We start from the raw sequence: 135360 nt of genomic DNA, 5'->3' as shown, positions 1-135360 counted from the left end.
TTACCTTTGGAACTCCTTCAAACTACCGAACAGAATTTATCAAATTTGAAGTCGCTGATTTCGATTCATCATATCATGCAATCCTCGGATGTCCAGCACTAGCCAAATTCATGGCAATACCACATTACCCGTACTTACTACTTAAGATGCCAGGACCCAACGGTATCCTTTCCCTTCGAAGCAATTTAAAGCGCGCTTTTGACTACGACGTTCAGGCGATCCAGATCGCAGCTAAAGTGCAAGCCGACAATGGAAGAAAAGAAATAGCCGCAATCGCTGCAGAAACAAGCCAAGAAGAATTAGAAATACCGGCTAAAAAGCCCAGCATCATCGCACCGCCAAAAGAAGCCGACGTCAAGCAAATCGACTTAGGCACAGGCGATACCTCCAAGACAGCAACTATCAGTGCTCACCTCTCGGCAAAATAGGAACTCGCGCTCACCAACTTTCTTCGAGACAACAAAGATATCTTCGCTTGGAAGCCAGCCGACATGCCAGGAGTCCCAAGGGAGTTGGCTGAGCACAGAATCGATGTTAACAAACGCTCCAAACCTGTAAAACAACGGCTACGACGATTCTCACCCGACAAGAAGGCAGCAATTAAAAAGGAAATAACAAAACTAATGGCAGCCGGATTCATCAAGGAGATCCTACATCCAGATTGGCTAGCAAACCCGGTTCTTGTACAGAAGAAAAACACGGACGAGTGGCGTATGTGCGTCGATTACAAAGATCTCAACAAACATTGCCCAAAAGATCCGTTCGGGCTACCACGCATTGACCAGATAGTTGACTCGACAGCAGGATCTGCGTTATTATCTTTTCTCGATTGCTATTCAGGATATCACCAGATCGCACTAAAAGAAGAAGACCAGAGCAAGACATCTTTCATCACCCCGTTTGGTGCCTACTGCTACAAGACCATGTCGTTTGGACTAAAGAACGCTGGTGCCACGTACCAAAGAGCTATCCAGACTTGCCTCGGGAATCAAATCGGTGAAAATGTGGAGGCATACGTGGACGATGTGGTGGTAAAAACAAAGAACCCGGACACTCTAATTGAAGATTTAAAGCAAACCTTCGAAAACTTGAAGAAATGGAGATGGAAATTGAACCCAAATAAATGTGTATTTGGAGTTCCCTCAGGACAACTACTCGGATTTTTGGTCAGTCAGCGCGGAATCGAAGCCAGCACCAAGCAAATTCGAGCTATAACAGAAATGGGCCCACCTAGGAGTGTCAAAGATGTTCAGAAACTAACAGGATGCATGGCGGCCCTCAACCGTTTCATATCAAGACTCGGCGAAAAAGGGTTACCTTTCTTTAAACTACTAAAGAAAATAGACAAGTTCGAGTGGACAATGGAGGCCGACGAAGCTTTCAAAAAACTTAAAGAATACCTCACTTCATCACCTATCCTGACACCTCCAAAGAAAGATGAAGATATGATGCTATATATCGCGGCAACTCCTACCGTAATCAGCACAGCAATAGTCATAGAAAGAGAAGAACAAGGGCACGTGTATAAAGTGCAGCGTCCAGTATACTACATCAGTGAAGTACTGTCAGAATCCAAAACCCGGTACCCGCATGTACAAAAACTACTCTACGCCCTACTCATTACCTCACGGAAACTTTGCCACTATTTCGAAAGCCACAAGATTACCGTAGTGACAGATTTTCCACTCGGAGACATCCTACACAATAAAGACGCCACAGGGCGCATATCCAAATGGGCAGTTGAAATTGGAGCTCTTGACATCAATTTCACCCCACGGAAAGCAATCAAATCTCAAACCCTCATCGATTTCGTGGCTGAATGGACAGAGATTCAACAGCCCTTATCAGATACAATCCTCGACCACTGGAAGATGTACTTTGACGGATCACTCAAACTAGGCAGGGCCGATGCAGGCGTTCTCCTCATTTCTCCAGAAGGAAAACAACTCAAGTACGTCCTTCAGATATTATGGCAAGCTACAAATAACGAAGCAGAATATGAAGCCCTCATCCACGGGCTACGAGTTGCAATTACCCTCGGAATAAAAAGACTACTCGTATACGGCGATTCAGCAGTGGTCATCAACCAAGTCAACAAAGTTTGGGACTGCACCAAAGAAAACATGGGTGCTTATTGTGCTGAAATACGGAAACTTGAAAAACACTTCTAAGGATTAGAAATTTTACACGTCCTACGCGATTCTAACATTGCAGCAGATGTCCTTGCCAAGCTCGGATCAGACAGAGCAAAGGTTCCACCCGGCGTATTCATAGAAGAGCTATCAGTTCCCTCTATCAAACAACCCGGTGAAACAACACATGAAATTCAGGCTAAAGGCGTTCAGATCTTGATAATCAACACTTCATGGACCCAAGTTTTCATTGACTATATCAAAGAAAACAAATTACCAGCAGATAAGGTACAATCCACCCAAGTTGCTCGCAGAAGCAAAAACTACGTTCTAGTAGGAGATAAACTTTACAGAAGAGCAGCATCATCAGGAGTACTCCTAAAATGTGTCTCATTTGAAGAAGGTAAAGAGATCCTAGACGAAATACACTCAGGTTGCTGTGGAAATCATGCCGCTTCAAGGACACTAGTTGGCAAAGCATTTCGCACCGGATTCTACTGGCCAACCGCTTTGAAAGACGCAGAAGAGCTTGTCAGAAAATGTAAAAGTTGCCAAATGTTTGCAAGACAAGCCCATGTACCAGCTCACAATCTTTTCTGCATCCCACCCGCTTGGCCTTTTTCTTGCTGGGGGCTAGATCAAGTAGGACCCCTGAAAAAAGCAAAAGGCGGCTTCGAGTACATCTTTGTAGCGATCGATAAGTTCACCTAGTGGATCGAATACAAACCACTCGCGAAATACAGCGCAACCAAAGCAGTCGAGTTCATCTAAGACATTACGCACCGCTTCGGCATGCCCAATCGAATCATCACAGATCTAGGCTCCCCCTTCACAGCTACAGAATTCAAGAGCTGGGCACAAGACTGTGGTTTCAGTATAGACTATGCGTCTGTTGCACATCCAGAGACCAACGGACAAGTAGAAAGGGCTAATGGACTCATATTAGCTGGATTAAAGCCAAGATTATACGAAGAACTAGTGGACTATGGGTCCAAATGGATTGAAGAATTACCGAAAGTAGTATGGGGACTACGAACTCAAATAAGCAGAGCAACAGGCTACTCACCTTTCTTTCTAGTTTATGGGTCAGAGGCCGTACTACCTGCTGACTTGATCTGGACATCCCCAAAAATAGAGCAATACGATGAAGGAGAAGCGGAACACACAAGAAGATTAGAACTTGATAGCTCAGAAGAAATCAGAATAAACGCTACCCTCCAATCAGCCAGATACCTACAAGGTTTAAGACGACATTACAACAAGAGCACCCAACCTAGATCACTACAAGTCGGAGACTTAGTACTAAGAAGGATACAAAAGACTGATGGACGACATAAGCTACTCAGTCCATGGGAAGGCCCGTTCATCGTCACAAAAGTCACCAGACCAGGCACATACAAGTTAATGACCGAAGATGGAAAAGAAGTCAGCAATACATGGCACATCAGCCAGCTAAGAAGATTCTACGCGTAAAAACAACTCAAGAAGAAACAGATATGCAAGCCACAAGGGACCTACTTTCACAATCAACGAAAGACAATACTCTTCAACAACATATGTATTAGTTTATACTCATGATCAATAAAAGATGATATTCATCCACAGCATATCTTGTCATGACTTCCAACGAGTTGTTTTTACGAAACAAAAAGCAAAATGGCTGAAAACATGCCTGAGCATTCCGGCCGAGAGCAAAATAGCTGAAAAAACGCTTGAGCCCACCGATGAGGGTAGCTAAAAGCTAACACCCGAAACAAAAAGCAAAATGGCTGAAAACATGCCTGAGCATTCCGGTCGAGAGCAAAATAGCTGAAAAAACGCTTGAGCCCGCCGATGAGGGTAGCTAAAAGCTAACACCCGAAACAAAAAGCAAAATGACTGAAAACATGCCTGAGCATTCCGACCGAGAGCAAAATAGCTGAAAAAAACGCTTGAGCCCGCCGATGAGGGTAGCTAAAAGCTAACACCCGAAACAAATAGCAAAATGGCTGAAAACATGCCTGAGCATTCCGGCCGAGAGCAAAATAGCTGAAAAAACGCTTGAGCCCGCCGATGAGGGTAGCTAAAAGCTAACACCCGAAACAAAAAAGCAAAATGGCTGAAAACATGCCTGAGCATCCCGGCCAAGAGCAAAATAGCTGAAAAAACGCTTGAACTCGCCAATGAGGGTAGCTAAAAGCTAACAAAAAGCAAATTGGCTGAGTCGACCGAAATTTCAACTTCAAAAGACCCTCCAGCACTTCGTTCCGAAAAGCAAGAGGCTCGGGGGCTACAACCAGATGGATGCACTTTTTCTTCAGGAAAGCACAAGCGCCACTCAAGAAAGCACTCGGATGCATTTTTTCTTCAGGAAAGCACAAGCGCCACTCAAGAAAGCACTCGGATGCCGAGTCATAGCACAGACAAAGCACTCGACGGATCACAAAGGAAAGAAGAAAAGAAAAGTACTTGACAAATCGAGGGGCCTCGTCAGAATAACGCACAGAGTTGTCTTACGGAGCAGAGACGGGAACAAGACAAGGTACTCAGCAAGTCAAGTAACTTCAACCGCACCCAGGCAAAGAATACATCGACAAAGATAAAGAATCTTCATTTAAAAAGAAGTGTAATATTACAAGAGGACGCTCAGCCGAGTCAGGCGTTGTCATCAGAAAGGGAAATATCAATATTTAGACTATCTACAACCCTACTGGCTAGATCTTCAACCTCGGGCTCCATCCTTTCAACGGCGTCAAGATATTCTTGGCTTTCAGCTTCTTCTGCTATCTTGGAGAGAGGCGCTTCTAGAGCAAGGACCCGGACCTGGGCCAGCACATTCTTGGTACATACTTGGGCACACCTCTTCGCGAACTCTTGGAAACGAGTCGAAATCCGGGGAATGAACTGCGCCCAAGATTGCCCGTCATCCGCTGGAGTCCGAAGGACATCGGCCACCGAACGAAAAGATTTCCACAAGGCATTCCAATTCTTGGTAGCCGTCGCCAGCTTCCCGGACAAGCCTTCAATGGTTTTTTGGGCCTGCACAAGATCTCTGTCAGCTCCACGCCTAATCAGCCTAGCAAGGGCGAGTTCTTCCTCAGCATGAGTATTTACCTCCTCAGCTCTATTATGACTAGAACGGACAAGGGCCTTCATTTCATCAATACTCTCCGAGAGCTTCTGCTTCTCAACTCGGAGAGCTAGACAGAACACCAAAGAACAAGTCAGCGGAAAAAGAAGTCAAAATACAAGAAGAAACAGGCAGAACCCGCGGCACCTTTGCATTCATTCTTCGCAGACTCCACCGCAGCATCTCTCTGTTTCTCCGTCTCCACTACCCGGGCGCGAAGGGCTTTCTCCTCCTTTTGGTGCAATTGACGCTCTGTCTCCAACTCAACCCGGAGAAGGTCAAGATCGGCTTTCAGAGCGTCCACCTCCAAAGACAACTTCCTCTCATTTTCAGATGAGAAAAAGAAGCCAGAATGATCACGAGAAAAAGACTGGGCAAAAAGAAGCAAAGAGAAACAAAGCGTAAGAATAGAAGAAAAAACAAGCATGCATAAGAGGAACGACAGTAAAACCTACCTGGAGCTTTTCACCAAAAGAAGTCACGAGGGTCGATAAGCTCCCCCAGGCTGCGGTCAGCTCCGATAACCGATGAGTGGCATCGAACTGTTGCACCACGTCACTGGAAAAGGAGGGGCCGCCGGAGACAAGAGAAGGGGAAGGAGAGGCCGGCTGGGGCAAAGGAGGAATGACCAAAGCGACCTCCAGGGAAGCCAGAGCCAAACCCTCAGAAGAACCCGGCGCACGGCCACAGTTACCTCCGGAGCGACCAAGTCCGCAACCCCGCCAGGTAGCTCTGAAGCCCCCGCGGCGACTTCATCAACACAATGTTGTGAGTCCCAAGGCTCAGAACTCGTTGGCACGGCGGGAGGCAGAGAAGAAGTCGATGAAGAAATTAGAGAAGACGAAACACTGAAAAGTGATAAAAGTAAGCACCAATAAGAACCAGAAGAAGGAAGATAAAAGCCAAAGAGATAAAGCTAGAATTTACTCACCCGACTACTTTTTTCTTCGCGAAACCAAGAGAAGGCCTCGTAGGGGGAACCACGACGGCAAAGACGTCCCCGCAACCCAGCGACAGGAGCGGGACAGCAGACAACGGAGCCGCAGAAGAAGCCGGGGCTGGAGCCATGGAAGAAGCCGGGGCTGATGAAGAAGCTGGGGCTGGGGCCGAAGAAGAACTCCGCACCAGAGGAGCGGTACAGCTCGGGACAGAGGCAACCAAAGAACTCAACACCGGAGCTTCAGAAGAAGTCGGCGCGGGAACCTCGGAAGAACTCACACCCGACCTCTGATTACTTCAAAAAGTCCAAGACTAAAATTCAAAACAAAGAGGAGAAATTCAATGCAACAAGAATATGAAAAACAACTCACCGCCGCATGACGAGGGGGACTTCATCATCCTCTTCTTCTTCAGCCAACGAAACCAGAGCACCCGCTGAAAAGGAGATGAAAAGTACTCGGTTCAAGAGAGAAAAATGAAAATAAAAGAACAAAGAGTATTAAATGTGCTCACCTAAGAGCATGCTAGCAACAACTGGAGTACCTGAGGGAGTACTTGGTTTGCGAGGCTTCTTGGAGACAGGCAAGCCAGATGAAGACCCGTCCATTCGCCCCCTCTTCGGGACACTGCGAGGACCGCGAGGAACTAGACGAGGAACATACTCTTCATATACATCAACAAATCTGAAAGAAATCCCAGGAAGGGCTGTAAAGGATTCAGACTTACTAATTGTAGAAGTACCAGCTAGACGATCCCTAGTCTCCGCCACGGCAGGGAGAACACCAAGGGGGATCGGATCGACAAAATTCCGCCCAAGCTCCTGCGAAAAAAGATAAAACACCAAGATAAAGAAAAGCTAAGCAAGAACAGATGCAGCAAGAGTACATAAAGAACTCAAATAAAAAAGATAGACAACTCACAGCTGGGGGCGGGTTGTTGGCCGAGAACTCAGAGACGGCAGGAGGAATGACGCTCACTCCTTTTAGTATCTTCTGGAGGCGCTCGAGTACCTCCTCACCGGTCAGCTCAAGAGCTGGGACCATGCGTGAAGGATCCTCGGCCCCAGAATACTCAAAGCCGAGATGTTCCCGCTCTTTCAAGGGCTGAACCCGGCGAACGGCATTGGGGGTTAGATGGTTCAGACTAACCCCGAAATAACCAAGAAACTGATGAAGGAAGGCGGAAGCAGGAAGACAGAGTCCAGCGTGGACAAAGGAAACAAAAAGGACAATCTCACCAGGACCCGGAGCCGGAACCCGATGCTCGCCCGGAACTCTCCATTCAGCGATGACTTTGCTTTGGATCAAGCCATCACTAGCGAGCTCGCGTAGCTGGTCTTCACTTGTTGTTGGAGCCGGCCAAACTTTCTGAGCTGCCCTCATGGCCACGAACTCCTGGTTTTCAATTAAAGACAGGGATGACTCCTCGTCCACGAAGGTCGCCTGAGACTTGCTTGCGGTTTTCTTCTTTCCCATGAACTGGCGGAAGCAAAAAAGGCGCTAAGGGAGATGAAGCTAGAATGATGGTGCTCGGGTGATGGCGACAATGACGGCGGCGGATTTTTGAGAACTAGGGTTTAAAGGCAAGAGCTGGGTAACAAAGGAAAGGAAGATAAAAGGTCTTTAAATAGATTTCTCAGTAATACAAACGGCCCACAAGGCCCGTTAAAGCATAGTGTGGGAACGCAACGGTCCATTTACCGACGCAGCTAAAACGACGGAGGGCACGAATCCTCACAACGGTAAAAACCAACGGGCAAATTTCAGACTTATCCGTCCAACGCCACGGCAGGATTATCAGATCGATACAAGAACGACCCGTCAAACCAAGAAGAAAGAAAGAAGAAAGAAAGGGCTACCTCACGAGGAACAAAAGAACCTGGTTATGTAAGAAAGAACTCGGTATTCTCATGAACGACAGGGATCACAACAGAAAAGTCAAAGACAACTCAGAAGACAAGATTCGTTACATTACAAGCGACTTCAAAAATAGAAGATTACAAATCTTACAAGACCCAACGAACTTAGCACCATGAAAAGCAAAGTAGCAAAGAGGAACACAGACACGACTAGGCTCTGGAACGACTACGTGTCCCAAATTGCTACTCGGAAGGACAAACCGCCATCAGTTACACTGTTTTCTTCAAAGGACGAACGCAGTGCATCCAAGGCGGAAATCGACAACACGGCAGGGCAACATGGAGCATAGAAGACCGGCAGGCATCTGTCTATCCAAGACCGATGTGATGCTGGATATGGTGTTGATTTGCACCGGACGGTCTCAAGACAGGCGACGAGGATCAACCCAGAACTGCCGGATGAAGGAACGAAGCCCACATCACAAGACTTCCTCCAACTACCACCACGTACATCCTGGCACAATGTTGTCGCGGGATCAGCCTACCTCTAATCCCTATCACAAGACTTCCTCCATCTACGACAAGACACACAGAAAGTACAAAACATGCTCGGGGGCTGCTCTACTTCACAAACTACCATGTTCATGACCACCAAGGTTTCAACAGAATATCCAATGAATGAAAACAAGCACTCAGGGACAGTATTTATAGACCAAAGGATCGGCGCACATGGACTAGGAGTACCAACGAAATAGGCCTAACAAAGGACGCAGTGAAAAGACAGGACACAATAATGGACGACTCAGGCGAGAGGAAGCGGTACTCGAAGACGGGCATATTCGGAAGAATATACCAGCACAGTACAACCCGTGAACAAAAGGCATTTACACTCAACCACCACCATACAACTACATCTGACAACAGCAAAACTATCAAAGAATACGCCAAAACCACGCATCCGAGTTCTTCCTGAACAAAACAACATGGATATACGCTCGGGGGCTTGGACGGCATCATAGCTTAAACAACACTGAGCTAGAGAGCTTGGCCTTAATTTTCACCTATTCCCGGAGGCTCGGAACCAAAGACAAAAGACCAAGAATACAAGAAACTCAAGACTACAACAACGACACATCAAGACTCTTCATCCGACTTCTTTTCTAAAAAGAAGAACTCGAAGAAAGCACGGGGCCTACACTCAGTGAGTGCAATTCTTTGACATAAGCTCGGAAGCTGCTTACCGCAAAACTACTCGGATGATGACGTAATCCAAGTCTCGGGGACTACTTCAGAATACAAAATTTTCAAACAACATAAAGGATCAAGACCCTCCAACTTTTTGTTCCAAATAGCAAGAGGCTCGGGGGCTACACTCAGTGAGTGCCCTTTTTCTTCGAAAAAGCGCACGTCACCAATAGGCTTCCTCAACGCAGACCACTTCAAGACATTACGGCAAAAAGAACCCGGAACAAGCCATGTTCGAGCGAGTTCTTTTTGATAAAATTTCAACGAACAATCAGGGCAACTTCAAAACAAGATCCTCCAGCTCCTTATTCCAAATAGCAAGAGGCTCGGGGGCTACAACCAGATGGATGCACTTTTTCTTCAAAAGCACTCACCACCCAAAGATCCCAAGAAGCGCTACAAGGTTTTACTTCAGAAAACGCTCGGATGATATTTTGTTCCTACTCAACAAAGACCAGAAGGAGCAGAGCGAGATTTTCAGAGCTCAACCATGAAGTGCTCGGGGGCTTGTCGATGCGGGACCCACAGGATACCCCGTAGGGTAGAAAAAAGATCTAGTCCAACTAGGATTCTTCCCACATAATCGTAGTAGTAGAACTATTAGGTAATCCTACTAGGAAATCTCATTATAAACCGACTAGGACTCTGGCCTCCTGACTATATAAAGGAGGGCAGGGCTCCTGAGAGTGAGAGAACAATTGTACAACACAACGCAACACATTACAATCAATCTAACGCAAAGGCTAACGCCGACTGGACGTAAGGTTATTACTCAATCTACGATCGAGGGCCTGAACCAGGATAAATCGACTGTCTCTTGCGTTAACCATCGAGTTCAGCATACGCCGAAGCCTGAACATACTGCCCCGGGTACCCCCGTGGTAGGCTATCGGTGGTGAAACATCGACAGTTCCCTGTTTGTCATGTTCAAATGCTGGGCCAAAGCGCTAGCTTGCATGTGATGCAAAGAAAGTGCCAATCATAACCATTTCCAATATCACAATGAACATACCTTATTTATGTACTTCAGTTGCTCGTGAACTTCAGCGGTCTCCAATTCCTACAATGGAAAAGATAATCGAGAAATCAGTTTCTCAAAAAAAAATAGTAGTTTTAGTTACTTAGAGCGTCTTTGGCTCGGCTCCGCCTCGCAGGGCTCCGGCTCTATATGGACTGTGCGCTACTGTACTGACATGAAAAGGGCTCCGGCTCCTCCGGTATTTTGCCTAGGAGCAGCAGAGCTGTGTTTCCTGGCTCCCACGGCTCCGCGCTACAGTGCTAGAGCCGGAGCCGGGGAGAGCTAGGTCAAACAGGCCCTTAATATGGTACCAACAATGCAAGGTGGCTGAAAGGATCAAGATGCCCAAGAGGGGGGGTGAATTGGGCTAATTCTAAATTTTCTTGCAATAATCAAATCCTACGGATAGCCCAATTAACCCCTTGTGCCTAGAAAAGTGTTTATATGAAACTAATGCACAACAACCTCTCAACCTAAGTTCCAAGCTTACTCTAGCAAGCAATTCTTATGGGAATAAAAACAAGTATTGAATTGCTCAAAGTAAATGCTCAAAGTAAGTGCTCAAAGTAAATAGAGAGAGAAAGGAACGCGACGATGTTTTGCCGAGGTATCGGAGAGTCGCCACTCCCCACTAGTCCTCGTTGGAGCACCCGCGCACAGGTGTAGCTCCCCCTTGATCCGCGCAAGGATCAAGTGCTCTCTACGGATTGATTCTTCAACACTCCATCGCGGCGAATCACCCAAAACCGCTCACAACTTGAGTTGGGTCACCCACAAGCTCCGCCGGGTGAACACCAAACTCCCAATCACCACCAAGCCATCTAGGTGATGGCGATCACCAAGAGTAACAAGCACGAACTCTCACTTGACCACGCGAAGCCTAATGAGAAGATAGATGCACACTTTGCCACTCTTGATTTGCTAGTGAGGCTACTCTCTTGGATTCTCGAATCACAAACACCTCACTTGGACCTTGCTCTTCTTGGCACTCACAAACGTGTTTCTCAGCTGTTGGAATGAGCAAAAGATGCTCCACTCACGAGTGGAGCTTCTATTTATAAGCCAGCCTAAAAAACGAACCGTTATGAGCTTCTGTGGGATGACCGGACGCTCCGGTCGTGATGACCGGACGCTCCGGTCAGTTCAACCCGCGAAACAGTTTTCAAGTGATGACCGGACGCTGTCAGGGTCCGGTCAATACCGACCGGACGCGTCCGGTCGTCCTTGGATGCTTACTATAAACGACCGGACGCTGGATACTCAGGGTCCGGTCACACTGACCGGACGCGTCCGGTCACTTTTTTCCAAGTCTGGACCCTTACTGGAGTCAACCGGACGCTGGCCCTCAGCGTCCGGTCACATGACCTCCCAGCATCCGGTCACACCAGACTTGATCTTCTCGGTCAAATGAACTAACTGGACCCTGAGGCCAGCGTCCGGTCGCACCGGAGCCAGCGTCCGGTCAGTATTTGACCCTCCATTCACTTCCAACTTCCGAACATATGTGAATGAAGTTTGCTCCAAAGGATCTTAGGCATTCATAGGAGCTACCTAGAGCTAGTTTTAACAAGTGTGCACCACACCTAACTCACTAGACTCAACTAGGTCAAGCTACCCGTTCATACCCCCCTTCATAGTACGGCCAAAGGAAAAACAAAGTCCTAAACTACTCTAAGTGTCTCTCCAACTTCAATCGACACTTAGAACTAGTTATCCTTAACCTTGTCGTCCATCCTTTGAAAACCGAAATGATTTCCATCGTAGGGGCATGACAACCTCGATTGCCCAATCGATCTCTATTACCATGACCTAACTTAATTGTCTCTGCAAAACACACGTTAGTCATAGTAATCTTGTATTGACATTAATTACCGAAATCCAACTAGGGGCCTAGATGCTTTCAATCTCCCCCTTTTTGGTGATTGATGACAATACCACCTCGAGTATGTTATGGAGTGAGGTTTTTGACGGGCTTGGTTCATATAAGCTTTTGTCAATAAGAACAAGAGAGTTAGTCAAGCTTATATGACCCAAGCCAAAACAATGTACTCAAAGGATATGAATTTAGCATGAGTACCAATAACAAAGCTCATTTGCTTCGAAGTGTAAACGTGGAAGCAAAAGCAAATGAGCATTCCACAAGTGATATGACATAGAGATAAAGCAAAGTAGAAGTCACACATGTCAAATATCACAACCACGTAGATAGCACTATCACATATAAATAAGAGTATGCATGAAAGTAAACACACGAATGCATAAGTAATAGTGTATCACACAAATAAAACTCCAAAAGTATATAATAAGCTAATACTAAATAACTAGCTCCCCCTGAAACTCGCTCTCCCTAAGTCTACATACTCAAACCCTCTCCCCCTTTGGCGTCAAACACCAAAACCTAGGGGTTGGACGGCGGGGCTGCAGCGGACGAGTCGGGCGCTGAAGTACGTGGAGCAAGATGGAACTGGGCGCCATCATCATCTGACCCTGAGCTCTGAACTGACTGACCCTCTGAAGCAGGAAGTGTCGCTAAAGCGGTCTGGGTCTGAGCTGGTGCTGCCTGTGAAGCTGCAAGTATGTCTGTCGTAGGATCTGACGAGGCGACAGACGAGGGGAGCCACTGAGTAGTCATGATAGCTGGAGCTGCTGTAGACGGACCGGCAGTATGCATGTGAGGCAGCGTAGGCATGCCGGTCAACTCACTGAATGATGCTCCAAGACTCCTGGAGACTGACGACTCAGGCACGAATAGTAAGGACGTCTGCTCTGGTGAGAAACCCGTGTGATAAGGAGTGAACTGCGGGGCTACACCAGGTGAGGCTAACCACTGGGACAGCTGTACAGGAGGTGAAGGAAACTGAGCTAGAGGCTGTCCCTGACTCTGAAGCCCGATAGGCTGTACTGCTAGAGTCGTCGAAGTGGTAGGAGGCTGTGCAAGCTGGGGCGAAGTCTGTGGCAGTGGGATCCCAATGGCTGTCACTACATGCTGCATGAATCCCATGAGCTGCTGCTGCATAAGTAACTGCTGGTGCTGAAGGAGCTGCTGCTGCCGCTGAAACTCGTCCTGACGAGCCTGAAACTGTGCGAAGTTTGTAGCAGTCTCCTGTGCCTGTCGTGTCTGATCCTGCTGCATCCGCTCAAGAATAGCAATGAGAGCGGGGTCTGTCTGTGGAGCTGGTGGAGCAGAACTGGAGCTACCTGCCTCTGCATCGTGTCTGCGTGGAGGCATCTGAGGTATAGGCTGGTAGTCGTCGTCGGAGCTGTCACTGTACTCACTCACCTCCTGCTGTGCCTCTAGCTCTGCCTCCTCAGTGGCTGCAATCCCTCTGATGATCTCGTCCTACTGAGCTGCGGACTCTGGCACGTCAGGACGACGGCTAGGCTGTCTGGGTGCCGGAGGAGTGGCGTGTCTGATCCTCTGTGACAGGTTGTAAGCTGGGAACTCCGTAGTGGCACCTGTATACTCATCCATCATGCCAGGGGGCTTATCAATCATAACTCTGTGGATGAGAAACGTGATCTAGTGAGCATAGGGAAGCTGCCTGCGACCCTTGAATCCCTCAGCTATAGTATCCTCCATCTCTGAAAGAAGGAGGTCCCAGATGTCAAACACTGTCATCTGCATAATGGCATTGAGAAGCCAGAGCTATAAGCAAGTCAGGCCCTCTCTGTATCCCAACCTGGGAAGCAATGTCCTCCTGATGATGGCCTCTAGTATCCTCGCTGTAGGAGTCAAGTCACTGGGGTTCCTGCTCGACCCCTCACCAAACGGCTCCTTGAAGCAATGGCGCACTAAGTCTGTAGGGGGCACCAACCCTCCATGAGGACGCCTAGGAGGCTCCTGATGTCCATAGCAAACCTCATGCATCCTTACAGGCTGCTCCTGTAGTCTCAGTATCTCTCTGGCCCTGCTACTCGTCACTCTATAGTCTTTGCCGTTGAAGGCAAAGTGAATGAATCTGTGATGAGGATCGATGTAGAGCGAGGCATAAAACTGACGAACCCAAGAAGGTACATATATCCCTGTCCGTCCAATCAGATCTGACAGTCCTGGCAAATATGACAAATATTGCCGAATCCCCTCTCCGGCTGCTGCCACAATGGACTCTATCGAACAGACCCTCTATGATCTGAACACTGCCCCACTGTTTAGATATGCATTGTAGAAATCCTCCTGCAGTGGCGTGTAGAATCCCTCAGCTGCTCTCTCATCCCTCCTCGGAGGAAACCAGACCTCAAACTCAACAAACCACAGCTGCTGAACCTGCCTGGCTGTAGCGGCCCTCAAGTCGAGGTGAACCACTGGAGGCGGACCCTGTGGTCTGGGCGAAGGGCGTGAACCCCTGCGCTGTGTAGCTGGCCTCGGTGGAACTGCAGCACTGGTACGACTCGAGCGGCATAGCTGAGGTGCCGGCTCGGTCTCCTGATTCTCCTGAGTCTCCTAGGCTGGCTGAGGCTCTGCTGGTGGAGGCTGCTGCTGTGCTGACGGACCCTCCTCAATGGCAACCCGTCGTCTTGCAAGCGTGGCAGTTCCAGCTGGACTACCGTGACGACGCTCAACCTCCTCAATCGCAGCTCTGACTGCGGGTGAAACTGGCTGATCTGCAATGACAATTCCGCTGCAGGTGCCACCTCTCTCAGCACACTCTGCGGCCTCTGCAACAGCTGCTGCTCTGGCTGTCTCTGCGTCGGGGTACTTCCGCTTCTTGGATGTTACTTGCTTGGTTGATTTGCCCTTGGATCCGGCTGGCTGACGAGGCGGGGGCCTCCGATCATCATCACCTAGGCCACCACCAACATTCTTGGTGCGAGCCATCTGAACTGACAAGATGGTGAACTGACGCTGATGGAGATCAACAGTCAAACTGTCGCTTTCGAGGCTTGGCCTCGATCCTTACTCGCGAGCTTGGCTCCGAGTTAACTGCCAACTGCCAATTGAACCACAATGGAACCGACTCGCTGCACGATAGAATAGATGGATATACAAATAAATACCATATGTCTAATAGATACGAAACCCTAATAGAGAAAGCAATGTAGATGCGAAATTGAATCGAGTGGATTTCTACCTGACGATCAGCGAACCGAGAAGAGGTAAGATGTCACGCGGGGGATCCTCGGAACTGGGCTAGGGTTAGGTCAAACGCCCTGAATGCAATGGGGAATCAGTGCATTTAGAATTGATCTAGATCACAATTGTAGATCAAGATTGAAAACACGAAAATTGCCATACCAATCAATGGGAGGATAGGACAGGAGCACTCGGCGAAGACCGGCAGCCTTGGCAACTATTGAGCGGCGAGCTTGGGCGCGAGGTGGCCGGCGAGGTGCTGCAGAGGCGAGCTGGCGCGGTGGCTCGGCGAGGCAGCGGCGGTGCGGCGAGGCAGCGGTGGCGCGGCTTGGTGGCATGTGGGCTAGGGCACGGCGGCGGCTCGGGCTTGGATCAAGGAAGAAGAAAAGGTCCGAATAAATAACCCCCAAAAACGCGACAGAAAAGGAAACGGGAAAAGAGTCCTTAAGACGCGCGAGATCCACTGACCGGACGCTCCGGTGGTAGCGACCGGACACTACCACCTAGCGTCCGGTCGATTCCAGAGAGGTCCAAATCCTCTGGAATCGGGACCGGACGCGTCCGGTGGTCCATGACCGGACGCAGGCAGGGTCCGGTCAGTACAATTTGATCTTCCTCCAATCGACCGGACGCTGAACCCTTTCTGACCGGACGCACAGACACAGCGTCCGGTCACTCCTTCAACAGCAGTTCACCTCCTGTGAACTGACCGGACGCTGAACAGCAGCGTCCGGTGCAGAGTCCGGTGCACCTTTTCCAGCAAATCTTCAAACTTCCTTCGCGCTGCCTGTTCCCAATCAAGTCCCAACTTGAATAAGATCCAAATAAACACCAATTGGGACTGATGTGAGTGACCTCTCTCAAACCCTCATATTTTTCAAAGTATTTTGCCTTAGGCTATAATTCTTTTTAAGAAAATAAGCAACAAGAGGGCAAATGGAACAAAACGACAAAACAACAATCATGCATATGTAATGCTTGTAAGTAAATCTAGTTGCTTGTCAAGTTTGATCCAAGGTTAAGCTTCTTCACACGCTTTTCGGCGGTTATCTTAACCATGTTAGACAAGCCCTATATGCATTTCCACAAATTAAACATGTTGTATATTACAGTGAATGCAAGAGACAACACAAGCTCAATTTTTTGTGAAGTTACTAAAATCAAGTACATTGAGCTCGTTCCGCAATCTACAAAATGTAGCTTCATCTAGCGGTTTAGTGAAGATATCCGCTAATTGATCTTCGGATCTTACACCTTCTAGTGATATATCATTTTTAGCTACATGATCTCTTAGAAAGTGATGGCGGATATCTATATGCTTGGTGCGAGAGTGTTGAACCGAATTATTTGCAAGTTTCACCGCACTTTCATTGTCACACAAAAGAGGTACTTTCTCTAGAACTACTCCATAGTCTAGTAAAGTTTGTTTCATGTATAATATTTGTGCACAACAAGCACCCGCGGCAATGTATTCCGCTTCGGCGGTGGACAAAGCCACACTATTTTGTTTCTTGGAGGACCAAGACACAAGTGATCTACCAAGCAAATGGCACCCTCCGGATGTGCTCTTTCTATCAACTTTGCATCCGGCGTAATCCGAATCGGAATAGCCAATTAATTCAAATAAAGCTCCTTTGGGATACCAAAGGCCAATGCTTGGAGTGTGCTTAAGATACCTAAGGATTCTTTTTACGGCAATTAAATGTGTTTCCTTAGGACTAGCTTGAAACCTAGCACACATACACACACTAAACATGATATTGGGCCTAGATGCGGTTAAATATAACAAGCTACCAATCATAGAGCGGTAGAGAGTTTGATCAACCGAGTTACCTCCCTCATCTAGGTCGAGATGTCCATTGGTAGGCATTGGGGTCTTGATTGGCTTACATTCATCCATCTTGAATCTCTTGAGAAGGTCTTTTGTGTATTTCTCTTGAGAGATGAAGATGCCTTCTTTCATTTGCTTGACTTGAAAACCAAGAAAGAATGTAAGCTCACCAATCATTGACATCTCGAACTCCTTAGACATTAATTCACCAAATTCTTTGCATGAGTCTTCATTTGATGATCCAAAGATAATATCATCAACATATACTTGACAAATGAAGATATGCCCATCAAGCTTCTTGGTGAATAGTGTGGTGTCGACCTTCCCAATGGTGAAGCCCTTCTCAATAAGGAAATCCCGAAGGCGCTCATACCAAGCTCTTGGGGCTTGCTTAAGCCCATATAGTGCCTTGGACAACCTATAAACATGATTAGGATATCTAGGGTCTTCAAACCCGGGAGGTTGATCAACATAGACTAGTTCATTAATAAAGCCATTTAAGAATGCACTTTTCACATCCATTTGATATAGTTTCATTTCATGATGTGATGCATATGCAAGAAGGATACGGATGGCTTCTAATCTTGCAACCGGTGCAAAGGTTTCTCCAAAGTCCAAACCTTCAACTTGAGAGAACCCCTTTGCCACTAGTCTTGCCTTACAACAACACCTTGATCATCTTGCTTGTTGCGGAACACCCACTTTGTTCCAATCACTCTTGCACCTTTTGGTCGCTCTTCAAGATTCCATACTTCATTGCGAGTGAAGTTGTTCAACTCTTCATGCATGGCATTGATCCAATCCGGATCTTTTAGAGCTTCTTCTACCTTGGTAGGCTCATAGCAAGAGACAAAAGAGTGATGAGCAATAAATGAGGTAAGTTTTTGAGATCTAGTCATCACCCCCTTTGTTGGACTCCCTATGATGAGATCTTGTGGATGATCTTGTAGGAGAGGTGTATTTCTTCTATTGACCACTTGAGGAGGAGGTTGTGGAGCATCAACATCTTGTGCTTGTACCACCATTTGCTCATGGGAGATGTGAGTATCTTCATTTTCTACTCTCCCAACTTTTTCACCATCTTGTGGTACATTTGATGAAGAAGGTTGGTTAATGACTTGTACATCATCTTCATCATCTTTTGGCTTGATGTCTCCCACCGGAATATTCTTCATAGCCTCCCTCAATGGTTCATCACCTACATCATCAAGATTCTCATGTGCTCCTTGGGAGCCGTTAGATTCATCAAATTCCACATCATATGTTTCTTCAACCAAGCCGGTGGCATGATTAAATACTCTATATGCTTTGGACTTCAATGAGTAACCAATAAGAAAACCTATATCACAATGCCTTTGAAACTTCTCTAGGTGTTGCCGCTTCTTGTAGATGTAGCACTTGCAACCAAACACCCTAAAGAAGGAGATGTCTGGCTTCTTCCCATTGAGCAACTCATATGGTGTCTTGACAAGGAACTTTTGAAGAAATAGGCGGTTGGATGCATAACATGCGGTGTTGATTGCTTTCGCCCATAGAGCTTCGGGGGTGTTGTACTCATCTAGCATTGTCCTTGCAAGAGTGATCAAAGTCCGGTTCTTTCTCTCAACTACACCATTTTGTTGAGGAGTATAGGTTGCGGAGACTTCATGTTTGATTCCAACTTCATCACAATAAGCTTCTATGTTTGTGTTGTCAAACTCTTTGCCATTGTCACTTCTTATCTTTTTGAGCTTCACTTCAAATTCATTTTGTGCTCTCTTGGCAAACTTCTTGAAACAAGATGCAACTTCGGATTTGTCATGAAGGAAGAACACCCATGTATATCTTGAATAGTCATCCACAATCACAAGACAATAGAGATTTCCTCCCAAACTCTTGTATGTTGTTGGTCCGAATAAATCCATGTGTAGGAGTTCTAGCACTCTTGTGGTTGACATGAAAGCTTTGGTTGGATGAGTGTTTGCAACTTGCTTGCCGGCTTGACATGCACTACAAAGCTTGTCCTTCTCAAACTTCACATCCTTCAACCCTCTCACCAAATCATTCTTCATAAGCTTCTTGAGTGAGCTCATCCCAACATGAGCAAGCCTTCTATGCCATAGCCACCCAAGTGTTGTTTTGGTGAATAGGCAAGTCTTCAAGTTTGCATCTTCGGAGGTGAAGTCAACTAGATATAGATTGTTGTATCTAAATCCATTGAATATCACTTGATTGTCATCTACCTTAGATACAACCACCTCCTTCTCGGTGAACAAGCATTGGAAGCCAAGATCACACAATTGACCAACGGATAGCAAGTTGAAACTCAATGAAGCAACATAGAGCACATTTGAGATGGAATGATCATTTGATATTGCCACTTTGCCCAATCCTTTGACCTTGCCCTTTGAATTATCTCCAAATGTTATTTTCTCTTATCCATCTACCTCTTCATCTAGTGAGGTGAACATACGAGGATCACCGGTCATATGTTGAGTGCAACCACTATCAATAACCCAATGACTTCCACTGATCTTGTAGTTCACCTACACACAAAAGATTCAAGCTTTAGGGATCCAAGCTTGTTGAGGGCCCTTCACCTTCTCAACAAGTGACTTAGCCACTTAAATTTTCTTAGGCCTACTCTTGTTGGGGGGACCTAAGAACATGACTTTCATCTTTCCACTCGAATCTTTTCTAAGCATGTAGTGAGCATTGAAAGCAAAGGGTCTAGCATGCTTGGGCAAGGGTTGTGGTGGTGGAGTTTGACACTCATGAGCAAAATGGCCTTCTTGTCCACATTCAAAACATCTCTTTGGCTTTGGCTTTGGCTTTGATTGTTGGTGTTGAGCTTGAGCCTTCTTCTTCTCTACACTTGCCATATATCCAATGCCACTTCTATCCATCTTCATGACGGTATTCATGAGTAGCTCACTTTGGAGATGCTTGCCTCTAGCAAACTTGCTCAATCCCACCTTGAGATGCTCTTTCTCCATCTTGAGCTTCTTGTTCTCTTCCTTGAGAATATCATTGTTCTTCTCCTCCTTGAGTTTCTTGATTTCTTCTTTTAACTTCTCATTCTCAAGGATCACCTCTTTGTCATGATCAAGAGTTTCTAGCACAATGGTGTTGTGACTTTTCATCTCTTCAAGATCTTTCATGAGCTTCTCATTGTTACTCTTGAGCTTGACATACTCATTATAGTCATTGCATTCAACCACTTGCTTGCCCTTGCTACTAGATCCATGCTCAATGCTTTCATCAATTAAATCATCACATGAGGTAGCTATATCAATCTTAACAACATGGTTAGTAGCATCATGTGGCTCATTTGGTAAGAATTCTTGTGCAATAATAAGAGTATCATAATTGATCTTTAGAGTTGCATATTCATCTTTTAGCTTATTGTGACTAGTGATAAGCTCATTGTGTACCCACTCAAGTTTATCATTTTTATCTTTAAGCTCTTTCTTAGAAGATTTGAGCTCCTTGAGTTTGGATGATATAGAATCATTTGTTTCCTTGAGCTCATCATTAGCCTTTTCTAATGTATCACACTTAGCTAAGAGTGAATCATTTTTAGCATCAAGCTTTTCATTTGTAGCTCTACTCTTTCTAATGATCTTAGTATATTTTCTAAGTATTTTGACAAGATCATCATAAGTAGGTGAGTCATCATCATCGCTATCACTATTATCACTAGCATGTTCATCATCACTACTATCATCACTCTTAGTTACCTTGCGTTCACCTTTGGCCATAAGGCATAGGTGTGTAGAGGATGATGGCGATGGTGGTGGTGAAGATGCAAGATCAATAGCAATGGCGGCCACCTTTTCATCGTCACTATCATCATCGGATGATCCACTTGATGAATCAATGTCCGTGAGCCAATCACCGACAATATAGGCCTTGCCACTCTTCTTCTTCTTGTAGAACTCCCTCTTTTTGCCATCTCTCTTCTTGTATGGCTTGTTCTTCTTCTTTTCATCTTCATCACTTGAATCATCTTTCTTGCCCTTGTTCTTGAACTTGTCTTTCTTGGGCTTTGTGCATTGATGAGCTAGATGACCAAGTTCGCCACAATTGTAGCAATCCATCTCGGAGATTGGCTTTCTTCTTGAGCTAGTGAAGAACTTCTTCTTTTTGCCATCAAACTTGATGCCACTCTTGTTTAGCCTTTTTAGCATCTTGGTGGTCTTTTTCACCATGAGGGCAAGGCTTTCTTCATCATCTTCATCACTTGAGCTCTCATACTCAAGTCTTACTTTGCCCTTGTCTTGGCTAGCTTTGAATGCTAAGTCTTTCTCTTTCTTCTTTGTAGAGGATGAGCCATCTTGTGGTGTGATGTGCATGTACATCTCATGAGCATTGATCTTTCCTAAGATTTGTGTCGGTGTAGCGGCGGAAAGATCACCTTGATGTAGCACAGTCACAATGTGCCCATATTTGTCAATGGGGAGGACACTCAAGATTTTTCTCACAACGTCGGATGGTGACATTTGAGTGAGTCCAAGCCCATTGACTTCCTCTACAAGAACATTTAATCGAGAATACATCTCATTAGCACTTTCTTTGGGAAACATCTCAAAAGAATTTAGCTTTTTAATCACAAGATGATAGCGTTCCTCACGCTCACTCTTGGTTCCCTCATGAAGCGCACAAACATCCGACCATAGTGCATGGGCGTCTTTGTGGTTCCTTACACGATTGAACACATCTTTGCAAAGGCCTCTAAAGATGGTGTTGCGAGCCTTTGCATTCCATTTTTCATAATTTACTTCATTGCCTTGAAGTTGTGCGGCATTCCTAGGTGCGAGGAACCCTTGAGAGGCGGCTCTAAGAATTCCAACATCTAGAGCTTCTAAGTAAGCCTCTATGCGGATTTTTCAATATGGAAAATCATCTCCCTCAAAGATAGGAGGAGGACCATCCCCGTGAGACATCTTGCTCTAAGCGATTAAGCTTAAAACGTGAGCACGAGGCTCCAATACCAATTGAAAGAATCAAGATGCCCAAGAGGGGGGGTGAATTGGGCTAATTCTAAATTTTCTTGCAATAATCAAATCCTACGGATAGCCCAATTAACCCCTTGTGCCTAGAAAAGTGTTTATATGAAACTAATGCACAACAACCTCTCAACCTAAGTTCCAAGCTTACTCTAGCAAGCAATTCTTATGGGAATAAAAACAAGTATTGAATTGCTCAAAGTAAATGCTCAAAGTAAGTGCTCAAAGTAAATAGAGAGAGAAAGGAACGCGGCGATGTTTTGCCGAGGTATCGGAGAGTCGCCACTCCCCACTAGTCCTCGTTGGAGCACCCGCGCAAGGGTGTAGCTCCCCCTTGATCCGCGCAAGGATCAAGTGCTCTCTACGGGTTGATTCTTGACACTCCGTCGCGGTGAATCACCCAAAACCGCTCACAACTTGAGTTGGGTCACCCACAAGCTCCGCCGGGTGAACACCAAACTCCCAATCACCACCAAGCCGTCTAGGTGATGGCGATCACCAAGAGTAACAAGCACGAACTCTCACTTGACCACGCGAAGCCTAATGAGAAGATGGATGCACACTTTGCCACTCTTGATTTGCTAGTGAGGCTACTCTCTTGGATTCTCGAATCACAAACACCTCACTAGGACCTTGCTCTTCTTGGCACTCACAAACGTGTTTCTCAGCTGTTGGAATGAGCAAAAGATGCTCCACTCACGAGTGGAGCTTCTATTTATAAGCCAGCCTGAAAAACGAACCGTTATGAGCTTCTGCGGGATGACCGGACGCTCCGGTCGTGATGACCGGACGCTCCGGTCAGTTCAACCCGCGAAACAGTTTTCAAGTGATGACCGGACGCTGTCAGGGTCCGGTCAGTACCGACCGGACGCGTCCGGTCGTCCTTGGATGCTTACTGTAAACGACCGGACGCTGGATACTCAGGGTCCGGTCACACTGACCGGACGCGTCCGGTCACTTTTTTCCAAGTCTGGACCCTTACTGGAGTCGACCGGACGCTGGCCCTCAGCGTCCGGTCACATGACCTCCCAGCGTTCGGTCACACCAGACTTGATCTTCTCGGTCAAATGAACTGACCGGACCCTGAGGCCAGCGTCCGGTCGCACCGGAGCCAGCGTCCGGTCAGTATTTGACCCTCCATTCACTTCCAACTTCCGAACATATGTGAATGAAGTTTGCTCCAAAGGATCTTAGGCATTCATAGGAGCTACCTAGAGCTAGTTTTAACAAGTGTGCACCACACCTAACTCACTAGACTCAACTAGGTCAAGCTACCCGTTCATACCCCCCTTCATAGTACGGCCAAAGGAAAAACAAAGTCCTAAACTACTCTAAGTGTCTCTCCAACTTCAATCGACACTTAGAACTAGTTATCCTTAACCTTGTCGTCCATCCTTTGAAAACCGAAACGATTTCCATCGTAGGGGCATGACAACCTCGATTGCCCAATCGATCTCTATTACCATGACCTAACTTAATTGTCTCTGCAAAACACACGTTAGTCATAGTAATCTTGTATTGACATTAATTACCGAAATCCAACTAGGGGCCTAAATGCTTTCAGTGGCAATGATGGTGTTATCACTTCTTCCATAGATTCAAGAGTTATTTTAATTTTTCAAATAGGTGTCGTGGAAATACAATTGCACTTGCACATGAATAAAACGTCCAAAGATCCAAAGAAGGGATACCAACAGTGAAAATAACAAAAAAGACATAACCAACCACACAAGGTACCATCAGTCATGAATAGCTTGACCTAATCCTAATGCAGTTTGATGATCACATAAGACAAACAGCTCTTTCTCACAAGTCCGCATAAAAAATACAACCAAATCAAACGAAAGTATTAACAGAATGTACCTGCGAACAGCACAATCAGCATGGAAAGGATCCCAAACAACTGAACACGAACAGTCCCAGTCGCTTGATTGAACAACAAACAATGGTGCCCTGCAAAAGGTCCATGCAGTAAAAAAGGCATATAAACATATTAATGCTATATGTTAACACAAACATATAGATATGAGAAAAACTGCAATTTGGAATGGAGTATTTACCTCCGCCATTTGCCACAAACAACTCCTGTGTCTAGAACTTCCCGGCACTGGATCCAGTTACCGATAGTGGTTTTCTTATCCTAACTGTTCCAAGCACTGAAAATGCAACATAGAGGGTCAGGAAGGGTGCCTGATAATAAGCATTAAGGATTTTTTTTTTGTCAATTATCATTTATCAGGTTCAAAGTGGACTGACACATACACCCAGCATTGTCGTTTTACTAGGATCAAGTTCAGTGGGCTCAGCAAACTGATCTTCTCTACTGCACAAAGAATGTGGCATTAACATTAGAGACTGTATTTGATAATATCAAAGTTGAGAACACACCGCTATTGTGGTGATTTTGCATCCAGTTACGACGCCACCAACCAGGGTTCAAGACCCCTCTAGAAAAAAGGAACTCGCTGAGTTATGTTGCTTTCGACGTGTTCCTGGGCGGTCCAGCCCTGTGGTCCCTTTTCTCGACCCCGTGTTGAGATCTTTTTCTTAAGGCAAAACCACAGGGAAGGTCTGTCCCCAAGGGGTTGATTTTTTTTTTCATGATACCAAGTTGCAACAAAGAATATGCATGTAAACAGGATGAATAAAGGATCATCCTTGTAAAAAAATAGTATCCTGCAAATACGGGCGGGAAATCCTCCATCTCGTTTCTGGTCCCAGTCCTGGTCAATCCAACCCCGTTACTGTTTTTTTCCCATAAATATGGAAACGGTCAGGACAATAGCGATAAACGGTATAAGACAGTACAAGATTTATCCCATCTATTAAACCGGGCAAATTTAGTCCTCTAGCTGGTTCCGAAGGTGGTTTTCTATATTTCAAAAATAATAAAAATTGGTTTAATCTCTAAAAGTTCATAACTAATTTACTTTAAATAAAAAAATAAAACAATTACCAATTTTTTCTAAAAATATTATCTATCTATCGGTAATCTATTTAGAGTTGTTCTATTCCGATTGTTTTATTGTTCATAGTCGTGCTCATTATTTATTTAAAGGCATGTTTGGGACTGCTTTACAAACTCCACCATGGAGCAGCTCCATAAAAACTGAAGTTTCTGGAGCAGGGGCTCCACTCCATATTTTTTCAGCTCCGCTCCACGTTTTTTAGTCAAACAGATTCAGCGCCATACAACTCTGCTCCAAGAAAAAAGGTGAAGTTGTGAGAGCACCTAAAGTGGTGCTCCACAAACTCCAAGTTTTTGGTGGAACTACTCCACAGTGGAGTTCATGGAGCAGTCCCAGATGCTGTCACAACTCCATCTTTTTCAGGAGTGGAGCGGGGCTGAAAAACATGGAGAAGAACAATCCCAAACAGGCCCTAAATTATCATTTGCGTTGTATCACACCTGAAGATAGACCAATAGGATCTAACATACTATGAGTAGTTCTTCTGTTACATTGCATTATACCTTCTAAAATTTGTACTGAAATATAAGGCACTCTATATGGTACCCATGCTCAAATTTGGCAAAGTTTGTTACACATAATTTGAGGATAAACCCCTTAATTGGGTTCAATACATGGGTACATGCGTCATTTGAGTATTTCCTTAAGTTGTCTTAAAATTTTTGAAATGCATTATATTACACAACAGAGGAAGTACATAGAAAGATGTAGAAGACGACACCAACCTCACAAATGTCATGCTCCACCATATGTATAGATCCTATTTAGGCATTTCATGGCTAGTGCTTTACTTTTATGTTGATTGCCTGACTAAGTTATAGGTTTCAAAAAAGGTTGTGCCTTAAACATCATGCAATCAACATAAAGTAAACAGGCGTGAGTAATGGAAATGAAACACTAAGAATATGAATAAACAAGATCCAAATAGCTCCAAGTAGAGTACCAATAGATAGATAACATTTTTATAAAATGATCCAAAAAGCCCATCCCAAGTTTTTTTTTGATAAGAAGGGGTTTCCTATGGAAAGGAAGAAGAGATGTCAGGGGGGGGGGGGGGGGCACTGTTTGCTAGCCTGGCCAAAGGTCACTAGATCTCTGAATCTGGGAGGTCTTGGTATTTCTAATCTTCAAAACTTGGGATGGGCTTTAAAACTCCGATGGTTATGGCAGCAGAAAACAGAACCTGACAAAGCCTGGGGTTTTTTCCCCATCCAAGCTCATTCTCAAGTCCAAGCCTTCTTTGCTATGGCTGTTGAGACAGTAGTAGGCAATGGAAAAAATACTCGTTTTTGGACAGATAGATGGTTGCTTGGTCAGAGCTTAGAACAGGCCATGCCACATTTGTTTAGCGCTATAGCAACCAGAGCAAGGAAAAGATCAGTTTACGATGCTATCACGGGGGGAAATGGGTTTCTGATATAAGAGGTGCTTTAAGTGTGCCTGTTCTGATTGAATACCTTCACCTTTGGGGGCTTTTGTCAAATGTGGTACTGCATCCTGAGGTGGAAGATACACATATCTGGAAACTTTCAGCTTCCGGTATGTATTCTAATAAATCGGCTTATGAGGCCTTGTTCATTGGAGCCACTCATTTCAGTCCTTGGGAGTTGATCTGGAAGAGCTGGGCCCCAGGGAAGTGCAAGTTCTTCATGTGGACAGTAGCTCACAATAGATGTTGGACAGCTGACAGACTAGCACGTCGAGGTCTTGATCACCCAACGCAGTGTCCACTCTGTGATCAGGCTGGTGAAACAATAGACCATCTTCTGATCTCTTGTGTCTTCGCCCGGCAAACATGGTACAACATTCTGCAATCTTTTGGACTGCAAGATGTGGCTCCACAAATGGTTGATTTGATTTTTGTGGACTGGTGGGAGGGTGCTTGCAGCAGGCTTTCTGGTCAAGTGAAGAAGGGGTTCAATTCCATTATTATTTTGGGAGCTTGGTTAATTTGGAAGCATCAAAATCATTGTGTTTTTGATGGTGGAACTCCTAACCTAGCTAGGGTCCTCTTAGCTTTTAAGGAAGAAGCTCAACAGTGGTCAGCAGCAGGGGCTCGAGGAGTTTCTTATCTCCTTGCCCTGGCTCCTACCTCTTAGCTCTTTTTGGGTCCGGTGGTTTTTTTGGTCCTGCCTTATAGTTCTCTAGAGACACAACGTAGTTTGGGTTCTTAGGGTGGGTTGCAGACCCTTTTCTCTGTAACAGTTTTTTGTTTCTGTGTTTTTGTAACAGTTTTTTGGGGCTCTTTTCCCCCCTCCTTTTTTCTTCTTAATATATTGATGCGCAGTTTTCCTGCGCGTTCGAGAAAGATAAACCAGATTTTTATGACTTTTTGAAAACAGATAACCACCTTTGAAACGAGCTAAGGACCAAATTTGTACGGTTTCAACAATTGGAGAGCATACCCGGTTTCGTAGTTCAAGGTCGCAAATCGGATTGTCATGCAAGATGAAGGTTAAAAGTGGACTTTAACCAAAAATAAATTACCATTTTTCATGAACAGAAATTGTTAGTTAAGTTGAAGTTGCCTCTTCTATCGCATTAATTGCATTAAAAATAAATCTTAAAGTAACTTCATCAAGAGTAAGTGAGCATACCTAGAAATAGGACCAGACCATTCTGGAACTTCTGCTTGAAACTTACTACCAATCCTCACGTCACTTTCATATGATTCAGAATCCAACATATCTCGAATAGGACCAAGACCTCGATGAGGTCTTTCAATGTCCTTGGATGATTTAACTTTGGGATTTGTCAACTTTCCACGTTGTCTCTTAGGTTTCTTTTTTTTACAGGCCAAACAATACCACTCTTCCTCTGGTATTTTCTTGATACGTGGATTGCAACACAATAAATGAAATGCTCCTTCACAACCACAAATTAACATTTTGGATGGATCTTCCATCAACCCGCATTTCATGCATTCAAATAAAGGACTGTTTAGATTATCATCACGGTCTATAGTACTTGATGTTCTGCTTAGTTCTGAGTCTTTAGCGGGACATATTTTTCTTTTAAGGATGGAGATGCAAAGGTCCCTCGTTGATGTTAACTTTGTTACTGGTTTTGCAGTATTTGTATCAGGCGATGAACACTCCCAAGCATCTTTAATACTCTGACTGATATAAGATGGTGCACTTGATGAGGATGATGGCTGGCCAGTATTGACATTGACATTAGAACGTGATCCTGCTGAAAATTCTGCACTTGAATTAACCATAAATGATTGGCCATCCGTGTTGTGCTCTGGAGATGAGATATATCCAGTGGTTGTGAAGTTTGTCGTACTACCATCTCTCATATTTCCATTTGTCAGAAGGTGATCACATTCCTCATCCATCTTCCTTCGTTTATTCAGATAGAAACCATCCTCTGAAGCAGGAATTGAACAAATACTCTCGACGGGCATCAAACTCGAGTTCAAGGACGAATCAACAATTTTAATCACAGAAGATCTGAATTCCTTCTTCCAACATAGGACAGGTTCTATATAGCTTTCATCTAAGCATCTACTAGATTTTAAAGCCATGTCTTCAGTTGAGAACAACTGTGACTGCTCCCACCAAAAACTGAACTATGACAGCTCCTAACAAAAATCGTAGGCACAATAGGTAGCTTGCCTTGGCCAAGGGTAGATATCAGATAACTATAACTGAAGCAGGTACAGTGCTGTATTATTAAGACAAAAAAAAAATCAAAACTTTAAAACAAGCAGTAGGCCAGTAGCCAATGATATATGTGGCTTAGAAAGGATTTGTATGTAAGATCTGATACAAACAAATCAAAAGGAAATTGTACAGAATATTTAGTCTGACATTCATTAACTGTGTAACACTTCACGAAGTGTCATCTGAATAAGGTCTCGGATATATCAAATCAGACCCCAATTGAGGTACAATAGGTGCTCAGTATGACCAAAACTGAAAAAAGATGGTGAATTGTTTCATTTGATAGATTAAACAAATATAGTGCCCATTTTATACCCATAGGTAGGGATGTAAACGGATCGAATATGGACGAATATCGTTGATATTACATTTGTTTTTATATTTGTATTCAGAATTCGGATTCGAATACGGATAGTATCATATATGTCGGATCAAATACGAATGGATATCGACATTAGAAATATGAGATTTGAGTATCGAATGTTAAATATACAGATTCGGATACGGACAGATCTGAACCCCTAAACGAATTCGGTTTCGGATAAGGTCGAGAAATATCCGTACCATTTTCACCCCTAGGCCATAGAGCACGCCTATGAGGCTGTCCTTCTGCCCCCAGCTCGTCCCCGGCTGAACAACATAAAACACTTGCAATATGAAAAAAACAATTAAATGCAACATACTTCTGAAAACAGATGAAGCACTTAGAATATGCATTTGCAACATGTGTGTGGAACACATGAAACATCCAAAAAATAACACTTGCAACTTGCAACATGAAACCACTTGCTGCAACATAAGGCTGAAACAGCTGAAACATTTTAGAACATACTGTTGCAGCATATGTGTGAAATATATGCAACATCTAAATCAAAAACGATTGCAACATATATCTGTAAACAGGCACGGAGCCAGCGGTGGGGCTAGGGGGGCTCCAGCCCCCCCTACCGCTCGCGAGCAAGCGAAGCCCCGTAGAGCCGTTGTCTAAAATTTCAGCTGTAGATGTATAGGTAGGAGGGGCTGAGATTTGTTGAACCTCTTTTCTTGCTAATTACCGTTGTTTAGCCCCTTCTAAATGTTTTTCTAGCTTCGTCCCTGTCTGTAAATAGATAAAATATTTTGAACAAACGCTTGCAACATGCATCTGAAACACTTGCGACATGCAGCATCCTCCCATCTACTTTGCAACATCAAAATAAAACAACTGCAACATACATCTGAAACGTCTGAAACAATTGAAATATACATATGCAACATAGAGGAGAGGAAGGCCGAGGCCGGTCGATTCTATCCGCCAGGGAGAGAGCCAGCAGTGAGCGGCGGCGCGTGAGCACCACTGTCACCAGCAACGAGCTTGGCTCGGTCGGGCGGGCGCACTAGCACTAGCGGCGCGCGCCCACCACCACCACTGGCACCGATCTTGGCTCGGCCGAGCAGGCGGCGCGCGCGATGGGAAGGGGCGAGAAGCGCTCCTGACGGGGTCGAGCGAGCGGCGCCGGATGGAGGGCGCGGCAGCAGCGAGGCAGAAGTGGCATCCGCATTAGGGACATGACGGACGGAGTGGCAGTCACAAGGCAATGTGGTGGAAAGGAGGAAGCAGAAGGGATAAAAAGGTTTTTTTCTTTTTTTAGAATAGTTGTGGGCGAGGGTGAGTGAATGAGCGATCATTGGGCTACGTCGTGGCCCACCATCGGCACCGTCCGGACGGACGGATGCCCTATACCTAGCATTACCGAAAAAATATATTCTCAAACCCTCTCATCATGGGGACTAGGGGGACACGAGTGGGCATGCGATGAGCCGATGACCCCTGCCTTGTTGGTGCGCACCGAGGTCGCAACACGCTTCCTTTTTGCTATATTTTATCATATTTATGTATAGTTTTATTTGTGTTATTAAGTCACTAATATATATACTAATAATTATATTAATTTTTATAAGTTTTCTTTATCTATGTGTACTATATACTTATTATATTTTAACGGGTTTGTCATGTACAATGTGATGCTAACATATATGTTTTCGTCTCAAAAGTATATGGACAAACTAAAAGGTGTGTCCATAGCAGTCATCAATTTACAGTTGTGCTCGATTAAATGTCCAAAACCCGAAGTTGTGCTCGATTAAAGGTCCAAAACCCACCACGTCCCTGCAACCTTCCTGCATGGTCGTGCTAGTTAAAGTTGTAAAAAAAGTGCTCTCCCTCTCTCCCTTTGTAGCCCTCTCTCTACTTGAGTCGACCGTGAGGCAGATAAGGACCGACAAAGGACAGTGGAGAGAGTGGAGGGGGAGGTAGATGTTTTTCTATATATTTCATCTGGCCTCATCCACGTGACATAACCACATAGGTATATAGAGAGAGAGGTGATGTGAGGAGATTTAGAGTTTCAAATCTCTACTCGGACGCGATATTAGTTGAAAGACCTAAATAATCATCCTTTTTAGTCGAAGGACCTAGGTGAGAATCCACGGTAGATTAAGCCATCGAGGAACCAGATGATCACGTTTTTAGTTATTCAAGTGAGAACCCATGATGTATTTTAGTAAAAAAAAAAAAGTAAGCATTTTGTGCTAACCAAATTATACCATTTTCAAAGTTGCAAAATAAAAAGATAGATCTACCACATCTAATAGATTAGACATGCATCAATTAGATCTAAAAGCTCTATCTAAAATTTCTTATTTATTCTACTATATTAGATTTAAAATTAAATGGATATTATATTAATTATTATCTGTAGTCTAACAGATCTAATTGCAATCATTTGGAAGTACGACAGTGGACACAATCGGCAACACGCGCGAGGCTGCATTGGACTTGGGACTGTTGGACTGCCGTGCCTTCAGGTGTCGTTTTTGCACCTGATATCGTGTTGATGCTTTTCAAATTGCACGGACTTTGTACACAAGAATGCACTACTACCGTGTAAGACTTTGTACTACTACTGTATAAGACTTTGTTGTATGTACGAGAAAAAAGAAACTTGAATCACAGAGTTGCTGAAAAATATCAACATATTCGGCTGAGGCTAAAACGATCGTATATGATCGTGGATTATTAAGGTTTGGTGCGAGAGATAAATATTACAGCGAATCATCGCAGTTTCGCCAACATTGTGGGTACCCAAGTACCGCACTTGGAGCCACCATTGGCTCACAAGTCTAATCAAATACTACTGACCTACATTAAGACCCCACTTTATGTATGCTCTCCTCTCTCCCCTATTCCATTCCATTCCTAACCACAAGTTTTCTCAGTTTGCTTGGATCATGGGCAAACGAAATCGAACAAACAAGGTCCACAAATCACGAAGTCTGTTCCTCCCATCAGCCATGCTTCTCGTCGTGTTGTTTCTTCAGCAAGCACAACAAAAGATGCGATGAGGGAAGAAGATCAAGAACGTGCCGGGCTCGACTTGGGCCCGGCCCACGCGCACTCGTCCCAACCCTCCACGGCGTCCGTGGCGGCCCTCCGCCGCCTGCGCGCGCGTGCGCGTTCGAGTGCGCGCTCCAGGGACGTGGTGACCGCCACCACGAGCCTCGACGGCACGTGCGCGCACGCCTCCAGCCGCCGCAGCGCCTCGCCGTGGCCCCCGACGCCGATCCCACCGCCGCGCCCCGCCACCTCCCGCCACAGCGCGGCGGCCATAGCGACGCGCGGCGGGACACCCGCGGAGGCGAGGTCGTGGGCGCACGCCCGGAGCTCCCGCGCGGCCGCCGCGGCGCGCCGGCGCGCCGCCGCCGACCCCACCGCGAGGCCCAAAGTCCGCTTGGTCCACACCTCGAGCACTGCCTCGGCGCGCCGCGCGCACGGGGGGTGCCTCGGGCTCGGGCTCCCGCTCCCGGCCGGCGCGCGCCTCCTCCTCCGCCGCGGTGGCGCCGCTGACGACGACGCGGAGTCGTACTCGTCCTCCTCGTCCGGCGCCCCCGCGGCGGCCGCGAGGTCCAGGAGGCGCGTGCGGCGGTGCCGCGACGCGAGGAAGTTGGCGCCGTGCACCTTGGCGTCGCAGGCGGCGCAGAGGAAGGCCGCGTCCGCCGCGCAGTGCACGGCCGCCGGCGCGCCGCAGAGCTCGCAGCAGCACCCCACACCGCCGTGGTGGTGACCCATCCCCGCGCTTGTAACTACGTAGCTAGCTCCTCCTCGCTCCGGCTGTGTTTTGGGTCCTGCACCGACGACTCGAGGGAGCTACCGCGCTCGCCTCTCGTGCTGCGCTGCTGTCCGTTGTGACTTGTGAGCTTGGTGGTGATCGAGCGATGGTGGAACGGAAGCGATTAACGAGAGCTCAGCGTGGCGCGTATTTAAGGAGGCCGGGAGCGGGAGCGGGACGAGCGGTGCCGGGGGTGGCTGGCCGCTCGCAAGTCGCAGCTGTGTGTGACGTCGTTGGGTGCCGCCTTCCACGTGCAGTCGGGAGATGGCACGCGAGCAGAGGGCGACGCGGGGGCGGGGCCCGTCCCTCTCGCGACGACGACGTGGAGGCAAGCGGGGACGCTCGCGGGCTCGCGGCTCGCGCCCACAAGAACACACAGGCAGCCTATCTCTGTCGTCTCCCCTCCAGTCCTCCTACCTCCTCCCCTAACCTGTGTGGGCCGTGGACCTGCGGTGTGGTGCCCATCACCATGTGTGATGGTCGCCCGTCCGACGCCGCCCGCGCGACACCTGGGCTCGCGCGTAGCGCCGGGATTTCCTTTCGCGCCCTGCGTTTCTTTCATCACAACAACGCACAAGTGGTTATAGTTAACCGAGAAGGGAATGATTGGAGTTAACTTTTTTTTAGCAAAAGTTAATTATGACCACAATCCCCATGGGACATGGCCACATAGGCCATGGCATTGACCGCTCGCTCGCTGGGCTATGTAGCGTGGCGCTTCTCGCTCTCTCCGTCTAAAAAAGAACGTAATTGTGGAACAGTATGTTTTAAAAAGTATAAATATCTATAATATCAAATAAATATAACTGAATTAATTACGAAATGTATATTCATAATAGCCCCGTTCACGTGTCCTTAAACCCGATTTGATCCGCTTCTTTTTTTCATCCAGAACAGTATTTTTCTCTCATAAATTCCTCCAATATTTCTCCAAACCATCCAAATTCCGTCAGAATTCCTCCAAGTAAACAGGCCCAATAAATTGATTTAGAGCCATAAATATGAATACTATTTTAAAAATTTTGGTCAAAACGTGAACAATATAAACTGGCACGCATGCCATCCTTAATACTTATAGAGATCGCTTATGCTAAAATTTAGCTTATATTGATGTTTATGCTAAAATATTGTGAGAAATAAATACTGCTCTGTAACCACAAAGTAGTGCTAAATAAGCGCTAACGAACAGAGTGGTAGGTACCTAGAGTGACTCTCGTCCACAAAACCTCGTCGCGCTCAAAACTAATCGCGTGCGGGCCACTGGTTTTTGCCACATATTTTATTCTTTCACCCCACCGAAGGCAGAGAGCGGATCATCAGCCTTTCGGCGTTCCTCTTTCCTTCCTTGTCACTCGTTCTCTGGTAGTTAAATACTCTTTCCTTCCTTGTCAGTCGTTCTCTGGTAGTTAAATACATGGACGGTCCTTAAACTTATAGCTCTATATCACTTAGGTTTGTAAACTCTCAAAATTGAAATCTAACTCCCTAAACTTGTTAAGTCGTGCACTGTAGGTCCATACCTCTTTACGTGGCTGCTGACTAGGATAAAATTTATAAAAAACACCTCTAGCAATGCCCAGCTTATCCTCCGAGTCCAGCCGGAACAACGCTGTGCCCTCGGGGAGGAACGGGTGCCGTGGCGACAAGCCGCTGTCGGGCTGCAGGATGTACGTCGCGCCCATGGGCGTGTACAGCACCTTGTGCGTGTTGAGGCACGGGTGAGTGCGAACTGCGGAGCACGCCATTGAGGCGCAGCGCGATGGCGTGGCCCGGTTAGCGGCACGAGAAGGCCATGTGCACGTCGCGGTGCATGGCCACGGACCGAACGTGCGCCTCGCGATGCCCAGACGCGGCATCCGCCGGAGAACATGGAGGGCGCCCCGAACGTGACCATCAGGGTGTAGCGCGTCGGCCTGTCACCACGCCGCAGCGCCAGCAGCATCAGGCTGACGAGCACCGCAAGGCTGCCGCCGAGCGAGTGGTCCATGAGCCTCGATCTCCGGCATCACCTGCTCGTAGATGCCCTTGGCCGCCTTGTAGATATGCCCAGTGCACCAGCACCCCCCCGTGCCCTCGAACTCGGTGGGCTCGAACAGGAGGTTGCCCTACGACGACTGCCAGCGAGTTGGAGCCTTGGATGCCGAGGCACCGGGTCCGCGCGTTCCGCCTCGTCACAGAAGAACCACTCGCATAGCGACGACAATGGCGACCGTAGGTAGCGGGCCGCCTCCTACCGCGCCTCGTCCTTGGCGGCCACCACCGCCGTCACCGTCAAGGCGGCCATGTCCGTGGCCACGCCCGAGTTGTACAGCCTACCCTGACACGCCTACTGCGGCGGCGGCCGCACGCCGAACGAGAGTAGGCCCCGTGCGCGTAGACGTAGGATGCGACCGACGCCGCCACCTCGTAGGATAGGTGCGACCGGATGGGCCGGCGCGGCTGTGGGCCGGAGTCCACCTCGTACGCCGGCGCGGTGCACGGCCACGTGGAGTCTGCGTCCAGCTTGGCGCGTATGATGCCGGCCTTCGCCTTCTCCAGAGACTGGTCATTCATCTACTAAAACTAACAGGTTTTCCATCATGAAAAATTTTCACTCGAATAATGAGCATCGAATAACGTCCCTGGTCGCCTTGACCTGCGGCAGGACGTCCAACCAGCGCCTCTGAGTCTCCCTGCTCGAGAGTCCAGCAACCGGAGTCGCAGCGCGCCACGACGATCCGGGAGCTCACCATCGTCGCACTGACTGCCGCCAGGAGATCGGCGAGGCTGCACGCGTTCAACCTTAGCTACTGGGCGTGAGGGACGCCGGCAGACCGCCTGGTGATGAGTTGCACAGCGCTGTACAAGGATTGCCTCCGCTCCGCGGCGTATGCACTGGCCAGGGTGACCAACATGCCGGCATACGACGACCGCGTGGCTGACGCTGTGAGCGCCCTGCGTGTGTTCGTGGAGAAGTGCCAGAGCCCCTTCGACGCGCAGGAGATCACGTCACAGCTGGAGCAGGGTGAACCGGGAGTCCAGGACTAGGAGGATAAGCTGGGCATTGCTGGAGGTGTTTTTCATAAATTTTTATCCTAGTCAGCAGCCATATGAAGGGGGTATGGATCTGCAGTGCACGACTTAACAAGTAAAGGGAGTTAGATTTCGATTTTGAGAGTTCGTGGACCTAAGTGGTACAGAGCTATAAGTTTAAGTGGTACAGAGCTACAATTTTTATCCTAGTCTGAAATGGCTGAATCCATATGCTAAAAGATGACTAAAAGATAAAAAGGAGAGGAGACAAAAGGAGAGTAAAACCACTTTTAGACTCTTTTAGCCCACTTTAAGAGGCAAATGAGGCTAAAAATTAGTCTTTCTTTTAGTCCACCTGCTTGAATCCTTAAAAACTAAAAGAGCTAAAAGTAGATAAAAAATAAAGGAATAAAGTTTAGCCCACGAGATCAAAACATTGGTCTGAAAATTCTGAATTCTCTCGCTAGCTTTCGTGCCTGCCATGGGGATGGAATGGAATCCGGCCCTTGGTTGTTCGTTTGCCCGATTGCGTGCACGTGGTCCCATCCTCGCTGTTAACAAAGCGGTGGGCGGTGGTAGTTGGGACGCTAGATCGCCTGCCTCTGGTTACGTTGCAGCAACGGAACGCTGCTGCTGCCTCTGCCGTCTGCCTCTGCCTGGGAAAATATCCGACCACCAGGTTGGCTGACGGACACGGTGCCGCGCCCGAGTCCAGGAGACTACGGTCCCGTTAGCGCGCTCTTAATCCCAGCTTTGATTCGTTTCTTTTTTTTATTCGAAATAGTATTTTTCTCTCACAAATTCCTTCAGCATTCCTTTCAAACCATTTAAATTTCTCCAGAATTCCTCCAAGTAAACAGGCCCTTAGGCCTTATAAATGTAGGATGTAAAGTTTGGGTGTGTCGCATCTGCTGTCATATGGAGTGTTATATTAGGGGTTCGGATACTAATAAAAAATAAATTACAGAATCCATCAATAATCCGTGAGACGAATTTATTAAGCCTAATTAATCCGTCAGTAATATATATGCCACTGTAGCACCACATTATCAAATCATGAACTAATTAGGATTTAAAAGATTCGTCTCGTAAATTAGTAGTAAATTGTATAATTAGTTATTTGTTTAGTCTATATTTAATACTTCGTACATGTATCAACCTTCTATTGAATATGAAGTAAATTTTGTGGAGGAACTCAACCGGGCCTGATTCTGATTTCCGGGCTAGGCACGTTCCCGCGCGTAACGTACGTACGTGTCGACCGGCGCCCGGCCGGGCAGGTCAAGTCCGCACCGCACAGCAACTCAACTCGTGGCTCTCCGCCCACTAATGACGTGCCGGTGGTAACGGTTCGCATGAAACACAGCCCACCACATCCACATCCCAAGCTGTGTGATCCACGGGCGCCAGGCAAGGCCCTGCGTATAGGAATATAGATGGATTCTCTGATTCTGGACCATTACTTTTTTTATAATGGTATTTCTCCTGATGGTTGCTTTAATGTGTCTCGTACTCTCGTGAGTTCGTCACCTCTTGATTTATGTTTTCTCGAACCTTCTACTTATTTCGGCGACTGTTACGCGAACCCAACCCAATAGAAAGATCGGCCCGGCCGACGTGGCGGCACCTCGTCGGCGGATCAGATTTGGCCGAGGGAGAACGACCGGAAATGCCCCGGGACGTGCGGTTGGTCCAGAGGCGGGCGGGGGCAGAACGGGGAGCCCAGAAGCGACGGCGACGGCGACGGCGACGGCGACAGCGACCAAGCCGAGCCCCCACTCGCGTCTCCAGCCACGAGTTTTCTGAGGTCGCCGCGCCATGCCAGCGCGACGTGACGCTGGCTCGTGAGGACTCTGTACCGCGCGGGCCGCGCCACGTCTTCGGCCGGTGCACCTGCACTCCGGTCCGAGTCCGACGCATTTTGGCCGTGGCAAGAATCAGAAGCGTCCAGAGACGAAAAGGTTGGTGCACTTGGTTCTATCAGCAAATATGCGTCCTTAATGAAACGTAGGAGTACGCACAAGAGAGGCCTGCGGACGCCTCAGCTAGTAGCTCTAACCTAGTACTACCTCGCAGGCACACAAAGCATACAGTTCAGCTTTAGCATCTGCCATTACGGGTTGACGGAGCACAAGGCTTACTTAACCCATCCAGATCGCCCTTCACGGGACCAGATCAACGGCTGCCACACAAACCATCTGAATGTATGGGATGATACCATCAGATGTACTGTATGGTCTACTAATTGATACGTGTTGCATCTTAGCCCACTTGATGGAGTCATGTATAATGCCTTTCGATCAGTCAGGGAGAGCCACAAGAACGGGGCCTGAAATGCTCTTTCGCAGAATGCAGCCGCGCGCTGGTGTGCAGTTACCGGACGAAACTGACGATACATGCATCGCATCGATGGCCAGTGAGAAAGAGTCGAGAAGGTGCCGGCATGGATAGCGAATGAGACGGCGTCGCTGGCGAGAATGCGTTCGGTGCGCTGTGTACCAAACCACTCTTTTAACTGAGGTACAAGTTAAAGAATGTTAAATACTTTCTCTGTTCTAGTTATAAGTCATTCTAGATAAATGGTAAAAACTATCAGCTTGTTCGCCTTTATTAAAGCAACAGCCAAAAAAGAGAACCTGTCTAGTAGCTATCCCAGCCATGGTTTAAGGCTTTAAGCATCTGTCTTGTCTTGCCTCAGAAAAATGTGCAACTTGTGCCAACCACATGGCATGATCGCCAACCCCTGCTCCAAACCACTAAACCAACGTCGCAGTTCTCAGACCTATGTGTCCACGAGGCACTGCATAGTGCATACTACAAGCATCTTGTGGCTGGGGCTGGGGCTGGGGCTGGGGCTGGGCAGATGCGAACTCGTCGCTGTCCTGACGGAGTTCGCAGCTCTAATGATGGTAAACTTTGATGCTGTTGAAATTGAATTGGGCCTTGACCAATTTTAGAATTGGTCTAGCCAGTTTTAACCCAATTCAAGAAAAACTCTATGATATAAAATTATACCACATCGGTTTTCCAACGAGAAAAGACTATTCCTACTCCATATAAAATATGGGGTACACATCCAATTAAGATATCCAACTACACAATCGGTCATTTATCAATCTACCTACTATTTTTTACTTCTTATCTCTTCCAACACCTTGCCGTCCTACGTGCCTCTCGATGGGTTTGTGGACGTTTTAGATGTCATTGCAGATTTTAGGGCACCCCTGTTGTACGTCTCTCCAACGAGTCTTTCCGGAAGGCGTTTGTGGATGTATCGGCCGAAAAACGAGCGTCAATTGGCTCCGGCAACCCGTTGGTCAGCCTCGCCGTTTAGACCTCCTCCGCTGTGTGTTAATCGACCTTATCGTTTAGACCTCCCTCCGCTATGTGTTTTAGCCGTTTGCAACCATCTATCCCTTACCGGTATGTGATCCGAATCTTTCAACATATGCATACTGGTTTGGAGTTTTATAAAAACAAAAATTACAGCTGATAGGCCTCGTTTAGACCTACCTCCGCTATGCGTTTTGGTCGTTTGCAGCCCAGAAGATCTAGTCCTCGCTTCTTACCGGCATGTGACCCGAATTGGCATCCACAGATACATACTGTTTCAAAGTTTTGCGAAAACAAAAATCAGTATTTGCGAAAACAAAAATCAGTAATAATCGTGTGGTTTCCCCAAATGGAGGAAAAGTAGATATGAATCAAGTCGCCAAACTACACTGTAAGCAAGGTGCAAAACACACCTATAAACGGACAACTCACGCGAGGAGGAATCGACAGAGACCGCAACATCCACCGGAGACCATGAAAGGCTACCGTCAACCTCAACCACATGATGCCATGAAAGAATCGACAGACCGGGAAGCAGAAGTAGCCGGTCCATACAAACCAAAGACTCAAGTCTCAGACGCAACCAACATCTACGGTCTACTTCAAGACGTAATAATCATATAAACCATAATATTCTTGGAAACTTGCTGAGGAATTAAACTCATGAGTCACGATGCGTACCTGATTGTGTCAGCAAGAACATATGCGGCGAAGGAGATCTGGAGCAGCCACAGCTTTACTGGTGGAGCTGGAAAATTGAACGTCTTCATGAGTCACGATGCATAATTTTATATATCTTGATACGTACTATGCACTATGAACAAAATTCACACTACATTTGTTTTTCAGCATTGCCGGAATAGATCCACAGATAAACATCAGCAGGCAAGAAATTGAAAGGAGAACAAAAGGTGTACCAAGTACAAAGCTTCCGCTCTGTGTGAGGTCTAGAGAATGGTGTTAGTGGCAAGCCTTACCCTGTCTGTTCAATACGAGGAGTCCGCGACTCAGAACTCAGGGACCTTCCGGTCACAGGCGGTAAGACTCTACCGCTTACACCAGGCCCGCCCATCAAGAATTGGAAGGAGAACGCCATTGAGTTTTACAACAGTAACCAAATCATCTCTATTCTCTTCACTGCAGTAAAAGGCTCAACAACTTTTCTTTGACTGCTAAGTGATCCATCCAACATGATAAACAGGAGAATAAGTAAATGACTAACTTTAGAGTGACCAATTTAACGAATTCCTGACTATTAGTTACAAGAATTCAGGGTCTTGCTATATATAACATCATGTCTGCAAAAAATTACATGGATTGATCATCAACAACCAGGTGCACAAATGACTGCACCTCCACTCTCCAGCCATGTGTAAATGATGTTAGGTTGATCTCCACCAACTTGGCCCAACGGCCAATTGGGCTCTTGATCCGCGCCCCGATCGGGGGTGCAAAACCGTTCCATAGTTGGTGGGCCTCCGTCGCACAGCGCCATAAAAAAGGAGATGGGGGCCGGGGCACAAGGCACGAGATTCACCTGCGCCGCCACAACCCCACCTACATCCTAACATTAAGCTGATCTAAAGAGGAGGCGCTGCCAGCGACGGGAAGCACCCCACCGGCCACCGCCGCCTCTACACCGTTGCCTCTGCACCGCCTCTCTACGATTGCGCCTCCACCGCGTCACCGACACCGACACGATGGCCAGCTCGTCTTCCTCGAAGGCGACCGATGATTTGCTACCCCGCATCCCTCTCTCTCTCTCTCTGTTTCCTCGCACTAGATCATGTTCTAGGGTTTATTCCATATCCTAAATGTCAGTTTGACCCACTAGAATTATGGCTAGTGGATCCTGTTAATCTATCAATGGTATCGGAGCTAGGTTGCTGAAAGCTCTAGTTTGGTTTTGGTTAATTGATGAAACCCTAAGTGCTAACCTAGTTTATCAAGATGATCATAAGATAGGTAGCACTACTCCAAGTGATGAAGCAATGGAGAAGATCATGGTGATGATGATGGCATGGTGATGATCAAATGCTTGAACTTGGAAAAGAAGAAAGAGAAAAATAAAAGGCTCAAGGCAAAGGTATAAAATATAGGAGCTATTTTGTTTTAGTGATAAAGACACTTAGTGAGTGTGATCACATTTAGGATAGATAGCCGTACTATTAAAAGGAGTGAAACTCGTATCGAAATACGGTTATCAAAGTGCCACTAGATGCTCTAACTCATTGCATATGCATTTAGGATCTAGTGGAGTGCTAACACCCTTGAAAACATTTGTAAAAATATGCTAACACATGTGCACAAGGTGATACACTTGGTGGTAGGCCATTTGAGCAAGGGTAAGATACTTCACCGATGAAGTGTCCGCCCGTAGAGTGCGGACAGTCCGACGGTGCCACCGGCGCCCTAGATAGAAAAGTTGGAGGTCACTGTAAGTGGCCGGACGGTGGCCTCGGTTGGACCGGTGCGTCCGATCAGTGGCAGCAGAGGGTGCGCGCGTCGATCTATTGACCGGACGTTGGGTCTAAATTAATCGGACGCTGGAAGTCTCGGTCCGGTCGAACTTACGGGTCAGCACAGTATCTAGGGTTTTGCACCGGACGCTGAGGTGTGTCCGGTCGAGGTAGACCGGACGCGTCCGGTCGAAGAAAACCTAGTTTGGAACCTTACTGTAAATGACCGGACGCTGGGGGTCCAGCGTCCGGTCACTTGTGCCAGAGCGTCCGGTCGCTACTTAGCTATTGCGACCGGGTGGTTCCTGTTGAATGGACAATGACACGTGGCTTACATCGGTTGACCGGACGCTGGGTCTAGAGTCCGATCAGTCTGACCAGAGCGTCCGGTCAGCCCGCAGTGTGCCCAGTGAAGGGGTACAACGGCTCTATTTCGTGGGGGGCTTCTATTTAAGCCCTATGGCCAGCTCAAGCTCACTCTCTTGCATATTTTCATTGACATAGCAACCTTATGAGCTTAGCCAAAGCCCTCCCACTCATCTCCATCATTGATTCATCATCTTTGTGAGATTGGGAGAGAATCCAAGTGCATTGCTTGAGTGATTGCATCTAGAGGCACTTGGTATTCGTGTTGCGCTGCGGATTTCGCTTGTTTCTCTTGGTGGTTGCCACCACCTAGATGGTTGGAGCAGCGGTGGAGGATTAGCATGAGTTGGTGATTGTTTATGGCCATCTCTAGTGATTGTAAGGGGAGTTGTACCTTCTCCGGCGGAGTGCCGAAAGGTAACTCTAGTAAATTGCTCGTGTCATTGAGTTACCTTACTTGTGGGTAGGTTCTTGCGGTGTCCAATCATGTGGATGAGGTTTGTAAAACACCTCTCAGTCACCGAACCACCAAGTGTTGGTCGACACAACGGGGACTAGCGTGTTGGCAAGCACGTGAACCTCGGGAGAAAAATCGGTTGTCTCTTGTCATTTGCATTCTCCGGTGATTGGCTTAATCTTCATCTTGTGATTGGTTCATTCCTCTACACGGCGGTATAACCATCCTATTTACTCGTTTATATTCTTGCAAACTAGTTGTAGCAATCTCTTTAGTGTAATTAGATTTGAGAGCTTGCTTTACTATTTAAGTTTACTTAGTGGAGCTCTTTAGAGTAGAAAGATTGAGAGCTCTTAGTGAGTAGTATCATAGCAAGTTATGTGTCTAGCTATCATTGCAACTAGAATTGTTGGATAGGTAGCTTGCAACCCTCGTAGAGCTAAAGCAAGTTTGCATTTTACTATTTGTCTTACTAATCAAATTGCTCTAGTTAATTTGTAAAATTTTAAATAGGCTATTCACCCCTCTCTAGCCATACTATGATCTTTCAAGTGGTATCAGAGCTGTGGTCACCGTTTAATTGAAGGCTTAACAACCTCGGTATCAAATTATGGCTCAAGTTGTGTTCAACCATGTGGAGAGCAAACCACCTTTCTTTGATGGCACAAGCTATGGTTATTGGAAGAGAAAGATAAGGGTGTATATTGGTTCAATCAATGATCAAGTATGGGATGTAACCGAGAATGATTATGCTATCATTGATCCTGACAATCCCACCAACCAAGATAAGTCCAACAAGCAATGCAATACAATGGCTCTCAACACCTTATACAATGCCATTGATCCAAAGGTGTTTGAGTAAATCAAGGATTGTGAAAGAGCAAATGAAGTGTGGAGGAGATTGGAGGAAACATATGAGGGCACACCGGCGGTGAAGAGTGCCAAGTTATACATTCTTAAGGACAAATTGACAAGCTTCAAGATGAAGGAAGATGAGAGCATTCCGGAGATGTTCTATTGATTGCAAGTAATTGTCAATGACTTGAAGGCTTTGGGAGAGAAGATCAAGGATGATGATATCTCTCATCGGTTCTTGATGTGCCTACCTCTAAGATTTGAGATGTTAAGATTGCTAATCATAAGAGGAGGATTGAAGGATATTACCCCCAACCAAGTACTAGGTGATGTTATGACATAAGAGACATACCGTGTGGAAAAGGAGGGGGTGACAAGGATGATAAGAAGGAAGAAGAAGAAAAGCATAGCATTTAAGGCTAGCTCATCATCATCAAAGAACAAGGGCAAGTTCAAGAAAGAATCAAGTGATGATGATGATCTTAGTGATATTGATGATGAAGCTATGGCTCTCTTTGTGCGCAAGATGGGAAAATTTATAAAGAAGAAGGGCTATGGTGCAAGAAAGAGAAGAGATCACACCAAGAAGAAAGAGTATGTGAAAAGATGCTACAATTGCAAGAGCCCCGATCATGTAGTAGCAAATTGTCCATATAATAGTGACAATGATGAGGATGAGAAGAAGAAGCACAAGGAGGATAAGAAAGAAAAGAAGGAGAAGAAGGAGAAGAGAATGACCTTCCAAAAGAAGAAGAAGGGTGGAGGCTATGTAGTCACTTGGGATAGTGATGGTTCCTCGGATGGTGATAGCTCTAGTGATGATGACAAGAAATCTATCAAGAGAGCACTAGCAAGCATCGTCATCAACAAGAAGCTCTCCATCTTCAACACTCCATCGACATGTCTCATGGCAAAGCCTACCAAGATAAAATATGATGAGAGTGATGATGATGAATGTGAAAGTGACTCTTGTAGGAATGATAATGATGATGATGATGAGGAGGAGGATAAGGAGTACACCAAGGAGGAGCTCTTGGACATGTGTGAGCAAGTGCACGCTTGCAATGAGATATAGAGAAAGGAGTGCAAAGAATTGTGCAAGAAAGTAAAATTTCTTGAGCAATCCTTTGATGAGCTCAATGCTACTCATGAGAGGCTAATGGAAGCCCATGAGATGCTTGAAAAGACTCACTCCTCTCTTATTGAGCAAGTCAAAGTGGAGGAAGCCAAGAAGGAGCAAGTGATCATCTCATGTGATGTGGGACTAACATGTGATTTTTTTGATGAATCTATTTTTGTTGCTCCTACTAACACTTCTTATAGCACTACAACTTCCACTTCACCTTTGAGTGATGGTCTCACTTGTGATGCCTCACTTATGGTGGAAAATGATAACCTCAAGAAGGAGGTGAATAAGCTCACTCGTGCCTTAGGCAATACCTATGGTGGAGACGCCCACTTGCTAAAGTACTTGGGTAGCCAAAGGTTTTCTCTCAACAAAGAGGGATTAGGCTATACCCCCAAGAAAGGCAATGTGGCCTTTTTCACTCCCAAAGCTAGCTTTGTGAAGGGCAATGGTCGATTTTGTAATAGATGCAAGCAAGTTGGGCATATAGAGCAAAATTATAAGACTAACAAGAACAAGCTACCTAATGTATCCTCAATCAAATTTGATTCTTGTTATATGCGTTATAAGGGTGCCAATGGTGTGAAGGCTAAGTTCATTGGTACACCAATTATGGGCCCAAAGCAGAAGGCCATTTGAGTACTAAAGACCTTGGTAACTAACCTACAAAGACCCAAGCAAGTTTGGGTACCTAAAAAGAATTGATCTTCTTTTGTAGGTAAATTATAAAGCTGGAGGAAGGTATTGGGTGCTTGATAGTGGGTGCACACAACACATGACCGGTGATCTAAGAATATTCAATTCAATCAATGAAAATAAGAGCAATGAGATTGATAGTATCACATTTGGTGACAATGGCAAAGGCAAGGTCAAAGGGCTTGGTAAGATTACAATATCCAATGATTTGAGCATTTCCAATGTGCTACTAGTAGAGAGCTTGAACTTCAACCTATTGTCGATAGCTCAATTGTGTGATCTTGGTTTCAAGTGTATATTTGGTGTGGATGATGTAGAGATCATAAGTGTAGATGGCTCTAACTTGATATTCAAAGGATTTAGATATGAGAATCTATACTTGGTTGATTTCAATACTAGAGAAGCTCAATTATCAACATATTTGATCACTAAGTCTAGCATGGGTTGGTTATGGCATAGAAGGCTTGGTCATGTTGGAATGAAACAATTAAACAAATTGATTAAGCATAACTTAGTTAGAGGCTTGAAAGATGTCACATTTGAGAAGGACAAACTATGTAGTGCATGTCAAGCCGGAAAGCAAGTTGGTAATACACATCCTAAGAAGAGCATGATGAGTACAACCAAGGCATTTGAGTTGATGCATATAGACTTGTTTGGACCAACCACATACACTAGCATTGGTGGAAACAAATATGGATTTATGATTGTGGATGATTTCACTAGATACACATGGGTGTTCTTTCTTGTTGACAAGAGTGATGTGTTTGCAATATTCAAATTATTTATCAAAGGTATTCACAATGAGTTTGAAACAACAATCAAGAAAGTTAGAAGTGATAATAGAAGTGAGTTAAAAATATTAGAATTGATGAGTTGTGTGATAAATTTGGAATTAGACATCAATTCTCGACCAAGTATACTCCTTAATCAAATGGACTAGTTGAAAGAAAGAATAGAATCTTGATTGATATGACAAGATCAATGTTGAGTGAGTACAATGTGAGTCATTTATTTTGGGCCGAAGCAATCAACACGGCTTGCTACTATAGCAACCGACTCTATTGTCACCCCATGATGGAGAAAACACCTTATGAGCTATTAAATGGAAGAAAACCCAACATAGCATATTTTGGGGGTTTTTGGTTGTAAATGCTATATATTGAAGAAAGGCACTAGATTGAGTAAGTTTGAGAAGAAATGTGGTGAATATTTCTTGCTTGGTTACTCCACTACTAGCAAAGCTTATAGAGTTTGGAATTTGGCTAGTGGTACTCTTGAGGAGGTTCATGATGTGGAGTTTGATGAAATAAATGGTTCCCAAGAGGAAGATGAGAATCTAGATGATGTAAGGGGCACTCAATTGATCAATGCAATGAAGAACATGGACATTGGTGAGTTAAGGCCTAGAGAGGTGATTGATGTTGAAGATGACAAGAATCAAGTGCTCTCTAACTCAAATATGCAAGCTAGTGGTTCTCATGATCAAATCCAAGCAAGCACTAGTAATGGCAATGTGCAAGATCAACAAATGGCTAGTTCATCATCTCAACCAAGTGATCAATCAAATGCTAGCAATCAAGTGTAAGTGCTTCAACCAACCAATGTTGCAAGAGATCATTCATTGGACACTATCATTGGTAATATTTCAAGAGGTGTGCAAACTAGATCAAGATTGGCCTTATTTTATGAGTATTTCTCATTTGTGTCATCCATTAAACCTAAGAAGATAGATGAAACTTTGAGGGATATTGATTGGATTAATGCTATGCATGAAGAGCTAAACAACTTCACAAGAAACCAAGTATAGGACTTAGTTGAGAGGTCTAAGGATCATAATGTGATTGAAACCAAGTGGGTCTTTCGGAATAAGCAAGATCAAGATGGGATAGTAATAAGGAACAAAGCAAGATTAGTGGCTCAAGGTTACACTCAAGTTGAAGGTCTTGACTTTGAAGAAATATATGCCTCGGTTGCAAGATTGGAAGCAATTAGGATCTTGCTAGCTTATGCTTGTGCCAACAATATCAAGTTGTACCAAATGGATGTGAAGAGTGCATTTCTCAATGGGTACATCAATGAGCTTGTGTATGTTGAGCAACCTCCCAGTTTTGAAGATGAGAAGAAACCCAACCATGTCTACAAGTTAAGAAAGGCTTTGTATGGATTGAAGCAAGCACCTAGAGCATGATATGAGAGATTGAGGGATTTCCTACTCTCTAAGGGATTTAAGATGGGAAAGGTTGACACCACTCTCTTCACTAAGAAGCTTGGCAATGACTTGTTTGTAATGCAAATCTATGTTGATGATATCATCTTTGGATCAACAAATCAAGAATTTTGTGAAGAGTTTGGTAAGATGATGGCAAGTGAGTTTGAGATGTCTATGATTGGAGAACTTAGTTACTTCCTTGGTCTTCAAATCAAGCAAATGAAGAATGGCATATTTGTGAGTCAAGGCAAGTATGTCAAGGACATGCTCAAGAAGTTTAAAATGGATGAGAGTAAAGCTATTAGTACACCAATGGGGACAATTGGAAGCTTAGATAGTGATGCTAATGGCAACATGGTGGATCAAAAGATGTATCGGTCCATGATTGGAAGCCTACTCTATGTGACCGCATCAAGACCGGATGTGATGTTTAGTGTATGTATGTGTGCTAGATTTCAAGCCTCACTAAGAGAAAGTCATTTGAAGGCAATAAAGAGAATATTGAGGTACTTGAAGCATACACAACATGTTGGATTATGGTATCCTAAAGGAGCAAGATTTGAGTTGATTGGATATTCGGACTCCGATTATGTGGGATGCAAAGTTGAGAGAAAGAGTACATCGGGCACATGTCAACTATTGGGAAGATCACTTGTATCTTGGTCATTAAAGAAGCAAAATAGTGTAGCACTTTCAACCGCCGAAGCGGAGTATATTTCGGCCGGTAGTTGTTATGCTCAATTATTTTGGATGAAGGCTACCTTGAGTGACTTTGGAATCAAGTTCAAGCAAGTGCCATTGCTATGTGACAATGAAAGTGCCGTAAAAGCTCACCAATAACCCGATTCAACACTCAAGAATAAAGCATATAGATGTCCGACATCACTTTATAAGAGATCACCAATAAAAAGAGGACATTTGCATAGAGAGTGTGGACACCAAAGATCAACTTACCGACATATTCACCAAGCCACTTGATGAAAAGACATTTTGCAAGCTAAGGAATGAATTAAACATACTTGACTTCTCCAATATGTGTTGATGCACCCCTCCAACTTATATGACATGCCTCTCCTTCGAGCAATCCAAGGTAAAAGTTGATTGGCATGGCATACATCCTTGTTAAGGACATGATTAGTGCATCTAGATATATTTTACACTTGAATAGGCTCATTCATGAAAATCAAATGAATTTGATACTTGTATGGTACCACTATTGCTTGTATGTTTGAAATGATCTAGTAGTAGCATATAACATGTTTATAGGCTTGCAAACCTAGTGTTTGATTTAGAAAATGAACTATAAGTGTTTAACTCAACATGGTACAAGATAACCCTTATTTGGAGGTGTGAAGAAGCTTGTTCTTGAATCAAACCGAGTTAAATATCTTTTGCAAGTAATCTAGATTGAACCAAGTTGGGAAAATGATCCTTATTTCACATGGTTTCACCCCAACCTATCTATAATTTGAGGTCACCTTTTGTGTTAATTGTTGACATTGATAATCCTACCCTATCTATACCTTAAGCTTTTATAGTCATTGATGATAAATGGGGAGAAATAGTATACAAAGATAGTGAAGAGACAACAAAGAAACAAAGGGGGAGAGATAAAATATGACAAAGGAAGGGGATCAATTAAAATTTTGAGCATACGAATAGGGGAAGCAAGCTCATGAACTTGAATGGTAAATTTGAATGTGCATTACATATGTTTGCTTGCATGGCATAAATTTTTAATTTCAATATCCATGCTTATGTGGTGTATGCTAGTTGTAGGTTTGAATATTGAAATAAAAAACTAGCATACATAGGCTAAAGTAACTAGACCTATGTTTATTCTATGGAAACTAGACTCTTGCTTATAATGTTGATCTCATGTGGTATTCTAGTTTTTGTGTATGACTAGTTACTAATGGTGCTAAGGATGGTATATTGGTGCACTCCAATTGGTATCACGCTTCAAAGGTCAATCTCTTATACCTTAGCATCATTTGGTAGAAATTGTCTCCTATATTTCCTATCTAATCATATGTGCAAAGCTTCAATCCAAACTCTTAGCACATATGTAAGAGGAGCAATTGCTATCATATGGAGTTCATGAAACTTGTCTATATCCTTTACACATGATAAATATGCTTAGGCAAGCAATATGGATTCAAATGAACTTTAATTCATATCTTTGTATAAGGGTTGTCATCAATTACCAAAAAGGGAAAGATTGAAAGCTCTAGTTTGGTTTTGGTTAATTGATGAAACCCTAAGTGCTAACCTAGTTTATCAAGATGATCATAAGATAGGTAGCACTACTCCAAGTGATGAAGCAATGGAGAAGATCATGACGATGATGATGGCATGGTGATGATCAAATGCTTGAACTTGGAAAAGAAGAAAGAGAAAAACAAAAGGCTCAAGGCAAAGGTATAAAATATAGGAGCCATTTTATTTTAGTGATCAAGACACTTAGTGAGTGTGATCACATTTAGGATAGATAACCATACTATTAAGAGGAGTAAAACTCATATCGAAATGCGATTATCAAAGTGCCACTAGATGCTCTAACTCATTGCATATGCATTTAGGATCTAGTGGAGTGCTAACACCCTTAAAAACATTTGTGAAAATATGCTAACACATGTGCACAAGGTGATACACTTGGTGGTAGGCACATTTGAGCAAGGATAAGATACTTCACCGGTGGAGTGTCCGCCCGTAGAGTGCGGACAGTCCGACGGTGCCACCGGTGCCCTAGATAGAAAAGTTGGAGGTCACTGTAAGTGACCGGACGGTGGCCTCGGTTGGACCGGTGCGTCCGGTCAGTGGCAGCAGAGGGTGCGCGCGTCGGTCTATTGACTGGACGCTGGGTCTAAATTGACCAGACGCTGGAAGTCTGGGTCCGGTCGAACTTACGGGTCAGCACAGTATCCAGGGTTTTACACCGGACGCTGAGGTGTGTCCGGTCGAGGTGGACCGGACGCGTCCGGTCGAAGAAAACCTAGTTTGGAACCTTACTGTAAATGACTAGACGCTGGGGGTCCAGCGTCCGGTCACTTGTGCCAGAGCGTCCGGCGCTACTTAGCTGTTGCGATCGGGTGGTTCTTGTTGAATGGACAATGACACGTGGCTTACATCGGTTGACCGAACACTGGGTCTAGAGTCCGGTCAGTCTGACTGGAGCGTCTGGTCAGCCCGCAGTGTGCCCAGTGAAGGGGTACAACGGCTCTATTTTGTGGGGGCTTCTATTTAGGCCCTATGGCCGGCTCAAGCTCACTCTCTTGCACATTTTCATTGACATAGCAACCTTGTGAGCTTAGCCAAAGCTCTCCCACTCATCTCCGTCATTGATTCATTATCTTTGTAAGATTGGGAGAGAATCCAAGTGCATTGCTTGAGTGATTGCATCTAGAGGTACTTGGTATTCGTGTTACGCTACGGATTTCGCTTGTTTCTCTTGGTGGTTGCCATCACCTAGACGGTTGGAGCAGCGGTGGAGGATTGACACGAGTTAGTGATTGTTCATGGCTATCTTCGGTGATTGTAAGGGGAGTTGTACCTTCCCCGGTGGAGTGCCGAAAGGTAACTCTAGTAAATTGCTCGTGTCATTGAGTTACATCACTTGTGGGTAGGTTCTTGCGGTGTCCAATCGTGTGGACGAGGTTTGTGAAACACCTCTTAGCCGCTGAACCACCAAGTGTTAGTCGACATAATAGGGACTAGCGTGTTGGTAAGCACGTGAACCTCGAGAGAAAAATCGGTTGTCTCTTGTCATTTGCATTCTCCGGTGATTGACTTAATCTTTATCTTGTGATTGGTTCATTCCTCTACATGGCGATATAACCATCCTACTTACTCGTTTATATTCTTGCAAACTAGTTGTAGCAAGCTCTTTAGTGTAATTAGATTTGAGAGCTTGCTTTGCTATTTAAGTTTTCTTAGTGGAGCTCTTTAGAGTAGAAAGATTGAGAGCTCTTAGTGAGTAGTATCATAGCAAGTTGTGTGTCTAGCTATCATTGCAACTAGAATTGTTGAATAAGTAGCTTGCAACCCTCATAGAGCTAGAGCACGTTTGTATTTCGCTATTTGTCTTACTAATCAAATTGCTGTAGTTAATTTATAGAATTTTAAATAGGCTATTTACCCCCCTCTAGCCATACTAGGACCTTTCAGTTGCTAGGCGTAGATCTAGCTTTTGGGGTAGATCAGAACGAGAAATTTAGAAGGAGGTGATTCAAATCGGATCAAACTCCAACCCTAACTCTAACCCTCACCCTAACCCTAGAAGAAGGGACGGAGAGGGGAGGGATCTACCTGGTTTTCTCGCCGTCGTCACCACCGCCGTCACGCGGGAAGAAGCCCCACCACCGCCTCACCGGCACGTGGGGAGATAGCCGATCCGCGCTCATCGCTGTGCGCGCGAGCCTCGGCTGAGGGCACTATCACAGGACCGCTCGACGACGGCGCGCTCACCCACTAGGGAGCGCACGCTCCGGCGAGGGGACCCGCGGTGGCGCCGCACTTCTTCTCCGGCGTCTGCTGCACTGAGGCCTGATAAAGGAGAAAGGGGGAGGAGCCCCACCGTAGTGCGTGTGGGGGACTAGGGCACTGTCGCCCAGACCGCTCGACGGCGGCGTACTCAGCCTAGGGCGAGCGCGCGCACCGGCGATTGGATCGGCGGTGGCGCCGCTCCGCTGCTCTTTCCTTTCCGTGTGTGGTGAAGAGAGAGAAGGCGGGGAAGAAATGAAACTAGGGTTTTGGATGACCGACATGGCCGGGGGTTTTTATTCCGCCGAGATCGTCGCCCGACCATCCGATCGCGACGAACGGCTCTGGGCTCTCGGGCTAGATTCGGCCTAGGCGGGCGAGGGAAATCTCAGCCCAGGCCTAGGTTGTGGCCTGGGCGCGGGGGAGGGCGGCGCGAGCGGCCGATGCAGGGCGGATTTCGCTGTTGGGCCACGACAGCGCGCAGCGCGTGAGTGTGTTTCGGCCCAAAATGCACAGTAAAGTTTATGAATTGTTTTATCATTTTTAGAAGCAAAATTTTTATTATTTTTGTCTAGTTTAAATCTCTGTCAAAATTTGAACCAACGGGATAATTTTTTCAGAGAGTAGATGAGTACAACAAAATGCTTGTGAAAAGTAGATAAAATATTTTTCATGATTCCGCTGCAAAATTTAATGTTTATTATCTTCTAATTAAATTTGAACCAACCGAAGAATTTAATTTGAAGAGCAGTTATATTTATTCAGTAAATTATGATTATGTTTATCCTCTAATTAAATTAGAATCAACGGGAAAATTTAAATTGGAGGAGTAGTCCAATTTATTTTAAGTTAAATTATGATATTGTTATTTTCTGACCAACGTCGATGATAACAATATTGTAAGTTGATTAATGAGTTTTCCATGTATTAATTCTATTTCTGTCCAACGGTGATATAGAATTAATGTAGAAGAATATTGTATTTATGATATTGCTATTTTTCTGATGAAAGTTGATGATAGCAATATTATAATTTTTTATTTATGAGTTTAAAGTTTAAATCTCTGATAAATTTTACACCAACGTGGTCAATTTTTCAGAGAGTAGATAAGGACCAAGAAATACTTCTAAACTAATAGAATGTATTTTATTCTCATGTTTTCATTGCAATGATGTTGATTATCTTCTAATTAAATTTGACCCAATGGAAGAATTTAATTTTAAAGAGTAGTTATATGTCTTTTAAGTTAATTTATGAGTTTTATACATTAATTTTATTTTCTGTCCAACGGTGATATAGAATTGATGCAGAAGCATCTTGTAAGTTTTATTTTTTAACCGACGAGATCACTCGGCTGTATGTCAACGGGTTGCAATGCTAGGGTAGGTGAATGAAAAGGCTTGAGTCAAGCCAATTCAGGACAGTTTTTTTTTAGTTTACTCATTTTCTGATTAAATTGGAACCAATGGAAAGATTTAATTGGAAAATAAAGTATAAGTGAATGTTTTAGTCATCATGACTAAATTTTTTGTTACCATAATTTGTATATAAATTTATCCCGCACAGGGAGAAGTTTGGCATAATACTTATACTAGTCAATCCTGTATGACGGGAGAAGTTTTGTGATGACTCATATATTTTTTATCCCGCATAGCGAGAGAAGTTTGGGTAGCTCTTATGCTATCCTAGTATAGACCATGGCACAATAGAAATATACCGTCATGGTCAATACTAATCTAAGGACAAGAAAAAGATGTAAGCGTGACATGTAAAAGTACAGTTAATAAAAGACCTCATCGAATTCTTGAAGTGGAATGAGGAAAGTGTACTCCTATACGGATCAAGAAATAAATTTATTTGCATGGCATAATCATATGAATGAAGTCATAAGTGTCTCCTCGTTCACAGTTTTTTGAATAGTTCTCAAAATTATGATAGCATAGTTCATGCCATCTTTCGAGGGAGAGAATTGTGAGATGAATTAAGAGTAAGAATTAAGATCAATTAAGAAACTACTCTTCATTAAGAGTGAGATAAAGATTTTAATGAATGTGACTGTCGGTCATAATAATGATACCCCTAAGCAGAGAAACAGCTAAATTTCTGGATTTTTTAAAGTTTTGAGATGAAGATAGCATAGTCACCCTCAAAGATATTAAAGCGGTGCTTAAAGCGCCATATAAGGTTTTAACAGATTGAACCCAAATAAGAAATTGAAAGATACACTATCTTTATAAAAGATGGGACGATATAGGGGAGCACGGTATGTAGAGACCTATGACTTGAAGAGAAGCGGGACTGCGTGCCCACTTCAGTGATTCAAAACAACGAATTTCTCAAAACCTGTTGATGTTGTATGACTTATACTACACCTGTTGTTGGCCCTTCAAAGAAGATAAATAATATAAATAAGGATCTTGTGATATATGAGCCTGTAGAATCAATTGCCTCTTGGCAATGAAGAGCAACAATATCCCTATATGAAAGTGCCAGTAGCTGAGGCCCCAGAAGGTCTCAAAGAATTAGTAAACCAATTTTCTAATGACTATGAAGTCTATATTAGTGAAGAAATTCAAATAGATGGTGATCCCACCTCATTTGAAGAAGCCATGAGAAGCGTTTACTCGTTTGAATGGTAAGAAGCTATGGAAGTTGAAATAAATTCAATGAATACCAACGATGTTCGGGACTTAGAAGAAATTCCTAATGAAGCCAAAATTGTAGGCTGTGAAATGGTCTACAAGACAAAATGTGACTCCAAAGGAAATGTGGAAAGATATAAAGTATAACTTATAGCAAAAGGCTTTACACAAAGAGAATGAATAGGTTACGATGAGAGTTTTCTCTCCGGTCTCATACAAGGATTCTTTTAGAATCATAATAGTGTTATTGGCATATTATGATTTAGAGTTACATCAGATGGATGTAAAGACGACATTCCTCAACGGGGATTTATATGAAAACGTTTATATGGCACAACCCAAAGGTTTTATCGTGGAAGAAAAAGAACATATGGGATGCCACCTGTAAGTTAAAACAAGTCTCTAGACAGTAGTATTTGAAGTTGATGAAACGATAAAAAAGTTTGGGTTTAAAAAAAATGAGAAGGACAATAGCGTTTATGCGAAGTTCTAGAATGGAAAATTCTTTTTCCATATCCTGTGTATAGATGACATCTTACTCACTAGTAGTAATATTAATTTGCTATTGAAGAAGTCTTTGTCCTCAAGTTTCAATGTGAAAGATCTTGGTGAAGCCTCATTGGTTCTAGGAATTGAAAATCACCGAGATAGATGAAAAAGGGTATTAGGACTATCGCAAAGGCATACTTATAAAAGATTCTAAAGAAATAAAGTATGCATACGAGTAAACCTACGCCTGCTCCTATAGTCAAGGGCAATAAATTTGGAAACTTTCAGTGTTCCAGAAACCGATATGAGATCGATTAAATGAACATGGTTCCATATGCTTCAGCTGTTGAAAGCTTAAAGAATGTACAAGTAAGAACTTACCCTGACGTAGCTTACGTATACGGGATATTTTGGCAGAAGTCTAGTCCAGATATAGATCACTGGAATGAAGTTAAGAATGTGTTGTAATTTTTGCAAAGTATCATAGGCCTCATACTGAGTAAGAAAGAACAAGTACTCTCAAATAATTGTGGGTACAAATGTTAAGTTTTGGCGAGATGTGTAGTGAAATCTACAGTAGTTGCTAACACTCGCAGTTAGAGTATTATTGTGGAAAAGCTCCAATAAAACAGTTGTAGTGTCATCAATGATGCATACCATAGTATAGTTTGTCGTGAGGCCTCAGAAACAGACAAAAGTGGTTAAGGGAATATGTACCAGGATATAACAATGGTAGTCAACAACAATAACCATTTAAAGTTAACTCCTACCAAACACATTGACATTAAGTTATATGTTGTAAAGGAGAAAATCCAGAATTATTTTGAAAGCAATGAGCATATAAGTACCAAGCAAGTACTTGCGGATCCGCTTATCAAAGGCTAACCACCCAGTACGTTCAGAGAACACACAATCGACATGGGTTTACGGGAAAACCTATGATTTCTAGATACTAAGGGCCTAGTTGAGAATCTGTTTCAAAACAGAGAGGTGCACTGTAGCTGTTTAATCTAATGGCAACTGACCGTAACGATAAGGCACGCTCTATGCACTGATCAGTGATGGAATGAAAAAAAGATAAAGTAAGTTAAGTTTAAGTCATAAGGTGAGATCAAAGAGGAGAATGTTAGATTGATCTCCACCAGTTGGCCCAACGGTCAATTGGGCCCTTGATCTGCACCTTGATTGAGGGCGTCCAGCCGTTCTCTAGCTGATGGACCCCCGTCGCACAGCGCTATAAAAAGAAAGATGGGTACCGAGGCGCAAGATACGAGGTTCACCGTAGCCGCTAGCACCCCACCGAGGTTCCTAGCCGTAGTCCGATCTAGAAGGCTCGCTGTAAGCGACGGAAAGTCCACACCGCCTTCACTGTCACCACTAGTCCGCGCCTACGCTGCTGCTACCGTCGACGACATAGCGGGCGCCTGCACGGCTTCCCTTACTCCGACACGTCGCGGCCACCTTGTTGACGGCGCCACATCCGCGTCTACACTCGACAAGGTACATTACAAGTCTGCTTATCTAAGTTAATAATTTCCCCACTGATCTACACCTAGAGGTCCTGCAAGTCTATCAAATGAAATTCCAATTTGACACGAGTTAGTGTGGAATGCTCTCTGAGGAAAATACATCTTCGCAATATTCTCCTCAGATTGTGGCAAGACAATTATCTTACCAAAAAATTTTGTACAACACGCGACTTGGTCATGGTCACGAGGTTTGTATTGTACGCCCTCCATGTTTTTTTTGTTACTCTGATTCCTCACCAGTAGCATTTACAAGTCTAGCTAGGTCTTGTACAATTTCAGACATTGGTGGCCTGAACTCTGGCTGCCGCTGCATTATGAAAGATTCAGATCAGATCAGATCAGATCAGATCAGACACATGATATCTAGATCCTAAACACTTTGTGCAAATAATCAGATGGAATATGCCGCTTTGATATTGCAGACTACAATGAAAGGACGAAGAAGAAAGCAAATTTGAATTACCTGGATACAGCGGCTGATTATGTCAGCAAAACGTGACAAATCTTTCTCAGAACATTGTCCACGTATAGATGGGTCCACCATCTTGGACAGGGATTCAATGTCATGAAGCTGACAACTGGCCCATCTAACAAGATGTTGCTCATGACGCGGGCGTGAACTGCGTATTTTCACATAAAACGGGTATGTCAACCAGAAAGCCATTTTTAACTTCTTTTGAACTGAACAAAAATTATCTGAAACGACTAGGAAAAGATACTGGTTAAGCTTAGGCCTTTTGCTTTCAGTAACCCCTTACCTATCATATGGTTTACGCCCAGTAAGAAGTTCCAGCATCACTACACCAAAGCTGTAAACATCACCCCTTTCTGAAACGACCCCAGAATCCTGGAACTCAGGTGCTTCGTAGTTCAGTAATGCACGCATCCGACCAGACAGCTGTAATGAATAAACAACAGCTGTGAGTAAACTTGAAATTTCTGCCCTTCAGCATAAGAAGATGCATTTTGTCACACCTCAGCAACATGAAACAAACTAAGCCAATCATTTGTGATGAGACTAGGAAAGCATTAAGCATCAACTATGAGCAGACAATCAACATCTTTACGTAAATCAGAATTTAGTCGCTTCCAAGTTCAAACCAAAGGGCTATGTCCTATGTACCATTTTGTAACAAGTTGAGCCAAAAGCTGATCTATGTCAGTCAGGATCTGGTTACAAGGCTGAACTACAAGGAGTTGCTAGAGAAGTGGATATATTATCACCATACTATCATCCATGTTGTTCAGACCTTAGTTGCATATATTACATGATTTTTTGCCATTAACATTCAGTTACTCTGTTCCAGGCCTTTTTTTTTTTCTCAAACACGCAGGAGAACTGTGTCATTGCATTAATAGAAAGCGGTTTAATTACATGCCAAATCCACAGTGGGGTTAGTCTTTTGATTGCATTCACCGATTTGTGACCTTTTGATTAACATCTACTGCAGCCACAGCCACTAGACATAGCGCTGGAGGTTCCACAGGGCCTTTGCACCCACCATCGGTAAAGCATATTAGCTTGTTATGAACAACAGAATAGCTAAAGGATTAAAATGTCCTTGCTGAAAAACATTGAGAAGATAGAAATGTTGCAATAGGCAATTGCAGTAGCTAAGTTGATTACAATTTACAACATGGGAAATCCCTGGCTTGTCAACACAAACTATCTTACAGTGAACAAGTAACTGTTACGCCTGATAAGTGATAACACTGTTAACACTAACACCTATGGATCAAGAATTCAAGATGATATTCTAATTTTGAGATACTTCAGCCATAGTAATGTGAGCAATTCAAACAGACTGGACATGACGAAAAGATGTAAATAGAACCATGATTGCATTATCCCCTTTTTTAGGTGTTCTAAAAACATGAAACATCTTCATCAATATTATAGCTTACCTGAGTGACTGAACTTGATGGCATCAATAATGCCAGTCCACATTCAGCAACACACACTGAAAACTTTTTATCAAGGAGCACATTAGCTGGTTCAAAATTCTGGTGCACAATTGGAGGTTCGAAGTTATGATGGAGATACCTGCAGGAAAAATTAATTTGAAAATAAATTGACAGAAAGCTTAACTGCTTTAAAGAACACCATATGTGGATTATTATACTGATAATAGAATAATAATTTCACTTACTCTAAGGCTTTTCCTGAACCAAGAGCAACCTGGAGGCGGGCACTCCATGACAGTGCACTTTCAGTATCCTCTCCATCATGAAGGGCATCATCTAGTGTCATTCTGCTGAAGTGATTATACACGAGTAACCTCTGCCCATATTCAGCACAGTATCCGACTAACTCAAGAATGTTAGGATGTTTGATATCTGAGATACATTCAACCCGTTCTAGGAAGTCATCTACTGATATTCTTCCATTAGCATTGTCAATCTTCATAACCTCTAATAACTACACAAAATACAATAATACTAGCTTAATATTTGAACTGAATGTTGAGCATAATGACTGCTCTTTCATCAAGACAGGTAATACTTAGTTCGTACCTTGCCATCAGGAAGCTCTGCTAGGTAAACCCTTCCTAATCTACTCTCTCTTATCACATTCTCCTCTCTGAAACTATTTGTATATTGCTGAAGAGATGCAACAGAGAATGGTGTGGCGGAAGTCGGGCTACTTGTCTTTGTTGGAGGACTATATCGCTTTTCTGGTGGAACAATGGGATTTGCAACAACTCTTTCAATTGGGGGTAATGGCGGTGGAGGAGGGGGTGGTGGTAGAGAAACAGGAAACAGATCTGAATCTGTTCGATCAAAGTTAATTATGTGCTCCTTTTGGTTTTCGGGAGACTTCTGTGGGAGAGCTGTAAACAATAGCACGCAAACTTTCAGACATTTGTAGTTGGTGAATATAACTTAGATGCACTTTGTCGACTTTATACCTGCCGCGGATGAATTTAGTTCATGGCCCCTCCTATCAAGTGCCTCACCTGGACCTATCAAATAAACCAATTACATGGACACCAAAAATAAACAAAAAGCTATATAATACTGGGATGAAAGGTTTACCTTTTTTAACATCATTGCTTTGTTGCACTGGAGGTGTCTTGATTTGTGGTTCAACCCTATGATGCACCCTTGCCAGCTGACTTCTATTATGATCATATCTTGACTGTCTCTCTTCGTACTTGGATAGACAAAATAATACTAGGAGGACTATGATAATAAACAGCACTACTCCGGCAAGAACAGAGCCAACAATCTTGAGGGTTGATGCATTGTGTTTCCTAGATGATGAAGTGCTGTCTCGGGTAGTTGATCCTTCAGAAGAGTTTGGGGTTGTTTTAGGTGGGGGAGGAGCTCTTGAAGGAGATGGGGGTGCTGGTGCTGGGGGCGTTGAATTTGAAGTGGTAGGTGCTGGTATTGGCGTTGGAGCTGGTTTTGGTCCTGCTGGTGTTGGAGTTGGTGCTGGTCCTGTTGAAGGCGGAGATGGGGCTGTGCTGGTGTTGAATGGATTCCCGTCCTTTCTGTGATGATATACTATTAGTCGCTTAACAAGTCATATAGATAACTTATCTAACTAAATAATTATATATTTGTCTAATAGATGAAATAGCATTGCTACAGACAACAGAGTGGAGGTTTAATGAGGCTGATTAAGGTAAACGTGAAAGGAAGAACCGAAGAAGGTATCTCACTTGAAGTTCGGTATGTTAAGTAAACTCGCAGGCACCGGTCCAGAAAAAAGATTATTTTCTATGTTCCTGTTCAAAGTCAGGAAAGTATATTAAAAAATGCAAACAGTTAATGATCAAAGTAATGTTTTCAATATAAGAGGTCAGAGCTATATGTGGTTTTAGTAATTCAGTTCAATTACAAGAGCTGAGCAGCTGTATTGCATGAATGCAGAGCTTGACATGAACTGCTTAACGCTTCCTTAGTGCTGATTAAGTGCTCATTTGCAAGATCATGGTAAATGAAGCATGAATTGCTTTCTCCAAAGAAGAAAACCCTATCGAGATATCATTACCTCCAAATATTAGTGAGCGGTACATGAGAGAAGTGCAAGTGCAACATACTAAGAGAAGGCAGCAAGAGATAGTTTGTTAAATTTGTTAACTCCTTTAACAACCGTGCACAAGCTTGTGGAGTGTTAGCCATCAGCCAATCACGATCTGCTAAACTATTGTTCAAGTCAAACATGTAGTGCTAGAGCCAATATGAAATGTTACACTCTTTGGAAATCAGCGATGGAAATTGACACCACATGGTATTGCAATACCATATGCATTAGGGAAAACTCGACATATAGGTTAAGTTATGTAACTGAGAAGATAATGATAAACAGCATGCCTTCAATTATCAATACAAATGTAACAGAACAACTATGGGACAAAAGCTATGAGATCGAGGTATTACAAGTTTTTCAGTGGGAGATCCTGCAAGACGTTAAGGGTCCCAGACAGTTGATTATCTTGCATGTGCCTATCATAGAAGAGGTGGAGAAGAAGGAAATAAGTTCGGGAAAACAAAGATAGGAAAATAACATAACAAAGGCCACAAAACAAGAAAACTTACAATGAAGTCAAAGATGCCAAGCTTTTCATTGAAGATGGTAACACGCCAGTCAAGTTGTTCGAAAAAATATCCCTGTAAAGCAAGTGCAGATGGTATGGTCAGTCGATCAAGACACCATATTGGTCCACATCTGCACACATATGTCTTACAAATTTACAAGTCCAATGAGTGAATGTAGGAAACAGGACACATCTTACAAATTTACAAGTCTATTGAGTGAATCAAAAGCGTCTGGTAGGTCTCCATTTAGACTGTTGCCGTTGACTGACCTGGGAAAACAAGGATCACACAGCATGTGGTTTACATACCAAACTAGCATGAATACAATCTTGCAGCAGGGGGGGGGGGATTACATGGCTGTTAAGTTTTCGAGTTTTGACAGTGAACTTGGGATGCTTCCAGTAAGTTGATTAGCAGAGAGGAAACTGTAGCAAGAGAAAACATAGATCATTCCATGAAATTAATGGTCTCAAAAGGCTAAAAGGGACTGCAGAAATGATCGATGAACATACAGACTCTGCAATGTAACAGGTAGGTCCTCCGGTATGGTTCCACCAATATTATTGTTGCTAAGCTCTCTATAGATAAAATAAAGTTATTGGTCAGACACTCAGCCTGTATATGAAGTGGGCATAAACTCAACCAGTAGAAAATATTCTAATTCAGACTGCAACATACTAGTGTTGATCATGGCACAAGGATATAATGAAAAACCTCAAATAATGAGTAACAAATTTAGTGTGAACATCCTTACATGCTGGTGATGGAAGTGAAGTTTCCTAAACTTCCCAGCTGTCCTCCCAAGTTTGCAGCATTCATGGTTCTAGAAACAGTGAGTTGATAATGGTGAAAAGTAAAACAAATATAATAGATAAAAGGAGATGCAATGAAGAACCTGACATACATTCCAGTTATGGAAGAGCCGGTACACACAACACCCTGCCAGCTCTCACCACAGGGGTCTCCACCATTTCCAGTCCATCCAGGAAGAGGTGGTGATCCCAGTGAAATGTACAGTCCGTTTATGGCAGAGACTACAGATGACAAAAGAATGCATGAAGAAGCAATTAGCGTTGAGTAACCCTTAGAAAAAGAATCCACATTGCCTGCATTGCACAACACCTGACCTGAAAACAGCGTATAAAAGAAGATTTTGCGCTTTCAAAGCATATGTAAGTTCAATAATTCTAGGAACATGATCCCACATCAACACTTAATAATTGACTAATGAACCAACTACAACACTAATCACTATCATTGTCAATTAGACTACCATCCTAGGATCCCAACATGAGTAGGGCCCTCACTACGGGCACTACCTGCAGTACCATCAATGCGACAATTAACACAAGTAGTATGGTTAATGCTCCCGTGCTGTTTGTATTGTACTGCTAGCGTAATTAACAAACCATCCTGCTACTAGTACGGGTAACATAATTAGCAAACCATCATTTTCTCCTGCATCTGCATGTTATCAATATCCCACGGATCCAACATGCGAGCAGCCCATCCACGTCTGTCATTGCTGTCATAAGAGATAGGGATAAGACAGGCGCAGAGGACAGAGGCAGCTTGTTTCGATAACGCCTGAAAAGTCCCTTTCGTTATCCCAGGCGAGAGGGACGGCCCGCGTGGTACAAACCAACAGAATGAAAAACACCAAGCGATCCAAATTACAGCCGCCCCGCACTGGCAGAAGCAAGCAGACACGAGATTGCAGGTTTGATGACAAAACTTGACAGTCGGGCGAGCGAGCTCGCTCGGATGTCGGGTTCGCTCACGGAGTCGAGACGAAGTTGTAGTAATCCGCAAAAGCAGAGGCCCTCATCATTCCTCACTTTGTCACCACACACACACACACCACAGCAGCGCCGGCACCGACATAATTTCACCGCACATATCCTTAACTACAGGTGGGCGGGCAGGCGAGAAAGAAAAGTGCGAGAGCAACGCGAACCGCCGCTCCCCAGCGGCACACACAGCTGCACAGCACGTCAGCACCGCACAGAATCAATCCGATCCCCCTGCTTGGATGCTTCGCTTCGCAGTACGGTACCACCGACAAGACCGGAACAACCCACCCGCGCACGCAAAACCCCAAACCAGCGCACGAGCGAGCGGCGGCGAAGCGGTGGTAGTCCACGGAACCAACTCGCTGCGAGCAGAGCAGAGCAGAGGGGGGGGGGGGGGGGGGGGGGGGGGGGGGGGGGGGGGGGGGGGGGGGAAGCTCGTGGACGAGCGTACCATCAGCAGCGTCGGTGACCGCGCGCACGAGCCTCGGCGCGGCCACCAATGCGACCAGCGCCAGCAGCAGGAGCGCCCCGGCGCCACGGTGGCGCTCCGGAGCCCGCTGCATGGCCTCGCTCCCAACCCAATTCCCAACGGGGTCGATCACACCATTCGAAGTGGCCGCCGCGCCTCGGATCGCAACCGCTCAGACGGCGCGCGGAGGCCGCCGCCGGTCGCCCAGATCCGCCGCGTTTGGAGCAATGGGGGAGGGGAGGAAGGGTGGAGGAGGAGTGGACGGAAGGGTGGAGGAGGAGGAGGGGTGGTGTGGTATGGGACTGGGGGACAAGCAGCGACGCAACTGGCAAGGCAAGTAGCGGGCGTAAAAAAGGCTTGCGTTGCCTCGGCGTTGGCACGGGGGTGGGATTTGTTTTGTTTACAGCGTGGGATGGATGGGGATGGGGATGGGGATGGGATGATTGGGCGCGTCGGCTCACGCTATGTATATCTGGGCACAAAGCCCGAGCCCGTGAGCCCGGCACGGAGCCCGCTCTTTAGGCCCGGCCCAAGCCTGGCCCGGCCCGAAGGTTAATGGGCCCTGGCTGGCACGGCACGGGGTGCAGGCCGTGCTTGGGCCGAACCCTAGGCCCACAGGCCGGCACGGCACGGCCCGCAAGCAGGCAAGCAGGCCGGCGGCCCAAGAACAGCCCCCTCCCCTCCTGGCCTCCTCGGCTCCTCCCCGGACGACTCCCCATATAACCGAGACCCCCCCTCCCCCGGCCGGCCCCTAACCCTAACCCCATTCGCCTCGCCTCCCAACCGCAGGCCGCAGCCGCACTCGACACCCTAACCCTAATCCCATTCGCCTCCCAACCGCAGCCGCACTCGACACCCGCTCGGTCCATCTTCGCCTCCTCTCGTCGATCCATCTTCGTCGCCGGTGCGACCGTCGTCCTTGGATCCGGTGATATCGCCGCCGCTCCATCACCCTAACCCTAACCCCATTCGCCTCGGCTCCCAACTGCAGGCCGCAGCCGCACTCGACACCCTAACCCTAATCCCATTCGCCTCCCAACCACAGCCGCACTCGACACCCGCTCGGTCCATCTTCGCCTCCTCTCGTCGATCCATCTTCGTCGCTGGTGCGACCGTCGTCCTTGGATCCGGTGATATCGCCGCCGCTCCATCACCTCTCCGGCTCTCCCTGAGTTCCCTGCTCCCTCAGTCCATCTCCGTCTTCCTTTTTACTCCTTCTCCTCTGTTTGTCGATGAACATGTGAGTCCGCCTCCCCGTCTCTCTTGCACCGTCGCTCGCCGTCCTTCTTAATCCCGTCTTGCCCTTGTGTGGCCCTCGTTTTCTCCGGCGCCGGGCTCCGGTTGCTCAGGCAAGTCCATCCCCATTCGTAACCCTAATCCTAGCCCCTAGATCTATACGTTTCTCAGTGTTTTGATTCTGTTTTTGGGATCATTTTCTCATCCGGCTCCGGTTGCGCAGGCAAGTCCATCCCCATTCATAACCCTAACCCTAGCCCCTAGATCTATACGTTTCTCAGTGTTTTGATTCTGTTTTTGGGATCATTTTCTCATCCTTTTCTTCTTTGCGTGTTCTTTTTCTTTGCAGGTCTGCTGCCGATGCCTCGTCGTCAACTAGCCTTGGCGTAGACGGACGACGGGCAATGGCACCGCGGCCAAGCCGTAGCCGCGCACCGTTGAGGAACGGTGCTGGAGTTCAGCCGTCCGCGGCCGAGGGCCCCATGGCGTGTGACTCGCAGGGCGACGGTGCCATGTTCCCTGTGACTGGCGACGATGACTTGGTCGCGGCTGGGCTATCCCCGGAGCATGACGACGACGGCCGTGACCCCTTTGCGGTGTTTGATGACGCCACCCGCGGGACACAGCCGGCGATCGACGTCGATGCCGTCGATGCAGGGGCAACGGGGACAGGGACGGTGGACTCCAACACCCACTCCAACTACACTGGTGTTAATGGTAATGCTGATGGTAATGGTACTCGTACTCCTTCCTCTGGTGCTGTTTCTGGACTTGGTAAGCGCAAGTCTCAGTGCTGGGGTGACTTTAAGGAGGTTTATGAGAAGATTAATGGTGTCGATGTGCGTGTTAGAGCTATATGTAAGATGTGTAGAACTGTGTTGAGTGCTAGATCTACTGTTGGTACTGGTCACATTCTTAGGCACCAAAAATCTTGCAAACAGAAACTTGATAATGCTTCTAGGGTTCAGTCTCGACTAGCTTTTAATGCTGATGGGTCTTTGCATAATTGGAACTATGATCCTGCTGTTGCTAGAACTGAACTGTGTAGATTGATTGCTAGGCTTGATCTTCCTCTTGGTTTTGGTGACACTGATGCATTTGAGGAATATATTAAAAATTCTCATAACCCAAGATTTGTTAGATCATCTAGAAGAACCACCACTAGAGATCTGGATAAGTTATTTGCTGAACGTCGTGCTATGATTAGGAACTGTGTGCATGCTTCTGCATCTGTTGCTTTGACTTCTGACATATGGTCTGGTAATGCTAAAGAGGATTACATATCTGTTGTTGCTCACTATGTGAATGCTGATTGGGAATTGCAAAAGAAGATTGTTGGTCTTAGGTTGATTCAAGTTAAGCATTCTGGTGAAAACATTTCTGCTTCCATTGCATCTGTTGTTGAGGAGTATGGCTTGGTTGATAAAATCTTTTCTATCACTTTAGATAATGCATCTTCTAATGCTAAGGCTATGGAAACTTTGACACCCATGTTTGCTGGTTATCTTAGTTGTGATCCTGCACCTGATGATCCTGCACCTGGTTACAGTCTTGTGCATCAACGCTGTGCTTGTCACATTATTAATCTGATAGTCAAATCTGGACTAAAAAGAATCAAACCTTATATAGAGGATTTTAGAACTGCAATTAATTTCTTGAACTCCTCTAATCAAAGAATTGCTATGTTTAGAAACTACTGTGAAGCTAAAGGTATGAGACCTAGAAAATTTGGCTTAGACATGGATGTTAGATGGAATACTACTTATTTTATGCTAAAACACTTGGTTCCTTACAGTGAAGTATTTTCTGTGTTCATAAATTCAAATTATGGTTCTGCACTGTTGTCTCCAGCCCATTGGCACGTGGCTGGGAAAATATTGGAGTTCCTAGAAGTATTTTATGACTCTACTGTTACACTGTCTGGTGTTTATTATCCTCCCAGTACTCTTGTGCTGCACCATGTTCTGGAGATTGCAACTCATTTGCATGCATGTGAAAGAGATGTTAATCTTAGACCCTTTGTGTACCCTATGCAGCATAAATTTCTCAAGTATTGGAAGGGCATTCCTCTCTTATACTCATTTGCATTTATTCTTGACCCTAGAGCTAAGCTGAGAGGTATGCAAAGGGTCCTCCATTTACTTACTGAATATACTGGTACTGATTACACTACTTACTATGCTGATTTGAAAACTGAGTTGCATAAAATGTTTGAGAAATATTTGAGAAAGTTTGGTGCAACCAGGTCACAAAGGGTTGCTGGTCCTATCCCACCCACTGGTAAGAGAAAACAGGCTTGGGGGGTAATTTTTGGAGGATCAGGTCTGCCTGGTCCTTCCAGTGGCACTGCCTGTTCTTCTTCTCACTCTACTGCTTCTGAACTTTCAAGCTATTTGGACAGCGACTGCATAACTGCTTATGAGGATGGTTTTGACATTCTTCTGTGGTGGAAGGACCACAAACTAACCTATCATATCCTGGCTATTATGGCCAGAGATATCATGTCAGTTCCTGTTTCCACTTGTTCTTCAGAGTCTTGTTTCAGCTTAGCAGGGAGGATCCTAGAAGAACGGCGCCGGAGCTTGAAACCAGAACATGTTGAGATGCTGACCTTGTTGAAGGACTGGGAGCTAGGAGAGAAAAGGGAACAACATGAAGCTGCTGATACCAAGGAAATTGAAGATGCATTCGAGAATCTGTTCCTGGATGAACCAGAAGGTGAAGATGATGGATCTGGTGGCTGACAGTGGCATTGGTTGGCTGGGAGTGTTGGAGTACTTTTGTGTGAGTTGAGAGTGGATGTGTCCCTCACTCACTTGCTTAGTTTTCATTTGAACCTTTGAACAATGGTCTGTAATAACTATGTAAGATTAAGACATTTGGAGCTGGCTGCACTCTTTTTTCCTGCCTAGGGTTTCTCACAAGGGTGAGTTTTACCTAGGTAGGTTTTTAATGAGGCAGCATTGCACAAAACAGCTCTTTTTGATATTTGAATGGATTGAGATGTTTATTTGGAGGTGTTTTAGATTTAACGGGCTGTGGGCTGGCACGGCCTGTTATTTTTGCCGTGCCTCACGGGCCAGCACGGCACGAAAAATGGCCCACAGGCCCGTGCCTGGGCCGAAGGCCAGGCCCGCAGGCCGATGCGGCACGGCCCGCAGGGCACGGCGTGCCTCCATGGCCCGATAGCCATCGTGCCGGGCCGGCCCGTGACCGTGCCGGGCCGGGCCGGGCCGGCCCGATGCCCAGGTATGACGCTATGGCGCCTGGCGGGGCCCGGAGTGACGACGCGGGGGACTCCGGACTCGGGGGGCTTTGCTGGCTAGCTGGTCCTCGGCGGCAACAGTAGTGCGTGGACCGCGGGGGGGAGCATGTGCGGCCGCCTGCGCGTGGACGACGGACGGATGTCGCGGTCGCGGTCGCGGTCGCGGCCTGCGCTGCGCCTCCCTCCCGCTCGCCCTCGTGGGCATAGCTGTTCTTGCCAGGTTTTGTTTCCTATTCGTCTCGTTTCCTCCTGTCCTGGCCCGCTAGCGGCGGACCGGCCGGCTGCTCGTAGCACGTTTCATCTGGTTTCTGACGAGTGACGACGAGGCACGCAGTTTCACCGAGGGCATGTTTAGTTCCCCTTTAAAACGTCAAATTTTTCAAGATTTTCCGTTACATCGAATTTTTGACGTATGCATGAAGCATTAAATATAAATAAAAAATAAAACTAATTACACAGTTTAGACGAAATCCACGAGATGAATCTTTTAAGCCTAATTAGACTATGATTGAACACTAATTATCAAATAACAACGAAAATGCTACCGTGTCGTTTTGCTAAAATTTTCGGAAACTAAACTGGGCCCAACTACCCCGGCCACAAGTTGGAACGTGAGCTGCTTTTATTTAATTACCACTGGCTGGTAGTCGGGAGTGTCTCTGGGGACCGAAATGGCCAGGATCCTTCCAAAACCGGGTGATCTCGACACGCAGTACAACGTCGATTTGACAACGATGGCGATGGCGAGCCTACGGGAGAGCGAAACCACCTCGGCACTGTGTCTGTGCGTGTGCACTTGACCGGTGACCGCGTCTACTTGAGCTGCGCCGTTGACCGACAGTTGCATTAAGAATTATTACATCTACACATAGAATTAGAAGTTTTTATAGAAAAAGGTTATCTACGTTGCTCTTTACCTGCTGCTACCAACAACCTGTTGTCAGAGCTCTTCGAGATCCACGTAGAATTCGAAGTTTTTATAATAAACCAAGATCATTTGAACCTCTAGGTTTAATTAATCCAAATTTAGAAACAAAGTAGCTAAACTAAGTGCACGTTCGCCCACTCATTAGCTTTAGCTCTAAAATTTTCTAGAGCAAGCGATGGCCAGCTATAAATATATAACTCTTAGAGCTGAGGTCTGCCACCTATTAGTACATTTGCACGACTTCAAAACACACACGGTCGTCTAGGGCACAAAAGTTCTCCATCGATGGCTCCACGTCCGGACGTTGTTGTTGCGGAAGAAATTGCCAAGTAGCATCTGGTGTGGTGACTTCACTAACCAACAATAAATTGATATATATATACTCCTCATCGAGCTCTTGGTCAACCGTAGAACCGTTCTTCCAAGCTAGCCTCATCATGGATGCGAGACTAATGCCATGGAAATTGCAGTGCTCGCTACGGTCAACCACATGTTTCTAAATCAAGCGCTAGAAAATGACCCGAGACGAGACGAGGCCAGGACGACACCGAGAGACCTGCGGCATCTCCTTTCGCTTCCCGTTCAATAGTGATGAGTTGACGAGCCACATCCTTATCCCTGCATCTGCATGATGAGTTGACTAATCACACGAAGACGTACAATAACCCATACTAAATACAGTGATAGATGTGCTGTGACTGGGTGCTTAATACTAATAATTAATCGAGGCGCATTAATTTGGTGCACGAAGGAAGGACGACGGCTTAAAGCCTTATAAACAAACAACGGTGGATCTCACATCACTCATATACGCGTATGTCACGGACATTCGTCCTGTGAGAATTGAGATCGAAGATTTGGGCATTTGATTAGTGCGGGTAGGAGGAGTGGCCACTAGGCCGGGCATGGAGAATCTTTTGTCACAACCCTGACGACTGACGTTCATCCACCACAGTTTCTTGTATTAATTAAGCCCGGTTTGCAACCTGCAGGGCTCAACAACACTGGACTATTCTTAAGGGAGCACACATTACAGTGTACACAATGTTATTTTAATGGTATTATTAGTAGCCTAATAATATAATATAAAGAAAATAGTGAAACGTACGAAACCGTAACACTTATATTAGTCAGAGAGAAGATCATGGCATGGATATATAGACGCAAGAGTAGGCACGTTTCGTGCCCGTGACATTAGAGATTCTTCTTTCCTCTTCGCGACAAGACCAACCAGGAGTACGGCGTAGCCTTTGCCCTTGAAACATCTCATCCACCACCAGCTGCTTTGACCTTCTGGATAACCTAACAGGCCTGCAAACGCGCAGCAGCGCCTGTATCGCGCGCACCGCGCACCTGCATGCGGCACGCGACGGTAGCGGTCCGCGCGCGGGCCGCTATCCGTGGAGGCTGCGCTGCTGGCCACTAAACGCCTCCCGAGGTTCCTGCGAGAGAGAGAAAGAGAGCTGGGGAGAGAGAGAAAGGTGAGAGAGAGAAATAAAATATGAAATAGTGGATATAGAGTATGAAATAGAGGTAATACGAGTGCAGAAGGAATGAGTATAGAGTAGAGAATTTCGATGACTAGGATAGAATATTCCTTTTTAGAGATGAAAATAGAGGTCGACGAGTGCGGACAGCCTAAAACATTATGCTGCACAGGGTTTTCCGCACCTGACTTCGAAAACAAGCCGCGTATCTCCTCCGTTGCGTCTGGAGAGGTGGCGAGGTTCGTTTGGCTATGACTGGTCGATCGTAAATTTTTAGTTAGAATAGTATTTTTCTCTCACACAAATTAATACTTCTTTACGAACCAGCAACGATACCAACCAGCCAATTGCATGTTTCCCTGGCTAAGCCGTAGCACGTAGCACGTCACCGCCTCACCGGCCATCGCTTTGGACTTTTCATTACTGGTCTCTCCTGTCAAAGTAACCTAACGGATTAAAGAGTATATTTTATATAAAAAAACAAAGTAAAAGGGCAGAGAGAGAGAGAGAGAGGCGCAAAGCATAGCCAAGCCAGCCTTGTGCCCTTGCCTAGTGCCTAGTGGCGCGGCTGGCTGTGAAAGTACTTGAATCCTCTTTGGGTCACGAGAACTTTGGGGCCGGAAGAGCGAGTGGATCACCATCGCATCGCATGGCAGGGCATAGCACGTCACCGGCAGATCAAAGTGTAAAAAGCTCACTTGGGCTTTGTCATCTGGATTCTTGGATCTTGACTGCTTGTAATCTTAGGTCTTTTGGGGCCTGTTTTGCAGGACCGAAAAATAAGATAAAATACTGTTCCGGCTGATTGTTGTGAGAGAAAAATACTGTTCTGTCTGTCACGTGAACAGTGCTTCTGTGAGTGGCTGGCCAGCCAGGCTCAACCTAGCCAGCCAGCCGAACGAAGCCTTGAAGATTAGCAGTAGTCACATTGCTCCAGATAAATTGAGAAGAATATTGGCGACAATATATACTATAACAACAACATAGCTTTTCAGTCCCAGGTATGTTGGGATAGGCTATAAACAGAAATAATATATCTCAAAAAGAAAAAGAAAAGGAAAACAAGAAATCGTATCTCGAAAAGGAAACTCCATCCACATGACCTAGACACCTCAGCCTATTCGTTTGGCTGTGGCTTGTCGTAAACGATCATAAATTTCTAGCCGGAAGAGTATTTTTCTCTCACACAAACCAGCCAGTAATACGTCTTCATGAACCAGCAACGATATGAACCAGCCAACCGAATATGCTGCTAGTGCTTGAACAAGAGAGAGTGCCGGAGCTGGTGCTGGACTGATGTGGTGCTAGTGGGGATGGGCATGATGGGAGGCAGATTAGTGTTTGTAAAAGGCCTTTTTGATAGTACTCCTGAAGAATCGAGGTGGGCATGAGATTACAGCTCCCAACGGGGGACAAAAGTCAGTGGGCTGAGAATCAGCCCGGAACGAAAGTTCCGTCATGGTTTCCCAATTTAGGCCCCAGCCCTACTACCCGAAGGAAAAGGTTCTGCAGTAGCCGAAATGATCATTACGGTGGGGCAATAGTTTTGTTGTTTTCTCGTGTCCGTTCTTTATTGGTTCTGGAACGAGTATCTATCTACTGCCTTCTTCACTTTAGCACTCAACGCCTCGTCAAAGAAAGCTTCACGTTCACTGAACTAGCTATTCCATGTCCATCGTCCATGGAGCATCTAATCTCTTTTGTAGAGGAACAACAAGACTAAACAAAGAGATAGTGGGAATCAACAGAAAAAGGCAACTATTCTTCCAAACAAATGAATAAATGATTGTAATTGCACGGACAGATTGTTCAAACAGAGTACAGCCCATGAGATGCTTCTGGCGCTATTTTACCTTCAGTTCTAACCCGGCGTCTTCTGAATCTAGCAACAAATGAAGTCATCATTATCTTATCTACCACTAAGCGCTCCCCCTCTCCTCCCAGGATTATTCGGTTACAATTACAATCTCTTCAAGCTCTTCTTCCTTGCATCCATCTTCTTCTTATCGACTGGAACTTTGACTGCATGTGGCGCATCCTTCTTGGGCGCGCCAGATGCTCCTACAACAGGATCAGACGTAGCAGCATTCTGATCCAGAGAGTTTTTACCTAATGCTTTGGCCGCAGCAGAGGTAGATATCGCTGCTGACGCCAAAAGTGTGTTCTCACCGAGAACAGTATTGGACTGGCCCACATTTAGAGCTGTGGTTGACTCAGAAATAACTCCACTCTTTGACTTGTTCTTAGGTTTAAGTGCGTGGATGCCAGTGTATAGCCTACATACAGAGAACAGAAATGGTCATCAGGAACTCGTTACAGGTTCAAAAGACGCTTCAGTAAGAGATATGATCTGACACATGTAATTGTAGACAGTGCTTGCACACAAGCCTAACAATGTAATCTTCACCACAAAGGGAAAAAAAGCTGAGGGCTAGTCTAGGCTGACAACATGAAATTGAGGCGAACCTTGCATGCCGTGCGTACTCCTCGTAGTTTTCAAGTAACATCTTTCCAGCTTGTTCATTGAGGGCAGATTCAGGAAATGGTTCAATCAGAAGGCATCTAACTACCTGACAAACGTGTAAAAAAAGTGACCAATAGTAAGTCCGCAGCATGTTGTGGCGAATTGACGATATTTGGACCTCTGAGATAGATCAAACTTGAAAATTGATTAGAGACAGGTGGCACATTAGCAGTGGAATAAGGACTAAGGGTGAGTGTGCTGTACTTTCAGCTTACCAGCAGAACATGTCTTAATCCAAGACCAGGATTCCAATCCTTCTTCAGTGTATTCACACATATCTCACCACTAGTTGCTATGTTTGGATGGAAAATTTTGGTCAAAAAGAATCCTGCAAGTAAGTAGAAAGCCAAAGACTTTTAGTTAAATGCTTCACTAAAAGGGGAAAAATCTACTATGGAAGATTCTCAAAGTTTCAAAAGACAGCAACCTTTTGGAGGAGAATGAGGGAAGTCACGGGATAATAATAGTTTCATCCTGAATAATCCATTCTCGTATGGAGTTCCAGCTGCACCATGTTGCGATTTAGATTTTGAAGACATAATTTAAGAAAGTAGTACAAGATAAAAGGAAACTTAGAAATTTCAAAGCAATTCAAGGTCTGTCATAGCCACTGTCATAGGGCAAGCTTCATAATACTTAGCTCTAAACAAACAGTTTGTTAAAAATCTATGGACTGACAAAAGACTAACACTACTTACTAAGCAAGTTCAACAGCATGGGCACCATAAAGATGCATGCAAAATTAATCATTAAAGTAACAAAATAATGGCAGGTGTAAAACCAATGTATCTTGACAATATCTTACCAGGACCCTCAATATCAGCAAAAATAGTGGTGAAGTCATCATCATTAACACTAACTTTGATTCCTTCTGGAGGTGAGTCATCAAGATTCTTCAATTCTTTAGCCAATTGCCTGATCACATTTGGTGGGAGGTTCTCGTTGGTTGCCTTCAGTGACGTACATATACATATGCCATTGGAATCATTCTCAATCCAGAAAGTAATCCTAAATGTTAAGTTTTCAGATTCTAACCATGGAAGCAATAGCAGCAGACAGCTTTAAAGCCGCTTCTTCAGCAACTTCACTTATAAATCCTGTAGTACCAAAATAACACCTTTGGCACAAACTGAGCACTGTGCAATTGCAAAATGTATTTATGGTATTAGATACTGTTGGATATATAGAAGAACATCGCAAAATCAAGTAAGCATTTATAAAAACTAAGGAAAAAATCAAATATGCATAAGGTGCTTAGAATGGTCTTGTGCTAGTGGCTCCAAAGCAGGTGACTGTGTGCAAATTAAACTGTGGCGAGCAGAAAGCAAACATTGCACATAGGAGCACTCGAATAGTTATTTCAGAACCCTAAAATCGAATTGCAAGTTCGGTTTCCAACTAAAAAAGAATAAAAATAGTTTTCGGCTTTTCGCACATGTTGCTTGCTCTTTGCTGTTGGCCCAACCATCCGCATGCTTGCTGCATCTATCCGAGGATGGTGCACAGCGGACATCAGAGGTACCATGCGACACCAGCACCCCCCTCTCCACTTCTGTGGTAGATTTGGAAGCACCTCAGGCAGCGGGAAGTGGTCTGGTGTGGAGGAGAAGTGGAGCACAGCCTCCTATGCAGTGTGGAGGATAGGTCTCTATCAGCATCGCATGCAAGCTCTATGGGCTCCAGTGATATCTGGATGCAACAACCAATGGAGAAGGAAACAAATGAGACTACAAGAGGAGTTGGAGCGAATCCAGCCAGTTTTGTGCCATTGACCGGATCTAGTCATCTCCACGAGTTTTGTGGAGCCATGGCTGAATTTGTTTGAGAGGGTGAGGGAACCTAAAGGAACAGGCAGAACCCTTATTATAGTCATGTAAAGGTCAGGAAGAGAGGAATTATTTTTAAGTTGTCTGTGGAACCCACACATATCAAAGCAGCCGAAAATCGCCCCATTCAATTTGAACACACATTAGGGGTGCTCTTAGGAAACAATTAACATCACTAAGCCTGTATTCTTCGTTCCTGCGACACATGGTATATCACTAGCTCTTGTAGAGATATAGACACACCCAATGAAAATGATCTCTGATACGAATATCAAGAACCATTGCTGTGTAAGTGGTAACTTTAACGATGGTACTGAATAAAAAATATTGCCATATGAATTATGTATGTAGGTAACTAGGTGTAGACCAGGTAGGCAGGTACCGATGGAAGTGACATAGAAGCAGAAAAAGGAAAGGAGTACTTCAGGCCTTCAGCATTTCAGATCGACCGTATAATTGAGATGGATATGGAACATTCCATGTCCCAAGTAATTGCAACTTTCTTGATATATAAAGGAGCCATTTCCACAGCCTAACTAGTCATTTGCTGGCTATCCAAACATCAAAAGGAATCAATTCCTAATAAATATACCAACTTCTATAAATCATTGTCCCCTCATACACAGAAGGATACACATGACATGCACAACCACACAAGGCACACGTAAGGGCGACAGTAGTAATTCAATACTGCTAAGAAATTATGCCCGCAATGTCGGCAAACACCAAGAACTGCAATATATAGCAACTTATAAAATATGAAAGAAGTATTAAATATGTGGATAGCGCAGTTAAGTCAGACCAATTAATTGCCATTCTGGAAGTGAGTCACGGTTGTCCATTACATTGTTGTCCCATGCTACTCCATTTGTGTCAATCTATCAATGGGAGCATTATCACAAGCTATTCATTGTGGTTAAGTGGTTAACAACACAGAGATAGAAAACAGCAACACCAACTAAACATATCAGACTACAATAGCTTGATCAATTGTGCAGGGTGTGCTTCATGTTCCTTACATCCAGGATCTGGCACGGTGAACTTTTCACTACAACAACACAATGGCAGTCCTAAACCACATACCAATCCAACCACATCTCATAATTCAGAAACGGACGTCTCTGTTCAGAAATGATCTATGTTGGGCAAAGGAAATGCGAGACCAATCAATTGACGAATCAATTGCCCCAGCGCACATGGGCACGAGGTTGGCTGAGATCCCATCTGGGTCCCCTCCTTCCAATCCAACATAAGAAATTGGCTGCTTACCCCCGACGCAGGGCAGGAGCCGTAGGACAGCAAGAGACCGCCCCTTCTTCGTCACCGGCCTACCACCGCCTCCGGCTATACCGCCGATAGATCGACGTCGCCCCCCGGCTCGTAGGTACGCAGGCAGGGATCGATCCCGGAGCGCGGGCTGCCAGAGAGCGAACGAAGAGGGCAATTGAGACTGCTGGTAGTGGAGAAGTCTCAGGCGGCGGGGAGGGGCTGGCCGCCGCGCGCCGCCCGGCGGTGGTCCTGGTGGACGCCTGGACGAGGGGAGGGGTACGAAACCCTAGGTGCGGGGAGAAGGGGGAGAGGAGAGAGGAGAGGGACGAAGGAGCCAGGAACTTTGAGTCTTTGTTGAGAGTCGAGCTGCCGAAATGGGAGCAACGCAATCCGCTATTCCGCTGCCAGGAGAGCGATCCGACCGTTGACGTCGAGTGGTCCCCGCCGATGATGAGCACGGCCTAGAGGATGGGCCCACCTGCCGACAGTTTGATAGGCCCCGGAACCGAGGGCCGTGGCTGTGGCAGCCGTTGGTCCTGCTCCTGCCCAGCAGCCCAGGCCTCGGATTCGAAATTCCGGCGGGCAGCGAGGAACCCCTGCTCTCTCCGGCCGGCCTGCCGGATTGTGAAGTACGACGTGATAACGTAAAGATTAATTTAGTACGGAGGTGGAGACAGTGAGACAGAGAGGAAGAGCAACCACAGTTTGTGGAGGATAAGGGGAAGACGAAGCAGCGAAGAAGACTGATACGGAAGCTATCGAGGAAGACTGAGGAGATAGAGAAGGTGGAATTAGATGTGGAGGTTGCAGATTGGCAGAGGAGGAAAGGGAAAAGGGGAAGCAAAGACAGTACTTTAGTTAAAAGTACCAGGTTTCGAACTTCATCTATTATAGGAAAAACACAGGAATCAGTAAGGCGCCGTTCGGTTGTCTCGGAACGGGCCGTTCCGAGCCCCGAAATCTTCCGCGGTAATACAAATTTGTGAAAGATCTGTGCGGCTGGGAATCATTTCGGCCTAAACAAATTCCCGCATTTCAAGGAAGGCCTGGAAAAGTTGACTTGGTTCGCCATACGCCAATGGTGAGAGTTCCCAGCTGGTGGGTCTTAGCTTGGTAACGCGCAAGCAACTAACGTCTGCAACCAACAACTAGCCAGGCTAAACCAAGTATCAGATCTTAACCGTTGCTACTACCACAACAACCACGATCCAGAGAGTATACAGGCATAGTTTTGCAGCCAGCACTGAAACCTGAATCTGACCATCTGACGCGCAATTGGTCAGGTAGAGGTCGGTAGGAAGGCTGGGTTGGCTGATTCGTATCGTTGCTAGTTCGTGAAAAAGTACTGCTGGCGGGTTTGTGTGAGAAAAAAATACTGTTCCGGCTAGAAATTTACGATCGTTTACGACAAGCCACAGCCAAACGAACAGGCTGCATGTACGCGGAGTACGCTATGCCACCAGTTGCTCCTGCACCGCAACTAGCAGGCATGCTGATTGAATGCATCAGATCAGACAAGGGGAAACAACAAAAGGAAATAGGCAAGTGTTCTTCCAAATGATTGAACATTGCACATACAGTTGTCCCGAAGGACCAGTTCACATTATTCACTCTTGGCCACATTATTCCCGAAAGCCAGGTCTTCAGATGCCTCTCGACTTATTGTTTTTCTCCCAGCTTCACTAAGCATCTGCTCAATTTCTGACAAATTTAAATTCTGAACTATTATAAACCCTCTTCTTCCCAGGAGGGTTCCCTGCCTATATTCTCTTCAAGCTCTTCTTCCGCGCATCCATCTTTTTCTTATCAACAGGAATTTTGGAGGCCATTGGGCCATCCTTCTTTCGCGCCACTGCTGCTCCTACAGCAGGATCAGAAACAGTAGGGTTCTGATCCTGCAAATTCGTGCCAAATGCTCTGGATGCAGTGGAGGTAGATACTGCCGGCGGCATCGATGGTGTGTTCTCGCTGGAAGCAGTACTCGACTTGTCGACACTCAGAGTTGTGGGCGACTCAGATATAGCTCCAGTCTTGGACTTATTCTTAGGTTTAAGGGCATGGATGCCAGTGTATAACCTGCAATATGGAGCACAACGAACAAGTCAGCAACGAGGACAGAGACCTAAAAAACAATTAAGTGATATGATCTTGATTGTCAAATAATTGTTGTAGTGTCAGTATTGCTGGCATAAAGAATCAAAGGTTCCTGGTACAGTACTTTTGACCAATAAGAGGACATATGAGCACTTCCAAGTTGATAACATAAGTTTCTTCCCCTAAGTCTTGTGCGTCGTCTTGTGGGAAAGTTGAACCATCCCGATACCACTTCATCCGAGGCTGTTTGGAGGAAGGGAGCATCAAGGCAAGCTACATCAACACAAAGGACCAACTTGTGGACCTGCTTATCAAGCCTCTTGGGAGGATCAAGTTCCTTAAGCTCTGCTCCAGGACCGGGATGGTTCAACTTTCCCACAAGACAACGCACAAGACTCAAGAGGAGAATGATGGGATAAGTCTCTGCGTTGGCTAGTCTTTGTGGGGCTGCAGCATATGGTCCTTGTGGCTGCATGGTGGTCTTGTTGTCCATCATGGACAACATCCCTGACTGGCTAGGACAACATCTTAACATCTAGGACAACATCTGTTTTATGACAACATGTTAGCATCTAGCATCTTGACATATGCTTGTTTGGCTAGCAGCCTATATATATGTATCTCCAACCCCTCAGGTTGGCATGGCATTTGTGTGAGAAATAAACCAGAAAATTGCTCCAACTCCTAGTGTCATCCTCTCTCGATGAGAATAAGAATTCTACTACTACCAAGAGTAAGAATTCAGCGACTAACAACATTTTTTCTCCCCCTAAGTCTTGTGCGTCGTCTTGTGCGAAAGTTGAACTATCCCGGTCCTGGAGCAGAGCTCAAGGAACTTGATCCTCCCAAGAGGCTTGGTAAGCAGGTCCGCAAGCTGGTCCTTGATGTTGATGATGTTAGAATAGGCGCCATAATAGGCTGGCCTTGGGCCTGGCGCCTAGCCTGTTAGGCTGGCTGCCTTAGGGGTTAAGATAGATAGATTACATTGATAAGGCAAGGATCACCAACGATTGGGTGTTTCTATAAACCCTACTGATCCTTGCCTATATATTGTACCATGTACTACTGCTAATCTATCAATCAATCCCCGAGACCTATTCGCTCTCATGGTATCAAACGCCTAGGTTTAGGTCTCCTCTTCCGCTGCCCACTCCACGCGCGTCGGCCCCTCGCCGCGCTGCGCCCCTCCGCGCGTCGGTCCACACCGTGCTGCGCCACCATGCCCTCCACCCCTCCAGCAACCCCCAGGGCTGGGGCTGCTCTAGACGCCTCCTCTGCCACCATCCAGGCAGACACCGTCGCTCAACGCCTTGCCGCGGAGAAGGCCAACGACGCGGCCGCCGCTGCTCAGCGTCTCGAGCGCGAGCGTCAGGATGCGCGTGATACTGCCCTAGCACGCGCCCTACAGGCCAAGGAGGAGGCTGCAGCAGCGACTAAGGATCGCGACGCTACCGCCCAGCGCGCTACCGAGGCCCTGGCGTGCGCTGCCCAGGAGCGGGCGACCGCTGCTGCCGCCATTGCTCCGGAATCCTCTGGCGCCGCACCTGGAGGCCCTTCAGCGCCGCCACCCGATCTTCGGGCTGCCATGCTGCATCACGAGGCCGTTGCCCTCCTCCAGCTCCATGCTCAGGCTGTTGCGGTCAGCAACATCCGGAACCACGTCACTACCATCCTCGACGTTGATTCCGATAACTTCAACCGTTGGCGTGATCAGTTCCTTCTCATCCTCGGCAAGTTCTCTCTCCAGGACCATGTTCGAGAGGACCCTCCAGCCCCAATTTTTCCTAATTGGGCCTGGATGGACTGCGTCGTCAAGTCCTGGATCGTCGCCACGCTCACCGACGACCTTGGCGAGATCATCTCTGCCCAGGGCTCCACCGCTCGGCATGCCTGGCTCGCCGTCGAGTCGCAGTTCCTTGGCAACCGCGAGGCCCGCTCCATCCACCTCGAGACGCGGCTTCGCAACTTCGTCCAGGGCGACCTCTCCGTCACTGACTACTGCCGCAAGCTAAAAAAGATGGTCGATGATCTCACGGCCCTTAGCGAGGTTGTCACCGACCGCACGCTTGTCCTCAACGTGATTCGTGGCCTCAACGAGCGCTTCAGCCACGTCGGGACGCTCCTTCGTCGCGCTCGACCGTTCCCCACCTTCCTGGAGGCTCGTGACGACCTCATCCTCGAGGAACTCACCATGGAGACCCGCAAGGACGCACCTGCCACTGCGCTCACCGCCTCCACTACTCCTAGCCCTGCCCCTGCATCCTCCGGCACGGGCGCTGGTGGGAACTCCAAGCCGCCCAACAACCGTCGCAGCAAGCGCGGCGGGGGCGGCAAAGGCAACAACGGCGGTGGCCCTCTTGGACAGGGGCCACGCCCCACTGGTGGCGCTCACCACCAACAGCAGCAGTCGGCCGACGGGCGGCCATGGCCCAACGTCTACAACCCCTGGACCGGTACCATTCAGATGTGGCCAGGGGGACCTCGTCCACCGCTGGCACCCATCCCGGTGCCTCCTCACTTACAGGCGCAGCAGTAGGCACAGCAGCAGGCCCAACAAGAAGCGCAGCAGCAGGCCTTCCTCGCCCAACAGCAGCAGCACGCCCTCGCGGCCCACCAGCAGGCCGCTGCCCTCCCTGCTCCTGATGGCACTGGACAGTGGGTCGCCCCCGGGTATTACAACCCGATGGCTGGCCTCCCCTCTTGGGACCCGACGGCCCTCGCCTCCGCTTTCAGTACCACGTCGCTGACCCCTCCTACGTCCAACGACTGGTACTTCGACTCAGGTGCTACTTCACATATGACATCTCAGTCCTCTTCTCTTTCACATGTTCTTCTCCCGCGGTACCCCTCTCCCTCATCCATTGTTGTCGGTAATGGCTCTCTTCTTCCTGTCACTGCCACTGGCTCTACAGACTTGTCCTGTAATTTACGTCTTAATAATGTCCTTGTGTCGCCACAAATTATTAAGAATCTCATCTCTGTTCGCCAATTTACTACCGACAATAATTGTTCTGTTGAGTTTGACCCCGCTGGTTGTTCTATGAAGGTTCTTCCATCTCGGACCGAGATCGTCAGGTGCAATAGCTCTGGGCCGCTATACCCTCTGCGCCTACCACCAGCACACTCCCTTGTCGCCCAGGCTTCCTCCCCGCTGTGGCATCGGCGTCTTGGCCACCCCGGTCATGAGGCGTTGTCGAAGCTCGCGTCTAGTGTCTCCTGTCATATTCAGGATTGCTCCGAGTTATGTCATGCTTGTCAGTTAGGGCGTCATGTTCGATTGCCCTTTCATGAGTCCACCTCTCGTGCGTCTATCAAGTTTGGTCTTATACATTGTGATTTATGGACCTCTCCAGTTGTCAGCATTTCTGGTTATATATACTACTTGGTCATCCTTGATGATTGCACTCATTATTTGTGGACGTTTCCTTTACGACTTAAATCTGACACTTTTAGCATGCTTGCTCACTTCATCGCTCACGTCTCCACTCAGTTTGGCGCCTGGGTCAAGGTTGTTCAGTGCGACAACGGGAAAGAGTTTGACAAGTCTAGCTCCCGTCAGTTTTTCCTCGCTCAGGGCATCCACCTTCGCATGTCCTGTCCCTACACATTGTCTCAAAACGGTAAAGCTGAATGCATTATTCGCTCCATCAATAATGTTGTTCGCTTACTGCTCTTTCAGGCATCCATGCCTCCGTCCTACTGGGTAGAGGCCCTCTCTACAGCCACTATTCTACTTAACATATTGCCCACCAAGACTCCAGTTTTCCACGCCGCACCTTGCCCTATTCGGCAAGCCACCAGCATATGATCATCTACGAGTCTTCGGTTGCAAATGTTACCCAAACACGTCGGCTACTGCACCCCACAAACTTGCTTCTAGGTCTGTCCTGTGTGTCTTCCTAGGCTATTCCGCTCATCACAAAGGGTACCGCTGCCTTGACCTCTCCTCCAATAGAGTCATCGTCTCCCGACACGTCATCTTCGATGAAACGGTCTTTCCCTTTGCTGAGCGCCATGGTCCTAGTGCTCCGACGGACCTACAGTTCCTTGATGACGATACCTCTGCCGGTCCCACTACGACTGTGCCTGGGGCGCCCCTGCCTGCTAATGTTGCTGATGATCCACCGGGGCTGTGAGCTGTGCTCGAGTGGTCTGGCAGGGCCGACCACCACCAGTGGTCTGGCAGGGCCGACCACGACCATTGCCCACGTGACCACTACATCGCCGCTGGACGAGCTGCTCCAGGGCTTCTCCGACCTCCAGGACCCCCACCCGGGTTCCCACCTCTCCGATCGGATCGGGCCTTCACGAACCACTACACGCGTCGACCACAACCGCTGACTTCTCCTGCACCAGCCGCACCGACACCGCCTGCTTCGGCTGCTCCTGCACCGGCCGCCCTACTGCCTAAGGGCGCCATTGCTGTCACTCCGATAACGAACCAGCACGCTATGGCCACGCGGTCGAAGAGCGGCTATCGGATGCCTGCCGCCTACCACGCCGCCCCCTCTCTGCAATGCCAAAGACCTTTCGTAGCGCTCTCGCTGAGCCCAATTGGCGAGCGGCTATGGAAGACGAAAACCGTGCTCTCTTGCAGAATCACACTTGGGACCTCGTGCCTCGACCTTCTCGGGCCAACGTCGTCACTAGCAAGTGGATTTTCAAGCACAAGTTTCAGTCCGATGGCTCCCTTGAGCGGTACAAGGCCCGTGGGGTTCTTCGCGGCTTTACCCAGCAGCCTGGTGTTGACTTCGATGAGACGTTCAGTCCTGTGGTGAAGCCCGCTACTGTCCGCACGGTGCTCTCCTTGGCGCTCTCTCGCACCTGGCCTATCCACCAGCTAGATGTGAAGAACGCCTTCCTTCATGGCCATCTGTCTGAGACTGTGTATTGTCAGCAGCCGTCTGGGTTCAAAGATCCAGCTCACCCGAATTTTGTCTGCCTTCTGAGGAAATCCTTATACGGCCTGAAGCAGGCTCCTCGCGCATGGTACAGCCGGATGACCTCATTCCTGCTGTCTATTGGGTTTGTTGAAGCAAAGTCAGACACTTCACTTTTCATTTACCACCGTGGATCAGATACAGCATACCTGTTGCTCTATGTGGATGACATTATCCTCACAGCTTCCTCACCTGGTCTCCTTCGGCGGATTATCTCAACACTTCAGTAGGAGTTCGCCATGAAAGACCTCGGTGCCTTGCATCACTTCCTTGGTATGCAGGTTCAGCGAAGTGATGATGGCCTCCTCCTCTCACAGCGACAATATATGTTGGACATTCTGGACCATGCAGGGATGACAGAGTGCAAGCCGTGCTCCACTCCAGTTGACACCAATCCGAAGGTTGCTGCAGCTGATGGGGCCCCTGTGTCTGATGCTATAGACTTCCGCAACCTTGCCAGAGCTCTCCAGTACCTGACGTTCACCCGCCCAGACATTGCATATGCAGTTCAGCAGGTCTGCCTCCACATGCATGATCCTCGAGCCTCACCTTGCTGCCCTAAAAAGGATTCTTCGCTACGTTCGAGGCACTCTTCACCTTGGTCTCCTGCTGCGACCGTCTACTTCGACTGATTTTGTCGTCTACACCGACGCTGACTGGGCTAGTTGTCCGGACACTCGCAGGTCCACCTCAGGCTATGCGGTGTTCCTTGGCGATAACCTTGTTTCCTGGTCCTCGAAGCGCCAAAACACAGTGGCCAACGGAGTTGTAGAGGCTACTTGGCTCCGCCAGCTACTTTTGGAACTGCATGCCCCTCTACGACGCGCCACACTGGTGTATTGTGACAACATCAGTGCCGTCTACATGACCTCCAACCCGGTTCAGCATCAGCGCACCAAGCGAGCGAGTCGCCGTTGGTGATCTTCGTGTTCTGCATGTTCCCACCTCTTCGCAATATGCATATATCTTCACCAAAGGGCTGCCTACTTCAGTTTTCACGGAGTTTAGGTCCAGTCTAAACGTGTAGAGTGGCTGACGATTCGACTGCGGGGGCATGTTAGAATAGGCACCATAATGGGCTGGCCTTGGGCCTGGCGCCTAGCCTGTTAGGTTGGCTACCTTAGGGGTTAAGATAGATAGATTACATTGATACGGCAAGGATCACCAACGATTGGGTGTTTCTATAAACCCTACTGATCCTTGCCTATATATTGTACCCTGTACTACTGCTAATCTATCAATCAATCAATCCCCGAGACCTATTCGCTCTCAGATGAAGCTTGACTTGATGCTCCCTTCCTCCAAACAGCCTCGGATGAAGTGGTACCTCACCCGGATGTACTTACTCCGTTCATGGAAAACGGGGTTCTTTACCAGGGCCAGAGCGGACTTGCTGTCCATCCTAAGCTCTACCGCTCTAATGTCTCTGCCGAGGAGATCACAAAGCAGTCAAGCGAGCCAGAGCGCCTGAGTCGAAGCGGTGGAGGCCGCTATGTACTCGTCCTCGCAGCTGGACAGGGCCACCACCTGCTGCTTGACCGACTGCAGCTAACGAGCCACTTGCCGAGGAGAAAGAGGATCCTGCTCGTGCTCTTGCTGGTGTCGATGTCACCGACGTTGTACCCTAGGTCACTCATCTAGAAGGTGGCCTTCATCTCTTCTTTGAATGTCGCTACCTCCGCATCCTTAGTGCCGGTGATCACCAAGTTGTCGACGTAGACACCCACCAGCAGAGCATTTCCTCCACTACCCCGTCGGTAGATGGCCGCCTCGTGCGGGCTTTGCTCGAAGTCCATCCCTTTAACGTGGAATCCAACCTGGCATTCCACGCCCTCGGTGCCTGCCGCAAGCCATAGAGGGCTTTGCGCAGGCGGAGCACCTTGCCGGGGATCGCAAATCCCGACGGCTGGTGCACGTAGAACTCCTCCTTCAAGTCGCCGTTAAGGAACGCCGACTTGACGTCCATGTGATGAACACACCAGTCCTTCTGGGCAGCTAGCGCAAGGAGTCGCACGGACTCCATCCGTGCCACGGGAGCAAAGGCGTCGTCGAAGTCGACCCCCTCCTGCTGCACAAAACCTCGTGCCACCAAGCGAGCCTTGTGCTTGACGATGGCACCGGCTTCATCCCTCTTCAACTTGTACACCCACTTAAGGGTGATCGCGCGGTGGCCATGAGGAAGGTCAGCAAGCTCCCAGGTGTGGTTCATCTCAATCGCATCCATCTCCAACTGCATAGCAAACGACCGAGGCTCGCCGTCGTCACACGCAAGGTGCAACTACGCCTCCAGGTCGTGAGGCACCAGTCCCGGCACCGACTGGTCGTCGAGAAGGTTCTCCATCGTACGGTACCGCAACGGCTCGCCGTCGTGGTACGCGTTGATGCGCTCCTCGTTGTGAGAGAGCGGAGAAGCGAGCCCAACCGGACTGTGCAAGACACGAGCTGGTGTTGGAGTAGACGTGCCCGGAGAGCTGTCTGTCGGTGCTAGAGTGCGTGGCGGTGCCGGCTGTGGTGGAGCCGGTGAAGAACTCATCGCAGCCAAGGTCCTGGTTGGAGAGCGTGGTGCTGTCAGAGTAGCAGACGCCGGGGGTCGGTGGAGGCTCGGGGACTGGGGTAGACGCGCTCGTCGAAGAAGAGCTGCCTACTCCCCCAGCTCCCTCGAAGTGAACGTACTCGACAGTGAAGTTGTCGTACGTCGGAGCGGAGCCGTCGTCCACCGCCTTGTCCCACGCCCATCCTCGCCCTTCATTGAACACAACGTCGCGCGGACACGCTGTATCTTTGGGTCGAGGATGCGGTATGCCTTCGAGCCCTCCGCGTAGCCGATGAACACTCCCGGAGTGCTCCTGTCGTAGAGCTTGCTGATGCGGCCAAGCTCCTTGGCGAACGCGAGGCAGCCGAAGACCCGCAAGTGGGAGACCGTCGGCTTGCGCCCATGTCAAGCCTCGTACGGCGTCCTGCCGTCGAGCGCCTTGGTAGGGGAGCGGTGGTGTCAGCCGTCTACATCCTCAACCGCTCGCCTACCAAGGCGCTCGATGGCAGGACGTCGTACGAGGCTTGGCATGGGCTTGAAGGCCTACCGCATCCTCGACCCAAAGACACAGCGTGTGCGCATGCGACGTTGTGTTCAACAAAGGACGAGGATGGGCGTGGGACAAGGCGGTGGACGACGGCTCGGCTCCGACGTACGACGACTTCACTGTCGAGTATGTTCACTTCGAGGGAGCTAGGGGAGTAGGCAGCTCTTCTTCGACGAGCGCGTCTACCCCAGTCCCCGAGCCTCCACCAACCCCGGCGCCTGCTACTCCGACAGCACCACGCTCTCTAGCCAGGACCTCGGCTACGATGAGTTCTTCGTCGGCTCCACCATAGCCGGCACCGCCACGCACTCCAGCACCGACAGGCACCTCTCCGGGCACATCTACTCCAACACCAGCTCATGTCGAGCACAGCCCGGTTGAGCTCGCTACTCCGCTCTCTCACGACGAGGAGCGCATCGACGCGTACCACGACAGCGAGCCGTTGCGGTACCGTACGATGGAGAACCTTCTCAGCGACCAGCTGGTGCCGGGACTGGTGCCTCACGACCTGGAGGTGCAATTGCACCTTGCGTGTGACGACGGCGAGCCTCGGTCATTTGCTGAGGCCGAGAGACACGCAGCATGGCGCGCCGCGATGCAGTTGGAGATGGATGCGATTGAGATGAACCGCACCTGGGAGCTTGCTGACCTTCCTCGTGGCCACCGCGCGATCACCCTTAAGTGGGTGTACAAGCTGAAGAGGGATGAAGCCGGCGCCATCGTCAAGCTCAAGGCTCGCTTGGTGGCACGAGGTTTCGTACAGCAGGAGGGGGTCGACTTCGACGACGACTTTGCTCCCGTGGCACGGATAGAGTCTGTGCGACTCCTCCTTGCGCTAGCTGCCCAGAAGGGCTGATGTGTTCATCACATGGACGTCAAGTCGACGTTCCTTAACGACAACTTGAAGGAGGAGGTCTACGTGCACCAGCCGCCGGGATTTGCGATCCCCGGCAAGGAGGGCAAGGTGCTCCGCCTGCGCAAAGCCCTCTATGGCTTGCGGCAGGCACTGAGGTCGTAGAATGCCAGGTTGGATTCCACGCTAAAGGAGATGGGCTTCGAGCAAAGCCCGCACGAGGCGGCCATCTACCGACGGGGCAGTAGAGGAAATGCTCTGCTGGTGGGTGTCTACGTCGACGACTTGGTGATCACCGGCACCAAGGATGCGGAGGTACCGGCATTCAAGGAAGAGATGAAGGCCACCTTCTAGATGAGTGACCTGGGGCCTCTCTACTTCTACCTGGGAATCGAGGTGCACCAGGATGACTCCGGGATCACGCTTCGACAGACCGCCTACGCCAAACACGTCGTTGAGGTAGCTGGGCTCACCGACTACAACCCAGCTCTCACTCCGATGGAGGGGCTGAAGCTGAGCCGCGACAGCACGACGGAGGAGGTGGACGCTACGCAGTACTGGCGTCTTGTGGGGAGCCTCCACTACCTCGCCCACACACGGTCGGACTTGGCATTCTCTGTCGGCTACGTTAGTCGGTTTATGCAGCGACCGACGACGGAGCACCAGCAGGCTGTGAAGAGGATCATCCGCTTTGCGAGGACTCTCGACCAACGCCTCTACTACCCTAGGTGCCCTGGGGCGGCACACTTCGTCGGGTACAGCGACAGTGACCACGCCGACGACATCGACACCCGTAAGAGCACGAGCGGGATCCTCTTCCTCCTCAGCAAGTGCCTCGTTAGCTGGCAGTCGGTCGAGCAGCTGGTGGTGGCCCTATCCAGCTACGAGGCCGACACACTAGAGCGGTGGTGGCCCTGTCCAGCTACGAGGCCGAGTACATAGCGGCCTCCACCGCTGTCGGGTACCTTAGAATGGGGTACCCCAAGCAAAACATCAAATGAGTTGCCCAAGTCCCATCTGATGATAATAAAAGCATAGAGGTAAGTCGTGGGCCCTTCCCCGTCGCGACTGAGCCCACTGGGTCCTCCCCCTCCTCGCCTCAAGCCTCAAGCAGGGGGTCTCGGCATCCTGGCACCAACTCCGCTTCACGCGAGGCCCCCCCCAGGGAAGGTCTCGGCAGGGAACGCCGTCTCCGCCCCGCCCGAGGCTCTCCACGAAAGGCCTCGGTAGGAGGCGCATTCTCCGTCTCGCGCAAGGCCTCTCGCGCGAGGCCTCGGAAAGGAGCCTGGTCTCCGTCTCGCGCGAGGCCTCATTCTCCGTGTCGCTCGAGGCCGGCTCGTCCGCGGTCCATCGCCCCCCGCCTCGGCCGACCCTCCCGACAGCGCATCACGTCACATTAATACTTTCAACCACCCCCGCAATCTCAGCCGAACAGCGGTTCGACGTCACAGAATGACCGACGCGACCCGAAGTCGCATCACCACCATACCGGCCGGGACAGGGCACGGCGGGGATTACCGGCCACTGTGTCCTAACACTGTGACCACGATCTGCGCCTGGGACAGGATATGACGGGGGTTACTGGCCACTGTGCCCTACCACTATGTCCACGATCAGCCGACCGCTCAAGGCCTCAGCACTGTACGCCAGGGCCTCGGCGATATTGGGGTCCGAGCCCGCCGAGACCCCCACCGTAGTACCAGCCTCGGCACCGACCGAGTTTCGGCCTCGTGCATAGTCCGTCCACAGTGGCTATGTTCGCCGCCACGTCCACTCCGAGGCATTCCGGGGGCTCCCACGACGCACAGGATCTGATGGGACGACCACGCCGCCCCAGTACTCCAAGGAAGGACCACTCCGACGACCACGCCGCCACAGGAACAGGCCATAGGGCTCGGACGTGCCGCCCCTGTCGGCACGACGCCGCATAGTAATACATGTACTGCCCTTGTCCTCTCTTCAACTATAAAAGGAGAGGACTTGGACCACTTAGAGGGGGAGAACACACACACACACACACGCACATTCCAACCGCTTGAGAGCAACGGCTCAGACGGCCCACACGACACCCTGCCGAGACCTGGGACTAGTTCCCTCTCTCCCTTAGCTTGTAACCCCCTACTACGAGCACCCCGGTGCAAGGAATACAAGTTCGATCTCTCAGACTGGACGTAGGGCGCCGATTGCCCGAACCAGTATAAACCTTGTGTCTCTTTGCGTCACCATCCGGAATCGGGAGCACGCAGAACAAATTCACTAGTTTGGTTCGGGAGCCAGTCCGGAACACCGACAGTTGGCGCGCCAGGTAGGGGACGCTGCGTGTCAGTTTCGTCATCCTAGCAGGTTCTGGATGGCAGACCCCGGACGACCATTGCATCTCGGCACCGTAGTTTGGTTCGGGAGCCTAGAATTCATGTCTCTAGGGCATGAATACGACATGGTACTCCTCGCTCCCCAAGCCCCACCGTCCGACGATGAAGTTACGCACCGGCAGCCTAGGCGCAGGCAGCGCCCGGGCGGCCGCTCTCGCCACGCTCGTCAGGCACGACGCGAGCAAGGCCACCCCGACGCTACGCGAACCCGGGGCGGCAATCCACTCCCCGCCGATATCCTACGACCAGCTGTTGGTACGGGGTCCCTGGCCGGGGACCTGTCTGGCCTGAGCTTGGACAAAGGGAAAACGCCGGTGGCATGCGATGGTGCCTAGTCGTCAAGCTCCGCTCCACCACTCCCTGAAGAACCGACCCCGGTGGAGCAGAATCTGGCGACGGCACCATCCCCATACCCCTTTGGGTTGAGAAATGCCGCCGCTTCTTACGCCTACGCATACGCTGCCGCTCATGAGGATCCTTCAGAGCGCTGCCAGCGCTTCCGTCTTGACCTAAGCACCCATGCCGACTCCACGGATAAGGACGAGGCATGGCCCGGAGTGGATTTCTCCGGGCTCCGCGACCCTGGGTCTTTGCGCCAGTTCTTGGCCGCAAGCGACTACTGCTTCGGTTACTCCGACTCCGACGACAAAGGCACTTACGACCCCACTCGCGAGTGTTTCCACGTCGGGCTCGGGATGCCGAGGGCAGGCGAAGAGGATGAGGGGGCAGGTAGCCGCTCCCCACTTCGTCCAGGGGCAGGCACCGTCACGCCCCCACGCAATGTCCTGCCGGCCGCACGAAATGAGAACGTTGCTCTTGCACGACCTCAGCGCCCAGACCTAGAGCAACTTCGTGAGCTCCAGGCCAAGGTCGAACAAGACCAACTCCTTCTGCAGCAGCTTCGAGACTCTCTCGAACAGGAACAGCGAGGCCGCAGCGAAGGCGGGGGAGCCCGACGAAGGTCCCGCGATGTGCATCACCGCATCCATGACGACGAAGGGAGCGAGTAACCCCCGGTCTTCAATCGCGCCAGCCAGAACGTCGCGGCTGCGGCAATGCTGGTCCGCGTGATGCCCGAGCCTTCTACCACGGAAGGGCGATGGGTCCGTGGCGAGCTCCGCGATCTCCTAGAGACCGCTGCGGTTCAGCAGGCCGAGAGTTCCGCCTCCCGACGGCACGGGGGCGCCTCGAACCTTCTCACGGCACCACCTCGGCAGGACAGGGAAGCCCCGGCTCGTCCCGAGCCCGACCGAGCGCCAATAGCCCACAGGGTCCCCGTGCTCTTGGACCGCCTCGGCAATCGACGCGAGGTGCAAGGAGACCATGAGGCGGTCAGCAGGCGACGACGCCACGACAACGAGGGGCCCGCTCAGGGCTACCATCCACACCGAGGCGGTCGCTACGACAGCGGCGAGGACCGCAGTCCTTCCCCTGAGCCGCTAGGCCCTCGTGTCTTCAGCAGGGCCATCCGCGCTGCTCCTTTCCCCGCCCGGTTCCGACAGCCGGCCAATCTCGTGAAGTACAGCGGCGAAACCAACCCGGAACTCTCGCTCACTGATTACCACCTGGCCTGCCAGCTGGGCGGCGCGGACGATGACCTGCTCATCATCCGTAATCTCCCCTTGCTCTTGTCGGATTCAGCGCGAGCCTGGCTCGAGCATCTCCCTCCCTCTCAAATCCACGACTGGCGCGACTTGGTAAGGATCTTCGTCGGAAACTTCCAGGGCACATACGTGCGCCTTGGGAATTCCTGGGATCTTAAGAGCTGTCGCCAGAAGCCGGGCGAGTCTCTCCGAGACTTCATCCGGCGCTTCTCCAAACAATGCACCGAGCTACCCAGCATCGGCGACTCGGAGATCGTCCAGGCTTTCCTCTCTGGCACCACTTGTCGGGACTTGGTCCGAGAATTAGGTCGCAACGTACCGCGCTCTGCCGCCGCGCTCCTCGAAGTTGCCACCAGCTTCACCTCGGGCGAAGAGGCTGTCGGAGCCATCTTCCCTGACACCGACGCCAAGGGTAAGCGGAGGGAGGAGGCCCCCGAGGCCTCAGCCTCCCACTTCCCTAAGAAAAAGAAAAAGGGGCGCCTGAGGAAGCAGGAGGTCCTGGAGGCTGATCTGGTCGCGGCCACAGAGCGCAAGAATCCCCGAGGCTCCAAAGGCCCTAGGCCCTTCGACGACATGCTCAAGAAACCCTGCCCTTACCACCAGAGCCCGGTCAGGCACGCTCTCGAAGATTGCACCATGCTACGGCGCTACTACGCCAGGCTCGGGCTCCCCGACGACGACACCAAGCAAAAGGGGGCCGGCGGTCGGGACGAAGACAAGGACGATGGGTTCCCCGAGGTACGCAACGCTTTCATGATCTTCGGTGGGCCCTCGGCATGCCTTACGGCGCAGCAGCGCAAGAGGGAACGTCGAGAGGTCTTCTCGGTCAAGGTGGCCACCCCCAGTACCTCGACTGGTCTCGAGAGGCGATCACCTTCGATCGAGATGATCACCCCGACCGTATTCCGAATCCTGAGCAGTACCCACTGGTCGTCGACCCGATCATCGGCAACACCCGCCTCTCCAAGGTGTTGATGGACGGAGGCAGCGGCCTCAACATCCTCTACGCCAACACCCTGGAGCTCTTGGAGATCGACCGGTCGAGGCTCCGAGGCGACGTCGCACCCTTTCACGGCATCGTGCCGGGGAAGTGCACGCGACCCATCGGGCGCATCGACCTCCCTGTCTGCTTCGGCACCCCCTCCAACTACTGCAAGGAAGTCCTCACCTTCGAAGCCATCAGGTTCGGGGGAGCCTACCACGCCATTCTGGGGCGACCGTGCTACGCCAAGTTCATGGCAGTGCCCAACTATACCTACCTCAAGCTCAAGATGCCAGGCCCTAATGGTATCATCACGATCGAGTCCACGTACGAACATGCATACGACTGCGACGTCGAGTGCATCGAGTACGCCGAGGCTCTTGCGGAGGCCGAAACCCTCATCGCCCACCTCGACCAACTCAGTGGCGAGGTGCCTGACTCCAAGCGTCGCGCGGGGGCGTTCGAGCCCGCTGAGACCATCAAACTCATCCCGGTCGACCCCGCCTGCCCCGACGACCGGGCACTGAGGGTCAGCGCCACCCTTGACATCAAATAGGAAGCCGTGCTCGTCGACTTTCTCCGTGCGAACGCCGACATATTCGCATGGAGTCCCTCGGACATGCCGGGCATACCAAGGGAGGTCGCCGAGCACGCCCTGGACATCCGGGCCGGATCTAGACCGGCGAAGCAACGCCTACGCCGCTTCGACGAAGAAAAGCGCAGGACCATCGAAGAGGAGGTGCAGAAACTCTTGGCGGTCGGGTTCATCAAGGAAGTGTCCCAGCTAGAGTGGTTGGCTAACCCCGTTTTAGTCAAGAAGAAAAATGGGAAATGGAGGATGTATGTAGACTACACCAGTCTGAACAAAGCCTGTCCAAAGGTCCCCTTCCCATTACCTCGAATCGATCACATCGTTGATTCCACCGCAGGGTGCGAGACCCTGTCTTTCCTTGATGCGTACTCCGGCTACCATCAGATCAAGATGAAAGAGTCCGACCAGCTCGCGACTTCCTTCATCACACCGTTCGGCATCTACTGCTACGTGACGATGCCCTTCGGCCTCAGAAACGCAGGTGCCACATACCAGCGGTGCATGACCCAGGTCTTTGGCGACAACATCGGGCAGACCGTCGAGGCCTACGTAGACGACATCGTGGTCAAAACCAGAAAGGCTGAGAATCTCGTGAATGACTTGAGGGTAACCTTCAAATGCCTTAGAGAGAAGGGCATCAAGCTCAATCCCGAGAAGTGTGTGTTTGGGGGTCCCCCGAGGCATGCTTTTGGGATTCATAGTCTCGGAACGGGGCATTGAGGCCAAGCCAGAGAAGGTCTCAGCGATAACCAGCATGGGACCAATCAGAGACCTCAAGGGAGTGCAGAGGGTCATGGGATGCCTCGCGGCCCTGAGCCGCTTCATCTCGCGCCTTGGCGAAAAAGGTTTGCCTCTGTACCGACTCTTGAGAAAGTCCGAGCGTTTTTCTTGGACCCCCGAGGCCGAGGAAGCCCTCGACAGACTCAAGAGGCTGCTCACCAATCCTCCTGTTCTGATACCCCCGGCCATGGACGAGGCCCTCTTACTCTACGTCGCCGCAACAACCCAAGTGGTCAGCGCCGCCGTAGTGGTAGAGAGGCAGGAAGAAGGGCATACTCTGCCTACCCAGCGACCTGTCTATTTCATCAGTGAGGTGCTCTCTGAGACCAAAGCACGCTACCCCCACATCCAGAAGCTAGTCTACGCCGTGGTCCTGGCCCGGCGCAAACTGCGCCACTACTTCGAGTCGCACCCGGTGACTGTGGTATCATCCTTCCCCCTAGGCGAGATAGTTCATAACCGAGAAGCCTCGGGCAGGATAGCCAAGTGGGTTGTCGAGCTTATGGGGGAAACCCTGACCTTTGCGCCTCGAAAAGCGATCAAGTCTCAGGTCTTGGCTGATTTCGTGGCTGAATGGACAGATACCCAACTACCACCTGCTCAAATCCAGACGGAGTGCTGGACCCTGTACTTCGACGGATCCCTGATGAAGACCGAGGCAAGCGCGGGTCTGCTCTTCGTTTTGCCCCTCGGAGTACACATGCGCTACATGGTGCGGCTCCACTTCGCCGCCTCCAACAACGTGGCCGAATACGAGGCCCTCGTCAATGGCTTACAAGTCGCCATCGAGCTTAGGGCACGGCGCCTCGACGTCCGAGGCGACTCGCGGCTCGTCATAGATCAGGTGATGAAGGAGTCAAACTGCCTCGACCCTAAAATGGAGGCATACTGCAAGATGGTACGAAGCCTAGAAGACAAGTTCGACGGCCTCGAACTAAATCACGTCGCGCGAAAGTACAATGAGGCCGCCGATCAGCTGGCAAAGATGGCCTCGGCATGGGCCCCGGTCCCCCCAAATGTCTTCGCCAGAGACCTCCACAAACCCTCCATCGGCTGCACCTCGACAGCAGAGGGCCCACCTGGGGAACCCATGGCAAAGCCCGACGCCCCCTCTGCTGCCGAGACCCCCTCGACCGAGCCCGAGGTCATGGAAGTCAACGCCGAGCCTCCGCAGAATGATCAGGACGCGGATTGGCGAGCCCCGTTCCTCGATTGGCTTGATCGGGGGGAGCTTCCCGACGACCGAACTGAAGCACGACGGCTTGCGCGCCGAGCCAAGACCTACGCCCTCTACAATGGCAAATTATACAGGCGAAGTCCCTCAGGTGTCCTTCAACGATGCATCAGTTCCGAGGCGGGCCAAGCCCTGCTTTGGGACTTACACGCAGGCGCCTGCGGACACCATGCGGCGTCTCGGACGCTCGTGGGGAACGCTTTCCGCCAAGGGTTCTACTGGCCGACGGCGGTCGCCGACGCTACCAAGCTAGTATGCTCCTGCGAAGGATGCCAGTACTACGCTCGGCAGACACATCTCCCGGCCCTGGCCTTGCAAACCATCCCCATCACATGGCCGTTCGCCGTGTGGGGGCTCGACATGGTCGGGCCTCTGCAAAAGGCCCCCGGGGGCTACACCCATCTACTGGTATCAATCGACAAGTTCTCCAAATGGATCGAAGCCCGTCCGATCAATCGAATCAAATCCGAGCAGGCAGTGCTGTTCTTCACTGACATTATCCACCGGTTTAGGGTCCCCAACACCAACATCACCGACAACGGGACGCAGTTCACTGGCAAAAAGTTCCTGACATTTTGCGACGACCACCACATCCGTGTAGCCTGGTCGGCCGTAGGACACCCAAGGACCAACGGCCAAGTAGAGCGTGCCAACGGCATGATCCTACAAGGCCTCAAGCCAAGAATTCACAACCGGTTGAAAAAGTTTGGCAAGAAATGGCTCGCCCAACTCCCCTCGTTCATCTGGAGCCTGAGGAACACTCCAAGCCGAGCCACGGGGTTCACGCCTTTCTTCCTAGTCTATGGGGCCGAGGCCATCCTCCCCACCGACCTGAAATATGGTTCCCCGAGGCTGCAAGCCTATAACGAACAAAGCAACCGCACCACCCGAGAGGACGCCCTCGATCAACTGGAGGAAGCCCGAGACGTTGCGCTACTACACTCGGCCAAGTACCAGCAGAGCCTGCGGCGCTACCAGGCCCGACGCGTCCGAGGCAGAGACTTGAAGGTAGGCGACCTGGTGTTGAGGCTAGCACAGAGCAACAAGGGTCGCCACAAGCTGACCCCACCATGGGAAGGACCGTACATCATCGCCCAAGTACTGAAGCCCGGGACCTACAAGCTGGCCAGCGAGAAGGGCGAAGTCTTCACCAACGCTTGGAACATAGAACAGCTACGTCGCTTTTATCCCTAAATTTCCAAGCATTGTATATGTCGTTTCTCGAAATACAATTACTAAGCGTTCTTTAATTGGTCTTATTTTTTGAGAAACCCCCCGGGCCCATCGTAGGTCTCGGCAGTACAATAAACACAACAAGGGAGACTCGGCTCTGCCTCAGCAGAACCAAGCCTCCCTCGGGGGCTAGATGGGGGACTCCCCCTAGGTCCCACGCACCATTTTTTAGTTGTTTTTCGAAAAAAATTCCCACACCAAGTCTCTAGCAGGCTCTAACGAATCATTTATAGAGAGTCCTCGGACCAAGGTCTGTTCTAAGCAAGAGGCCGGTAGAGTCACGAGACGGCCTACGCCCCCGGGCTACGGCACTCCCTCACTACCTCTCGCTCAAGGGACGGCTTAGGCCCCAGAGGGGTGTTTTGCAAATGAAATCTGATCAGGAGCAACAGAGAGCAAAAGCTTGGAAACATGAGAAAAACAACTAAGAAACACAAATACGTCAGAAATAAAGGCCTCGACGGCCACAAACGTTATGATACAAAAATAACCCCTATTCTATCTTTACATAGCCCCCGGGGCACAGATTAAGGCTCAGGGCCCCCAGCACCGGCAGAGGGTAGGGGAGGAACCACCTCATCTTCAAAGAGCGTCGCCAGCGCCGTGCCAGGGCCTTCCGCCGCCTCCAGCAGCTTCGCGACCGCCGCGTGGGCCTCCTCGTCGTCATCAGGCAGAACGTAGCCATCACTGATGGCCAGGAGGTCGACGCCAAGGTAGTGAGAGGAGATGACGACCATCGCTCGCTTAACACCCGTGTGCAGCGCCCCTCGGAGCCGCTCGCGCATCTGGCTGCTCAGCGCAATCAAGCGGCTCCCAAGGGAGCTGCCCGACTGAACCCCCTAGACTTCCAGGGCCTCGCAGGCGGAAAGGGCAGCACGCTTTAGCGCCTCGTGCTCCCCGATCTCGGTCTCGAGCACCGTCTGCACCGCGCTGGAAGCCTCGGCGGCCCGAACGATCTCCGCCTCTAACTCTGCACCATGGAAAATGAAATAAGGTCGAGCCAGAGAAAAAACAGCCTAAGCTAGGGACGGAAGCCCACGGAGCTCACCCTTGGCCTTCAGCTCCCAGCGTCGGGTCTCGGCCTGACAGGCCTCGGCTTGCTCCTTCAACCGCTGGGCCTTGACTCGAGAGGCCTCGGCCGCCCTAGAGGCTTCACTCCCCAGCTCTGTGTCATACCAGGAAGTTAGGAAGCGAACATAAGAGGAAGAAAGCAAAACAAGGGGACTCAAACTCACCCTCGACCGTCCCCCTCAAAACCACAGCCTCGATTTGCGAGGCCTCGACCGCAGCAAGGGCCTCGCTCAGAGCACCTTTGGTCAGCCGGTGCGCACTCTCCTCCGCCCCCAGCTGCCCGGCGAGGGCCTTGCTCGAGGCCGTCGCTTCTTCAGCCTGGGACCTGAAGACATCCCGATCACTGACGGCGCGGGTAAGCTCCTCCTCCAGCTCCTTGATCCGCGCCGCCAAGGGGGCGAGCTGCGACTGGGCTATGGCCGCCTCGACCTTCGCATCGGCACAGCGAAGGCGGAGGTCCTCCACCTCCGCGCTTCGTGCCGACAGAAGCTCGTTAGCATCGGCAAGAAGACCCCTCTGCCTCTGAAGCTGGTCCAGATTCCCCTCTCCCGCCGGAGGAAGACCGACTTCCCGAGGGACCGGGTCTCGAGCTCCTGAGGAGGCAGAGCAGGGGTCGTCGATTGCGACAAAACCAAGGAAAGAACAACGTCGCGCGAGAAAGGAAAACACGAACCTGAGCGACTCCGGGCAGTTCGTCGGCCACCACGGACAACGTCGTCCGTAGCGACCGCTCCGCCAGCTCGCGGTACTGCTCGAAGGTACTCTAGCGCCCGCCCTCGGCCGTGTCCTCGAGGGCGAACAAAGGCTCCCCCTCAGGGTCGTCCCGGCTCCGCCACAGCACCCGCGGGTGATCCCACCCGCGGGGCTCGGGTCACACCCGCACGAGGGCCGAGCCTCCCTCGTCTAAGAGCGGCGCTGGCTGCTCCACGGCATCGGTCTCCTCGGCGCCGACCACCTCCCGCGCCCGGGAGGTATCGTCGGAGGAGATCGGATAGACCTCCGCCACTCCGGGCACTCTCCCGCAACAACGACGGGCCCTGAGCCGAGGGCACGGCCGAGGCCTCCGCCGCCCGCATCTCCGCCTCCTGCACAGACGGCCTCGCTACCATCACGACGGCCGTGGTGACCTCGGGGGCTCCAACCTCTGCAATCACGGCCTCGGCGGTCTCAGGGGCTCCAGCCTCCGTCGTTGTGGCCTCGGCAGACGCAGAAGCGCCGGCCGCGGACATTGCGGTCTCGGCGGTCATGGGCGCCGGGGCCCCCATCGCCTCAGCCCCGGAGGCCCGGGGAGCCTCGGCAACAAAGGGCACGATGGCCCCATCCGACCGTGTAGGGGCCGCCTTGGCAACCCTTCCTTGGACAGCCGGTTCCTGTGGGTCGACCCTCGCCGACGCCGCGCCGCGCTGGATGGCGGCTTGTGCCTCCGCCACCCAGTGGGCAGAGGAGCCAGGGCTCACCTTAAGCGCTTTAAGGGGCGCCAAGGGGAGGTCGTCCGCAGGCCGCTTTCGACTAAAGAAAATCAACCTACAGGGTCAGCACGAGACCAAAAAAGCGAATAAAAGATACCATAACCTTGCCAAAAATACACTTACCTTGAACGGGGCAGCCCCAGCTTCGCCACGGCAAACCTCCTCCGCAACGGCGGAGGCGGTGGCAGTGGCATCGCATCCATATCCATCGGCGCTGGTCGGTCCTCGGCGGACCCCGGCGCCCCTTTGATCCTCTGCGGGGCCGGTGGCGTCGCCTCCACCGCCACCGGCTCCGCCGCGACCGCCGAGCTTACCGGGCCGACGGCGCGTTTGCCTAACGCCCGCGCCTCGGGCGTGTCGGCCTCGGCCCCGGAGGGGTCCACCGCCGGCCCCAGGTCTGCTTCCTCTCCCCTTCCCGGGGGTGCCAGGCTGCTTACCGACGCCCCGGGCGCCACCTCCTCGACGTCTGGAAGGTGGTCTAGGGGGCCTCGCCCCCCCTCGCCCTTGTCATTCCCGTCCGAGGCCTGCGTCGACAACGACGTCGACGGGGATTCCTCCAATGGGAGACCATCCTTCCGTTGCTGACGACGGCGCTTATCCAACGCCTCGCGCGCAAGGATATACTTCGTGCGCTTCGCCGCCTTAGCATCCTTCCGCTTCTTCTGCGTGTCGGCGTAAGCGCGGTTGATCGCCCGCTGCCCCGCGTCCTCGGGAACGGGCGGACGGGGAGGAGCGCACGTCCCTCATCCCCTGAAGAAACGACAAACGCGCATAAGGAAACAAGGGATAAAGGGAGATTAAGGAGGATTAGAGGCTATAGCGGCGCTCGACTTACCAGCGAAAGGAACCCCCGCGACAGACGCATCACGAAGGGGGTCAGGTTGCCTCCCCTCAACTTCACATCTACCGTCTCCCCTACCCGATGGTGAATTTCCTCGTCGGAGAGGGTGGAGGAAGACATCCGGGTGCCTTCGATGGGTTCACCCGGCCTCATCTCGAACAGCCGCCATCGCCGAGCCATCAGTGGCAGCACCCTTCGGTGGTGGAAGGCGGCCACGACCACAACGACGGTGAGGCCATGGTTCCACAGCCTCGCCAGCCCCTCCAGGAGCGGCTCCAGCTTGGGCTGGTCGACCTTTGGGACGCCCCACTTCCATTTCTCCGGGCAACTCCCCACAATCCGCCCAGTATAAGGGGGAAGTCCTCCGTCGTCGTTGCAGAGGTAAAACCAACTCGCGTACCACCGGCGGTTGGAGGACGCGAGTTGGGCCGGGATGTAGAGGTGCAGGCGGTCCTGGCGCACCTGGAGAGTGCAGCCTTCGGCCCTCGATGCCTTCCTCTTGCCCGACGTGCCCGTCGGCTTGGTAGTATGCCCCGCCCGGAATAGGTGGAGCCACAAATCCCAATGGGGAGCGATCCCCAAATACCCCTCGCAGACGGCAACAAAGATGGCCGCCTGAGCGATGGAGTTGGGATTAAAATTGTGGAGCTCCACGCCGTAGTAATGCGGGAGCGCCCGCATGAACCGGTCCGCCGGAACGCCGAGGCCGCGCTCATGGAAGGAGACGAAGCTCATGACGTAGCCGTCGCGGGGCCTCGGCTCCAGCTCGCCGTACGGAGCAATCCACTCCGGCCTACTAGGGTCTGTCACCGGGCGGAGGAGTCCACCGTCGACAAGCGACTGGAGCATCTCCTCAGTGACATCCGACGGATCCTAGGGGTCCGCCTTGACAACGACGACGTTGCCGGCCATGAATGCGATGGAGGAATCGAGCGCGGCGGTGAGTTTTTCTCTCTCCCTCCACACTCTCGCTTTTTTCTCGCTTTCTCCCTAGGCTCGCTCTCCTCTCCTCTTCTCCCCGGCACCCGCTGCTCTGGCGACGGCTCGACGGAGGTGGCAGGCAAGGTAAGACAAGGAGGGACGAGACTCTTCGGGTATTTATGCAGGGAGGAGGTGAAACGAACGGGCGATGAAATCAGGGAGGTTTTCCCCGTCCGGCGCGGTTAACCACGAGCCGATTTCGGCGGCCCAAGCGCCTATGTCTCCCGCATTAAATGCGAGGACTGTTACGTCCCGTCCATCGCGTCGCGCTCGGCCACTACGGCAGCAGGTGTCGTTTCGCCTCCCCACGAAACCGCCTCAAAAGGCGCACCACCTGCGGCCGAGCCGATAGGGAAGATATTTCCCGCGGCCTGTTCCTTTCATAGGAAGGAACCGGGCTCTGAGCCTATTACGATCCAGGGGTTCGAAGGCTGGACCCCAAAGGGGTTTCGACAGCCGCCCCAGGATAACAGAGTCAGGGACGACCACGGGCGAGCCTGTACGGGGCCGAGACCCAAACGAGCGAAACGCTTGGGACGCCCAAAGTCGTGTCCGAGACCGGCAGGAGAGTATCCGAATGAGATCCCACCGTAGGGAGGCACCGAGCCACCGAGGCCCAACGAACGGCCTCGACACCCACTAGAGAAATCCGCTGGTACTCTTGGAGTGTGTCTCTGGACCGCTAGCCGTCCCCTAACGAACGGGGTACGGACCTCCACTCGGACTACCCGCTAACAGCTCACCGGAAGTGCCACCGCTCGTGCCCGTCGAGGGTAGCGAGACACATTCCACCCCTCCTTCCGAAAGAAAAGGAAGCGCGAGGGTCGCATAAAAAGTCAGGGGAACCCCCGACGGCCTTCTCGCCCTATGCAGAGGCTAGGGGGCTCCTCCTGCAAATATGCCGAGACCCCACGATCCGGGCTCGCGCCCAAAGGGGCCTCGGCAAGCAAACCCTCACACGCGCGAGGGGCGTATAAAAAGTCAGGAGAACTCCCGACGGCCCTCTCACGCAGAGGCTAGGGGCTCTTCCTGCAACCTTGCCGAGACCAGAATGGGCTCGGCAAACTAACCCTCCGTCCGAACGAAAATGACACGAAAGGGCCAGAACACCCAAGACAAAGACAAACAGTCCAAAACCGCGCTAGAAGTTTCACTACAAACACGATAAAAGGGCGCCGAGCCCGTTACGGTCCAGGGGTTCGAAGGCTGGGCCTCCAAAAGGTTTCGACAGCTGCCCCAGGGCAACAGAGTCAGGGACGACATCGGGGCGAGCCTACGAATGGCCCAGACCTGAGCGAACGGTCGCTCGGGGCGTCCTAAGTCGTGTCCGAGACCGGCGGGGAAGTATCTGAATGGGATCCCACCGTAGGGAGGCACCGAGCCACCGAGGCCCGCGAACGGCCTTGGCACCCACTAGAGAAACCCCCTGGTACTCTTGGAGTGCGTCTCTGGACCACTAGCCGTCCCCCAGCGAACAGGGTTCGGGCCTCCACTCGGACTACCCGCTAACAGCTCACCGGAGGTGTCCACGCTCGTGCCCATCGAGGGTAGCCTGGCACATTCCACCCCTCCTTCCGAACGAAAGGAAGCGTGAGGGTCATACCCAAAGTCAGGGGACCCCTGACGAACCTCTCGCTCCGTGCGGAGGCTAGAGGGCTTCTTCCCGCAACCTCACCGAGACCCCCGCAACCCGAACTTGCGCTTGGGGGCTCGGCAAATGCAATAAGAACTATTCGTTCAGACGCGGAGATGAAGAAAGCCCCTGGAGGAGTAACTCCACTCCCCCGGGGGCTCGGGGGCTACTGTCGGGTACCTTAGAATGGGGTACCCCAAGCAAAACATCAAATGAGTTGCCCAAGTCCCATCTGATGATAATAAAAGCAAAGAGGTAAGTCGTGGGCCCTTCCCCGTCGCGACTGAGCCCACTAGGTCCTCCCCCTCCTCGCCTCAAGCCTCAAGCAGGGGGTCTCGGCATCCTGGCACCAACTCCGCTTCGCGCGAGGCCCCCCCCCAGGGAAGGTCTCGGCAGGGAACATCGTCTCCGCCCCGCCCGAGGCTCTCCACGAAAGGCCTCGGCAGGAGGCGCATTCTCCGTCTCGCGCGAGGCCTCTCGCGCGAGGCCTCGGAAAGGAGCCTGGTCTCCGTCTCGCGCGAGGCCTCATTCTCCGTGTCGCTCGAGGCCGGCTCGTCCGCGGTCCATCGCCCCCCGCCTCGGCCGACCCTCCCGACAGCGCATCACGTCACATTAATACTTTCAACCACCCCCGCGATCTCAGCCGAACAGCGGCTCAACGTCACAGAATGACCGACGCGACCTGAAGTCGCATCACCACCATACCGGCCAGGACAGGACACGGCGGGGATTACCGGCCAATGTGTCCTAACACTGTGACCACGATCTGCGCCTGGGACAGGATATGACGGCGGTTACTGGCCACTGTGCCCTACCACTGTGTCCACGATCAGCCGACCGCTCAAGGCCTTGGCACTGTACGCTAGGGCCTCGGCACTGTACGCCAGGGCCTCGGCGATATTGGGGTCCGAGCCCGCCGAGACCCCCACCGCAGTACCAGCCTCGGCACCGACCGAGTTTCGGCCTCGTGCATAGTCCGTCCACAGTGGCTATGTTCGCCGCCACGTCCACTCCGAGGCATTCCGGGGGCTCCCACGACGCACAGGATCTGATGGGACGACCACGCCGCCCCAGTACTCCAAGGAAGGACCACTCCGACGACCACGCCGCCACAGGAACAGGCCACATGGCTCGGACATGCCGCCCCTGTCGGCACGACGCCGCATAGTAATACATGTACTGCCCTTGTCCTCCCTTCAACTATAAAAGGAGAGGACTTGGGCCACTTAGAGGGGGAGAACACACACACGCGCACATTCCAACCGCTTGAGAGCAACGTCTCAGACGGCCCACACGACACCCTACCGAGACCTGGGACTAGTTCCCTCTCTCCCTTAGCTTGTAACCCCCTACTACGAGCACCCCGGTGCAAGGAATACAAGTTCGATCTCTCAGACTGGACGTAGGGCGCCGATTGCCCGAACCAGTATAAACCTTGTGTCTCTTTGCATCACCATCCGGAATCAGGAGCACGCAGAACAAATTCACTAGTCGGTCGAGGACCCCCCGGTCCGGAACACCGACAACCGCTTCGACTCAGGCGCTCTGGCTCGCTCGACTGCTTTGTGATCTCCTCAGCAGAGACACTAGAGCGATGGAGCTCAGGATGGACAGCAAATCCGCTCTGGCCCTGACAAAGAACCATGTTTTTCATGAACGGAGTAAGCACATCCGGATGATGTACCACTTCATCCGAGGCTGTTTGGAGGAAGGGAGCATCAAGACCAGCTACATCAACACTAAGGACCAGCTTGTGGACCTGCTTACCAAGCCTCTTGGGAGGATCAAGTTCCTTAAACTCTGCTCCAGGACCGGGATGGTTTAACTTTCCCACAAGACGACACACAAGACTTAGGGGGAGAATGATGAGATAAGTCTCTGTGTTGGCTGGTCTTTTGGGGCTACAGCATATGGTCCTTTTAGCTACATGGTGGTCTTGCTGCCCATCAAGGACATTATCCTTGACTGGTTAGGACAGTATCTTAGCATCTAGGACAACATCCTTTACTGGCTAGGACAGCATCTTAGCATTTAAGACAACATCCTTGACTGGCTAGGATAGCATCTTAGCATCTAGGACAGCATCTGTTTTAGGACAACATGTTAGCATCTAGCATCTTAGCATATGCTTGGCTAGCTAGCAGCCTATAAATCCCCAACCCCTCAGGTTGGCATGACATTTGTGCGAGAAATAAACCAGAAAATTGCCCCAACTCCTAGTGTCATCCTCTCTCGATGAGTAAGAATTCTGCTACTACCAAAAGTAAGAATTCAGCGACCAACAACTGGTATCAGAGCCGTACTACCCTGTAGCCTGAGCATCTCCTGCTCATCTCCTTTCCTAGCCTCGCAACAGCCCCAGCTGGGAGCAGCAGCAGTTCTGGACGTTCCTGCTCACTCCTCTCCCTCTGCGCAGACGCTGAAGCAGCCCTCTCCCCACGCAGCAACCCCCCAGTAGCGCGTCATGTTCGCAGGACAGTCTCAGTGCTCGGTCGCCTCTAGCACGCGGCGTCGGCAGGAGGCCGAACTTGCCGTGGCAGAGGAACGCGAGCGAGCGACGACGACAAGGGCATCGAAGCTGGCAGCGGCGGAGCTGGCAGCAGCCAGAGCAGAGACGGAAGCGGCAGATGCAGCGCGTGCGGCGACAACGGAGGTCGAGGTTCTGCGCGGCAGCATCAGCAGCTCCATTTCTGATGACGATAGCGCCGACGCGGACCTTGAGCTGCTGGGGAGGGAGGCAGCGCGAGCGCGAGCGCGGGCAGTGCAGTGGGCAGCCGCGCATGCCCACGAGCGCGGCGGCAGCCCAGACATGCGCGGACGCGCCGACGGCGCTCCTGTAGGAGGCGCGCACGGCGGTGGCGCTCCTGGAGGAGGCGCGCACGGCAACGATGGCGGATGGGTCAATGGAGAACGCGGTCTTCACAGGCAGCGTGGCTCTCTCTCCGGATCGATACCGTGGTTACCACGGGCTCCAGGCTATTGTCAGGGACGTTGGCCCCAGCGGTGGGTGGCCTACCCTCACCAAGACCAACTACGTCGAGTGGGCTACGGCGATGAGGGTAAAGCTCCAGGTGCGGCACATGTGGGAGGCAGTCCGATACGGCGACGTCGACTACGACCAGGATCGACGGACGCTGGATGCTCTCATCGTTGTAGTCCCGTCCGAGATACAGTTCTCACTTACCAACAAGCGGACTGCCAAGGAGGCTTGGGATGCCATCGCTGCGGCACGCATCGACAGTGACCGCGTCCGCAAGTCCACACTGTAGGCACTTCGCAAAGAGTGGGAGAACCTGGCCTTCAAGCCAGGTGAGGATGTTGATGACTTTGCTCTCCGTCTCAACAATCTGTTGTAGAAGACGGCGGGCCTAGGTCGTTTGCTGAGACCGAGAGACACGCGACATGACGCGCCGCGATGTAGTTGGAGATGCATGCGATTGAGAAGAACGGCACCTAGGAGATTGCTGACCTTCCTCGTGGCCACCGCCGTAACTGGGTGTCCAAGCTGAAGAGGGATGAAGCCGGCGCCATCGTCAAGCACAAGGCTCGCTTGGTGGCACAAGGTTTCGTGCAGCAGGAGGGGGTCGACATCGACGACGCCTTTGCTCCCGTGGCACGAATGGAGTCCGTGCGACTCCTTGCGCTAGCTGCCCAGAAGGGCTGGCGTGTTAACGGCGACTTGAAGGAGGAGGTCTACGTGCACCAGTCGTCGGGATTTGCGATCCCCGGCAAGGAGAGCACAAGGTGCTCCGCCAGCGCAAAGCCCTCTATGGCTTGCGGCAGGCACCGAGGGCGTGGAATGCCAGGTTGAATTCCATGCTAAAGGGGATGGGCTTCGAGCAAAGCCCGCACGAGACGGCCATCTACCGACGGGGTAGTGGAGAAAATGCTCTACTGGTGGGTGTCTACGTCGACGACTTGGTGATCACCGGCACCAAGGATGCGAAGGTGACGACATTCAAGGAAGAGATGAATGCCACCTTCCAGATGAGTGACCTGAAGCCTCTCTACTTCTACCTAGGAATCGAGGTGCACCAGGATGACTCTGAGATCATGCTTCGACAGACCGCCTACGCCAAGCGCGTCGTTGAGCTAGCTGGGCTCACCGACTGCAACCCAGCTCTCACTCCGATAGAGGAGAGGCTGAAGCTAAGCCACATAGCACGACGGAGGAGGTGGACGCTACGCAGTACCGGCGTCTTGTGGGGAGCCTTCGCTACCTCGCCCACACACGACCGGACTTAACATTCTCCGTCAGCTACGTTAGTCGGTTCATGCAGCGACCGACGACGGAGCACCAGCAGGCTGTGAAGAGAATCATTCGCTACGTTGCGGGGACCCTCGACCACGGCCTCTACTACCCTAGGTGCCCTAGGGCGGCACACTTCGTCGGGTACAGCGACAGCGACCACGCCAGCGACATCGACACCAGCAAGAGCATGATCCTCTTCATCCTCGGCAAGTGCCTCGTTAGCTGGCAATCGGTCAAGCAGCAGGTGGTGGCCCTATCCAGCTGCGAGGCCGAGTACATAGCGGCCTCCACCGCTTCGACTCAGGCGCTTTGGCTCGCTCGACTGCTTGGTGATCTCATCGGCAGAGACACTAGAGCGGTGGAGCTCAGGATGGACAGCAAGTCCGCTCTTGCCCTGGCAAAGAACCTCGTTTTCCATGAACGGAGTAACCACATCCGGATAATGTACCAATTCATCCGAGGCTATTTGGAGGAAGGGAGCATCAAGGCAAGCTACATCAACACCAAGGACCAGCTTGCGGACCTGCTTACCAAGCCTCTTGGGAGGATCAAGTTCCTTGAGCTCTGCTCTAGGACCGGGATGGTTCAACTTTCCCACAAGACGACGCACAAGACTTGTCTCTATGTTGGCTGGTTTTTATGGGGCTGCAGCATATGGTCCTTTTGGCTGCATGGTGGTCTTGCTGCCCATCAAAGACAGCATCCTTGACGGGGTAGAACAGCATCTTAGCATCTAAGACAGCATCCTTGACTGGCTAAGATAATATCTTAGCATCTAGGACAGCATCTGTTTTAGGACAACATGTTAGCATCTAACATCTTGACATATGCTTTTCTAGCTAGCAGCCTGTAAATATGTATCCCCAACTCCTCAGGTTGGCATGACATTTGTGTGAGAAATAAACTAGAAAATTGCCACAACTCCTAGTGTCATCCTCTCTCGATGAGAGGAAGAATTCTACTACTACCAAGAGTAAGAATTCAACGACTAACAACTGGTATCAGAGCCATACTATCCTGTAGCCTGAGCATCTCCTTTCCAAGCCTCGCAACAGCCTCAGCTGTGGAGCAGCAGCAGTTCCGGCCGTTCCTGCTCACTCCTCCCTCTGCGCAGACGCTGAGGCAGCCCTCTCCCCATGCAGCAGTCCCCCGGTAGCGCGTCATGTCCGCAGAACAGTCTCAGCGCTCGGTCGCCTCGAACACGCGGCGTCAACAGGAGGCCGAACTTGCCGCGACAGAGGAACGCGAGCGAGCGGCGACGGCAAGGGTGTCGAAGCTGGCAGCGGCGGAGCTGGCAGCAGCCGGAGTGGAGACGGAAGCGACGGATGCAGCTCGTGCGGCGACAGCGGAGGTCGAGGTTCTGTGCGGCAGCATCAACAGCTCCATTTCTGCTGACGACAGCACCAACGCGGACCTCGAGCGGCTGGGGAGGGAGGCAGCACGAGCGCGGGTGGCGTAGTGGGCAGCCGCGCACGCCCACAAGCGCGGCTGCAGCCCAGACATGCGCGGACGCGCCGTCGGCTCTCCTGTAGCAGGCGCGCACGGCAACGGTGGCGGACGAGTCGATGGAGAGCGTCGTTCATAGGCAGCGTGGCTATCTCTCCCTGGATCGGTACCGTGGTTACCACGGGCTCCAGGCTGTTGTCACGGACGTCGACCCTGGCAGTGGGTGGCCTACCCTCACTAAGACCAGCTACGTCGAGTGGGCTACGGTTATGAGGGTAAATCTCCAGGTGCGGCACATATGGCACATATGGGAGGTAGTCCGGTACGGCGACGTCGACTACGACCAGGATCGACAGGCGCTGGATGCCCTCATCGCTGCAGTCCCGTCCGAGATGCAGTTCTCACTTACCAACAAGCGGACGGCAACGCTGCGACACGCATCGGCAGCGACCGCGCCCGCAAGTCCACACTGCAGGCACTTCGCAAGAAGTGGGTGAACCTGGCCTTCAAGCCAGGTGAGGATGTTGATGACTTTGCTCTCCGTCTCAACACTCTGTTGCAGAAGATGGTGCAGTTCGGCGATGACACCTACGACGAGGAGAGAGCTGTCGAAAAGGTCTTCCGCTGCGTCCTCGAGAAGTACAAGCAGATGGCTCGCTCGATCGAGTCTCTGCTGGATCTCTCCACGATGTCGATCGAGGAGGTGATAGGTCGCCTCAAGGTCGTCGACAACGATGAGCCATAGTCTCTCTCGGGGCCCATCACCACTGGCGGGAAGCTCCTCACTCGGGAGCAGTGGACTGCCTGCTAAGGTAACCGGAAGGAGGAGCCTTCTTCCGCGATAGGCGGCCGCAAGCGTGGCAAGCCGCACAAGGCACGCAGAGATGCCTAGGCCGAGGCGCGAGGACGTGCCGAGGGTGATGCCCGCGGAGGCGCCCAGGGCGGCGCCGTCGGCAAGCACAAGTCGACACGAGACGACACCTTCCGCAACTACGGCTAGCTTGGCCATTGGGCCAAGGACTGTCGACAGCCACGACGCAACCAGGCCCATGTCGCACAGGCGGAGGAGGAGCCGTCTCTGTTCATGGCACATGCAAGCATCGAGCTACCTCCAGCGGCACCGGCCGCAGCGGCTCTCCTCCACCTTGACGAAACAAAAGCACACGCCCTCCTCGGCGACAACTCCGACAACGACAAGACTGACGGGTGGTGCCTCGACACCGGCGCCACCCATCACATGAAAGGTCGACGGGAGTTCTTTACCGAGCTTGACTCTAGCGTCCGAGGCTCCGTCAAGTTTGGGGATGCCTCCGGCGTGGCGAACAAGGGCATCAGCTCCGTCACCTTCACCGCCGTGTCTGGTGAGCACAGGCTGCTCACCGGAGTCTACTATATCCCTGCGTTGAGGAACTCTATCATCATCTTGGGACAGCTGGATGAGAACGGTTCGCGCGTGGTGGTTGAGGATGGAGTCATGAGGATTTGGGATCACCGTCGTCGCCTTCTTGCCAAGGTAACCAGAAGCGCAAATCGACTGTACGTCCTTAATGTGTAGGTGGCACAACCCCTCTATCTCGCTGCTCGTCGGGATGACGAGGCGTGGCAATGGCACGAGCGCTTCGGGCACCTTCACTTCGAGGCCCTAAAGCGGCTCAGTGCCACGGAGATGGTGCGAGGCCTACCGTGCCTCGACCATGTGGAGCAGCTCTACGACGTTTGCGTGTTGACGAAGCAGAGGCGACTCCCCTCGAGCTTGTGCACGGGGACTTGTGTGGCCCGGTAACACCGGCCACACCGGGAGGACGACGCTACTTCCTGCTGCTCGTCGACGACCTCTCCCGCTACATGTGGGTGATGGTCCTCGGCAGCAAGGGAGAGGTTGCAGACGCCATCAGACGCGCATAGGCTACTGCGGAGGCAGAGTGCGGCCGCAAGCTACGCGTGCTGCACACCGACAACGACGGCGAATTCACGACGGCTGAATTCGCGTCGTACTGCGCTGATAAGGGCATTCAGACTCCGCGCCGTACAGCCCGCAGCAACCAGACAATTGTGGGGATGGCTCGGGCCCTTCTCAAGCAGAGGGGGATGTCAGCTGTCTTCTAGGAAGAGGCGGTGGTGTCGGCCATCTACATCCTCAACCGCTTGCCTACCAAGGCGCTCGACGGCAGGACATCGTACGAGGCATGGCATGGGCGCAAGCCGGCGGTCTCCCACTTGCGGATCTTCGGCTGCCTCGCTTTCGCCAAGGAGCTTGGCCACATCAGCAAGCTCGACGACAGGAGCACTCCGGGAATGTTCATCTGCTACGCGGAGGGCTCGAAGGCCTACCCATCCTCGACCCAAAGACACAGCGTGTGCGCACGACGCCCGACGTTGTGTTCAACGAAGGGCAAGGATGGGCGTGGGACAAGACGGTGGACGACGGCTCGGCTCCGACGTACGACGACTTCACTGTCGAGTACGTTCACTTTGAGGGAGCTAGGGGAGTAGGCAGCTCTTCTTTGACGAGCGCGTCTACCCCAGTCCCCGAGCCTCCACCGACCCCGGCGCCTGCTACTCCGACAGCACCACGCTCTCCAGCTAGGACCTCGGCTGCGATGAGTTCTTCGTCGGCTCCACCACAGCCGGCACCGCCACGCACTCCAGCATCGACAGGCACCTCTCTATGCACGTCTACTCCAACACCAGCTCATGTCGAGCACAGCTCGGTTGAGCTCGCTACTCCGCTCTCTCACGACGAGGAGTGCATCGACGCATACCACGACGGCGAGCCATTGCGGTACCATACGATGGAGAACCTTCTCAGCGACCAGCCGGTGCTGGGACTAGTGCCTCACGACCTGGAGGCGTAGTTGCACCTTGCGTGTGACGACAGCGAGCCTCGGTCGTTTCCTGAGGCCGAGAGACACGCGGCATGGCGCGCCGCGATGCCATTGGAGATGGATGCGATTGAGAAGAACCGCACCTGGAAGCTTGCTGACCTTCCTCGTGGCCACCGTGCCATCACCCTTAAGTGGGTGTACAAGCTGCAGAGGGATGAAGCCGACGCCATTGGCACAAGGCTCGCTTGGTGGCACAAGGTTTTGTGCAGCAGGAGAGGGTCAACATCGACGACGCCTTTGCTCCCGTGGCACGGATGGAGTCCGTGCGACTCCTCCTTGTGCTAGATGCCTAGAAGGGCTGGCGTGTTCATCACATGGACGTAAGTCGGCGTTCCTTAACGGCAACTTGAAGGAGGTCTACGTGCACCAGCCACCGGGATTTGCGATCCCCGACAAGGAGGGCAAGGTGCTCCGCCTGCGCAAAGCCCTCTATGGCTTGCGGCACGCACCGAGGGCGTGGAATGCCAGGTTGGATTCCTCGCTAAAGGGGATGGGCTTCGAGCAAACCCCGCACGAGGCGGCCATCTACCGACGGGGCAGTGGAGGAAATGCTTTGCTGGTGGGTGTCTACGTCGACGACTTGGTGATCACCGGCACCAAGGATGCGGAGGTGCCAGCTTTCAAGGAAGAGATGAAGGCCACCTTCCAGATGAGTGACCTGTGGCCTCTCTACTTCTACCTGAGAATCGAGGTGCACCAGGATGACTCCAGAATTACGCTTCGATAGACCGCCTACGCCAAGCGCGTCGTTGAGCTAGCTGGGCTCACCGATTGCAACCCAGCTCTCACTCCAATGGAGGAGAGGCTGAAGCTGAGCCACGACAGCACGACGAAGGAGGTGGACGCTACATAGTACCGGCGTCTTGTGGGGAGCCTTCGCTACCTCGCCCACACATGGCCGGACTTGGCATTCTCCGTTGGCTACGTTAGTCGGTTCATGCAGCGACCGACGACGGAGCCCCAGCAGGCTGTGAAGAGGATCATTCGCTACGTCGCGGGGACTCTAGACCACGACCTCTACTACCCTAGGTGCCCTGGGGCGACACACTTCGTCGGGTACAGCGACAGCGACCATGCCGGCGACATCGACACCAGCAAGAGCACGAGCGAGATCCTCTTCCTCCTCGGTAAGTGCCTCGTTAGCTGGCAGTCGGTCAAGCAGCAGGTGGTGGCCCTGTCCAGCTATGAGGCCGAGTACATAGCGGCCTCCATCGCTTCAACTCAGGCGCTTTGGCTCGCTCGACTGCTTGGTGATCTCCTCGGCAGAGATACTAGAGCGGTAGAGCTCAGGATGGACAGCAAGTCCGCTCTAGCCTTGGCAAAGAACCTGTTTTTCATGAACGGAGTAAGCACATCCGGGTGAGGTACCACTTCATCCGAGGCTGTTTGAAGGAATGAAGCATAAGGCAAGCTACATCAACACCAAGGACCAGCTTACAGATCTGCTTACCAAGCCTCTTGAGAGGATCAAGTTCCTTAAGCTCTGCTCCAGGACCGGGATGGTTCAACTTTCCCACAAGACGACGCACAAGACTTAGGGGGAGAAAAAATATTGTTAGTCGCTGAATTCTTACTCTTGGTAGTAGTAGAATTTTCTCTCATCAAGAGAGAATGACACTTGGAGTTGGGACAATTTTCTGGTTTATTTCTCACACAAATGGCATGCCAACCTGAGGGTTTTGTGATACATATTTATAGACTGCTAGCCAGCCAAGCATATGCGAAGATGCTTGATGCTAACATGTTGTCCTAAAACAGATGTTGTCCTAGATGCTAAGATGCTGTCCTAGATGCTAAGATGTTGTCCAAGCCAGTCAAGAATGCTGTCCTTGATGGACAGCAAGACCACCATGCAGCCACAAGGACCAGATGCTACAGCCCCACAAAGACCAGCCAATGCAGAGACTTATCCCATTATTCTCCCCTAGAGTCTTGTGCGTCGTCTTGTGGGATAGTTGAACCATCCCGATCCTGGAGCAGAGCACAAGGAACTTGATCCTCCCAGAGCGCCTGAATCGAAGCGATGGAGGCCGCTATGTACTCGACCTCACAGCTGGACAGGGCCACCACCTGCTGCTTGACCGACTGCCAGCTAACGAGACACTTGCCGAGGAGAAAGAGGATCCCGCTCGTGCTCTTGCTGGTGTCGCTGTCGCCGACGTGGTCGTTGTCGCTGTACCCGACGAATTGTGCCGCCTTAGGGCACCTAGGGTAGTAGAGGCCGTGGTCGAAAGTCCCCGCAACATAGCGGATGATCCTCTTCACAGCCTACTGGTGCTCCGTCGTCGGTCGCTGCATGAACCGACTAACGTAGCCGACGGAGAATGCCAAGTCCGACCGAGTGTGGACGAGGTAGCGAAGGCTCCCCACAAGACACCGGTACAGTGTAGCGTCCACCTTCGTCATGCTGTCGTGGCTCAGCTTCAGCCTCTCCATCGGAGTGAGAGCTGGGTTGAAGTTGATGAGCCCAGCTAGCTCAACAACGCGCTTGGCGTAGGCGGTCTGTCGAAGTGTGATCCCGGAGTCATCCTACTGCACCTCGATTCCCAGGTAGAAATAGAGAGGCCCTAGGTCACTCCCCTTTAGCGTGGAATCCAACCTGGCATTCCACGCCCTCGGTGCCTGCCGCAAGCCATAGAGGGCTTTGCGCAGGCGGAGCACCTTGCCCTCCCTGCCGGGGATCGCAAATCCCGATGGCTGGTGCACGTAGACCTCCTCCTTCAAGTCGCCGTTAAGGAACACCGACTTGACGTCCATGTGATGAACACGCCAGCCTTCTAGGCAGCTAGCGCAAGGAGGAGTCGCACGGACTCCATCCATGCCACGGGAGCAAAGGCATCGTCGAAGTCGACCCCCTCCTGCACGAAACCTCATACCACCAAGCGAGCCTTGTGCTTGACGATGGTGCTGGCTTCATGCCTCTTTAGCTTGTACACCCACTTAAGGGTGATCGCGCGGTGGCCACAAGGAAGGTCAGCAAGCTCCCAGGTGCGGTTCTTCTCAATCGCATCCATCTCCAACTGCATCGTGGCGCGCCATGCCGCATGTCTCTCGGCCTCAGCAAACGACCTAGGCCTGCCATCGTCACACGCAAGGTGCAACTGCGTCTCCAGGTCATGAGGCACCAGTCCCGGCACCGGCTGGTCGCCGAGAAGGTTCTCCATCGTACGGTACCGCAGCGGCTCGCCGTCGTGGTACGCGTCAATGCGCTCCTCGTCGTGAGAGAGCGAAGTAGCGAGCTCAACCGGACTATGCTCGACACGAGCTGGTGTTGTGTAGACGTGCTCGGAGAGGTGCGTGTCGATGCTAGAGTGCGTGGCGGTGCCGACTGTGGTGGAGCCAGCGAAGAACTCATCGCAGCCAAGGTCCTGACTACAGAGCGTGGTGCTGTCGGAGTAGCAGGCGCCGGGGTCGATGGAGGCTCGGGGACTAGGGTAGACACGCCCGTCGAAGAAGAGCTGCCTACTCCTCCAGCTCCCTCGAAGTGAACGTACTCGACACTGAAGTCATCGTGCGTCGAAGCCGAGCCGTCGTCCACCGCCTTGTCCCACGCCCATCCTCGCCCTTCATTGAACACAACATCGCACGCCATGCGCACACGCTGTCTTTGGATCGAGGATGCGGTAGACCATTGAGCCCTCCGCGTAGCCGATAAACACTACCGGAGTGCTCCCGTCGTCGAGCTTGCTGATGTAGCCAAGCTCCTTGGCGAACGCGAGGCAGCTGAAGCCCCGCAAGTGGGAGACCGCCGGCTTACACCCATGCCAAGCCTCGTACGACGTCCTGCCGTCGAGCGCCTTGGTAGGCGAGCGGTTGAGGATGTAGATGACCAACACCACCGCCTCTCCCCAGAAGACAGCCGGCACCCCCCTCTGCTTGAGAAGGGCCCGAGCCATCTCCATAACCGTCTGGTTGCGCCACTCGACAACACCGTTCTGCTGCGGGCTGTACGGCGAGTAGTAGTGGCGCTGAATGCCCTTATCAGCGCAGTATGACGTGAATTCAGCCGTCGTGAATTCACCGCCATTGTCGGTGCGCAGCACGCGCAGCTTGCGGCCGCACTCCGCCTCCGTAGCAACCTACGCGCGCCTGATGGCGTCCGCAGCCTCTCCCTTGCTACCGAGGACCATCACCCACATGTAGCAGGAGAGGTCGTCGACAAGCAACAGGAAGTAGCGTTGTCCTCCCGGTGTGGCCGGTGTCACCAGGCCACACAAGCCCCCATGCACAAGCTCGAGCCTCTCCTTGGCTCGAAAGCTCGCCCGCTGGGGAAAGGGAAGTCGCCTCTGCTTCGTCAACACGCAAACGTCGCAGAGCTGCTCCACATGGCCGAGGCACGACAGGCCTCGCACCATCTCCGTGGCACTGAGCCACTTCAGGGCCTCGAAGTGAAGGTGCCCGAAGCGCTCGTGCCACTACCACGCCTTGTCATCCCGACGAGCAGCGAGACAGAGGGGTTGTGCCACCTGCACGTTAAGGACGTAGAGTCGATTTGCGCTTCTGGTTACCTTGGCAAGAAGGCGACGACGGCGATCCCAAATCCTCATGACTCCATCCTCAACCACCACGCGCAAACCGTTTTCATCCAGTTGTCCCAAGCCGATGATAGAGTTCCTCAACACGGGGATATAGTAGACTCCGGTGAGCAGCCTGTGCTCACCAGACATGGCGGTGAAGGTGACGGAGCCGATGCCCTTGAGCCTCGGACGCTAGAGTCAAGCTCGATGAAGAACTCCCGTCGACCGGTCATGTGATGGATGGCGCCGATGTCGAGGCACCACCCGTCAGTCTTGTCGTTGCCGGAGCCGTCGCCGAGGAAGGCGTGTGTTTTTGGCTCATCAGGGTGGAGTAGAGCCGCTGCGGCCGGTGCCATTGGAGGTAACTCGATGCTTGCATTTGCCATGAACAGAGACGGCTCCTCCGTCTGTGCGACATGGGCCTGGCCGTGTCGTGACTGTCGACAGTCCTTGGCCCAATGGCCAAGCTGGCCGCAGTTGTGGCAGGTGTCGTCTCATGCCGGCTTGTGCTTGCCAGTGGCGCCGCCCTAGGCATCACCCTCGACACGTCCTCGCGCCCCGGCCTGGGCGTCTCTACGCGCCTTGCGTGGCTTGCCACGCTTGCGGCCGCCTATCGTGGAAGAAGGCTCCCCCTTCTTCGAAGAAGGCTCCCCCTTCTTCTGGTTACCTTGGTAGGCAACCCACTGCTCCCGAGTGAGAAGGAGCTTCCCGCCAGTGGTGATGGGCCCCGAGAGAGACTGTGGCTCATCGCTGTTGACGACCTTGAGGCGACCTATCGCCTCCTCGATCGACATCGTGGAGAGATCCAGCAGAGACTCGATCGAGCGAGCCATCTGCTTGTACTTCTCGGGGACGCAGCGGAAGAGTTTTTCGACAGCTCTCTCCTCGCCGTAGGTGTCATCGCCGAACTGCACCATCTTCTGCAACAGAGTGTTGAGACGGAGAGCAAAGTCATCAACATCCTCACCTGGCAAGAAGGACAGGTTCTCCCACTCCTTGCGAAGTGCCTACAGTGTGGACTTGCGGGCGCGGTCGCTGCCGATGCGTGCCGCAGCGATGGCGTCCCAAGCCTTCTTGACAGTTCGCTTGGTAAGTGAGAACTGCATCTCGGACGGGACTACAGCAATGAGGGCATCCAGCGCCCGTCGATCCTAGTCGTAGTCGACGTACCGGATTGCCTCCCACATGTGCCGCACCTGGAGCTTTACCCTCATCACCGCAGCCCACTCGACGTAGTTGGTCTTAGTGAGGGTAGGCCACCCACCGCCGGGGCCGACGTCCCTGACAACAGCCTGAAGCCCGTGGTAACTACGGTACCGATCCGGGGAGAGAGAGCCACGCTGCCTGTGAAGGCCGCGCTCTCCATCGACCCGTCCGCCACCGTTGCCGTGCGCGCCTCCTCCAGGAGCGCCACCGCCGTGCGCGCCTCCTCCAGGAGCGCCACCGTCGTGCGGCGGCGGCACGTCCGCGCATGTCTGGGCTGCCGCCGCGCTCGTGGGCGTGCGCGACTAACTTTGTCGCCGGTGCTCGCGCTGCCTCCCTCCCCAGCAGCTCGAGGTCCGCGTCGACGCTGTCGTCAGCAGAAATGGAGCTGCTGATGCTGCCGCGCATAACCTCAACCTCCGCCGCTGCCACCGCTTCCGCCTCCGCTCTGGCTGCTGCCAGCTTCGACGCCCTTGCCGGCGCCGTAGCGGTCTCTGCCGCCGCTCGCTCGCGTTCCTCTGCCGCGGCAAGTTCGGCCTCCTGCCGACGCCGCGTGCTTGAGGCGACCGAGCGCTGAGACTGTCCTGCGGACATGACGCGCTATCGGGGGGCTGCTGCGTGGGGAGAGGACTGCTTCAGACGAGCTGCACAGAGGGAGAGGAATGAGCCAGAACGGCCGAAACTGCTGCTGCTCCTAGCTGGCGCTGTTGCGAGGCTAGAAAAGGAGATGAGGAGGAGATGCTCAGGCTACAGGATAGTACGGCTTTGATACCAGTTGTTAGTCGCTGAATTCTTACTCTTGATAGTAGCAGAATTCTTACTCTCATCGAGAGAATATGACACTAGAAGTTAGGACAATTTTCTGGTTTATTTCTCACACAAATGTCATGCGTGGGAATACATATTTATAGGCTGCTAGCCAGCATGCCAAGATGCTAGATGCTAACATGATATCTTAAAACAGATGCTGTCCTAGCCAGTCAAGGATGTTGTCCTAAATGCTAAGATGTTGTCCTAGCCAGTCAAAGATGCTGTCATTGATGGACAGCAAGACCACCATGCAACCACAAGGACCATATGCTGCAGCCCCACAAAGACCAACCAACACAGAGACTTATCCCATCAAAGTTCAAGGGCTAACCTTGCATGCCGTGCATATTCCTCATAATTTTCAAGTAACATCTTCCCAGCTTGTTCATTAAGTGCAGATTCAGGAAATGGTTCGATCAGAAGGCATCTCACTACCTACAAGGCATGCCAACAAGCAACTCAGTATGTTTCGACCATGTTGGACAACAACTGAAACACAAAGCATAGTAATTGTTTACAAAGAAATTTTGTAGTGCTGCGAATAAAATAATGGACTGGTTTATGTGTGTTGAACGCCAATATTACCAGAAGAACATGTCTTAATCCAAGGCCAGGATTCCAATCCTTCTTCAGTGTGTTTACACATATCTCACCACTAGTAGCTATGTTTGGATGGAAAATTTTTGTCAAGAAGAATCCTGCAAATCAAAGTAAGATCAAAGAGTGAACAGATTTTCGACTAAAGGCTTCACTTCGACAAAGGAAGAACTTTGGAAATCTCAGAGGATAACTACCTTTTGGGGGAGATTGAGGGAAATCGTGAGACAATAATAGCTTCATCCTGAACACCCCATACTCATATGGAGTTCCAGCTGCACGATGTCCAGATTAAAATTTTAAGACGTACTATTAAAAAGTAGTGAGAAAGGAAAGTCATGGAATGGAAAAATCATGCTTGAGAAAGAGGAAAGTCATGGAATGGAAAAAGAGTAAAAGACACCAGTGTCTGCAAAGTAGGTACATAGCATGATCGATCATGCAAATTCAATAGATGAAGGCCAAAAAATATTTGCACAGTAAACCAAAGCATCTTGAGAGAATATTACCAGGGCCTTCAATATCAGCAAAAATAGTAGTGAAGTCATCATCATTGACAATTACATTAATCCCTTCTGGAGGTAACTCATCAAGATTCTTCAGTTCTTTAGCCAATTGCCTGATAACATTTGGTGGGAGGTTCTCATTGGTTGCCTTCAGTGTCACAGACATGCCATTAGAATCATGGGATACAGTACTGCTGAGTTGTAATGATTCTCTTTCACAGCACAGAAAATCCTAAAAAAATGAGAATTTGCGATGCTCACCATGGAAGCAATGACAGCAGACACTTTCAAAACTGTCTTATTACTTCAACTAGAACTGTTGTTGTAACACAATAGCACCCTTTGTGACCACAAAAGGCCTTTGTGCAGTTGCAACTCCGTGGCACCGTAGGAACCTACAGAAACCATTGTGTATCAGCATTTCAGGTACAACACTTAACTGAGGTAAGCACAATACCTATGTAATTAAAACTTTATTCATCTACACAAGCCCAATTTATCATCTGCATGGTGTTAAGTGTTGACCACCATAAGTTAATACCTAAACATCCAAGGGTCAAAGAGGAAAATTCTGCAAACTTAGCAACCATTGTCCCCTCCTTAGAGCAACTCAAAAAGAAGACGTAAAAGGACTCCCTGTAGCTATTTCTTGGGCGATTCTAGCTTTTAAAATTTAATAATCTGTATTTGTTGTACTTCCTGAGTGCCATCAGAAAGACAATGATCTTTGTTGTACTGCTTTTCAGCCGTCAGGAACTACTGATCCTATTAGTTTGGATTTAATGAAATTTGTGTGGAATCTACACCATTGCTTGCTTCATGTAGTACTTCTGAAATGCCAGTTTTCAGAGCAGCAACAGCTCTGCTCATCTTTTCAGTTTTATTTGTGTGGAGAGATATGTTGGCACCAATGTGTTGCCACCTGAGCTGTAGTAGAAGTAGTACTAGTTGTGAGCTAGATGTGGATAGTTTTGTAGCCTGAAAGAGAGCTTAAAATCATGCCAACACTAAATGAAGGAAACTACTGATTGTGCATGTGCAGAGAGCAGTCACACTCTTCAAATAATGGAGCTCTCAAAATATTATTGTGAAACTAAATAATGAAATGTGAGAAAGCACATAGGAATTGTTTTCAAATATGACAACAATAGTTATGAAATGAATAAAACAGTATTCTACATGGCGGGTAACTGGTGGCCACGGCAGCTGATGTTTTTTTTTTCTTCCTGTCTGGGTGAAGGCAGGAAGGACGCACGATATGCGCTGGTGCGAAACAGTTGCGATCTGATAGGCAGGGGGGAAATTGGTACAAAATAGTTACGTGGCACTTTTAAAAGATGGAGAATGGAATGAATGTGCATTTGTTGTGAGAGGGTTGTTGTTTGGGAAACCAATTTCTTTTAGAGCCTCAAAATCATGGTTTCTGGGTAACTCCCTTGGAGTTGGCTCTTATGCCCCCATGCTTCTAAGAAATGAAAAGGCGCATTCAGTAACGCCTGCAACTAGCTATTACTGGCACATATCCGCATCTTCAATAAATTGCACCAACGAACCATTTTGGCAAGAAGATGTAATGTAATTGGAAATTTGGCTCTAGATACAGTACATTCCTAGTCCCATGCTACCACAACTATGTTAATCTAGTAATGAACCACTTCCACAAGCCAACTTTGTGAATAATATCATGACCACAACAAGATGAGACACTACTATGGGCACTGAAAAGCGAAGTGTTCCCCTCCCTCCTTACATCCACAAGCGCAAGTGGGCACATGCACCAGCCTGAGCCACACAAGCCCCTGCTTGGCCATCTAGGCTCTGCAGTGTGCTAGAACATGGGACTACCTAAGAATTCAGAAATGTTTCTGCCCAGAAATTAGGTTTGGGGGAAATGCGAGGCCAATCGATCGACCAAACACAATCGACGCTCGTTTACAGTAGCGAAACACCGTGCGGGTGGATCTGAAACCCGCTGGACATCCGCTCTACCCCTAGCTTGAGAAATCGACCGGTCACCAACTCGGCCCCGGTCGGAGGAGGAGGCCGCTCTCCCTCGCTCCGCGGTCCGCGCCTCGCAAGACCTCACCCCCGGACCACGCCCTCCGGCGGCACCGGGACGATGCCCACGCACTACGAGGGCAACGATCGACTGGAAAAGTAGAAGTGCGGTACTGCAGGCGCTTACCTCAGGCGATGGGCGGGCCGGCGGGGGAGCGGCCGAACGAGCAACCGAGACGTGCGGCGGTAGGGAAGTCTCGGGGGCGACGAGAAGGGAGGGCTGCCGCCGCTTGGGTAGTGCTCGGACGGGGGCGGAACCGGAAGCCTAGGCGGGGGAGGAGGAGAGGCGGCCGGAAGGGGAGGGGAGGAAGTAGTTGCGAGCTTTGATGAGAACCAACTGCTGTCTGAAACCGGAGGGAGCGGCGCATGATAGGGACGAGAGATCCGACCGTTGAGTCCGGGCGGGCCCCAGGCCCAGAGCGGCGCGGATGGCGCGGGCCCACGTGGGCGCCGTGCACCGACGCGCCTGCCGTTTGGATTTGGTACTTTGTGGTGCGTGGCCGTGGTAGCCGTTGGGGAACGAATCTGCGTCGTCCGTCGTGGAGAACTGGCAAGGCCTGCAAAATCTCTTATTATCAAACCCGCGGACTTTGGCTGCCTGCTAGCCCATCCACGTCGCCCTCAAAGCGTCGGCCGTCCGATCTCTTCATTCGATGCCCAGTAGCGAGCCACGTCGCCTCATTCATCCCAAAAAAATTGATGCCTCCCTTCGCGAAAAAAAAGCCTCCCTCTACGCCCCGCCTCCCCTCACGCTCCTCTCGCGGCGCGCCACCTCCGCCGCCCGCACCCTGTCCCCTCCCCCGCCCGCGCCTCCCCTCCCTCTCCCTATCCTTCTCCCTCTCTACCACTCTCTCTCTCTCTCGACGTGGTGACGCACCGGCCCGACCCCTGCGCGGACAACTCCACGTGCGCACGGCCTGGGCGGCGGCACCGCCGGTGTGCGCCGCAACCGCGCCCACGGCCCTGGTCATGGCCGCCTCCCAGCGTTCGTCGCATCGTCCCCTCCTCGGTTTGGTCCCCCCCCCTCTTTCCTTACCTCTTCCTGCCGGATCTCCCTCTCCCAGCGTTCGCGGAGGCTCGCTCCCCTTCGCTATGGACGGCAATCTATATGCACACGAACTGTCCGCCTGTGCTACAGGAAACCCTAGCTGCTTGTCCTCATCTTTTCGCTACAAATTTGGCTGCAGGTTTCCTGGTGTTTCTTGTTGTACGTACCGTTAATGTCTACTTAGCTACTGCTTAAATCTAGAACAGCTCTTAGTTCTCACATAGCTATTTGCTTCATCCGACTTGGTGGTTGTCTTGAGTGTATTTTATTTTGGGTGGACCATATTTGTTTCAGGCCAAGCAGGTAGTCACTATTGTTACCAGCTTGTTCAAATTTTATGTTTGAGGCCGAATTTAGCATGCTTCGAAATTGGTAATGTCTAAGTTATCTCAGCAGAGGCATCATGGCATCACTCCCAAGTCCTCATAGCGAGGAAATTAGATCCCACGCCTTTTCCGTGCTACTATTAAGGGATTTCATCATTTTTAGAATAACAGCTCTACATCAGCTGCCGTGTGTGTTCAGCTGATATTGCTGCATAAACGCCTATGTGTGTAGTCCTAATTTTAGTTGTTTCGCTGTGCCAGCTTGTTACTCATAGACTTCCAAAGCTTGATTTAAGGAAAACATTTGTATTCACATTTTTTACGCCTTGACCTTGTCGGGCCAGCTTTACATGTCTGCTAATTTTTACCCGAGCTTCAAGAGAAATTATCAGTATGTAGTGTACCTAGCTTTTTCTACCACTGCTGTTTGAAAATAAGTCTCCATTTGCAGGTACCTCTATTTGAGCAGGTTAGTTACAGCCGGTTTGCCATCAGGTGCCATTGGTCGTCTTATACTTGCCTACATCTGTATTTTCCTTCACCACCTGATAGGTAATTTACTTTATGGTCTGCACTTGGACGTGTTGCCTGCAAATTGCATTGCATGAGCAGATTATGAGGCTTCCCTTCCTTCCTCTTTGTTGTGGGGTGAGTGAGCTCTCCACTCTTGTGTGCGCTTGGGAAAGACCTTTTTCTCCTGTGCTTGCTCTCCTTACCATTGTCGGGGCCAGGTACGTGTGTGGATCTGGCTCACCGGCCTTTATCGCTGCAGGAGCCCCACACCAACGCATCTGGCCTGTTGCGCATGGTGGAGGTGCACTCTCTCCCCTTGTCCCCCCCCCCCCTCCCTTAGCTCTCTCTTCGCACTGTGAGAATCTTGGCCCCCTTCTCCTAGGAGCCCGTTGGCTCCTGCCGTTCTGTTGTTTTAAAATCTGCGGATCATGTGTGTAACTGATATCCTTCGTTGGACAATGATGATTAGTTGTTTCGTTCTTCATGTTATCTACTGAGGTTTTGGGATTGTGCAATGCTGAATTTTTTTAACTGAGACAATGGAATTGTGCAATGATGAATAATTATTTCATTCTTCCATGATTCTTGCTATTTTCATCAGTTTTGTGATGACGATGTCATTATGGCTCAGCAGCTCTCTTTTGCATGTGTTGTCTCGTTTTTATTGGTTGCCACATTTTGTGCGTTTGTTACTGAGCATAATTCCATTGTCAGTGATGTCTTTGATCCACATAATTTGATGGTTGTTATATTGCTGAGCGCACCCCATTGCCAATGATGTATTTACTCAGCACAGATTCATAGTTGGGTGGCTACAATGGGTCCCTCTGTTTCGGTTTGCTACAGATCTATCCTCTTTCTTTTCTTCCTTGTATGTTTCGGTCTTGTCCTTTTGGTATATCAACTAACACATTTACGCTTAAGCTACACTACCTCTGCTGGTCAGTACAATTTAGAGGTTAGTATATATTGTGCCCTTTGTACTACGTTTACCTTTAGTTTTGGAGGTTAGTACACATTGCCCATGCTGATCAGTACCATTTTGTTGTTGTTGTTTGTTCTCAATGCAAGATACAGTACTGCAATTGGAATTTCCAAGCATAGAAAATAATGTTGGTCGTAATCTCTTTATCCCTATCCTTCACGTAATGCTTTTCTTCCCCTTTTAGTTTCATACTCTAGATTCTATGTTCATTATTCGACATGTATATTATGGTGGTCTTTTGAAGCTAAACAATGTTGTCATAGATCTAAATTTTTCAGGTACAAAAATATTTGTAGGCACACAACATTGATTGCTCTTTATCCAACTTTAAAAAATACCGTAAACACATAACACATACCATATATTTCTGTGCACTCTAATGGCTCTTTTGTATTTCCTATGCTTGAGTTCATAGTCTGAACTATATGTTATAGACAGATTCCTATGAATTTGAAATATCCGTTCGTTACTATGCTATCTTGAACCTGAATTGATTGGTCTAATTGAAACTTTGTTCTACAGACAATGCCGCGTGCTCTCTCTTATCTGTCCAGCTCTCAGACTTAATCCAGAATGGTCATGAAGATGGACCGATAAGAGCCTCATGCACAGGGGAAATGGCTGCAGCTCTCAAAACTGGCTATCAAGCGATGAGAGGTAAACAAGGAGCAGTCATTCTCTACATGCTAAGATTGTGATTTCATCTTTGCTAAAAAAGATAAACTGAGGAAAAAGCATTGCCTACAGATTCACATGGCATAACAATAGCTTTTTTTGTCTACCAAACATAGTGATTTGTTGCTCGCCGTGAGTGTATTTTATTTTTTCTGGAACGTGTCTGCATTTTCTTATTGCATTGTCTTTACCTCGATTCAATGGACATGTAGTTGCCTGCTTAATTTTCTCTACAAGATCTGCACTGGATTACTAAGCGCCTTGTTTTTTTAGCCGGTTCCATTCAGTTAGTTTTCGTATAATTCATCAGGGCTAATTAATTGGTGTTCTTTTTAGTTTTCCTCAGAGATCAACTGCTGCTTAGCTCGAGTGTGCTCACAGTTACAGCAAAAGACATTCATATTGTCCTGTTTTGTTGTTAGCTTTAGTTTACTGATACTATCTTGCAACTTAGAACTACGTGTTCAGTTTCCCTACACCTGCTACATTTTATATCATCTACATGAACATACAGGTCAAAGTGATAGCTTACAACTTACAAGGGTGACACAATAATGAATCTTCTGCCACAGTGACGCTGGCCTCCTATGAAAAGGAAGAAAAAATAGGATCTGGACAAGTACCTAGGTAATCGCTTGGTCATCTAGAGCTGCTGCTTTTTTGCATTTCTGTGACATCATTTTCCTGTCTACAATACCTCCATGATAAATTTAAGTTCCATAATTCAGTATTGCTTCTGGATAACATTGTGCCTAGAGCCTGTGTGAATTGATAGTTTCTGTTTCTGTACGAACTGGGCAGTAAAGCACATGAAGATACATCAATCTCGTCTCTAAATGCAGGCTTGTTATCTGCCAATCCACGCAGGTATGGAAATTTCATTTCGTACCATATCTCATTATAGAGATTTACATGTGTCGTTTCTAGATATTTTGTGATGATTAGGTTTTGTACCATTTACCCCTTGCTCCCTTTGATTTTGGTCAATTGGAAGATTGTTGCTGCGTTGCTGATGTCTGATGCCTCTTCATCATCTAGATGTTGCTGTTCAGATCAAAGTCTCGAAGCATCTAAAAATTCCAGGCAAATTGTGAATGTGAAGGTACATTTTTGCTGCAGGTCATGTCTGGGTTCTCCAACAAAAGTGTAAATCACAATTATAGATGTGCAAAATTGTCAAAACAAAATCTTTAGGTCTGCCTGCTTTACCACTAACCCATTTAATAATGTCCATTCTTGTTGCTGAAATCCATGGCCATCTACATGTTTGTTAGCCTATACTTAGATGTCTCGTGGACTACAAGAAGGTACCTGATTGCTAAATTCTAAGACTAAATATTAATTGTTAACTTCTCAAGTTAAATAATTATATATGCTGTGCATGGCCATATAGCCCAGTGCCTCATATATACTTTCCATGGACATATGGTATTCCATTACAAATAAGTCAACAAGATGCTAGCTGTAGCATTCAAATCCTCAGGCCTTGCATTTCAGCCGTCTATGATGGACTCTGGAAAAAAAATAATGTGTTTATGTTTGGGCAATATTCCACATTCCAGGACTGCATTTTGTAAACCAAAAGATGTTTTAGCCGTTAGTGATGTCAAATGTTAAAGGTTTGTCCGGGTAATCCTAGCCCTACAAGTAATTATGTATTCTAAATATGAGCACATTTGATTTGTCACTGAAAGGATAAACAAAGGTTGTGTTTGTAATGTTGTCTAAACAAAGGTTAAAAACCTCTCCGATCAGTTTAGCATCTCATACATCCAGTTCTTGCCCTTTTAATGTATCCTTTTTCTGAAATGAAGGTTATCATCAGCCTATAGGGGAAAAAAGTAAGGTCACTTTTTAGACCAACATTTCATGATTTACGAAGTTAAGAATTTGCTTCTTTAGTTCACAGAATTAATTACTTCATGCCGTTCTACTCTACTCCAAATGGAACCGCTCCTATCATACATGTTTGTGGTTACATCTACAAAAATATAAGTAACAAACATTCTAGCTCGTGTATGAGTACTTATCTATTATTCAATTTACCAAATGCACTATGAATCCAGCTTTCTCTATCATTATACGTCTACTCTGGTGCCTTGAAACTCCAACATCTTGATCAAATCATGATTGATATCTTTTTGAGGCCTCTAAAATTTTTAAAGGTTTCCTTTCTACTCTTCTTTTCCTATGATCTAGGGCCTTCTATTCAGGTTGGCGCTGCCTAGATCTGTGTTGGGTTTGCTAACTCCACAAGGGCCTCTTCAAAAAAAAAGTTCTAACTGTTTTATATTATACTATTTGTTTTTCTCATTTCACCTTTGAATCAGTTTGGCGTTGCCTACATCTGTATTGGGTTCTTTCTCCTCCAGGGAATATTGAGCCTCCAATTTTTACTATGAATTCCTGTCATCTAATTGTGCAGACATATGCTTGCTTCCTAATACTATGATTTTATACAGGTATGGATTCACAGAACCAAACAACTGAGTCCACCTCGACATGTGAAACCTATTTATCTATAGATAACGCCGCCTCGAGGACAGAATATGGAAACATGTTTATGGACTTCTAGACCTTCTCAATACTGTGTATGCTTTAAAATACTTCTGCTCAAATCCTATCGATTTTCTCTTTGTGCCAGAAAACTAAGTACAGATCTTTGCACTCAAATATTGCTTCAATCCGTTGTGCCCTGTGTTACTATTTTTTGTGTAATGGCGATGATAACCATGACCTCAAAACATACAGGCCCAACTTATCTCGGCTTGTTCACATTCGGTCCTAATTAGACCCTGTGACTCTGAATGCAAATTAGACCATGCTGCTTATGAAACCAACAGCTGCTTATTACAGTCTATGTACTCCATATTCTAGATCTTTTCTGCACCTGCCTACGCGCGCGATGGCGCGCGCCTTGCACTAGTTGAAATGACGAGGAGTGATCTAGCAAGGCCTGCTAACCGTGGACTAGAAATTTCTATGCGTGTGAACGAATCCAGTGGATGGGAAAAATGGGAAAATCTAGCCCTCGTTTAGTTGGGCCGATTCGGCGGCGGCAGATTCACGGTAGCTATAGTGACGTTTTGTTTTTATTTGGTAATAATTGTTCAATCGTTGACTAATTAGGCTCAAAACGTTCGTCTCACAAAGTACAACCAAACTGTGCAATTAGTTTTTGATTTCGTCAACATTTAGTACTCCATACATGTACCGCAAGTTTGACGTGACGGGGAATCTTCTTTTTACATAGTGTCAAAGTTGGGAATTTGGTGGAACTAAACACACCCCTAGGGATTTACTCAGCGCCGGATGTCCACGTGCAAATAAATGTCGGATGCTGTGTTGATCCACCTCCATGATTAAAAAAGTATCTTTGCTCATATGCTTACCACGCCGTGCACCCGGCCTCTTTCCCACCATGTTCCATGCGCTCGCCTTGCTCAACCACGGTGGAGCACAACCGTGCACCAACCTACAACCTCATGTTGCACCGCCCAAACTTGATAGAGAAAAAGAAGAAAGAGATATGAGTGCAACATTAAAACAAGTTGTTGCAACATCTTGAATCATCTTATGAAACAACTAGAGAAAAACTGGTGCAACATTAAAACACAATTGTCGCAACATCTTGAATCGTTATGAAACAACTAGTGAAAACCAGAAGCAATAGGATAGAGAATGTTTAAAAAAAACTAGGTCACTTGTTGCACCATCGAATGCAACTGCAACATAGAAAAAACACATGTCTATCTCCATCTCGATCTCGACCAAACAAACCAGCAACAGACAGAGAAAAGTCATTGCAACAAGACCAACTTAATATTGGGACATATAGGTATAATTGCCGCAACATCCAAAAAAATACATCTAAAATAGAAACATCAAAATCCGCTTATTATGTGGTGCAACATCCCGAGTGAGTCAATGCAACGGCTCCAAAAAGATCAATGCAACATAAACAATCATATGTTGCAAGATCACAAGAATGAAGGATCTGCTAAAACAGATCTTGACGAGGAGCTCCAGCCCTAGCCACACGACCATCGCCCTCAGCTCACCAACACACCACTACTCTACCTCTTGCTCCTTGCCCACGAACGTGTCATGCTTCTCCAACGTAGCATCATAGATCCATCCAAGAGGAGGAGGGAAAAGGGATAGTCATGAAGTCAGAGGGGCACAGGGCTCACCCTTTGGGCTGGAGCTTGCTGGCACTAGCGCTGCCCTCGACCCTGTGTCACAACGCTCACCTCTAGGTTTCACCACGAGGAATCGATTCATCTTGAGATGGCAAGCATGGCCGAGCTCGTTGTGCCGTCTACTTGGCTTGGTGTGAGAGGAGAACGAGGAAGATGTGAAGTAAGAGAGGTGTTCTGGGTGGATGGTTGGGTGGCAGGGAGACGAATGGGTGAGGCTGATGTAGGCGTCCGATATTTTATTCTGGTTTGAACATCCTAATATGAGCAATTCTAAAAATTTAAGGTATGACAAAATAAAAAAATAAAAGGCTATATTTGGTTTGGCTCTGAATGACCGTCCCGTTGTATTTGTCTATTTTTTCTAAAATAATTTCTTAATCTTCTTATGATCAACACCTCAATGTAGCATACTATTATTAAGTTATTAAGCCAAACACTAGACAAATTAATTGATGACCAACAAATTGAATAAATGACAATAGAAAAAAGAGTTTCAGATGAACGTAGCCCTACTGTGTTGTGGGATCGATCGACTGTGATCCGCAAACTTAGGGCGTGTTTGGTAACCTACACTTGGCTAGCCTGGCCATGGCCAGCTAGACTCCGGTCCAAATGGTGCAAGTGCTCGTATTTGGAAACGTGGCCCAGCATAGCCGAACTTGATTCAGATCGTGTTCATTTTGCCTATACAGATGAATGCAGTGACCTTGGACTCAGAAGGTGGTAACATTACCCCCAAACGTTGTCAATGTCATTACATCAAACATGTGTAGGGCGAGCGGCATGGGGAACGCAGACTCACCCACCTCGCCCAAGAAGCCGCCGCCGCCGCCGCTGCCCTTCTCCGGCACCATTGCAGGCCAGGAGGAAGAAGATGGGGAGGGAGAGGGCAGTGTGCCGGCGAGCGCCTCACGCACCACTATCGTGGCCATGGCCGTGGCCACGCGCCGAGGACGTCATTGCCAGGGCCGGGCCGAGCTTCGACCGGGATGCCTCGGCACAGAGCCGACGGTGCTATAGGTGCGCGCAGATGAGGTCCACGAGGAGGAGCACCAGGATGATGACGAAGATGGCCATGGCCATGACCACCACCATCTCCCCGACATTGCCCCAACCACGGTCACCGAGCCATGTCGCCAGGCCACGCCGCTCCACGTCGCCGCCATGCTGCCCGCCTCGTCGGCCGGGCTACGGCACCAGGCATGCGCTCACGCGGCCGCCACCGGTGCCGGTGCGTGGCCAGAGTGGTCGATCTCACGCTCGAGGCGGACCACGCTGTAGCGTCGGCCTTGGGCTCTGGGCGCACGCAGGTGAAAGGTCCTAATATGGCTAGAGGGGGGTGAATAGTCTATTTAAAAATCTACAAATCAACTAGAGCAATTTGATTAGTATGACTAATAGCGAAATGCAAACCTGCTCTAGCTCTACAAGGGTTGCAAGCCACATATCCAACAATTCTAGTTGCAATGATTACTAGGCACACAACTTGCAAAGTTACTACTCACTAAGAGCTCTCAATCTTCCTACTCTAAAGAGCTCCACTAGATGAACTTAAAATAACAAAGTAAGCTCTTAATTCTAATTACACTAAAGAGCTTACCACAACTAGTTTGCAAGAATATAAATGAGTGAGTAGGATGATTATACCACCGTGTAGAGGAGTGAACCAATCACAAGATAAAGATTAAGCCAATCACTGGGAGAATACAAATGACAAGAGAGAACCGATTTTTCTCGAGGTTCACGTGCTTACCAACACGCTACGTCCCCGTTGTGTTGACCAACACTTGGTGGTTCGACGGCTAAGAGGTGTTTCACAAACCTCGTCCACACGATTGGACACCGCAAGAACGTACCCACAAGTGAGGTAACTCAATGACACGAGCAATTTACTAGAGTTACCTTTTAGCACTCTGCCGAGGAAGGTACAACTCCCCTCACAATTATCGAAGGCGGCCACGAACAATCACCAACTCGTGCTGATCCTCCACCGCTGCACCAAGCCGTCTAGGTGGTGGCAACCACCAAGAGTAACAAGCGAAATCCACAGCGCAACACGAATACCAAGTGCCTCTAGATGCAATCACTCAAGCAATGCACTTGGATTCTCTCCCAATCTCACAAAGATGATGGATCAATGATGAAGATGAGTGGGAGTGCTTTGGCTAAGCTCACAAGGTTGCTATGTCAATGAAAATGTGCAAGAGAGTGAGCTTGAGCCAGCCATGGGGCTTAAATAGAAGCCCCCATGAAATAGAGCCGTTGTACCCCTTCACTGGGCACTGATCGGGGTGACCGGATGCTCCGGTCCTACTGACTAGACGCAGGGCTCAGCGTCCGATCGCCTGATAGCGGCCACGTGTCATCCTTCGTACAACAGAAGTCGTCTGATCTCAACGGTCATGACATGATCAGACGCTCTGCCATAAGTGACCGGATGCTAAACCCCCAGCGTCCAGTCGTTTATAGTAAGGTTCTAAAACTGGTTTTCTTCAACCGAACATGTCCGGTGGTACTTGACCGGACACAGCCAGCGTCCGGTCAGTTGCCCTGACTTTTGTGCAGCTGCATCAGCTCTGACCGGACGCAGCCTTCCAGCGTCCGGTCAGTCAGAGGCCTAGCGTCCAGTCACATGACTGACGCCAGGGAATTACTGCCACGCCTGACCGAACGCGCTGGTCCCCCTGAGACCAGCGTCCGGTCAGTTGTAAAACAGGGAGACTAACCCTCTATCATCTCTATCTCCTTCACCCTTGCTCAAATGTACCAACCACCAAGTGTATCACCTTGTGCACATGTGTTAGCATATTTTCACAACTATTTCCAAGGGTGTTAGCACTCCACTAGATCCTAAATGCCTGTGCAATGAATTAGAGCATCTAGTGGCACTTTGATAATCGTATTTCGATACGAGTTACACTCCTCTTAATAGTATGGCTATCTATCCTAAATATGATTACACTCACTAAGAGTCTTGATCACTAAAATAAAATGGCTCCTACATTTTATACCTTTGCCTTGAGCCTTTTATTTTTCTCTTTCTTCTTTTCCAAGTTCAAGCATTTGATCATCACCATGCCATCACCATCGTCATGATCTTCACCATTGCTTCATCACTTGGAGTAGTGCTACCTATCTTATAATCACTTTGATAAACTAGGTTAGCACTTAGGGTTTCATCAATTAACCAAAACCAAACTAGAGCTTTCAATCTCCTCCTTTTTGGTAATTGATGACAACCCTTATACAAAGATATGAAATAAGATTCAATTGAATTCATGTTGCTTGCCCAAGCATGTTTACCATGTGTAAAAGAATATGGACAAGTTCCATAAATTCCAAATGGTAGCAATTGCTCCCCCTATATATGTGCAAAGAGTTTGGATTGTAGCCTTGCACATATGCTTAGATAGGAAAAATAGGAGACAATTTCTACCAAATGATGCTAAGGTATAAGAGATGGACCTTTAAAGTGTGATACCAATCGGAGTGCACCATTATACCATCCTTAGCACCATTAGTAACTAGACATACATAAAAACTAGAATACCTCATGAGATCAATATTACAATTAAGGGTCTAGTTTCCATATGATGAACATAAGTCTAGTTACTTTAGCTAGATACCACTTGATAGCTAGGTACCACTTGTAAATATTTGGAAATGAAATCATTAGATATCCTATGCATGCTAGTTTTCATTTTATCAGTCAAACTTACAACTAACATACACCATACAAGCATGGATACTGAAATTTCAAACTTGTGCCATGCAAGCAAACATATGAAATGCATATTCAAATGCACCATACAAGTTCATGAGCTTGCTCCCCCTACTTGTGTGCTCAAGATTTTAATTGATCCCTTTCCTTTGTCCTTCCTTTGTCATATATCTTATCTCACTACACTATTTCTCCACCTATCACTTATCTTTGTTTCTCTCCCCTTTTATCATCAATGACTACAAAGGCTTAAAGTATAGATAGGTTCAAATTATAGATAGGTTGGGGTAAAACCATGTGAAATGAGGATCATTTTTCAATTTGGTTCAATCTAGATCACTTGCAAAAGATATTTAACTCGGTTTGATCTAAGGACAAGCTTCTTCACACCTCCAAATAAGGGTTATCTTGTACCATGTTGAGTTAAACACTTATAGCTTATTTACTAGATCAAACACTAGGTTTACAAGCCCACAAACATGTCATATGCTACCACTAGATCATTTCAAGCATACAAGCAATAGTGGTACCATACAAGCATCAAATTCATTTGTTTTCATAAATGAGCCTATTCAAATGTGAAATATGTCTAGATGCACTAATCATGTCCTTAGCAAGGATGAATGTCATGTCAATCAATTTATACCTTGTATTGCTTGAAGGAGAGGCATGTCATATAATGGGGTTGCATTAACACATATTGGTGAAGTCAAGTATGTTCAATTTATTCCTTAGCTTGCAAAACCTCTTCTCATCAAGTGGCTTGGTGAATATATCAGCAAGTTGATCTTCAGTGCCCACACTCTCTATGCAAATGTCCCCTTTTTATTGGTGATCTCTTATGAAGTGATGGCGGACATCAATATGCTTTGTTCTTGAATGTTGAACCGGGTTGTTAGTGAGCTTTATGGCACTCTCATTGTCACATAGCAATGGCACTTGCTTAAATTTGATTCCAAAGTCACTCAAAGTAGCCTTCATCTAAAGTAATTGAGCATAACAACTATCCACTGAAATGTACTCCGCTTCGGCGGTTGAAAGTGCTACACTATTTTGCTTCTTTGACGATCAAGACATAAGTGATCTTCCTAATAGTTGACATGTGCCCGATGTGCTCTTTCTCTCAACTTTGCATCCCGCATAATCGGAGTCTGAATATCTAATCAACTAAAATCTTGCTCCTTTGGGATACCACAATCCAACATTTTGTGTATGCTTCAAGTACCTTCATATTCTCTTTGTTGCTTTAGAATGACTTTCTTTTTGTGAGGCTTGAAATCTAGCACACATGCATACACTAAACATCACATTCGGCCTTGATGCGGTCACATAGAGTAGGCTTTCAATCATAGACCGATACATCTTTTGATCCACCATGTTACCACTAGCATCACTATCCAAGCTTCCACTTGTCCCCATTGGTGTACTAAAAGCTTTAGCATCATCCATTCCAAACTTTTTGAGTATGTCCTTGATATACTTGTCTTGACTTACAAATGTGCCATTCTTCATTTGCTTGATTTGAAGACCAAGGAAGTAACTAAGCTCTCCAATCATAGACATCTCAAACTTACTTGCCATCATCTTGCCAAACTCCTCACAAAAATCTTGATTTGTTGACCCAAATATGATATCATCAACATAGATTTGCATTACAAACAAGTCATTTCCAAGCTTCTTGGTGAAGAGAGTGGTGTCAACCTTTCCCATCTTGAATCCCTTAGAGAGTAGGAAATCCCTCAATCTCTCATATCATGCTCTTGGTGCTTGTTTCAATCCATACAAAGCCTTTCTCAACTTATAAACATGATTAGGTTTTTTTTCTATCTTTAAAACCGGGAGGTTGCTCAATATACACAAGCTCATTGATGTACCCATTGAGAAATGCACTCTTCATATCCATTTGGTACAACTTGATGTTGTGGGCACAAGCATAGGCTAACAAGATCCTAATTGCTTACAATCTTACAACCGGGGCATGTGTTTCTCCAAAGTCAAGACCTTTAATTTGAGTGTAACCTTGAGCCACTAATCTTGCTTTGTTCCTTATTACTATCCCATCTTGATCTTGCTTGTTCCGAAAGACCCACTTGGTTCCAATCACATTATGATTCTTAGGCCGCTCTACTAAATCTCATACTTAGTTTCTTGTAAAGTTGTTTAGCTCTTCATGCATAGCATTGATTCAATCAACATCCCTCAAAGCTTCATCTATCTTCTTAGGTTTAATGGATGACACAAATGAGAAATGCTCATAAAATGAAGTCAATCTTGATCTTGTTTGCACACCTCTTGAAATATCACCAATGATAGTGTCCAAGGGATGATCTCTTGCAACATTGGTTGGTTGAAGCACTTACACTTGATTGCTAGCATTTGATTGATCACTTGGTTGAGATGATGAACTAGCCATTTGTTGATCTTGCACATTGCCATCACTAGTGTTTGCTTGGATTTAATTATAAGAACCACTAGCTTGCACATTTGAGTTAGAGAGCACTTGATTCTTGTCATCTTCAACATCAATCACCACTCTAGGCCTTAACTCACCAATGTCCATGTTTTTCATTGCCTTCACCAATTGAGTGCCTTTCACATCATCTAGATTATCATCCTCCTCTTGGGAACCATTTGTTTCATCAAACTCCACATTATGAACCTCTTCAAGAGTACCACTAGCCAAATTCTAAACTCTATAAGCTTTGCTAGTAGTGGAGTAACCAAGCAAGAAACCTTCATCATATTTCTTTTCAAACTTACTCAATCTAGTGCCTTTCTTCAATATATAGCATTTACAACCAAATACCTGAAAGTATACAATGTTTGGCTTTCTTCCATTCAATAGCTCATAAGGTGTCTTTTTCATCATTGGGTGATAATAGAGTCGGTTGCTATAATAGCAAGCTGTGTTGATTGCTTCGGCCCAAAATGAATGACTCACATTGTACTCACTCAACATTGATCTTGCCATGTCAATCAAAGTTCTATTCTTCCTTTCAACTAAGCCATTTGATTGAGTGTACTTGGCCAAGAATTGATGTCTAATTCTAAATTCATCACATAACTTATCAATTCTAGTATTCTTGAATTCACTACTATTGTCACTTCTAACTTTATTGATGGTTGTTTCAAACTCATTGTGAATGCCCTTGACAAATGATTTGAAAATTGCAAACACATCACTCTTGTCAACAAGAAAGAAGACCCATGCATATCTAGTGAAGTCATCCATAATCACAAATCCATATTTGTTTCCACTAAAGCTAGTGTATGTGGTTGGTCCAAATAAGTCCATGTGCATCAACTCAAATGCCTTAGATGTGCTCATCATGCTCTTCTTAGGATGTGTGTTACCAACTTGTTTTCCGACTTGACATGCACTACATAGCTTATCTTTCTCAAAAGTGATATCTTTCAAGCCTCTAACTAAGTCATGCTTGATTAACTTGTTTAATTGTTTCATTCTAACATGACCAAGCCTTCTATGCCATAACCAACCCATGCTAGACTCAGTGATCAAACATGTTGTCCATTGAGCTTCTCTAGCATTGAAATCAACTAGGTATAGATTCTCATATCTAAATCCTTTGAATATTAAGTTAGAGCCATCTACACTTATAATCTCTACATCATCCACACCAAATATGCACTTGAAACCAAGATCACACAATTAAGCTACCAACAAAAGGTTGAAGTTCAAGCTCTCTACTAGTAGCACATTGGAAATGCTCAAGTCATTGGATATTACAATTTTACCAAGCCCTTTGACCTTGCCTTTTCTATTGTCACCAAATGTGATACTATCAAACCCATTGCTCTTGTTTTCATTGATTGAATTGAACATTCTTGGATCACCAGTCATGTGTTGTGTGCACCCACTA

General features: G+C 49.1%; 4 protein-coding genes, 1 long non-coding RNA gene and 3 pseudogenes across 12 annotated transcripts; 2 read left to right on the top strand and 6 right to left on the bottom strand.

The window, feature by feature from the left end:
- Positions 1–23934: 23934 nt before the first annotated feature.
- Positions 23935–28689, bottom strand: LOC136526680 (uncharacterized; annotated as a pseudogene).
- Positions 28690–31833: 3144 nt separating this feature from the next.
- Positions 31834–33267, bottom strand: LOC136528532 (B-box zinc finger protein 32-like). The gene has a single exon (XM_066521508.1). The coding sequence runs from the start codon at positions 32934–32936 to the stop codon at positions 32223–32225; it is 714 nt and encodes a 237-aa protein (XP_066377605.1). The 5' UTR covers positions 32937–33267; the 3' UTR covers positions 31834–32222.
- Positions 33268–34424: 1157 nt separating this feature from the next.
- On the bottom strand, positions 34425–35260 carry LOC136526679 (phospholipase A1 PLIP1, chloroplastic-like; annotated as a pseudogene).
- Positions 35261–56667: 21407 nt separating this feature from the next.
- Positions 56668–63837, bottom strand: LOC136528363 (protein STRUBBELIG-RECEPTOR FAMILY 3-like). Of its 3 annotated transcripts, none has more exons than XM_066521316.1 (17): positions 63424–63837; positions 62084–62213; positions 61934–62002; positions 61692–61757; positions 61533–61604; positions 61377–61448; positions 61180–61251; positions 61021–61086; positions 60300–60365; positions 59671–60128; positions 59544–59591; positions 59149–59465; positions 58785–59053; positions 58540–58678; positions 57393–57532; positions 57098–57254; positions 56669–56941 (listed from the first exon to the last, which is right to left on the bottom strand). In XM_066521316.1, the coding sequence occupies exons 1-17, from the start codon at positions 63533–63535 to the stop codon at positions 56855–56857; spliced, it is 2340 nt and encodes a 779-aa protein (XP_066377413.1). In that variant the 5' UTR covers positions 63536–63837; the 3' UTR covers positions 56669–56854. The 3 variants fall into 3 exon arrangements, with proteins under 3 accessions (XP_066377414.1, XP_066377413.1, XP_066377412.1); XM_066521315.1 differs by having other exon boundaries at positions 56670–56941; positions 59544–59597; positions 63424–63835; XM_066521317.1 differs by lacking the exons at positions 62084–62213; positions 63424–63837 and having other exon boundaries at positions 56668–56941; positions 59544–59597; positions 61696–61757.
- Positions 63838–71997: 8160 nt separating this feature from the next.
- On the bottom strand, positions 71998–76008 carry LOC136527190 (ubiquitin-conjugating enzyme E2 22-like). Of its 4 annotated transcripts, none has more exons than XM_066519810.1 (7): positions 75510–75970; positions 73917–74017; positions 73687–73831; positions 73309–73386; positions 73097–73209; positions 72824–72927; positions 71998–72633 (listed from the first exon to the last, which is right to left on the bottom strand). In XM_066519810.1, exons 1-7 carry the CDS (start codon positions 75547–75549, stop codon positions 72318–72320), a joined length of 897 nt encoding a protein of 298 aa, XP_066375907.1. In that variant the 5' UTR covers positions 75550–75970; the 3' UTR covers positions 71998–72317. The 4 variants fall into 4 exon arrangements, with proteins under 4 accessions (XP_066375907.1, XP_066375908.1, XP_066375909.1 ...); XM_066519811.1 differs by lacking the exon at positions 75510–75970 and adding an exon at positions 75977–76008 and having other exon boundaries at positions 72001–72633; XM_066519812.1 differs by lacking the exon at positions 75510–75970 and adding an exon at positions 74317–75493 and having other exon boundaries at positions 72006–72633.
- Positions 76009–77532: 1524 nt separating this feature from the next.
- LOC136529093 (ubiquitin-conjugating enzyme E2 22-like) lies at positions 77533–120466 on the bottom strand. 2 transcript variants are annotated; one of them, XM_066522154.1, is made up of 7 exons: positions 120137–120466; positions 118213–118346; positions 117955–118099; positions 117643–117720; positions 117434–117546; positions 117180–117283; positions 77533–78052 (listed from the first exon to the last, which is right to left on the bottom strand). In XM_066522154.1, the coding sequence occupies exons 2-7, from the start codon at positions 118213–118215 to the stop codon at positions 77737–77739; spliced, it is 759 nt and encodes a 252-aa protein (XP_066378251.1). In that variant the 5' UTR covers positions 118216–118346; positions 120137–120466; the 3' UTR covers positions 77533–77736. The 2 variants fall into 2 exon arrangements, with proteins under 2 accessions (XP_066378251.1, XP_066378250.1); XM_066522153.1 differs by lacking the exons at positions 118213–118346; positions 120137–120466 and having other exon boundaries at positions 117955–118117.
- Positions 115072–116433, top strand: LOC136528640 (uncharacterized; annotated as a pseudogene).
- Positions 120467–124168: 3702 nt separating the features above from the next.
- Positions 124169–124736, top strand: LOC136527244 (uncharacterized). Of its 2 annotated transcripts, none has more exons than XR_010776730.1 (3): positions 124169–124183; positions 124358–124423; positions 124551–124736. It is a non-coding gene; the product is annotated as an uncharacterized lncRNA (long non-coding RNA). The 2 variants fall into 2 exon arrangements; XR_010776731.1 differs by having other exon boundaries at positions 124170–124183; positions 124595–124736.
- The last annotated feature ends 10624 nt before the right edge of the window (positions 124737–135360 follow it).

This window comes from Miscanthus floridulus, chromosome 19, assembly GCF_019320115.1.
Source record: "Miscanthus floridulus cultivar M001 chromosome 19, ASM1932011v1, whole genome shotgun sequence".
Lineage (NCBI taxonomy): Eukaryota > Viridiplantae > Streptophyta > Magnoliopsida > Poales > Poaceae > Miscanthus > Miscanthus floridulus.
This window is presented reverse-complemented; position numbering and strand designations above follow the sequence as displayed.

Coding starts and splice junctions, on each gene's coding strand:
- LOC136528363 (XM_066521315.1), bottom strand. CDS start 63,535: ATGCAGCGGGCTCCGGAGCGCCACCGTGGCGCCGGGGCGCTCCTGCTG. Junction 61,087..61,179: donor TTGGCATCTTTGACTTCATT/GTAAGTTTTCTT, acceptor CTTCTATGATAG/GCACATGCAAGATAATCAAC. Junction 59,054..59,148: donor CAGAGCTTCCTGATGGCAAG/GTACGAACTAAG, acceptor TATTTTGTGTAG/TTATTAGAGGTTATGAAGAT.
- LOC136528532 (XM_066521508.1), bottom strand. CDS start 32,936: ATGGGTCACCACCACGGCGGTGTGGGGTGCTGCTGCGAGCTCTGCGGC.
- LOC136529093 (XM_066522153.1), bottom strand. CDS start 118,117: ATGTCTGTGACACTGAAGGCAACCAATGAGAACCTCCCACCAAATGTT. Junction 117,721..117,954: donor TGCTGATATTGAAGGCCCTG/GTAATATTCTCT, acceptor GACATCGTGCAG/CTGGAACTCCATATGAGTAT. Junction 117,547..117,642: donor CCCTCAATCTCCCCCAAAAG/GTAGTTATCCTC, acceptor TTTGATTTGCAG/GATTCTTCTTGACAAAAATT.
- LOC136527190 (XM_066519810.1), bottom strand. CDS start 75,549: ATGGACAACCGTGACTCACTTCCAGAATGGCAATTAATTG. Junction 74,018..75,509: donor TCCAGAATGGCAATTAATTG/GTCTGACTTAAC, acceptor GCAATTGCACAG/TGCTCAGTTTGTGCCAAAGG. Junction 72,634..72,823: donor GAGTACGCACGGCATGCAAG/GTTCGCCTCAAT, acceptor CTCTGTATGTAG/GCTATACACTGGCATCCACG.